The 144,179-nt window shown below is 41.2% G+C and overlaps 1 protein-coding gene across 1 annotated transcript; it reads left to right on the top strand.

The window, feature by feature from the left end:
* Nucleotides 1-31,082: 31,082 nt before the first annotated feature.
* Nucleotides 31,083-139,096, top strand: LOC126356219 (cholinesterase-like). The gene is made up of 11 exons (XM_050007031.1): nt 31,083-31,220; nt 38,467-38,601; nt 43,578-43,854; nt 49,874-50,059; nt 74,110-74,312; nt 100,786-100,936; nt 102,124-102,305; nt 108,893-109,022; nt 118,656-118,788; nt 137,183-137,364; nt 138,760-139,096. Exons 1-10 carry the CDS (start codon nt 31,167-31,169, stop codon nt 137,349-137,351), a joined length of 1,620 nt encoding a protein of 539 aa, XP_049862988.1. The 5' UTR covers nt 31,083-31,166; the 3' UTR covers nt 137,352-137,364; nt 138,760-139,096.
* Nucleotides 139,097-144,179: the final 5,083 nt, after the last annotated feature.

Raw genomic sequence — 144,179 nt, 5'->3', positions numbered from 1 at the left:
TCATTTAATGTTTATCAAAGCCCGCAGTGGTAAGTTTTGTCCCCGACTTCCAAGGCGACATGTCATTAACGAACGTAAGCGGCACCATAGAGACCTAATACGTACTACTGACACAGACGATGGAGCACACCTGACGACGTAAAATGACATAGTGATTTCCATCGTTGACCATTATACCCTTTTATACTCTAAAGATGAATACAGCAGGACAGCCCTACAAGATGTTACTAACGTGCTCTTGGGAACGCCCAGCCAAGAGATGACAAGATTAACAAGGATGAAGAGGTAGAAGCTCTAGGCTGGACGGAATACCCTTGGAGTTCTATCGGACCTTTCAGTGCTTCGTGGCCCCTCGTTGGATTCTTATAGATGGGAGCGAGTATGTTACAGCAGGAGGAATATGAGAAAATGTTTACATGTGAGCAGCAGGGTCAAGGGAAACAGTCATTTTTCGTTGACTGAAATAAGACGACTGCAGCAAAATCTTTGACATTAATGACCACGAAATGTAGATTAATAAATTTATATATCTCACACCTCAGGCCCAAGTGTAACCTCAAAGATATCGGCAACCACTTTACAGATTTTTATAAAGTATCCTTAGCTATAGAGCATTGCATTGCCAGCTTTACGACTGCAATAAACAACTACAGAATGGATCCCATGTTTCACCCTGTGTAAGACTGTTTGCGTGTTTTAAACTCTAACAGATCGTGTATTTACAAGTATTTACAATGTGCTTCTCTGTAGTCACTCCCAGCCACAATAATAGAGTGTCAGGTAACAAATACCTTACAGAACAGTTGCTGCATGGCATTTAACAACAGTGTTCTGTGTGTCTGTTGAGGTAATAGGAATAAGTCGTCTGAGTAATCGGTTGAAAGGAATCGCAATGAGGTAAAATATAACGGTAGACTGATGATGATTTCTAGAGACAGAAAGAGAGAGATGCTGCAGAGGGTCATTTATCACACATGTAACCATTTTTTCCATTGTTCTCTCGGGGCGTCTAGTTGTGTGGTATAACCTGCATATACAACTGCATATTCTGTGTGTGCTTTAGAGCGGTATCGACCTGTGATCGTTAACAGCAAATCTCTCCAGACCACCGTCAGGTCTTCCAACTCTGTGTGACGAATCATGTCCACCAAACCGATGGGAAATTAGTTTTGGCGCCGTCTACTAGATGAATGAAGACGTATACAAAGGACTCCATTCTCTTGCTGCATCATTTTCATAACTTCAGTGATTCTAATGCAGTGACAGAGTTTTGCAACCCCTGTATATGCATTTCCTTGCCAAATGTCGTGTGTGGAAGTGTCCGTGCTCTGTTCACAGAAATAGAGCAGCAATGTGTGTAATTTCACATGTCAATCACAGCTGCTATGCGTTTGTGTATTTCCTCACAGGATGTCGTTGTTTCATGTATTTTCCGTTTCTGACGATCATTTTGTAGGACTGATGCGACCGTATCACAATTTCTGAACCATAATAGGACGTAAACAGTAGGTGCTCTGTACCTCCAGGTAGCTATATAGTCCATGGACTGCAAAGGATATCTTTTTCCCTTTGGTGTAGAAAGTAGTAGTTTCAACATCTCAACATCTCAATGTTTCTCAACTTAGTTAGAGCGATAAATAATTCGTAAGGCGAATGTATGTTCTTGAAATCACGCTACTTTCAAGTTACAGCATGCTTCAATGCAGACCTGTGTAGCGTTAGGCGTGTCTGTGTATGTTATAGTCATTTCTTTCATCCCAGTACGTTCTTGATATGAAATCCTAACACTACAACAATTCTACAGAATTGATAGTACAAGTAATTTACGTAAAATGCTTTAAATTCCCTCTGTCTGGAGTACCATTAAGTATAAATGACTTATTTCATCTTCTCCTTAAGAGTGTGCTATATCATCACAATAACTTGAAGTCCACCGGAATCGTATGTACTATACACCAATAAGGACTATAATAGAACGGAGAACCGATAGAGCTCCTCAAGATACCCTCCGCCACACACCGTCAGGTGGCTTGCGGAGTATGGAAGTAGATGTAGAATTAGATCTGGAAAGATTGTGTGTAATTGGGAAGGCGACAGAAGATTGGTGTGGAACAGTCTTTGCAGAATGGCAATTACAGAACTGGGCTAAGAATACCGGTCTGTTTCATTAACGTTGGTCAGGACAGTTTTGGAAAACGTGCTAGACTCTTTGCAAAAGCAAAAGATCGAATTTAATGATTACATAGGGCTCAGATCATTCTGTTCCTTGAGAAGGCGCCAAATCTAGCGGTAATAGTACCCTCCTACTTCTGATCAGTTCCAAATTAAAAAGGAGACAACGTTGCAGCGAGGTTTGGTTGTAGACAGAGCAGGACTTACAAGATGCGTGGAGCGAGGCCATCTAGAGTTTTGCTCAGGGTCCTTAGTCGACAGGTTCAACGAAGTGGTAGCTCGTTTTGAAATAGATGGTAGAGTGCTAGATCTTTGAATCTCTGACTTTTATGATACAAATGTAGTAATTCTTTGTGAATCCCAGCCACATAGGGGGAGGTGGTAAAACTTAATAAAAACTTACCGAATTAAGAAAGTGTTTCAGCTAAGGAATGTAGATTTTACACCACCCCTCAGCTGATGGGAATTTCCTACACTAAGAAACAATATTTGTGTATTGAGGTGTATGCAGTGTAACAGGGTTCACGATGTTGGTTCAAATGGCTTGGAACACTGTCATCAGTCCCCTAGAACTTAAAACTACTAAAACCTAACTAGCCTAAGGACATCACACACACTCATGCCCGAGGCAGGATTCAAACCTGCGACCGTAGCGGTCACGCGGTTCCAGACTGAAGCGCATAGAACCGCACGGCCACAGCGGCCGGCATTGTTCACGATGTGTCCACATGTATATAGCACTCGCCTAGTAATGGAGGTGCTAGTTTAACAATGATAAAGAAATTAAGAAACATGTTGCAATGTCATAGGCTGAAAATATTATGAAATCTGTGCAATGAGACGTTTTGTTGACTTCAAAAGTCGTCATGATCGTGGTTTGGAAGTCGAGTAATTGGGTAAAATGCGTTTAAATTACAGGAAACATGATAAGTACGAAAAGTGATGGAAAATAAGTGAAATAGAGATAAATACGGCAAAAATGTGGATGAATGAGGGTACTTACTTGCCCACCTGGGTGTATGAAAATTATTCCATTCCTCCACAGGTGCAACAGACACCTGTTAGTCCAGACTATTCTTGCCGTATAGATTTAAGTCCTGCAGAATACCCCCTTGCTGCACATGCAGTTATGTACTGTAGGTTATAAAAATGGAAGACGCAGGCGATCATGATGACCATCACCTAGGACACCGAAACACTGGTCATGTAACTTGCATTGTCAAAATAAGGAATTAACGCTCTTGGTCTTTTCGAAAACGGAACACTAGACATCTGTTACCCGGCCACAGTGGAACATGAGTTTAAATGTAGAGGCTATCACCTTCAGAGAGGTGTTTGGAGATGCTCCACAATGCTGCAAACTCTTCAAGTTTACATACGTTGAGATGTCTTCTGCCTTTCTGTCAATAAGTAGCACTGCCTCTTCCTTTTACTTCAACCATCCTGTGTGTTGTGGGAGCTCTTTAACCCATACCATGCGATTTCTAGCATTCTGAGAGATGTGAGGGATCAAAACGTGTTAATGTTGGTTTAGCACCTGATACAGGCTGCAAGGTCATGGTGGAAATACCAAATGTGTGCCAGTATACAAAGTTCTAGTCATACACTGCTTGGATGTGTTACAGCAGGGAAACAGTGTGTCAAATTGCTTATGGAGGAACAACACAGGAACCCTATCTTGTGACTGATAAGATGTGAGAAGTGGTCCTCCTATGGTAAGGGTGACAAAACTTCTTGCAGGTCTGTACAAGTTACCTTGATAACAGGTCACCTGCCCCAATGGACCAATACTTGTCTATTTAATAGGACCATCACACATTATCGATCTCAACATGGAGACAGTATTTGGTTTCCATGTATCAGAAGAGAGGGATGTGGTAATATCAAATTCCCTTCCAAGTGTCATTAGTCAATTTTTGATAGTTCAAAGAGAGAGAAAGAGAGAGAGAGAGAGAGAGAACTGTGCAGTCAGATGAGTCTCAGACACCAGTACACTGTCGTATCTCTAATGTATTAATCATAGGAATACGATAAAGGAGATCAGGACATGTACAGGGTGATATTTATACACCGTCATTCAATATCATTCAGTTGTAGGTCTTATGCTTCTGAATATCTTTGTGCAACCGGTTTGAAATCTGCATCATTGTGAATATCCTTCTGTATGTTAGTGTTCTATTTTCTCGTTGCCATAGCGCTGTTAAGTAGTCAGTGATGGGTGGAATTCTGCACAGCCTTCTGTCTACTGGGACAGTGCTGTCAGAAAGTGATGAGATTTCGAGAGAATTAGCTGGTGTCTGTGATGGAAATCATGTGGATTCAAATGCTATGGGATATTTGTGAGAATACAGCAGGTAAGTGATGCTCTGACGAAAGGTGAGTGATGAGCTCTCTACTGGTTCATCTGTGTATTGTGGGCAGACATATTACAACCTCTCACATGCATTTCGCAAAGTCACGACAGTAGGAAAATTAGGACCCAGTACCAATATTTTGCGCGCAAGACAATCTGCAGCAGAAGTTCTGTCTACTGTTTTCTCGATAAATAAGAGGCAACCTTCTTTTGTGAGGTTTGTGTGCCTATAAATTGATGGACTGACATCTTAATAGGTACACTAAATTTACATATATATCTAATGCTCACTCCGTAACCCGTCGTATGGTGTACGGAGTAGGGTCCTCTGTACCACTACCAGTCATTCCTTTTCCTATTTCAGTTGGAAATAGAGCTAAGGAAAATGAGTTCATATAAAACCCTTTATGAGCGCTAATTTCTTGTATCTTCATAGTCCTTCTGTGAGATGTATGTTGGCAGTGGTTGAATACTTCTGTGGTGAGCTTCAAATGTTGGCTATGAACAGTGTTCCTAGAAAAGAACGTTTTCTTCCCTCCAGTGATTCCCATTTGAACTACTTGTCTAGTGTAATCCGACAGTTGGAAAAAATTACTCACCATGAAATATAACTCTCATGAACAGTTTAATTAATTAGCCTATCAGTATCGTATCAGTGACATGCCACTGGGTGGGTGGTACAAAAGGCTACATTAACATGGATACGATTTTGATTTAAATTTTGAATAGTAAGCAATCTTGTTTTCGTTGTGGGCATTTCTTTTAACGAAATTTCAAACTTTCCAACTATACAGGGAGAGATGAACATCATAATAAAATCAGCTGTACTACGAAATTTATAATCTGATGTGTTGCATTGACCTAATATTTACAACTTCTCTGTGATTCTGCTGTAAGAGACATAATGTGTGATAAAGCATTTGGTTACTTAAGTTTCATAGTGAGGAATCATCCTGTGACAGAGGTAGAGCATGATCTTAGCTCTTCGTCATGAGCCAAAATTGAGTTTAATATTGTAGTCCTGTGATGCAGGATGTAGTAGGTATTAAGCTGAAAGAGAAAAAATATTTTTTTAACTGGTGAGAAAGTACTTAGAGGAAGTATACATTATGACATAGTGTTGCACTGTTGCAAAGGATTTTCAGAATTTTCACACGTTAATGTATTTTAACGATGTGAAAACGCGTGTGTAATCCAATTTCTTCTGTCTTGGAAAATTGCTTGTGTAAAAGAGAGGAATCTACATTTTCAATGAGAAGTTCGTGGTGTATTGACATAAAACGTTCCTGTTTCGCAAGTGGAGCTTTTTAACTGAGGAGTCTATGTCAGGGGGGAACTGCATCTAGTCCAAGTCATGCCTGCCTGTCTCACATTGTGCCATGGCCAGCGGCAGGGGTGGTCACGAGAGGTCGGCCACCGGTTGTCATTGTTTAAGGCTCTCGTGAGTGGAGGGTACAAGGAAAAGGTTACAGCTAATGGCTAGTCAGCTCCTTACCACAGCCACAGAGACGAGTCCCAGTGGCAGCCTCCTGGCGCTCTCTGGATAGCGGAATAGTGAACTAGCCAGTATGCGGGTAGAGCAGCGACAGAAGCAGATGTGTGTGTTGCATTATGAGAAGATTCAATACAGTGACTGTTTGTGATGGAGAGTTCTGCCCCTCACATCAATTGGTTGGTTGATGGTGGGCATCTATGGTGTCTTCTCTCCAGCCCCTGAGCTTCTGGTATTTCAGGCATGCGAATACTGGGAGACTTGTGGTTAACTGTAAATGCAGTGAATGACTGTGGAACAATTTCTTCTTCATGGTGAAGTGAGGTCGTGACCCTGACAAGGACAGCGTCTGGTGCAGCCCATGAGACAGTGAATGGCAGATACACAAGCTTTGCGTTTTTGATCACAATATTTTTTTCACCAGGTATGTTTAGTGGGAATGTTGCATTAGAGGAGAGTGCTTGTGTTCTCAAATGTCAGTGCATGCAAGACTGCAGATACAGTGTGCGCTACAATCTATTGGTTGTGGATATTTACTTATTTGATTTGCATAAAGATTGCTGGGCGCTGACGACCACGCAATTGAGCGCCCAAAAAGACCAAACATCATTATCATGAAGTTTGTATCTGATACTCAAACAATCAAAACACATTTTATTCCAAAGAATGATCGTAGTAAGATGGTGGTGGGTATGTTAAACGATTCTGTTTGACCTTTGTAAATTGTTAAGCAATTAATTGTATGGCGTAGTGCAAATGGACTATAGCTCTCTATTTTGTGTATCGAAATTGCTTCAGTCCTCCATTTGTTCACAAATTAGCCAGTAAGAATACAGTATTCTGAGGGGAGATGAAAACCTCTGTCTGTGCGTTTTGAGATGTTAGTTCATACGCAAACGGGAAGTAGCCACTTCATACAGAGAGAGCCTGATCAAGAGAATGCTGCAACCTGATGCTTTGTTTAGGGCTGCTAGATCAAAGGAGGCTGACATTTGGTTCAGTGGTATTTAGTAATGTCATTTGTAATTAAGACAGTGTCTGGCTTTTGACCTCCGATGTGCCGCCCAGGCCACAGGCAGAAGCGTGGGGCTAACGGAATTGTGGCTGCTATACCGCACTTAATTTTATTTCTCAGTGCTTACACTTGTTACTTCAACGGAACCATGAGTGGGGATGCAGTCAGGAGTTCCACTCAATGTGGGAGACCCATCTCCAGAAAATTGATTAAATAAACAATATCCAGCAATGAATTGAATTTCATGTCGTGAGATCCTTCCTCTGGAGCACAGGTTGAGTCTTTTTCCTGCCAATTTTTTTCTGGGAGGGGTAGGGGGGGAGGGGAAAGGGGGTGGTATATCTTGTGATGGTTGCACTGTGCATTTGGTCAGGTGATACTTGCAGATCAAGGTGATCACACAGACAAAAAAGTTTTCCTACAAGACACCACCCCCAATTTGCGTCAGTGAAGTACATAATTAGGACATATAGTTACTGGATAAATTAATACGTGCATCTTCCATACCAACAGCTCTGAAATGACTGAGTCATTTTCCCACCAGTTTTTCGGGCTTGGAAGGAGTGAAGCAGGGGAGGAGAGAGAGCAGGTCTAAGGGATTTCACAAGAGGGGGAGAGGGTAATTCATTTATCTACTTAATTAATTATTCAAATAATTTGATATGAAAAGTGTGCCTGAATTGGAGAGGGGGAGAATTTTTTATTTTCCTTGTTTGACGATTTCCCAGACAGTTAGAGGGGGAGGAGGGGAAGGGAGAGGGGTAGCGGGTTACTCATAAAGACTGTCTATTCCCAGGATGTTATAAATCAACCCTCAGCGTGTCATAAATCAACCCTCAGGGCGTCATAAATCAATTAGCGTAACAACAAGTATGGACCTGTTTGTATGCTTGTCCCTCAGTGCACGAAACCCACACAAACAAAATGCACTGACACTCCTGCATATTGTTTAAATAAAGAATATTCTTGCAAATTGTTCAAATAAATATGGGTATTATAAGTGCACTAAGACATTCCAGCAATACTCAGTAGTGAATGCAAAATCCATTCCTCAAATTGTTTAAATGCATAATGTGAAATTGTTTCCAGTACTTTAAATAAATTAATAAACAGGATAAAGTTGCTTATAAGTAGTACATTACTCTTCCCCGTCTGGCAGCTCAACACATACTGAGTGAGTATTCTACCGTTCTTTATCTGGGGGGGGGGGGGGGTAGGGAGAGAAAGGGGAGGAGTAAGGTAAGGGTGAGGCGTTGGGATTTCCCATGTGGGTGGAGAATGTGGCCCAAATGCCAGCTGGAAAAAACCCATGACATCATCAAGGAGTGGGGGTAATTAATTGAACAATTTAATTAATTTGCATAATGAATTTGATATAAATTTGACATAAACCTTATAATCAAATTTTCCCTGAGACATTTGAGTCTCATCTTTATCTTCAATAATGACGGGAGCTGAAGAAATGAATTAAAATTAGCGCCACGTCTGGGACTAGAACTCGGGTGTCCTTGTTTACTGGGCATGAATGCTGACTTTTGCACGTCCACAGCGCTGTAGTTTTTTATTTTTTTTGGTTTTTTTATTTTATTTTTTTTTGCTTTTTTTAGACGCTACCCCTTTTTAATTTATTTTTCTTTTTTGCTTTTTTTTACTTTTTTATATTAGTTAACCCTTTTATAAAATGGAACTAAAAAAAGAACCAAGTGCCACCGCCACTTTTCATCCTAAAAAAAAAGAAAAAAAATCTGTTCCACTTCAGGCGTTGGCTCCTGACTAAACCTACCCCAGAGAGCTGCCTATCTACCAGGGTAAATATATGAAATCAAGGTTAGGGCTATCCTTACAAACAAAACAAAATCTTCTTTTGTCTGAATTTTATTTCTATTTTTATTGTTGTTATGTTATTATTTTTTTGTTTTTGTTTAGTTTTGTTGTGTCATTGATCAGAGACCTTCTGCGCCCCGCTGGTAGTATGTTGAGTCACGTCTTCTCGAAATTGATGTGTTCTGTTCAATTGTTCAGAAATGTTCATTGGTTCAAACAGGAAACGTTCTTCTCTCTTGGCTTAACACATTCCAGCTGCGAGGCGGGTCGTGGAAAGCACTCCCAAGGAAGTTCGAGAAAAATTGTCTGTATTTTGGGTGACGGACAACGACATAATGACGGTCATTGAGGTATGTCCAAAAATCGAGTACAGAGTCTACAGTTTTTCCAAATAGGTAGTGAATGGCATGTCCGCGAATCCAATTCACAGCATTGGTCTTTGTCCGAGGAATATATTCACGATCCGGAAATAATAATGAAAGGGGAGTAATCCGATCCGGAATGTCCCGCGTTAGAAAAGCGACAATAAGACGAATCAAGTGGCAAACCTCCTCCGCCGGTCAGCAAACAAACCGATGTTCATCATTGTCTGGGACTCCACACATGGAACAGAGAGGTGATTGGGCGAGGTGGATACGATGAAGGCGAGATTGATTGATTTTCTTACCATTGACAGTTAGGTACCATACAGATTGAACATTCGTGTCCAGGTAACGGCCGAAAACCGCGCGCCATACATGACGCCAGTCTACCTAGGGAACTTTTGTTCAATCGGGTTAGGTGGACGACCTAATTGGAGGACATTGTATACTGCCTTTGTCTTGAGTAAAAGCTGTCTTGGTAAGGTGAGGCGTAGATAACTGAGTTCAAGAAAGAAGTATCGTATATAATGTAACTGGACCGGAACGTCCGAGATCATCACTGGGGCTGACAGTGAGACCGGCGTATATGCCGTCAGGAGGAGACCAGTGAGGTTCGTTGGGCATCGTGTCCATACCGTCATTTGGGAGCTGACAAATAGGGCGCGAGCTCTATCCGGCACCTGAAACAGACCTATCCCACGGGGAAGAGTAAGGGTTGCATAGTTAACTTTGAACAACAGCCCAGAGCTGACGAAAGATGCCATCGCTGCCAACATGCGACGTGCCACAGTAAGCGGGAAAGGTAGAACTTGTGCTACATGGGGAACTCGAGATGCGATATACACTCCTGGAAATGGAAAAAAGAACACATTGACACCGGTGTGTCAGACCCACCATACTTTCTCCGGACACTGCGAGAGGGCTGTACAAGCAATGATCACACGCACGGCACAGCGGACACACCAGGAACCGCGGTGTTGGCCGTCGAATGGCGATAGCTGCGCAGCATTTGTGCACCGCCGCCGTCAGTGTCAGCCAGTTTGCCGTGGCATTCGGAGCTCCATCGCAGTCTTTAAGACTGGTAGCATGCCGCGACAGCGTGGACGTGAACCGTATGTGCAATTGACGGACTTTGAGCGAGGGCGTATAGTGGGCATGCAGGAGGCCGGGTGGACGTACCTCCGAATTGCTCAACACGTGGGGCGTGAGATCTCCACAGTACATCGATGTTGTCGCCAGTCGTCGGCGGAAGGTGCACGTGGCCGGAGATCTAGGACCGGACCGCAGCGACGCACGGATGCACGCCAAGACCGTAGGATCCTACGCAGTGCCGTAGGGGACCGCACCGCCACTTCCCAGCACATTAGGGACACTGTTGCTCCTGGGGTATCGGCGAGGACCATTCGCAACCGTCTCCATGAAGCTGGGCTACGGTCCCGCACACCGTTAGGCCGTCTTCCGCTCACGCCCCAACATCGTGCAGCCCGCCTCCAGTTGTGTCGCGACAGGCGTGAATGGAGGGACGAATGGAGACGTGTCGTCTTCAGCGATGAGAGTCGCTTCTGCCTTGGTGCCAATGATGGTCGTATGCGTGTTTGGCGCCGTGCAGGTGAGCGCCACAATCAGGACTGCATACGACCGAGGCACACAGGGCCAACACCCGGCATCATGGTGTGGGGACGATCTCCTACACTGGCCGAACACCTCTGGTGATCGTCGAGGGGACACTGAATAGTGCACGGTACATCCAAACCGTCATCAAACCCATCGTTCTACCATTTGTAGACCGGCAAGGGAACTTGCTGTTCCAACAGGACAATGCACGTCCGCATGTATCGCGTGCCACCCAACGTGCTCTAGAAGGTGTAAGTCAACTACCCTGGCCAGCAAGATCTCCGGATCTGTCCCCCATTGAGCATGTTTGGGACTGGATGAAGCGTCGTCTCACGCGGTCTGCACGTCCAGCACGAACGCTGGTCCAACTGAGGCGCCAGGTGGAAATGGCATGGCAAGCCGTTCCATAGGACTACATCCAGCATCTCTACGATCGTCTCCATGGGAGAATAGCAGCCTGCATTGCTGCGAAAGGTGGATATACACTGTACTAGTGCCGACATTGTGCATGCTCTGTTGCCTGTGTCTATGTGCCTGTGGTTCTGTCAGTGTGATCATGTGATGTATCTGACCCCAGGAATGTGTCAATAAAGTTTCCCCTTCCTGGGACAATGAATTCACGGTGTTCTTATTTCAATTTCCAGGAGTGTAGATATTGATATATCGAGCTCGTTGGAGAATATCTAGGGATCGAAGGCGATGGTCCATAAGACCTGCTCTGATCATTAAAAGGAGGCGTCTGCAGTTGATGGCGGCTGAACGCCGGAGATCAGATGAAAAGTCTCTTCCTAAACAGCGAATGGTATCAACGGTGGTGAGAGGTGTAATACACTCCACAGGGAGTCCCGTGCCAATGAACATAACTTGTGACTTACGTACGTTTAAAGAGCTACCCGACGCCTCACCATAAGTCGCTACCCACGTCAAAACAGCTCGAACCTCGTCGGCATTACGTAAACAGATGACTACATCGTCAGCATAGGCCGTGCAACAGAATCGGTAGCGATCTATGGACAACCCTACCAAACGTTGTCTGAGCCCACATAGCAAGGATTCCAAGGAAAAGGCGTACAAAATCGCTGATAGAGGGCAACCTTGACGTACGGATCGATCTATTTTTATCGGAGGAGTTAGTCTGCCATTGTACATAATCCTGGAAGAGGCACCCCGCAGAAGGCGCATTACTACCGTGATAACGGCCACTGGGAAACCCATATGGTGGAGAACGGCCGTAAGGAACGAATGGTCAACCATATCAAAAGCTTGACTAAAGTCCAAAGACGCAAGTGCCTCAGAGAGGCGTTGTGCCTGGGTAACGGCGATCATATCCCTGTAGCGGCATAAAGCCGTGCGGATATTATTATCCCCTCCCAAAGATGCTTGGTCTGGCGACACAACATATCGGGCAACGGTTTTAAGTCGTGCCGCCAAAAGGCGAGTGAAGATTTTCATATCACTGTTAAGGAGGGTGAGGGGCCGATAATCACTGATATTGTTGCCACCATGCGGTTTATGTACAGGAATAATAATTCCTTCCATGAAAGAGTCCGGCACAGGTACTTCCGAAGACATCAGTTCTCGACATATGGAGGTGAAGGTGGACTCTAACAAATCACGGAAGGTGCGATAAAATTCGAGGGGAAGACCGTCGGGTCCTGGGGAGCGATTGATGGTTCCTGCTCGGATCGCATCGCGGACTTCATCATCAGTCACCTCTGACACCAAGTCAATCGCCGCATCTCCTGGGAGACCATCGAAGTTGAGCTGTGAGACTTCCTCGATCAACTCTGGGGAATGTGGAATTGCGGCGTAGAGCTGCTGGTAGTGGGCGTGAAGCACATTCCCTATTGCAGATTGGGCTACGTAGCGACGCCCATCTTGGTCTGTTAGGATGGGAATAAATTTTCGGCGACGATGTTGGCGTTCTTGGATGATATGGTACATAGATGGATGTTCATGAGGCATGCGATCAGCAGTACGAGATCGTACTATCGCTCCTTCCAAATGCCTTCGCATGAGATTGGAGATTTGGGCCTTAGCATGGTTTATCCTTGTATGGCGCTCAGGGGAGGCTGGCATCGTGGAGCATTCTCGTAGGATGCTGTAGTAAAAGTCCATAGTGCTCTTCCTCCAGGCGACAACATCTTTGCCATATCGGATCAAAGTTTTTCGAAGAGCAGGTTTTGCACACTGCATCCACCAGGATATGGTAGACGGATACGTGGGACGGCGTCTATTACATGTGATCCAAGTGTCTTCTATTAGAAGTCGACAGTCAGGTGAATTAAGAAGTGCCGTGTTCAGTTTCCATAAACCACGTCCGTGCCATACTGCCTGTCTTGTGAGAACAACGTCACAGAAGGAAGCCTCATGATCTGAGAAAGCAACAGGCCAGATTTCAGCCTGTCCTGTGTGTTGAATTAGGGATCGCGAGATGTAGATGCGATCCAGTAGGCTAGAGGAGTGCGCAGTGTAGTACGTAAAGCCCAAACGATCACCGTGAACATGTCTCCACGTGTCGACAAATTGTAGCCGCGTCACGACTGTTTCCAGAGCTGTGCATGGTGAGTGACGCGGCAATTGATCCTGAGGTCGCTGGGTGCAGTTGAAGTCTCCACCCATGACCCAGTCATCGTGTCGTCCCATAAAAAGGGGTGTAACTTCATCTGCGAAGAAGGCATTGCGTTCACGACGGTAGCTGGAGCCCGACGGAGCATAAATGTTGACGATGCGTACACCAAAGAGAGTAAGGGCCATACCTCTGCCGTTGGGGAGGTATAGGACATCTTCGGCAGGAAGACCTTCTCGTAAGATGATGGCAACACCACTACCGGTGTCCGAAGCGGGAGAAAGATGCACCGTGAAGCCATGTGGTGGTGAAAAATCGGCGACATGCACTTCCTGAAAAAGCGCAATATCAATGTCCGCATCATAAATCAAATCGCGGAGCAGCGCTAGTTTGTGGAGCGCACGAATGGTCGCGAGGTTAATCGTTGCGACACGATAATGCTGGTGTTGGAGTCCCACAGGCACAGGTGGGTCTGCTTCTTCAGGGGCGAGAGGTCGTCGATCTTGCCGGTCCGCTGAAGAGGTTGCTATTGTGGAGAGTTTGCGGGCGCGGGCGCAACCGATGGGGGCGCCCCATCATCAGCACCGTCCACCCCAGTCCCTTCGATCTGCACGTCGTCGGCCCAGGAGACTGATACTGCGGTAGGGTACCGACTGTGTACATCATCCATGTGGAGAGGAGACGTATTTTTCGGCTCAGCATATAGACTTTCTTGAACGTCGACTTGTGGGGGCGACGGCGCCAGTAAGGAGGGGTGGTCGTTGCCAGTAGTCGCCTGTGGCGGGTCGTTCTCATCAGACGTTTGGACATCATAGAGCGGTTTATCGTCCATCTTGGGTTCTGCATCTCTGGCATCCATCCGTAGAATGGATTCATCAGGGGTGTACGGCTACGTTTCTTTCTCTTTCGTGTCGACCCTTGTTTTCGAACAGGTCGTTCCCAGTCTGATTGCGGGTGGCCTTCGTCTGACTCCGGACGAGTCTGAAGGAAAGCAGAAGTAGGTACCACTCCCGGATCAACGTCCATCTCAGCAGCATTTTCAGTCACAGTGCTGCGATGATGTGGAAGGTCAGGATCTGGCGTCTGTGGCACCTCAGAAGGAATCTCAGTAGCGGTTGCATCTGCCTGATCAGACGACGTCAACAGAGCAGGAAGAGCCTGTGTAGAGGTGTTACCTTCCTGGGCAGCCTTGGCATATGTGACAGGGATCTGAGTGATCACCGCTGGGGACGTTTCCTCGCCGACCGGCGTTTGGATCAGGCGGCGTCGCATGCAGGCGGATCTGACGTGGCCTTCTTGTCCACAACCCGCACAAGTTCGGGGTTGGCCGTCGTACATGACAATGGCTCGCACACCGCCAATTGTCAGGTATGATGGTATATGTTTTTTCAGTTCAATTTTTACCTGACGCACACCATTAAGGACATGGTAGGTCGTGAAGGTTTGCCATTTTTCCTCTACGTAACCGATGACGTTACCGTATGGTTGTAACGCAGAGTCAACTACGTCCTTCGGCATTTCAAATGGTAGTTCAAACACCCTGATCGTGCGTTGACCGTACTCTGCGAGTTCAAGTGTTACTGCTCCGACGTGACCATCAGAGTATTTGAACTTAAGTCCATTGGTATGGCGGCGAATAACATCTTCACACACCTCGGTGTTTGTTAATTTAATATGAACGACACTACTCGTGATCGAAAAATGGATTCCGATAACGTGGTTAGGATCTAAACGAACTTCTTCACGTAGGAACGTTTCAACTTCATGTGGACGAGGTCGCGCATGTTCAGCTGGGAAGGAAACTTTAAGGGTCGCACGGCGGTAAGCGCTCGACATGTTGCTCGCGGTGGACGGACACAAGCCTTAAAGCTACGACGCGGAAGTAAACAAACCTGCAGCGGAGCACGGGGCCGGCGCGCGGGGCCATCCGCACGCTGCCACGGCTGAGAGCCGACTGTGATCTGACCTTTGCACGTCCACAGCGCTGTAGTCAACAGGCGCGTGGACTCAATGGGACCTGAGGGGGCCAGAGCATCCTCAAAAATTCGTCTGTGGGGGGGGGGGGGGGAGGGTGGCGGGCGGAAAAAGTATTAGTTATATTATGCTTTGTAAAATAACAAAATATTGTTGGAATTTTTTATTTTCCTTGTTTGTCGATAGCAACCTTCTAAATTACATTCAGTAATGAGCTGAAACAAATAATCATTCGGGTAGTAAGCAGCTTAACTGAAAAGGAGTGGTGTGAGTCATGAAAGTGTTACGATGCTGCGGGCACACGTAAAATTTGGCCCAGTACACGAATCTTCGGGTAGTTTGGCGCCAGCGAGCCAGACATCAAAAGGATTGGAGCAGAATGTCCTGGCACCCTGTGCCTCGTGTAGCCTTGATGCCTCGAGACATTACGACGCCGCTGCTATATAAAGCCCACCCTGCTGTCACAGTCATTCAGTGAGGATGGTTTAGTTCAGTGCATGCTTCAGACGTGTTTGGTGTTCCGACTTTAGTGTCTAGTGGACTATTTTATACAGTTATAGTTTGTTCGTTTACTTTAGTCTCTTAGTGTATTGTGAATTAAGTTTGCAATGGATAACTTTGTTACCAAAAAGGGGCGCTTGAAAGTTGATGATACTTCAAGTCAGCCTCTAACAAGTATTGTGTCGTCAATTGCATCGTCGTCTGCAGGCAAGACGCCTTCACAGCCGAAACCTGGACAATCTGGAAAGGGAAGATCCTTTCAGAAGTCTTGATTGATCAGATATACATGGCTAGAATATGAAGCATCTACGGAAAAAGTTTTTCATGAAACATGCAGAGATTCAGATGCTAAAAGTCTATTACAATTTTCTACAAAAGAAGAAGATGCATTTCCCTCTGTAATGTTTTCTAACTGGAAAAAAAGGCTTGGAAAAATTCCGTCTTCGTTAAAATACGTTTACGCATAATTAAGGTGTTCTGAAACTAAATTCTGTCACTAACGGAAGTGTGGCCTCCCAATTGAATGATCGGTTGCATAATGATATGAAGAAAAGCCGTTTAGCTCTTGAGACAATTTTTACTGCAGTGCAATTTCTATGCAGACAAGGATCAGCAATTAGAAGACACGAAGATGTTAACTTTAATTTCTTTCAATTGTTGGAACTCCGAAAGAATGACATAGCGAAGTTTAAAGATTGATTAGGGAGTTGGGAGAATAAATGGACGTCCCACGATATCCCAAACGAGTTCATTGATCTACTAGGAAAGTCAGTGTTGAGAATGGTATTGGCTTCAATAAAGAAGACTCAACATTTTTCTGTTATAGTTAACGAAACAAGTGATTCTTCTTTTCACGAACAAGTGTCATTTAGTATTCGCACTGTCCATGATTCCTTAATCATCAACGAAGACTTTATTGGCTTATACGAGACCCCCAGCACTGATTCACAATCTCTGGTTAGTATTTTAAAAGCCGTTTTCGCTCGTCATGATTTGTCAGTGGATAACTTAAGATGACAGCGCTACGATGGTGCCTCGAATATGAGAGGTAAGTTCAAAGGGCTAAGAAAGTTAGTTTTGGATATACAACCAAAAGCACTGCTCAGAGTTTAGACTTGGCAGTTGTAGACAGTCTCCGCCATCTTACGTCTTTCAGGGATATTATGGCTTTAGCCAAGGGCTTAATAAACACCGTAAAGGAATCCGACAAAAGGACGGAACTTTTCAGAAGCAAACGCTGTGAGCGCACCCACTATCAAGCTGGTCTACGACCACTTTGCCCCCCGCGATGGACTATGTGAGCTTCCAGTATCTTGAGAATACTGAAAAACTTTGAGGAACTTTCAAACTTTTTGAAAACATGTTCTACAGAGGACAAAACAGAGGCAGGTTAGAAATGTGCACGCTACCGTGAGTCAATGTTACAATTCAAGACTTATTTATTTTTACGTCTATATTGCCATCCAGTGTCCCATTAGAGCATGTCAATGAAAAAATTCAGTGCGCTCATCTAAGTGTTGCTGATCTGGAAAAAATAAATGAGGGTTTCGTTTCTATATTGAATGGAAGGCGTAGGAGTTTTGAATACTTTTGGGAATTGTGTTTAAAAGACAAATCCTCACAAGTTGATGATTCTTCACTTCCTCTGAATTTAAGTATACAAGAGAAGTATGAAAACAACGAAGCCTGCTCACCTCATACTTTCAGAACCCCAAAGAAATACTACAAAGCTATTTGCATTGAAGTTTGTGAAACGGTGCAATCTTGCATTACTGACCGGTTTGCTTCAACTGGACTCACACGGATCATAGCAATTGAAGAAGAGCGCTTGCTTTTAGCAAACAGAGGTGAAACCAATTTGGAAAAATGAACTGAGTTTTTCAAAAATGACCTAGACATTGTGAGACAGCGCTTACATTTGAATATGAAGGGTTTATTTCAATAGTGGTTCAAGTCCATTTTTGTTCATTCTGTGATAAGGAGTCCTAAAGTTAAATGAGAGCTGAAAAACCTGCAGTTGACATACCAGAAATACTCATGTATATAAGTATACAGGCCGACATATTTATCTCAATCATTTCGTTTTGCAGTCAGACGGCATGTGTAAATTTCATTGAAACAGATTGCTTTCCCGTAGACGTATTGTTGGATGTACCAGCTAATCTGGATTTCGCATCGTGCAGGGTGAGCTGTACATATTTTGATTCAAAATAAAATCTTCATATAATTCTGTTGCTCTGCACCGAAGTTTACGCATTTCTATATCAAAATAAGTTTAATACATTCGCAGATACCAACCTGACACGAACAAAGGACAGAACTATAACAATAAACTTTTTCTAGTTGACTTTTTCTGACACGATACATATTGATATGGTAGTCTGCTGATTTTTGCAGTCAGATAAAGATGTGTTCTGCGACTGCAAATTAAAATTGCAATTATGGGCTCTGACGTAGCAGATACTTTCAAGATTTGTGAAGCAACGGTTGAAATAATTGTATATTATATGTCTTTACAGCATTACAGTTTGTCTTTTACATCTACATCTACATACATAATCCGCGGTCTACCATTGGGTGCGTGGCCGAGGGTACCACGTACCACAACTAGCATCTTCTCTCCCTGTTCCACTCCCAAACAGAACGAGGAAAAAGTGGCTGCCTATATGCCTCTGTACGAGCCCTTATCTCTCTTATCTTATCTTTGTGGACTTTCCGCGAAATGTAAGTTGGCGGCAGTAAAATTGTACTGCAGTCTGCCTCAAATGCTGGTTCTCTAAATTTCCTCAGTAGCGATTCACGAAAAGAACGCCTCCTTTCCTCTACAGACTCCCACCCGAGTTTCTGAAGCATTTCCGTAACACTCGCGTGATGATCAAACCTATCAGTAACAAATCTAGCAGCCCGCCTCTGAATTGCTTCTATGTACTCCCTCAATCCGAACTGATAGCTATCCCAAACGCTCCATCAGTACTCAAGAATAGGTAGTGTTAGTGTTATATAAGCGGTCTCCTTTACAGATGAACCATATCTTCCCAAAATTCTGCCAATGAACCGAAGACGACTATCTGCCTTCCCCACAACACCCATTACATGCTTGTCCCACTTCATATCGCTCTGCAATGTTACGCTCAAATATTTAATCGACGTGACTGTGTCAAGCGCTACACTACAAATGGAGTATTAAAACATTACAGGATTCTTTTTTTTATTCATCTGCATTAATTAACATTTATCTATATTTAAAGTTAGCTGCCATTCTTTACAGCAATCATGAATCCTGTCCAAGTCATCTTGTATCCTCCTACAGTCATTCAACGACGACACCTTCCCGTACATCACAGCATCAACAGCAAACAGCCGCACATTGCTATCCACCCTATCCAAAATATCATTTATGTAGAGAGAAAACAGCGGCGGACCTACCACACTTCCCTGGGGCACTCCAGGTGATACCGTCACCTGCGATGAACACTCACCATCGAGACCAACGTACTGGGTTCTATTACTTAAGAAGTCTTCGAGCCTCTCACATACTTGGGAACCAATCCCGTATGCTCGTACCATAGTTAGGAGTCTGCAGTGGGGCACCGAGTGAAGCGCTTTCCGGAAGTCAAGGAATATGGTATCCGTCTGATATCCTTCATCCATGGTTCGCAAGATATCATGTGGAAAAAGGGCGATTTGCGTTTCGCAGGAGCAATGCTTTCTTCAGTCGTGCTGATGCATGGACAGCAACTTCTTTGTCTCAAGGAAATTCATTGTATTGGAACTGAGATTATATTCGAGAATCCTGCAACAAACCGATGTTAAGGATATTAGTCTGCAATTTTGAGGATCCGTCCTTCTACCCTTCTTATATACAGGCGTTACCTGCGCTGTTTTCCAGTCGCACGGGATTTTACGTTGGGCAAGACTCGCGATAAATGCAAGCTAAGTAAGGAGCCAATGCAGTAGAGTACTCTCTGTAAAACCGAATTGAAATCCAATCAGGACCTGGCAATTTATTTATGTTCAACCGATTCAGCTGTTTCACTACCCCAGGGATGTCTATCACTATGTCTTCCATACGATTAACTGTAGGAGACTCAAACGCCGGTATGTTTGTAGGATCCTCCTGCAAGAAAGATTTCTCAAATGCTAAATTTAAAATTTCTGCTTTCGTTTTGCTGTCTTCCGTTGCCAGGCCAGACTGATCAGTGAGTGACTGGGTGGAAGCCTTCGACCCGTTCACCGATTTTACGTAAGACTAGAATTTCCTTGGGTTTTCAGCAAAATCTTTTGCTGAGGTATGACGGTGGTAGTGGTTGAATGCTTCGCGCATCGCTCTTTTTACAGCAGCATGAATCTCTACTAACTTTTGTTTGCCCTCATTCTCCCGATCTTTCTTGTACTGTGAGTGCAATTGCCTTTGCTTCCTGAGCATTCTCCGAATTGCGCTGTTAAACCACGGTGGGTCTTTTCCGTCCGTAACCCACTGTTTCGGCACATACTTGTCCAATGCGTGATTTACAATGTGTTTAAAATTTGCTCATAATTCTTCCACGTCCATCGTACCGGAAATAAATGAAGTCGATTCATTTACTAAGTGGGATGCTAACAACTGCTTATCTGCTCTTTCTAGTAAGAATACTCTCCTAGTCTTTCTGACCGACTTTTAACTTTCGTAACCATAGTCGTAATGACAACATCATGATCACTAATCCCGGTCTTAACACTGACACCGTCGATGAGGTCTGGTCTGTTCATGGCTACCAGATCTAAAATATTACTATTACGCGTTGGCTGTCGATCTAGCTGCTCAAGACAGTTTTCGGATAATGCGTTCAAAAGTAATTCAGACGACGGCTTGTCTGTGCCCCTGTAATGAATCCACAGACATTCCACTTTATAGGTAGTTTGCAGTCACCTCCGACTAGTATAGCATGATCCGGGGACTTCTGCGATACAGAATGTAGACTCCCTTTGAATGATTCTAGAACTGTCACGGTGGAACCTGGTGGCCGGTAGTAACACCCCACAAATAACTTTATTTCCCCTACCCCTGTTAAGCGTGTCCAGATAAATTAACTATTACACTCTACTTCGACCTCAGTAGACACAATATTTTTGTCAGCTGCAATGAAGACACCACCTCCTACCGCGTCTAATCTGTCTTTCCGATGTACGTTGCAACCCTCACTAAATATTTTAGAATTTCCTATCTCAGGGTTCATCCAGGTCTCAGTCCCGAGAGTAATTGCGCGCCACACGCTTCCTGGAGGGCAATAAATTCAGAAACTTTATTCCGAACACTCTGAAAATTTACTGCTAATACCTTGATAGCTGCTTATTTATTACCAGTGAATAAAATAGACCAATTTTCTGGAGATCAGCTATTGTTTACTTGCGCAAGAATAGAACTTTTGTATACTATTTGCAATTTTGAACACATATGTGTCACAAGTACTTCACAGACTAGTGCAAGTGAGATTCCTCCTCATGCGTTTGCAGTGTTACATTGTGCTTACAACAAGTGATTTTTTTCTATTGTTCTTTGGTACTGCTAACGATACACTTCCTGTCAAAAGTATTATTTTTTAATAAATGTTGAAGCGTTATGTGGTTCACCTGACAGTGAATTTTTATAGTTGGTACTGTTTTGTATCTTTTACTGAAGATTAGGTATTTCATTGCACAGCGACATTATCAGAAGCTTGGATTTGCACTTATACAGTGAATTTTATCAGCGGTAGCTTAAATATTTTTCTTATTACATCAATATTTATGAGAAGTGGTTTTAGTAGATGTCTATGTAGTGTTGAAGTTCCGTGTGTGAGAGATTTCTAGTTTTGTTTGCTCCTTTGCTATAATTGCATTAAAATGTCAAAATCTACCAGAGCTAGGTGAAATGCCAGAGCTGCAGCTGATGTAACTTTTGGTAATTCTGTAGACAGAGAAGAGAGAGCTGAACAGGGATACTCTCAAAACACAGATTTCACTGAAACACATAAGAAAGCGCCTGACAGGATTGCATATACCAGGGTAACTTTTCGTTATCAAACATGGAACAAGAAAGTACCGTAGGGGATTCTGCTTTGTAAACTGAGAGTCTAGGATGTAATTTGTCACAACAGTCATGTTCTGTAGTTTAAAGATTCGGGCTTTGCATCCACAGCTGTTGATAAAACTAAGCCACTGCTTCCAGTGGTAGCGCTAAAGATAAAAACAACGATCTTTTGCAGATATTATTATCAGAGTTCAAAAGAGTTAAGAAACACAATAAAAGTCTTAATGAAGATATTAAAGAATGTATTAGGAGCTGTTCAAGGATGAGATGAAACTGATTAGACAAGATGTAGCGGTATGTGAAGAGTTCAACTCTGTAATAAATAATCGAAAGTCAAGTGCTGAACACAGTGAAACGGCCGAATTTTCACAGTTCAAACAGCAAGATAGTCGTTTGAAACCCAGATACCAAGTGTTTAACAAAAGTGTGCATCGCTTAAGGCTAAATAGGCAGCGTTTGCTAATCAAGGGCAGTTAAATACATTTGGAAATCAAACATTACTTAACATCAGAAGTCTGATGTGAAGATACTTAACGATCGATTACCTCTCATTAAACAAAAAATCTGTCCCGAGAATGATGATGCCAGTAGTCATACTTTATGTTTTAATACTTCTGACGAAATTTCTGATTTGTGGCATGTAGCTGAACTGATACGCGAACGCAACAATCGGCGTGCATACCTCAGATACCGCGAAAAATAATTTGCCTTCTCATCAGAATGATTCATGTTGTTACAAATATTTCCTCACTGTTAGAAAGTTTAAAGTTTTCCGAAATTTTCCCAATGACATGCATGCCAGAGAGTGGCTCCAAAAATTTCAGTATTGCTTCCACTTCATGGACAACTGGTCATAAACTTGAATGTACGTCAGGTTACCTTCCGTCAGGAAAGTGGGTGCAGCGAGCGACTGTTACGTAATTTATAAATGATAAAGCGCAGCAATTAATCGTCCTTTCTTAATATTTATTTTTTCAGGTTTTATTATGCAAATCCAGATTTCGGCTAGTGCCTAGCCATTATCAGTGCATTATTTTTTAAAGTCGATGCATGTTAGTTCCCTGTTTTTCGGGCGTCAGTCACAGTTCTTTGAATACTACTTGAATGAGTGTGTGGATGTTCAGAATCTGAACCAGCCACATGAATGAGAGCTATCGGACGTGTATGCCAAACGGAAGACGAATTTTGTCACTCAGTCTTGTGGATACATTGGTCTAAAGCAGCACAATATATTATTATGCTAAAGAATTTTGCACAGTCACACTTTTACACTCTGCACACTATTTTCAGCAGATGATACGCAAGAGTGGCTTCTTATGGCTGCCATTCAGTCCCTATGTATTAATAAGAACTTCTTTGACTAAACCACTGACAAATTTGCGACATATTATTTCGAAAGATGATGTAAAGATAACAATGAGGTTTTTACTTCAAGAATTTGAAATTGACAGTGAAAAATTCTATTCATGAAGTAGCTACAGAGACAGTAACAGACACAATCTCCAATCTCAACGTAACAGATCAGATGTCGGATATTCAGCAAATCGCAACAACAGTTACCAACAGAATAAATAATTTTTTAATAGCCGTGATCACAAACGTTCAAACAACTAGCATTCGAGAGATCAGTCGAACGGGTCGTGGTAATTTGAGAGGCAGGAACAGAGGTCGTGTCTTTAGTAAGCAAATAAGTTTTTGGAATAGTAGTGAATCCAACTGACATTAGTATAACGAAAGAAATAACTGTAATTTCCGTCAAAGACGAAACTTTAATTGAAATCGAGAAATAGGAATACTGACTTCAGATCACGTGACTATCGTTACAGACAAACGCAAGATGGTTCGCGAGACCTTAACGGTTATTAAGAAAGAACTAATTATGAGAGACACGATCGTGAAAATTTTAGTCTTGAACTACCTGCTGATGTAGTTTGCTATGAAAGTTTGAACGTTTGGTAATTTGTGAATGATATTCCAGAAATCCGCTGTATCGACCCTATTGATGCCGTTTTGCGATGCCTGAAAATAGTTACATGTAGCTGACAATCCTCTTCTATTGACTATATGTTGTACAGAGACATTAATTGACAATTTCAGCTGAATATGTGTATTGTGAGAGACAGGACACAGTGCAAAGAATGACAGAGAAAGGGTATGACATTTGTGTAAAATAATGCAGAGCCCAAAAGGCACGAAATGAAGTGCTGATGACGTAACTGTATTTGTGTGATGAAATAAGACGTTGTTATCATGCAGTAATCTAAATGGTACTTCCGCTGAATAGTAATGAAGGAATAATATTTTCTGAATTATGATGTGTATTTAGGTGAAGAGATGTTCTTAAGAATAAGTATTTCGGAAAGCCAATCAGAAGCAGAAGATATTGTTAGTTCAGTAGCGTTGATGTATGTGAATGTTTTTGTGAATTACAATTTCAGGCAGCTAATGAGGAGTAAAGGAAGTGTTATGAGTCAGTAATGATTTGTATATGGTACAATATTAACCTTACAGATACACTGTATGGCAGTGGAATGAAGAACTAAAATACATTTAATATATTTGACATGAATATTTTCTTTGAGAAGTGTTGTCTGTAAACATGTCTTTATGAAAATTAACTAAAATGATAATACAGGTACTTTTGGGTTGAGAGATGATCCCTTAATTTTCAAGAATTTTCAGCTTGTTAATGAAAATATAATTAACATGTTGGTCTTTTGTCATCTGAAATGAAAAAACTTTAGTAGTCTGAATGATAAGAGTGTATTTTACAAATGCTGAGATGATGTTACACCTAAGACTTTTGCTGCAATAGTATAAGATGTAACTGATACATGACATGCATTAGTTATACTCTAACAAGATTACCTGTTCTAAGCGTGTGTATACAATAATTAGCAATTTTAGAGGTCACCATACTTCTTCCTGATGTTACAGTACATGTGATATGTGGTAGTTACCATTCTGGTTGAAACAAGGTCCCGGGAGTAGACAGCATCCCATTAGAACTAATGATAGCCTTGGGAGAGCCAGGCCTCACAAAACTCTACCATCTAGTGAGGAAGATACCCTCAGACTTCAAGAAAAATATAATAATTCCAATCCCAAAGAAAGCAGGTGTTGACCGATGTGAAAATTACCAAACTATCAGTTTCATAAGCCATGGCTGCAAAATACTAAGACGAATTCTTCACAGAATTCTTTACAGACGAATGGAAAAACTGGTAGAAGCCGACCTCGAGGAGAGACAGCAAAATACCTGGAAGAGCAGTTGAACGGAATGGACATTGTCTTGAAAGGAGGATATAAGATGAACATCAACAAAAGCAAAACGAGGATATTGCAATGTAGTCGGGTTAAATCGGCTGATGCTGCCGGGATTTGATTAGGAAATGAGACATTTAAAGTAGTAAAGGCGTTTTGCTATTTGGGGAGCATAATAACTTATGAAGGTCGAAGTAGAAAGGACATAAAATGTAGACTGGCAATGGCAAGGAAAGCGTTTCTGAAGAAGAGAAATTTGTTAACATCGAGTATAGATTTAAGTCGTTTCTGAAAGTATTTGTATGGAGTGTAGCTATGTATGGAGGTGAAACGTGGACGATAAATAGTTATAGACAAGAAGAGAATAGAAGCTTTCGAAATGTGGTGCTACAGAAGAATGCTGATGGGTAGATCACATAACTAATGAGGAGGTATTAAATAGAATTGGAGTGAAGAGAAATTTGTGGTACAACTTGACTAGAAGAAGGGATCGGTTGGTAGGGCATATTCTGAGGCATCAAGGGATCACCAATATGGTATTGGAGGGCAGCGTGGAGGGTAAAAATCGTAGAGGGAGACAAAGAGATGAATACACTAAGCAGCTTCAGAAGGATGTAGGCTGCAGTAGGTACTGGGAGATGAAGAACCTTGCACAGGATAGAGTAGCATGGAGAGCTTCATCCAACCAGTCTCAGGACTGAAGACCACAACAACAACAATTCTGGCCAGATAGATAAATCCATTAAATTAAGAAACTGGATCAAAGTTTTGAGGAACACTTCCATTTGTTTCCATTGTGAATGCCGTTTCTATAAAGAATCATTTCTGAGCTCGGGTTTCTCCATCCCCACGGGGGTGATATATGTGGGGAGTCGCCAAATACCCTAAACAATAATGAAATCTTTTATGAGAAACTTTATCTGTCTTAAACATTATACGTACAATTAGTGCAAATGTTAAGAAGAGAAATTAATGTGATGGTTGCATTTGTTTTTCATTTAAAAGCTTTGTCATAAGTGGATCTACGTTAGAAACATACAAAAGTAATTGTTTTCGAGTGATAAAGGACTATTCAGGTATTTAGTTCATGGGGCAACCGTATACGATAAGCGTTTTTCACTGAGATAGGACTTGGCGAGAGTGATTAATATTTTCAATGCTTCTGTGACGAAATTTCCATATTCTTTTGGACGAGCAAGCCAAAACGTATTTAAATGTCCACATTTAATAAGCAGTTGTAGCGTTTTATCAGCAGATACATCAAGCCTCGGAATGAAATAATGAACTTGGACTGTCAGTAATGCAATGTTTTTATCACATCATTGCAAATGCACATACAAGTCTTTGATCTGAGGCTTTCCCTGCTTATATGCGGCTTCCATGAACAAACTTGTTCACGGGGTACTTCGAGAACAGAGAATTGGAAACCACCGAATTAAAATCTGTTTGTTTCTTTCGGCATGTCAGGGACGTTTTTGTCATTTTGACACATAGACCCGAAAAACCACACAAATTCTTATAGCTTTTCAGTTCTATGGATAAAAACATCCATTTTACCACGGAAATAGGAAAAGATAACAAACTTTCTTTACTCGACATCCTAGTTCAGCGGAAGCTGCACACAGTGTATGTAAGCATGAGTATCTGCGTGGCTACAGTTGTCACCTTCCCTCGCAGTAGAACAGTGTGGCCATCACGTGGCCTACTCCATTTCTTACGAACAAAGTCTGACGGCAGAGCTGCAACAATTGGAATCCGTCTTCAACGAGAATAGGTGCAGCAAGCAACATATTCTAACGGCCCTGTAAGCAAGAACGACATGGACGCCGAAAAGATGAAAGAAGAAGATAAGAACGACTTTATACGTATATATACAAAAGGAAAGAAATACGAAATAAGAAAAGCTTTTCCTGTGTCACAACGAGGACAATAATTTTGTAACTCCTGCGTTTTTTTTTTAAACCAAATATCACGTTTACAAATTGTATGAGAAATTGCCACCGTCTGCTTGAACGCAAGCACAGCATGCCTCATCGTACGTTGTGTAGTAGTGGCCCTCCCGGTGAGGGTAGGAGCGGCAAGCCCAGCCACTGCAAGTGCGGAGAAGTTTATCATCTGATGACGTCACATGTTCAACATTCGTCAGCACTTTTGGGGTATTATCTACGTCTTTCCGAGGTTTTTCAAATGTTAATAAGAATGTTCCTGTGTTTACTGTTGGGGGGGGGGGGCAGTGGGGGGGGGGGGGGGGGGGGGAGGGGGGCGGTGGCGGAGCTAAGAAGGTTGAGAATCGCTGCTATTACGCTGAAACCAGTCAAATATCAGGACAACTGTACCACGCAGTAACAGGATGAAGCCTCACTCCCCACTCCTTGTCACAAGTATGGTCACTCTGCAGTGTTTCGAAGTGCTTCCCCGAAGTCATTCAGTTTGCAGCGGCCCTCCCTGCCGCCGAAATCAGAGAAACTAAACGAGGCATCCATTCTGGGTATCTAGACAGAAAGTCCTTCGTAGAAGACAGTTGTCAAGATGTTAACCACGAAAAAAAAACGGTTCACAAAGATATGCCACTATATATTACAAATGAGAACTATCTGTCAAAGCTGAATGTGTGAGACTTCGAGGAGCAGCGATTATCTTGAGAACCTAACATGAAGGGAGGAGAACAGTGCATCCACTAGTCTTGGAAGATGAATTTCGCGGACAAAGAAGAGAGCTGCAGCAAAAACTTATGGCCCAGGCAGAAGTATGAAGAACGCAAGGCCCAAAGAGTCGCTTGAGACAGTTCCTATTCAAATACATTGCTTTCCGTGCAGTATCAGTTTTCACGTGCTGTAATACAGCTACTGAATATCCAGGTACAAAAGTTTACGCGTCCTTAGAATGAAACTTCAGGGGATTTTTGTGACTGTGTGCGCAAGAGTTATTAACAGAGTAACATCACAGCAAGATTTACCGTTTCCACAGGTCATAAAAACCGCAATTACAAACACATATACCTACAGAGCTTTACAATGTCACAAATTAAATATGATGAGTATTAGTGACAAAACTTCCACGTCAGTAAAGCTTGTGTTTCTAAGACTTCAGTAAAAAAAAGTGCTACCAATCGCAATATCACATTAGAGTACGTTTATACTTGATACGAGAAGTGCTTGTCGTAAACACAAACACAAAAGCCTACTTACAAACTCCAAGAACAACTATTAAGTGAAAAATCTACATAGTACACTAGCAGAAACCGCAAAAGTAAGATTAGATTAGTTAGGGAGGATTAAACCAACTGTTTTTCACGCTATGCATACGCGGTAGGAACAGGGAGATATCTTAACATGTAGTTGTTACAAAGTACCGTCTGCCATGCGCTTCACAGTGGTTTACAGCATATTAATATAGATATAACTATTATTATTTTGTATGGCAGAATGGATAGTGCTAACGTACAGTTTGTGAACAGAAGTGAGTTGATTCAGATAGCAGTACTAAAAATTATACGGCAGGTTATGAAATTGGTTGACGTTATAAAGAGCGATAGGAAACGTCAGAGTTACACATATTGTTTATATTAATATGGGAAAGTTTTGTGTATGTTTCGTGGGTCTTAATTATCTCCGAAGAACTTGGCACTTATATTTTAGGCTAGTGATGAGCGTTGAAAGATGCGCATATTTATATCTGATGTCCCATCCTTTTACTTGGATATTTTATATTTACTTAATGATAAATTTGAATCATTGTTTATTTTTATAATTTGCTAAGTAGTCTAAAAATAGGCCTCAGTGCTCTGCTTCTACGCAGTGAACTATCGCTGGAAAAGGAAAATTATCATTATTAAAACTGGTGTCAGCTCCTGGAAGAGGGGCGCAACTTATTGGGACAAGGGCGACAATGCGATTGTCATGCTGAGTTAGCGAAGCATTTAATTTATTTTTGAATGCGTTTTCATTTCTACTTCTGCACAAGCATGGCGACACTGTGGAAATTACACTAACTTTATATGTAAAGTCTAACTTATTGAATGACTTCACACCTGGAAATCAAGTCTCTGAGCAAGTGCCGAAGTTAGCTTTCTAGTAAAACGAATCACGTCTTTAACAGACCTACGGGATTAATTGTACAGTTCTGTTTCCTGGTCATGTTCAACACAGTTTGTTAAACTGAAAACGTGATGTAATCCAACCAACCATCTAAATTCAAATTTTATAAGTGACACACGTTTATATCTCCATGGAAGACTGTTCTTTTTCTTGTCGTAACTTGAGCTTTGTGCTTACAGAAAATATATCGCTGCTTGAACTGTGGGTAAGCCATCTCTCTGCTACATCAGTCCCTCAGAACTGATACAGCCTTGCAGCCTAGGGTTTGGACCATTTTCTCTGTACAGAACAAGGGGCACTAAATTTAGTGTATGGAAATGCCTAAGCTCTTGAGTAGTCACTGAAAATAGACGACTCAAATTGTTCCTGTCTAAAAACAGCACAGCGTCCCTACGCAAAAGCGAAATCACTAGTAGACACTTTCTCGGTCTGTAGAGCAAAACGGAAATTTCCTCGAGGTATAGTTGACAGTGGTGTACACTTTCGGTGAATACCCAGATGTTTCCGAATATTTGTCAGTAGCACATTGTGGCTAAAGCTGTACATAAACATCGATATGCCAAAGACAATGTCTATTAATGTGACAGAGAACGCAGAAAACACGATCCTCCGGGTGAACATATGTGTGCGTTCTTCTACGGAAACCCTATTCCGCACACGTGTAAAACGGTGCAGGAAACATTCAACTCATTCGTTTTTTTTCAGTATTTGAAGGGTATGATCTGTGCCTTGACAAAAATTTACAGCAGGTAGCCTGCGTCACAACTAGAATGTTGATCTGTACTTTTGCAGTAAGTAAGAAGTGCCATTTCCATTTTTAAAACAGTAAATTTTGCATATTTCATGCAACAGCTGGAGTCTAATATACTTGTAGCTCTGCAAAATGACTAGCGTCAATAATGACGGCATATCTAAACACCCAAAGAGAGCCTCTCACAACTCAAAAGGTGTTACACCGTTGTTTACTTAACGCGAAAATGCAGATAGGCCTTACCTTAATTGAGTGTACAAAACAGTCTCGATTTTCTTTCCGCGTCAAAGCTCGAGCACTTGTTCCCGACGTAAACGACGGAGAGTTTCGCCGAAAGCTAGCGGTTATACTCTGATCTGAAACGGCAAGGAACCTGTGAAAGATGAAGTCGTGATAGACTTGACTGTCAAACCTATTTACATTTCCCTTCTTTGAACAGTTCTTCAAGCAACAGAATCACATGAACGTACAAAACAAAAGCATTGTGAAATGATTGTTCTGTAAATTTTCTTTTCGAAGATGTTTTCTATTCGACAGGTGATATAGTATCATTGAAACAGGAAAAACTCACATGACACATATTTACGAAACTAGAAAAAATGGAAATTTTCCGCTTCGTACGAAGAATGGGATAAAAATTTCTAAGAAATCTTATAAAAGTTAAGATTTGCGCCTGTATGAGGTATCTTTTGAATCTTCTGTCAGCATTTGGTGTTTATTAAAAGACATTACGTTTTCTATTTGTACTGTCCTTTCTCAGCTCAGTAGCGTTTCACGTATCAGATAAATAACACAGGCCGGCAGGATATCTAATCACGTATAGCCACTTCAACCCGATGTCCACATAAGAGGTATCTTTTGTATGAGGTATCTTCTGAGTCTTCTGTCAGCATCTGGTGTTTATTAAAAGACATTACGTTTTCTATTCGTACTGTCCTTTCTCAGCTCAGTAGCGTTTCACGTATCAGATAAATAACACAGGCCGGCAAGCTATCTAATCACGTTATAGCCACTTCAAGCCGATGTCCACATAAGAGGTGCTGTCACTGAGTGACTTCACTGATCGCCCCCTGACAACACCCAGTTTTCAAACGGCTGCTGTCCTCATCCGTAGGGAGCTCATACAGCCATGGAGCCGAGCCGTCTGTCGTTCATGTTCCTTACTTTAGCAGTACTCGTCAAGGTAAAACACCAGTATCTCCGTTTTTCAAGTCGCAACGACTATCAGTTCACAAAGTGAACTACGGCATGTTTTCATTTTATATGGCCTTCTAGTAGTGTTTGTTTAGATGTTCGTGCTGAAGCTGAATATTGAGAAGACGGGTTTTGTTTTAGGAATATATTGGTATATACTTCGTACTGTTACAAACATAGAGCATGTCAATGAAACTAAAAACAGAGTGATTCAACCAGGCACAAATATTTTTTGAGTGGTTTATTTTAGTGCCATAAGCGGTTTCAGGCTATCACATCCATCTTCATATGTCTGTTATTTTCTGTTACATACATGTTTCGATCAACAGCATCTCGTCTGCTCCCACACTACACAAGATTATTTGAGTATTCATTGCTACTTTATATCTTGGTTCATTAATGTAAATACTTAAAATGATTGCATTTATTTAGATATGATGTGAAACAGTTGTGTTCAGCTACATAAATTTCAGTAGATGACGATTTGTTTTGTTGTGGTCTGTGTCACTTATGTACGTGCGCATAACTATATTGCCTTATATTTAAATAAATGCAAGCACATCAGCGTATTCTTATTAATGAAACAACTTATAAAGTGGCTTTAAATGTTCCGACATTCTTTTGCAGTGTGGGAGCAGATAACATGTTGTTGTTGTTGTTGTTGTTGTCTTCAGTCCTGAGACTGGTTTGATGCAGCTCTCCATGCTACTCTATCCTGTGCAAGCTGCTTCATCTCCCAGTACCTACTGCAACCTACATCCTTCTGAATCTGCTTAGTGTACTCATCTCTCGGTCTCCCTCTACGATTTTTACCCTCCACGCTGCCCTCCAATGCTAAATTTGTGATCCCTTGATGCCTCAAAACATGTCCTACCAACCGATCCCTTCTTCTAGTCAAGTTGTGCCACAAACTTCTCTTCTCCCCAATCCTATTCAATACCTCCTCATTAGTTACGTGATCTATCCACCTTATCTTCAGTATTCTTCTGTAGCACCACATTTCGAAAGCTTCTATTCTCTTCATGTCCAAACTAGTTATCGTCCATGTTTCACTTCCATACATGGCTACACTCCAAACAAATACTTTCAGAAACGACTTCCTGATACATAAATCTATATTCGATGTTAACAAATTTCTCTTCTTCAGAAACGCTTTCCTTGCCATTGCCAGTCTACATTTTATATCCTCTCTACTTCGACCATCATCAGTTATTTTACTTCCTAAATAGCAAAACTCCTTTACTACTTTAAGTGTCTCATTTCCTAATCTAATTCCCTCAGCATCACCCGATTTAATTTGACTACATTCCATTATCCTCGTTTTGCTTTTGTTAATGTTCATCTTATATCCTCCTTTCAAGACACTGTCCATTCCGTTCAACTGCTCTTCCAAGTCCTTTGCCGTCTCTGACAGAATTACAATGTCATCGGCGAACCTCAAAGTTTTTACTTCGTCTCCATGAATTTTAATACCTACTCCAAATTTTTCTTTTGTTTCCTTTACTGCTTGCTCAATATACAGATTGAATAACATCGGGGAGAGGCTACAACCCTGTCTCACTCCTTTCCCAACCACTGCTTCCCTTTCATGCCCCTCGACTCTTATTACTGCCATCTGGTTTCTGTACAAATTATAAATAGCCTTTCGCTCCCTGTATTTTACCCCTGCCACCTTTAGAATTTGAAAAAGAGTATTCCAGTCAACATTGTCAAAAGCTTTCTCTAAGTCTACAAATGCTAGAAACGTAGGTTTGCCTTTTCTTAATCTTTCTTCTAAGATAAGTCGTAAGGTCAGTATTGCCTCACGTGTTCCAACATTTCTACGGAATCCAAACTGATCCTCCCCGAGGTCTGCATCTACCAGTTTTTCCATTCGTCTGTAAAGAATTCGTGTTAGTATTTTGCAGCCGTGGCTTATTAAACTGATAGTTCGGTAATTTTCACATCTGTCAGCACCTGCTTTCTTTGGGATTGGAATTATTATATTCTTCTTGAAGTCTGAGGGTATTTCGCCTGTCTCATACATCTTGCTCACCAGCTGGTAGAGTTTTGTCATGATTGGCTCTCCCAAGGCCGTCAGTAGTTCTAATGGAATGTTGTCTACTCCGGGGGCCTTGTTTCGACTCAGGTCTTTCAGTGCTCTGTCAAACTCTTCACGCAGTATCATATCTCCCATTTCGTCTTCATCTACATCCTCTTCTATTTCCATAATATTGTCCTCAAGTACATCGCCCTTGTATAAACCTTCTATATACTCCTTCCACCTTTCTGCCTTCCCTTCTTTGCTTAGAACTGGGCTGCCATCTGAGCTCTTGATATTCATACACGTGGTTCTCTTCTCTCCAAAGGTCTCTTTAATTTTCCTGTAGGCAGTATCTATCTTACCCCTAGTGAGATAAGCTTCTACATCCTTACATTTGTCCTCTAGCCACCCCTGTTTAGCCATTTTGCACTTCCTGTCGATCTCATTTTTGAGACGTTTGTATTCCTTTTTGCCTGCTTCATTTACTGCATTTTTATATTTTCTCCTTCCATCAATTAAATTCAATATTTCTTCTGTTACCCAAGGATTTCTAGCAGCCCTCGTCTTTGTACCTACTTTATCCTCTGCTGCCTTCACTACTACATCCCTCAGAGCTACCCATTCTTCTTCTACTGTATTTCTTTCCCCTATTCCTGTCAATTGTTCCCTTATGCTCTCTCTGAAACTCTGTACAACCTCTGGTTCTTTCAGTTTATCCAGGTCCCATCTCCTTAATTTCCCACATTTTTGCAGTTTCTTCAGTTTTAATCTACAGGTCATAACCAATAGATTGTGGTCAGAGTCCACATCTGCCCCTGGAAATGTCTTACAACTTAAAACCTGGTTCCTAAATCTCTGTTTTACCATTATATAATCTATCTGATACCTTTTAGTATCTCCAGGGTTCTTCCACGTATACAACCTTCTTTCATGATTCTTAAACCAAGTGTTACCTATGATTAAGTTGTGCTCTGTGCAAAATTCTACTAGGCGGCTTCCTCTTTCATTTCTTAGCCCCAATCCATATTCACCTACTATGTTTCCTTCTCTCCCTTTTCCTACACTCGAATTCCAGTCACCCATTACTATTAAATTTTCGTCTCCCTCCACTATCTGAATAATTTCTTTTATTTCATCATACATTTCTTCAATTTCTTCATCATCGGCAGAGCTAGTTGGCATATAAACTTGTACTACTGTAGTAGGTGTGGGCTTCGTATCTATCTTGGCCACAATAATGCGTTCACTATGCTGTTTGTAGTAGCTTACCCGCATTCCTATTTTCCTATTCATTATTAAACCTACTCCTGCATTACCCCTATTTGATTTTGTGTTTATAACCCTGTAGTCACCTGACCAGAAGTCTTGTTCCTCCTGCCACCGAACTTCACTAATTCCCACTATATCTAACTTTAACCTATCCATTTCCCTTTTTAAATTTTCTAACCTACCTGCCCGATTAAGGGATCTGACATTCCACGCTCCGATCCGAAGAACGCCAGTTTTCTTTCTCCTGATAACGACATCCTCCTGAGTAGTCCCCGCCCGGAGATCCGAATGGGGGACTATTTTACCTCCGGAATATTTTACCCAAGAGGATGCCATCATCATTTAATCATACAGTAAAGCTGCATGTCCTCGGGAAAAATTACGGCTGTAGTTTCCCCTTGCTTTCAGCCGTTCGCAGTACCAGCACAGCAAGGCCGTTTTGGTTAATGTTGCAAGGCCAGATCAGTCAATCATCCAGACTGTTGCCCCTGCAACTACTGAAAAGGCTGCTGCCCCTCTTCAGGAACCACACGTTTGTCTGGCCTCTCAACAGATACCCCTCCGTTGTGGTTGCACCTACGGTACGGCCATCTGTATCGCTGAGGCACGCAAGCCTCCCCACCAACGGCAAGGTCCATGGTTCATGGGGGGGCAGATAACATGCTACTGATCAAAACGTATACGTAACATGCTACTGATCAAAACGTATACGCAACAGAAAAATATCCATCTGAAGATGGGCATGGTAGTCCGAAACCGGTTATGGAACTAAAATAAAACATTTAAAAAGCGTTTGTGGCGGGTTGGGTCATTCACCAACCTTCATTAATAAGGTTATGTTGTTCACAAGATCCAACATCGATAGTATGACACTTTTGTTTCACTTTCATTTTCGAGAATGCTTAACGACGTTTTTCAAATTTTGCTACTTTCGCATATCGTCTCAACGATCTTAAACCGTCTGCACGGGTTACACGTAACAGTATAAACAAACATTGTGTGAAGTCAAGCCTTAACTGTCATTAGTTGAGATAAATTTAATTTTCTTCTATGGTTTAAAGGAAGCGTTTCTAGAAGGAACGACTAGGCAGGCGTACAGAGAGAGATGGACAAGGTCCTTGATATATCCAATAATAATGTAGACCAGACTGCATTCCAGCTGTAATTATCGAGTATGCCAGGTAAAAGCTACCCATTGCTTAACGCCGTCATCATGGTCGTGCGAAGGTAATGTACTGGATGTGTCGACCAACAGTTTTCTTTAATGAAGTTGAGCCTAGTGTGATTGATAATCAACATAAAGAAAAAATCATTTGATGAAGAATATCTTTAAATTGTTCAAACCTCGATGCAATGTTATCACTGCTACTTCACTGACCACCTCATTCATTCAACAATAGTACCAGTACAGCTTATCTGCTGCAGTAGTCTATGATTAATGACGTACTACCAACTACTTGTACCTACTGCAGTTTTGCATCCCACTGCCAGTCACACCATTGATCTGCGATGATACTATTAAACCAATAACAACAGCGTTCTTAAAGGAATCATAAACGTCCAGAACCGTGTCTTGTACTTCTGGTTTCAAAATAACCTACATATTCCACCCGACATTATTGACAACAGTATCTCATAATTGACTATCGATGAAAAGCCATTCGCGACAAGAAACAACAGTCTTATTGACCCTAACCATAAATTTACATCACTCGAATTCCATTTCTCTTTACATAAAACATGCATGTGACAACAGTTCATTATTACTCATCGCTTGGTGACTCCATTGATGCACTACTATCCTTCCGAAATTGTGTTATAGATTCCTCTAAGGTATCCGTTTTACTCGAATGCTGAAACCACTTTAATGCATTACCCCTCACTATACTACCATGAATTGAGTCTTCATAGCACATAAAGACATCGGGGGAGGAAATTCATTTCGCTAATTCCAAAACTATATCACATATCAACTACAGAAGTCGTTGTGTAATATTCGTATTCAATGAAATAATAGTTAGAAGACAGAAAAATATTCAGTAAATACTGTAGGCCAAAATATCATGATTTAAGTATGTAACTGTAATCCACACGCATAAAACGAATTAGTGTTACTGAGATATCAATCATAATTTTAAATTCTCTATAAGTTTTAAAATATTCTTTTAGATTTCAAGGAAGTCTTACTCTGTTTGATAAGAAGGCAGACAGGCTTCTGGGTGCAATAATGGATGCAACTCTGGTTACTACCACATTAAAACACATTCAAATTTCATATGCGGCACAGAAATCCTTGTACGTTAACTTTAATATATTAGAAATGAAACAGCTAACTTTCAAGCAGAGTATTTCCATTTTTGTAAATATTTTTATACTTCGTTTTGTGATATCACTGGAAGTTCATTTCAGTACATTTAGACGCGAAGTGTCACTTGAGACTGCGTTAATAACTGGGTATGTTCGCTTAGACCTATAACGCTTTGATTTCTGCGAAATGTAGAGTGATAGTGTTAGAACATATCAGAAGACACTCTTCTGCGAATTCGATTAGCTGTTTCGAAAATAAATGCTGAGGTACGAAGAACAGTTTTATTTCTGTAACTTCCTTGCACATGACTATAAGACCTAACAGCACACCTTAGCTTCACTATCCGGAACTTGGAATCAGTTGCAGCCATTAATGTCATCTCATTTCACTGAAGTGACGTACAAGTTCGATCTGTACAGTGGTGGTGCTATGCTGACGGGTATTCAAACTTATTAATCGACCATGAGATTACATAACTCTCAACCTGAACATTTGACCAATCCACCATTTCTGTGACAGTTGTTTTCAGTCAGCTGATCTTCACAACTTGGGAGCCTGCAGCATTCTGTTGGTTCAAAATAGGTGGGCAACTTCTTTCATAATTAATATAAATAGTTGTAGTTCCGTCGTGAGTTGTATTGAGAAGCATCATTATTTTTTCTTGATAGTGATTGGTTTCGGATATGGGTGTCAATTGCAAAACCATGCTTATCGTAATTAGGACAATACAAGCGAGAGCCTGTACACAAAAACTGTCCCTGGAGTGATGACCAAAGTGCGACTACAACCGACTCAACAACAGAACTCAGATGACATAGGACGGATATTAGAAAAGCAGTTCTCTAACGTCCGTTTTATGTGTGTGTTGTAGAGTCGGCCATAATGCCGCTTTGATCATCACTGATGGGAGAGTTTTGTGCGTGGCCTGTCGCCTGTATTGTTCTACTTACGATAACGAGACACGTGTCCGAAACTATTTAGCATTAAGAAATAAAAAAGATACTTCTCAGTGCAGCTTATGACGGAGCTGCCACAATTTAGAAACAAAAAAAGATAATTATTAGTGCAACCATTTATCCCATCACAGTTTGCTTTTGGTTTCAGAAGCTTCAGTGAATGTTCTTAGCACACATAATTTATTAGAGCTGCAGTAAGAGTGCAGCTGAACGATCTGCTGTGAACGAAGAAACGATTACATCATCGTCTCCATAATCAGATTAGATTTAAACATTTTACACTGGAACGCAAGGTATACGAGAGCGTCGTATCATTAAGACATATTTGAATTTTATTTAAGTCCATCATCAAACTCTGAAAGAAACAGTGTTTAACATAAACAACCTCAAAACAACAATAATTTCAAATGTCAGGCAGATTGCTTATAAAAATGCACATGCGATATGAAGGGTTCTACTGATGAGGATACTGAACTTATTTGTTCGCATTCAACGAAGTGAAGCAAAAATTGCGGAGATAAAATGCTTCGGAAAAATAATAGTTTGGGGAATGAGATTTCCTTATTTTATCGAACTCTTTGATGATGCAAAATTTTCAAGACGGCCAAGTTGTAAAGAGGAATCATCTTCCCCTTATTGTCTCTCGCATGGCTTCTATTAAATTCCACCTTTGTTTCAGGCACAGGAAGTGTTGGTAGCAGTCGAGCAGGGCAGTCTACGAGGTACCACAGCCACGAGCGCCTACAACACCTCCTACACTGCGTTTCTGGGCATCCCGTATGCCACTCCGCCGTTAGGGAAACTGCGGTTCCAGGTAAGTGTTCAGGTCGCTCGCAGCACAGGTGGATATTTATCGAAACTACGTCGGTCTCAATATATCACGGAATCTTAACGTATTTAGCGATAATCAAATAACGAAGGGAGACCAGTTGTGAAACTTCGCTACGTCGCAGCGAATTAGTGAAAATGAAATTTCAAAAACACAGTTTTATACAAGAAATTCGTGTTATACATTAGAAAATGTTTCAAACATATCTAATCAGGTTCGTCAGTTTGGCACAGTACAAGTAATATCAGTACGAAGAGCGACTATCCTGCACATTTCTCCACGTTCTGTGATGTATGATACTATTAAAAGGCGATGTGCAAAGTACTTTTTTCAAACAAGCTGTACGTTGTTCCAGTTCGATGGTGATAAAAATGAAGTTATTAATATAACAGAGATATCCGTTAAGTAGTTACATTATCGCTAATATTTCATTCTAGACAAAGACAAAATGATTAAAATCAATTCTTTTAAGCACTAAAAATAAAAGTAGCCCAAGATATAAAATACACGAATTTCTAAAATAAAATAAAATAAAACACAGCCATCATAGCCCCACTCACATTTCAGGTTACTCAGCACAGAAGAGTCCATCCTACTGAACACTGATCGCCCAGCATATTCACCTGCACTTAATAAAATTAAGCTACCTATGAAACAAAACACAAATAAAAATGCATGTAGATGAGATGGTTACGGTATTAACGTCAATGGTAATAAAGAAAGGTGTTACAGCTGCTACAGAAGTTGCAGAAACAGTAACATAGCTGCTTCTACATGGTCATTTGTTACAGGTAATGGTAAATCTGTTCACATCAACAACATAGGAATTTCCCTATTAAGTAAAGGCAAGTGCACAGAAAAACGACTCATTTGAGCAAATATACGTACACTGATGTTATCGTAATAACATGTTTCTACAGGAAGCCATTCTATGAAGCGTAGACAGTGACAACTTTCAGGACAATGTATAATAAACACATAAATTACCTCAGTCCCGGCGCCACACACACCCTATCATCGTTACCCATTTTAAACACTTCTGACCTTGAAATACTTTATAAACTGAATGACGAATGTAAAATAAATCTCTACGGAAGTACTTACTCCTGGAACATTAACAAGCAGTTTTCTACATAAACCTTGTCTCTTAGATAATTACTGACATTTGAGAGGGTGCATATACACGTGAATACAGTGTTGTAAATTTTCGCAGGTTTACATATTCCACAATTGTTAGTGTACTTAGTGCTTTCAAGGCTCTAAAGCCTTTTTTAATAACTAATTATGCCATGCACAATATATTTATGTTTTTCTTGTCAGTGGTGAAAAGTTGTGACGGCAGCAATTACTTATTTTCTGAGCAAATTCATGGTTAATTCGACTGTGCCCGATATATTCAGTCTACACATTGACCAAGCACTAAAGAACACAAAGCAAGTGGGAATACGAAGCGACATTGCATCGTATTTAATCAATGACCGTCACGTTGTGTGATATTTCCCCATAAAAATATTATATGTAGTCAGAACAATGGTAGTCTCCATTCTGCCTCAGAATAATGTCGCTGTCACGTGGGGAAAATCACAACGGCTGCAGTGGAAGTCTGTTCAGCTTTCATATAAGATATAATCTTAACAAGTTCCCGCTGCAACTGACTCTGGACAGTTTACTATTGTTCTTCCCGTTGTTAAGAAACTAAGGGTTGAGATCGCTGTACGAGAGTGACAAGTTGAGTGATGGTTGGTCGTGTTAAAATGTAGCACAATGGGACGAAGTATGTCGCAGTGCACACACAGCAAGATTAATCGGCTCCGAGTAACAAACAATTTAGACTGCAGGTTCTAAGAAAAAGGATGCAAATATGCGTATAGTACCACGCTGATGGCGCGTAATCGTCACAGCGGAATAAAACTGTGGAAAATATAACAACTTATACAGACAGTTAGTAATATTAAAGGTAAGTATTCAATACATGGTAAGTCATTTTAGTTCAAAAATAAGATTATCATTCATAAATAGTTCAAAGACACAGATATCGCGTTCTAATGTATGTCGAGACAAAAGAATGAATGGGAAGTAAGTAGTATTGTAAAGAAGTTCCTATGTTACGTATAAAAGAAGAAAGAAAGTAATGCATGGGCTTCAATACCGTGCTTGTCAACTACATGAATACATCTGCGTGTAGTACTTAAATAAACGGCAAAAATTGTTTTATCACCTTTGACTACACTCAGGGGCAGGGGCAAACAAATAGCTCCATGCCACAGCCATCTTCTAAGCCTTGCCCTCTTCCTAAACACCCCCCCTTCCGCATCCTACTCCCCATCACATCCACCAATCCATCCCACCGCCTCCCACTCCACTTCCTAAGCTACAACCTCTTCTTCGTAAACCATGCGTTCCCAATTTTTGGAAGTAAGCCAGTGAGAGAGCTATTACCCAACACACTAATTTAGCTAACCCAGCAGCAGCTCAGTTAATTTATAAAAGCCCTCGCTTCTCCAATCGGAGAGCATTTAAGCTAATTATCTTATTCATTTCGAACTGTGCTAACAGTTCAGTAATTTACTATTCATTCTCATTTCGTGGATGCATATTAAGACCTCATAACCTTTTCTTGGGGGCCTGGATGTGTGTGATGTCCTTAGGGCCCGCATCTCGTGGGCATGCGGTAGCGTTCTCGCTTCCCACGCCCGGGTTCTCGGGTTCGATTCCCGGCGGGGTCAGGGATTTTCTCTGCCTCGTGATGGCTGGGTGTTGTGTGATGTCCTTAGGTTAGTTAGGTTTAAGTAGTTCTACGTTCTAGGGGACTGATGACCTCAGAAGTTAAGTCCCATAATGCTTAGAGCAATTTGAACCTTTTCTTGGATAAAGAACAAGCAGAGGGTTTCCTACGGCAAGGATGAGGGGAATATAATATCATTCTCGTCCAGTGGAGTTAGCAATTTCATTATGTATTCATGCCACTTGACATGTCTACGCCATCGCCACTTGTTAGTTCGTTTCTCGTACCAGTTGGAGAGTGTCCTAAAACGATGAACATTATACTATGAAACGCTGTAAATGATATTAGTGTCCAAAGATTTCCGAATGGGTTCAGATTGGGACTCTAGCCACACCGTTACATTTAAGGAATGTTATTGTTCACAGACCATTGCCATGAAAAATCATGTCATACCGACACAGTCATCGTCTCTGAATTGTTTCTCAAATGCACGCAATAAACTGCTGTAAAATTTGTTCGTATATATCCCCATTTAGCGTTTCCTGAAGCACAATATGGGGTCCATATCCTAACAACGAAAACCACCCGTACACTGTAACACCACCTCTTCTGTACGTTACTGCTGCCAGTAAACGTGATGACAAGTAGTGTTCTCTAGAAATTCACCAAGACCAAAGTCTTCTATCAGATTCCCACAGGGTATATATAGCGTAAGTCAAGTCACTCGTCTCTAGTTATCATTCGTCCAGCGTTGTCGCTCCTTTCAGTACCTTAAGCACCCCTCAGAGCTGACTGTATAGATGTGTGGTTTATGAGGAGAGGTACGAGCATTGCACTCCCTTCCTTTCAACTTCCTATCCACAGCATTGTGCTAGTTGGACTGTTGGTGGCACATTGGAAAGCACAAGTGATTCTTTTTGCTGATGTCAAGAGGTTTTTTGCAACTACCTTCCGCAATGTTCGACAGTCCCTACCCGTCAGTAAATGAGGCCTACCTGGCCTTAATTTATCTGTGTTTCATCCTTCTCGTTTCCACTTTGGAAGGCCCTTGATGGATTCATTACTCACGTGCACACGGTGACTGGTCCACGTCTGAAGTTACTGATCCCTACCGACTAACCAATTCTGACGTTGAGGCTTCTCTTCTGACAACACAACACTCCTCGATTCCTTTTATATCTGTTGGTCCCCCTCTATTCACAACTACTGCACAATTTCGCATTACAAAGGGTGTCAGCATACTTTTAACCAGATAGAATATTTAAGTTATTTGACAAATGAAATAAATCTAACACAGCTTCCGCATTGTATTTTATTCTTGTAGGACTTAACAAAAATGCATCCTCTTCAGTGAAAATGACCTGAAAAGCTTAAACAATGAAAGGAAATAGAGATCTATCGTCTCTTCAATATTTTTATGCCAGTCGTTGCAGTTCCGCTTCCCTGAAACGTTTCATTACGTTAAGCTAAAGTTTGTAAGTAGGCTATTGAGGGTTGGATGTTGGAAACGCCATGTAGTGCTCTGTATGAAAATCGTGACTGCGCTGTGTGCAGTCTGTGGCTGGTTGTACTCGTTGTTGGAATACTCGTTTGTGTAGTGTTGGGCAGTTGGAAGTGAACAGCGCGTAGCATTGTGCAGTTGCAGGTGAGCCGCCAGCAGTGGTGGATGTAGAGAGAGAGAGAGACAACACAGTTTTGAGAGGTTAATATAAACGGACGATCTGGACATGTGTCCGCCAGAAAAAACGAAGTTTGTTAACATGGATGTTATGAATTGATAGATATATATATGATGACTTAAACATTATTAAGGTAAATACATTGTTTGTTCTCTATCAAAATCTTTCATTTGCTAACTATGACTATCAGTAGTTAGTGCCTTCAGTAGCTAGAATCTTTTATTTGGCTGGCAGTACTGGCGCTCGTTGTATTGCAGTAGTTCGAGTAACGAAGATTTTTGTGAGGTACGTGATTCATGAAAGGTATAGGTTATTGTTAGTTAGGGCCATTCTTTAGTAGGCATTATTGAAAGTCAGATTGCGTTGAGCTAAAAATCTTGTGTGTCAGTTTAATGACAATCAGAATAAGTAAAGAGAGAACTGTCTGAGTATGTTGTTTATTACTCTGCTGTTTCTGTATCAAATAAGGTAAGAGTTTTTCCAGCACTTTCACTTAGTAATTTTTGAAAGGGAAAGTTTCACGTTCCACTAACGAATTAAAAATAACTGCTCTGCAGGCGCCACAGCCGGCTGGAAACTGGGAAGGAGTGCGTAATGCCACCCAATATGGCAGTGACTGTATCCAAGCGGACGGCAGCGGCTCCGAGGACTGCCTCTACCTGAACGTGTACGTGCCTGGTGTTCCAGAGGAGGGCGCGCAGCTGCCGGTCATGTTCTGGGTGTACGGTGGTGGGTTCAGAGGTGGTAGTGGTTCTGACGAGGAATACGGCCCAGACTTCCTCGTCTCCTACGGTGTCATACTCGTCACTATTAATTATCGCCTGGGGCAACTTGGTAAGTATTGTTTCCTAATATTCTGCATGAGTTACTGCCAATGATCCCAGATTTGAGTGCAGCCAGTGCGTACATACCGTATAAAGTCATCAACAGTTTAGGCCGAGGGTAACTCCTTATAAGAGTTACCTTTGCTCTCTTAACAGCCTTACCAAAGAGGGAAAATCAACGGATGGAGTTGTTGGGCCCTAGCTGCTCTTTGGAGGCGGGGGAGGGGGGCTGAGTGGATGTGAAACTCCCCCTAATGATTTAAAATTCGTCAATAAGAGATTGGTGAAGCCTATTGAAACCACTATTAATTTGACGAAATAGTTAGAGGAAATAATTCACGTGTGGAAGGCCGGACGTCATTGGCCAAAGGTCACAATATTTCGGCATGTGAGCCCAATGCCATCTTCAGGTGCGCTGAGGATGTGAACGCCTTTTCAGCCGGTCACCCGTGGTCAATTTTGTCATGACTTACACCAGGACAATTCTAAGAATCACAACACGTAATTCGTATCTGCAGGATATATGGTCTATAATTTACAAATCGCCATGACAGTCTCTCCATTGTCAAAAATTTCCGGGTTGGTCCTCTATTTGGACCTCTCAGACGAGACTGCCGAGATTGAGATGATCTTGGCAGAAAGACTGATAAACCAACAAAAATTCGACTAGTCGGAGTGTGGAACACCATAAGTCTGAATGTGGCAGGGAATCTTTCAAATCTGAAACCGGTATCAAATAGATTAATCTAGTTGTGGAAGGTGTCTGTGAATTAAACTCTAAAGAAGGTAAGGGTTTTCGTTTAGACGAAAGTAGAATACGAGCGCAAGCTGAAAATGGTGAAATGGTAACAGCATTTGTTAAGAATAGGAAGATCAGAAAAGAGTGACTCACTGTGATGAGCTAAGTAATATTTTTTAAAAAGATATTCTCATCGCCTTTCTTAGCTTATTCATTTATAAAATACACAATTTTATTTACGACTGGTAGCCGTATCCATGTAGGAAAAAGCGAGAAATTAATGCTCTAATAAAGTTGCACCATGAAATTTTCGATGTATTCCACTTAAAATTGTCCTAACATGGAACTGAAGTTGCGGAATTTATAAATAAATCAGATTATGTAAACATGACCGTAATATCCTCTAATTGTTTTACGTAACAATGAACTACCTCGAAGAAAAATTAATTCCGTTCATTGATAAAGCTGTTCCCACAAGAATAACAACCAAACGGGAACGACAATTATATGCCACGCATACACATCGACGTCACAAGAAGACATGAAATGTTTTCGTTGTCACGAATATGGACAACCATAAGGTGTGTAATGGAAGGACGATAATGAAAATTTGTACCAAACCTGTACTCTAACCCCCCTCGCTTATCGCGAGCAGTCGCCCAACCATTAGAGTACCCAAAAGCGTTCTCACGACCAGACTTAAACTTCCACAAATCGTCAACCATGCGTCTGCAACCCATAAACCGAGCGAGGTGTCGCAGTGGTTAGCACACTGGACTCGTATTCGGGAAGACGACATTTCAACCACCCATCCGGCCATCTTGATGAAGATTTTTCGTGATTTCCCTAAATCACTTTAGACAAATGCTGGGATGAATCCTCTGAAAGCATACGGTTAATGGCTTCCCCGCCCTTCTCTAATGGGACCGATGACCTCGCTGTTTGCTCCCTCCCCCAACTCAACCAATTAACCAACCCGTACACGTACATCCATTACGAATATTCTTTGTACTTCTAATATATATGATCCTGTACGTGGAAGAAATTTAAATTGAAAGTCGCTTGCCTAGTGTCATGCAGTAGATGGAAAACGTAGAGCATGTTAGGGAAGTGAATGGGAAACTCATTGCGTAAAGGGAGATGAAACCTGATATATATATACAGTACAGTAAATAGATTTAAATGGTCGTAGCTTGCAATAAGTTAATCATTGATGAAAAGAGTTGCATAAGATTTCGATAGTGCCAGGTGTAGAGAGGCTAGCCTATCATTCAGTACATGAAGACATCACGTCTAGGTTCACTGTAATATCATTTGAGGTAAACTCTACCGTTATTGTGATCTGATAGTCAAGGGAAGGCAGGATTCGGTTACGATTGTGGACGGGACCGTAATTATTTACTGTTGGTTGCCTTCTACAGCTACACACATTTATTTTTAAAACAGTAATTCCAGATTCGACAACAAATAAAAAAAACACACGTTATTAATGAAGAAATAAACAACTGTGTAAATAATGGTGCTTTCTGTGCGATACAATTTAGCAAATCACTCTAAAATACAGATAGAGATCATGTTAAACAAAAAAAAAAAGCCACTGTGATCGCGGCTGAAGGCCTTACACGCCAAGAATGGCCATAAACTAAGAATGTATAAGAACTTGCTGCAATTACAACTTACAGGTATTAAAATATTGAAACGTAAGTGGCCACAAACACAACGGAAGGTACCAGACGCCAGGAAAGGCAGTAAATGAGGTTTTAAGGCTTACTGCTGAAATAAAAATATCGAATTATTTTTTTCAAGGCAAATAATCCGAATCACGGCTGAAGGACTTAACACTCCAGAAACGGCAATTAAATAAAAAAAATTGAAATCTGCTGAAGAACAGCAAATACAAACAAAGGTTAATTAAAAGAAACTAGCAACTGATCATCAAACGGTGAAATAAGATAATGGTAACTTTGTAAAACAACCCTTACACTGCTAGTTTTATTCCAGAAACGGAACTATTAACTAGACTTACATAACCTTAAATGAAGACATTACAACGTATGGTAATAAATAATACAATACTAAAGCACAAGGACCAGTCACAGACGGTGCTCCAGTAACCGAGCACTGAGAAGGTCCAGCAACAAACTCTTTTGCGAGCGATGAGATAGGCAGCTAAGAGTTGTATTCACTTCACTAGATGGTAACTCAGATTACGACGAGGTCCTGCACCCTGGTGACCACAGCCCTGCCATCCCGCAGTCCATACGCACCGCCATCGGTCCCGGCGTGTTCTGGCACTGCGCGGACCTGTCTCCTCTTCAGTCCCCAACTGAACTGCCACACTCATATGACACAAAAACCAACTTCGCCCCAAAGACAGGACAACAATTATTACATATCGATTACCGCCGCTGCTGCCACTAGCGGACAGGCTACGCTTGCGAAACGAGTGGCGCCAGTCAAGACGAACAACAGCAATCATGCCAACTAAGGGAAACGGTCTGGCCTCCAGCACAGGGGGAAACCTACAAACAGCGTCAACGCGAGCCGCAGCACGGTTCAGTTATCAAAGAAAGACTCGACATATGGATATGATGGTCGTAAAGGTACTAGGGTGGAAAAGCATTTCTTAACGTACGTTTGAGAGAACCAATAGAACTAATGAGAACAGTCTCACTTATGATCTTCAAGTATTTTAGGTGATCTGGCGATGAGAAGCGTAATACAGTTACTTCCGTCATCAGCAAGTGTAGGTTTCCTGACAAACAGCGCAGTCTCTGTACAGATTGTGGATGACGGGTCCGCACTGAGTAACGTATATTTGGTCTCAACCATCTCCTCAATTCGTAATTTTCGCATAATACTTATAGGTTTCATACGTACCTAACGCTCCTAAAAACTCTTAAGTGGTATTTTCTTCCCTTAGAACGCCACCGTACCACCACACTCAGTACTCGTTAATTATTTTCTTTTCTTTTGAAAGTAGCTGGAAACTTAGCAATGTAAATGAACTGGGAAGAACATACGTGTGAGTGACCAGAAAGACCGAAGCTCTGACCATCCTTGTACATTATACTGCTGTCATGGAAACTCTTCATTGTTTTTCTGCAACAGCCTTCACTGCGCAAATAAAGTGGCACTTCGCTTCAAGAAATGTCACAAGAATGAGGAATTAGAGGAGCGTTTAATAATTAATGCAACGAAATATTTTTCTAGTCCAATTACGATTGAGTAATACAGAACTGGTTGTGAGGTGTCGTGGAATATTCTCACTTCAACCCCTATAGTTTCATGAAATTCCGGTAGGTGTCGGCGCCGTACGTAGCCTACAAAATGGTGTCTGTAGCGGAGATGCGTTCCAAGCCGATAGCTGTGGAAAACTAGAACGTCGTAGATATTCGTATGCTCTACCAGAACGTCTACGGGAACCTTGCAGTGAACAGAAGGTTAGTGAGCCGTAGGGCGAGGCACCTGGTATCACCCCAACAAGGTCGCGGAATCCTGTCCGATGAAAAAAATGTTCAAATGGCTCTGAGCGCTATGGGACTTAACATCTGAGGTCATCAGTCCCCTAGAACACAAAACTACTTAAACCTAACTAACCTAAGGACATCACACACATCCATACCTGAGGCAGGATTCGAACCTGCGACCGTAGCGGTGGGGCGGTTCCAGACTGTAGCGCCTAGAACCGCTCGGCCACTCTGGCCGGCTACTTGTCCCATCACCCGCATGCCGCCTGGCCCCACACAGCTGTGACTCCTGCAATCTTGGAACGTGCGGACACTCTCATTCAAGGTGATCGACGGACCCTAGTCAAACACCTCGCTCCACAACTGGACTTATTTATCGACAGACACACTCGTCCACCAGTTGGGGTACCCAAAGGTGTTTGCCCACTTGGTTCTCCCACCTTCCGACTTCCATCTGTCTGGCCTAATTAAGGATACACTCCGTGGGAAGTAGCCCGTGGATGATTGGAAGATTACTCATGAGGCAAGACGTTGCCCCAATATCGACAGGTAGTGTGATACCATGTAGTATACAGGCCCATCCAGTGAGGTGATGTCGGGCTGTCGCACTGAACGAAGATTTTGTTTAAAAATAGTGTTTGGTATCCGAAAACATGTGGAGTGATATCATGTATTTGAATCCTAAATAAAACCGGCCTGCTTCCAGAAAAAAGTGTTGTATTATAACTGGGATAACACGTCATTTTTCGGCACTCCGTGTTACATAGGAATTTCTTGATCAAAAATTTTACATTAATATTCACACCTAGTTTCAAAAACATCATATTGATACCTGCGTTATAGAAATATACTTTTATATATAAAACACATCGGCATCATGGATATCTACATTTTATTTGTTAAGGTGATTGGGTAACGAACTTGTTAAGTTTTTTTTAGGGAGCTCACACCACTGCCAGCCGATCAGAACTTGTTCCATGTTTCCGTACATATTTCTCTATCCTTGTCATTCGACTAACGCGTTGGATACACCAGGCTTTTAATTATATATTATGAAATATTGTATTCTAACTATTTTTCGGAATACTGCATTCTGCGATGATATTTCTTGCTTGAGCTTGCATGAATAATTCAAGTGCTTTTGCACAGCATCACAGACCTAAGACTGTGACAATCCTGTCATCGATGGGAAAGTAGGTATCCCTGCCTAAATTCCATCAGTCTCTTTCATGATTATTCAGATTATTCATAGATGTTGGTATTTGTATAACTGAAACCACTGCAAGTGGTCATAGATACCAAACGCAATACGATAGTGCAGTATCTACAAGTGAAAACAATAGATTTTTATACAGTCCTGTTTCAACCTTTTGATGTTTGAAATATCGATAAAAATGCTCAAACTCGTGCAGACATTATGTAATAACAACTGCTGAAACCTGCATGTAGCGGTAAGAGCGATCTCTGGCACTCAGCAGACTTTTCCCTAGCTATGAGGCCGAACTTTTCGTACACCTGGCTTACGCGTCTCCCTCTCTCTCTTTCTGTCTGTGACACCTGATCACACGATCGCTCACATCCTGAACGCAGGTACCTGAGAAACCCCTTCCTCTCTTCTCGGAACTGCCATCCACTGTAAACGACTTTCAAGTAATTACTGGAGACGGATCTTAGAGTCTGTATTGTTATAAGATGTTAATAATCACCAAAAGAACTGCAACAAGGGCATTTCCATGCGTCAGTAACTGTCAGTCAGCAATGTTCGCTTGTTTCTGCTGTGAATTACTTTATTATGACATGAATCTCATGGCTGTTTCCAGGTTTCCTGAGCACGGGAGACGCGGTCGCCCCTGGGAACGCGGGCCTCAAGGACCAGCAGCTGGCCCTGTCCTGGGTGCAGAGAAACATCGCCAGCTTTGGCGGCGACCCACAGCAAATCACGATATTCGGACACAGCGCCGGTGGGATGTCTATCTCTCTGCACTTCGTCTCACCGATGTCCTCAGGTCAGGAGAACTTCTAGCAGAGTCTCTTTCGACCTTTACAGATTTTCGTCTGAAGATTTCACAACATCTCTTCCTTTGATGTGGTTCTAAATTCCGAAGACGAACTCTAGATAAAAGAGCATACTACTTATCGATCATAGCGTCTTGCCGACACTGGGTCAACAAAAAATGCCGGGATAGCATGAAGATATGCTGTATCAGCAGCTATACTGTTGAACTAGATACTGGGTTAGGTTGTTGCTACGGCAGTTTTAAGTGCACAAAACGCACAGTATACGTTTCGTACAATAGTATTATACAAGATTAGATGAGTGTTCAAATGTGTGTGAATTCCTAAGGTACTAAACTGCTTGGGGCATCGGACCCTAGACTTACACACTGCTTACACTAAATTATGCTAAGGACAACACACACACTCATGCCCGAGGGAGGACTCGAACCTCCGGCAGGAATGCAAGATTAGCGACAGTCAAAGAGTGATTGGATAGGAGTAGCATACAACCTGTAGCTTTGTCTCATGATTCTGAACAATAGTCCAAGAAATCAGAAACATTCAGCGGTCGAACATCTACGGCCGACTCCATGTGACAATGCAATGGAAAGCCATACCCCTTGCCTTAAATTCCCGAAGACGTCCAACCAGCACAACACGTCCTATGACCAGAGACCAAGCAGCCAACAGTGAATCACACGTTGCAACCTTACTACTGTCAAAGACTTGGAAGTGCTGTCACCTTGATTCTTACGTAATAGTTGGCATGGGGTGGTGCAGAATGTAGCACTGATACACATCACAAGTTCTCTCCCACTCTCGTCAAATATTGCAAATAAGTTTGTCCCTTATAGCAAAGCAGAGAGTGATCCTTGGTCCTTTTATGTGTCAGTAGTGTATCTATGGAGATAAATGACTCCCTTTGCCCTCAAATGCGGTAAAGAATCTTACAATGCCACAGACTTTAAGTGTAAGAGTTAATGCCAGTTTCCGACAGGTAGGACAATGACGTCACAGTCCAAGATTGTGTAGCAACGACCTCACCATCATCAAATAACACACCAAGATCTTACCTTCCAATCCCCCTCCCCCTGCCTCCCCTTCACATCTCATCTCCATCTACTCTCCCATAGTATTAAAACCAAACAACCAACCACCCTACGGCATTTCACTGTAAATCAAAATTAAATCAAAATGTAGCCCCAGAGTAGCCATCAAAAGCAGCTGCCAGTCTATTTTCTTCTCCAACAACAAAATTAATTTTCAAAGAACTTACATCTTACATAAACGTCGCATCTTTAAAATACATTAGCTACACACACATACACACATACATACACATACACAAATATGCACACCGTGTTTAATCCAGATATGTACATGTTACACAGCACTAGTCGATGTCAAAGTTTGATTTACTTCACAATGTTCTTTCCAAGTTTTAAACGTTTGAAACAATACGTCAGATACATAACAAAGGCATTACTTGCATTAAGTGTCACAATGTTATTTTCCACACACACACACACACACACACACACACACACACACACACACACACACAAACACACACCTGTCAAACGTAGCGTATAACATGATTGTAGCTCTGAATTATGGGCCCAATGCTGTTTTCATGCCCAAATAAAACAATTTAAGTAATTCAGCATTTTAGGCTCACACATGATGTAAGATACAGTGCACCCTCAAATTATATATTTCTACATCTGAGTGGTTCTATGATGCTTTTAAAGTCTGACAATGGTATCTGCACGTCCAAAACATGTAAAGGGTACCATTTAAATGTGAGTATGTAATTGGTGGTTCATAGAAGGAAATCATATGACGTAGCGTTTTTACAAGATTTTGAGTAATGCTACACCTTAGCGAACACCATCTTAGCGAGTACTACAGTAGAAAATGTAAGCGATGCTATTAACACACTAAGACTGTCTTTTATTTGCAATTAAACTAAATGTAACGGAGATTATGTACAAATGGAACATTTGAAGTATTCTGCAACATTTACCAATCAGCATAACAGTGCAGAACTCTCTGAGTCGTTTACAGACCGTATTTTCTATAAGCAACTACCAAATAACACCACAATATAGCCGGCCGGGGTGTCCCAGCGGTTCTAGGCGCTACAGTCTGGAACCGCGCGACCGCTACGGTCGCAGGTTCGAATCCTGCCTCGGGCATGGATGTGTGTGATGTCCTTGGGTTAGTTAGGTTTAAGTAGTTCTAAATTCTAGGGGACTGATGACCTCAGAGGTTAAGTCCCATAGTGCTCAGAGCTATTTTTGAACCATTTTTTAACCAAAATATAAACAAAATATTCAATGTAAGAAAAAGATAAAAATAGAAATAAAATCACATTCAGCGTAGCGAAAAGCGAAACGAAATGAGTAAACAATAATTTGTGAAGGAAGAAAGAGGTGTTTTGCTGTGCTTTTTACTATGATACAGCACTTAAATAGCACAGATTCGTAATACGCTAGGAGACCTCCATTAATAAGTACGTTCATCACAACTCGACAAAAGACAGTGATGGAACAAGACAGAGGTTAAACATAGCCGAAGATGATGGTGCAACAAGGCACAGATCAAATGCTGATATGCTTGCAACCAAAATATGTAAAATTTTGAGCTCAAACCACATGTGGCACTGATGTCATAAATTAATTATGCCATAAGGTTTTAGAGGAATACACATGGCTTTTGTATTGTTTTAGTGACAAAAAATTATAGATAAGCAGCACGTGTTGACGACTAAAGTTTGATTGTTGTACCAGATGTTGCAATCACAAAGACCTTCCAAATTGAATACTTACACATTTAAATTGTTTGTAGCACATGTGGCTTATTTATTGCCAGTACTGAAATATACTCAGGTGAAAGAAGCATGGAGTGCCTCCTAATATTGTGTCGGACGTCCTTTTGCCTGGCGTATTGCAGCAGCTCTATGAGGTATGGACTGAACAAATGGCAGGAAGTGCACTGCAGGAATATTGAGCGATGCTGTCTCTATAGCCGTCCATAACTGCGAAAGTGTTGTCGATGTTCTCTCGAGGAGACATCGACTTAAAGTAGCACTCTGCCTACGGGCAAGAGGGTTCGAATGTTTCAATGAAGCACAGAGCTATACTGGTAGTAGCGTAGCTTATGGTAGGGTCTCGTATGCCAGACAAGCCTCCTGCAGAGGATTCAGGCAGAGTGTCACACAACGTCTCATCTTTCCCTTTACCCAGCCCTATGTTTTCTCTTCTTCAAATGGTAACTTAGTATAGGGGGAACACAGCCATAGCGAACACAGCCTCTCAGATGGAGTAAACACTGAGGGAAAATTACTCCAGGTTGTGGGTTTGCCACGGGGGTTGATATCCTACCTCAGCATAAACCGCTTTTGCTATGTCTCCCAAAGAAAATAAAAAGCCTGACAGATCAAAAGGCATCAATTCTGGTTAAGAACAAGGGCTGATCTGTGGGACATGGAATAAACAGCGGTTAGTAGGAGAAATTGAGAAATTAATTAAATAAATGGAAGTACTGCAAATGTATATCCTGGTAAAGACAAAGAGAAAAAATAATTACACTCTGCTTTGGACTGATGTGGAAAAAAAAGAAAGAGAAAAAGCAGGCATAGCAGTTCTTATTACAAGAAAAGGGAAACAAAGAATACTTAATTGGAAATAAATGAATGAAACGACAATAAGTCTGAAAAATAAATTCATGGAATAAAACCGGAATTAATTTGGGATGTACGGCCCTAACGAGTATGTGCCTAATAAGGAGAGAGATTTCTTAGATGATTTATAAGAAATAACTGATGAATGTTAAGAGGGATAAGAACGTTTAGAAAAAGTGGACTGAAATGATGATGAGCTATTACCATGGGGAGAGGATGGAGAAAACGAATGTAGCAGAGTAAAGCCGTTCCTGGTGCTCTCTTGATATCAGATTGATATGCTAACTAATTAAACTGATATATACAACCACCCCTCCACCTCTCAGTCCCATTAACCTATTACACTACTAAACAGATTTATGATCCATTAGGGACGATCAGTCCTGAGGTACCCCCACCCCTCTGTCCCCTACTCCCCTCCCATTGTCACTTTGGGAAAAGACGCACTTGTTCAGTTCTGAGCCATCATTCTACCTCGTAGGACATTCCCCGGCTATCCTCTACCCTCCCTTATTTCGCCCTCCAAACTCCATCTGGAAATTGATGGGAAAAGACTCAGTCTGTGCTGGCGAGGAAAGATCTCACGACAGAAAATTCAAATCAATGACAATAACATATTACTGCATATTCAGTTCGTGGGAGATAAGGCCCCTCTCTGGTAGGAAATAATTCAGTTGCAGTACCTCCCCTAATATGGTGTTATCCCGCATCCGACTTGTGGATAAGACTGCAGTTATGTCATAATCATTACTGTATTGATGACAATGTTTCCCAAAACTATTGAGGTCCTTTTGATTGATCACTTTCATGTTTGGCAGGATCTATCGCATCAGAATGATTGATTGTGCGGAATAATACAATTTGCAGGACAAACACTCGTCATACGTCCGAGGTTTTATGTGGACTGGCTAGTGTTTACACAAGCACTCTCCTCTCCCACCACGACCCAGATGCCTTTCAATCACATCTTTGCACCACAGGGCAAACAAACCACATCCAAAAATGGCTCCGAGCACTATGGGACTTTGCTTATGAGGTCATCAATCCCCTAGAACTACTTAAACCTAACTAACCTAAGGACAGAACACACATCCATGCCCGAGGCATGATTCGAACCTGCGACCGTAGCGGTCGCGTGGTTACAGACTGTAGTGCCTAGAACCGCTGGGCCACCCCGGCCGGCGCAAACCACATCAGGTGACAGAAACCATTTGTGCAGTTGTGCCGACAGGTAAGAGGTTGTACGAAGCATTAGCTTTCCAGTGCCACAAATATCAGGCGAGATGTCCTGCGCTGATTACAGTGCAACCGTTTGATGTTGGGAATAACATATCAGATACAAGAATATCGCTAACAAAGGCCTAAACATTCCAAATTCTACTCAGTCTAGCATGAAGACCACAAATAGACTCCATAAAACATCCACCCACTAACAGCTCCAAGCAGATGCAAGGTGTTAGAAAAATCAGTCCCTTCCTGGACTTCACTGGAACCGTCGCGACACCATGCCTGCTTGTCACAGTTTCCATAAGCCTTGTGTCCAGGCCCACGGACACTAACAAGCGATCTCAGCACACCCAGTGACATCGGTGGGAACTATGGATTGGTGATCATACTACAATGACTGACATGGTCCACTCCTATGTGCGTACGAAGACAAAAGCAAATCAAGTAACTAAATTTGCGTCACAAGTAGATCATAGCAGGATATTTATCCGAGGTCTTCTGTGCACTGACATTTGGCAACACAAGCACCGTTCACGCCCCCCCCCTTCCCAAGGTTCTCACCTTACATGAAACATATCTGGTGAAAAATTCCTGCTGATTGCTCACACTCACGATCACGTTCGCTACTTCAGGCTTGCAGGGAACCGTGGAGGCCAAGACACTGAATGTTCATGTGCATGCTGGTCTGAAGAGGAAAGCACACACATTGGCCACTAGTGCACCTGTGTTCTCATCTCCAGCCCTACCAGACGCACAAAAGCCAAAGAGACTGTTACCATGACTGCCAGGCAGAACATGGAGGGGTGGGGGGAATAATCATCCAGTGCAACACACGTACGACTGCTTCTGTTACCGCTCAAGTAGTGTACTGGCTACTTCGCTATTTAGCCAGCATATCTGTTATGTCCTGCATCACAGGACTAGAATACTAAACTCATTTTTGCCCCACCACGAAGTGCTAAGGGCACGCTGTACCTCTGTCACAGAATTACTCCTCACTTTACAACTCACTTAAAGTAACCAGATGCTTCGTCACATATGAAGTCTCTTAGATAGCAGCATATAGGAGTTGCAAATATCACGTTTATAGTGTGTACGACTTAATAAATTCAGTAATATAGCTGACTTTATTACGATGGTCATCTCCCCCTGCACAGGCTCACGCCACAACAAAAAAATACCTGATCGCCGCTCAACTCGCGAATCATGTACATGTTCTCTAGCCCTCTCTTCCACCCGCCAGGCATGTCATTGATGTCAAATTTACTGACTAATTAACTAAATTTATCATTACAGCTACTTTGCATGCTGTGTAATATTTTTCCTGCAGTCAGATTAGACTGGCTAGGCAGCTGTAAACGTAACCACTGAAGGGAAGACGATGTTCTTTTCGATAAACAATATTGATAATGTTTAGACATCAGGTATTTGACGTTGATTGTAGAAGATTTCTACTCCCACCAACAATCATTTCATATAAGGACCACGACGTTAAGATAAGAGAAATTAGCGCTCATTCGGAGGCATTTAGAGAGGCTACTTCCCTGTCTCAGGAAAGAAAATGACTAGTACTGGTTCAAAGTACCCTCAGCCACGCACCGTGCGGTGGCTTGCGGAGGATCTTTGTAGACGTAGATGTAGCACCGTGAAATTTTGGTGGTGTATGGATCAAATAATTATGAGCAATGTCAGCCGAAGACATCCCCCACAAGAAATCACCGTTTTTCTGCTAACGGCCTTGTCAAAGAAGGCGAAGGACCATACAGACCTTCAGCCCACTTTATTGCCCTCGGTGAGCGAAATTGTCTCTAAAGAATCAGCAATAATCACTAGCTTTAGGTTGCAGAAGACAATGGAAATCACTGAATTGAAGATACATGAAGTCTATCCACAGGGCTTCCTGATGACCTCTTTTGCAAAAGATTCCGGAATTTTTGGAAGAGTTCTGCTAGTGTGAGGTGACCACCAGAAGAAGATAAAACTATCAAAGGCGGAATAACATCCTACGAGTTGGAGGATGCTATGTCAGAAGTTTCAACGCAAGAGAAAATATAGAAAACCTGCGAGGGAGAATGCAAAGGCTCAGTCTAGACACACAGGTGATCAGCCAAGTGAAATGGAATGAGGATAAGGATTTCCGGTCAGGCGAACAACGGATATTAGCAACAACAACAGATTATGGTATAACAGAAGAAGTATTCGTTATGAGAACAATTTAATGGTAGTGCTGTTCTCATGTGATTCCATAACGAAACCAACGATGACAACTATAGTTCATGTATACATGCCAACGTCGCAAGCAGAAACGAAGCGATGCCAAAAGTATATTAGGATATTAAATGGGCAATTCAGCACGTAACCGGAAATATAAATCTAATAATCGTGGGGGATTGGAACACGACTCTATGGAAGGAACAGTAGACAGAGATACGGGAGACTATGGGCTTGGCAGCAGCAATGATAGGGTAGAAACACTAATTGAGTTGTGCAATAAATTTCAGAATGTGTTAGAGATTACTGTGTCCAAGAATCACAAGGGGATAAGGTGTACTTGGAGAAGATGCGGAGGCCGGGAAATATTCAAGCTAGATTACATTGTAGTCACACAGTGATTCCGTAATCAGATATTTCATTCTACGGTGTACACGATTGCAGATATAGATTCAGGTCACGATTTAGTAATGATGAATAGTAGTCTAAAAGGGTTAAGAGAATTACCCGGAAGAATCAGTGAGGAAGCAAAAATGATAGTCAGGTGCTGACGACTGATGGGACACGTTTGCAGTTCGCTAAGGATGTGAATACTGCGATAAGAAATACCAGAGTCGACAGTTCTGCTGAAGAGTAGCGGACGTCTCTGAAAAGGGTAGTCACGGATGTTGGCCAGATATGCATGATAGGAAGGTAACTGCGAAGAAGAAATATTTCCACTGATACAGAAAAGAAAGAAGTACCAAAATGTTCATGGAAAGAAGAGAATACAGCAACATAAGTCATTTAGGAATGAAATAAATCGGAGACCCAGGACAGCAAAGACGAAATAGGTTTGGGATAGATGAGAAGGAATCTAAAAAGAAATCATCTTCGGGAAGACTGGGCCAGAATGCAGGAAAGACGAAACAGGCCTCAGTGAAATTAAAAGAACCGGCGATAGCGTTAAGGGTGCAACAGGAATTCCACTGTTAAACACAGAAGACTTATGTAGGAACAATACATTGAAGGCCTCTATGGAGAGGAGAAGTTGCCTGATGACGTGACAGAAGAAGAAGTTGTCAGTATCGCAGACATAGGTGATCCAATGTCAGAATTAAGAAGAACTTTGGAAAAACTGATGTAAAATAAATCAGAAGGGACAGATAACATTCCATCGGAATTTCTAAAAGCTTTGAGGGAAGTGTGAGCTACACAACTATTCAGGTTGGTGTGTAGAATCTATGAGACTGGCGATATACCATCCAACTTTTGGAAAAATGTCATTCGCACAATTCCGAAGAACTTAAGGGTAGGTAAGGCGAGATTTATCTGACAATCAGCATAACTGCTCATTCATCCAGGCTGCTGAGAAGAATAAAATAGAGAAGGATGAAAAAGAAAACTTAGGATCTGTTACATAACACTGAGTTTTGCTTTAGGAAAGTTAACGTCACCGTAGAGGTAGTATTGACATTGCGCTTGATAGTAGCAGTAAGGCTGAGGAAGAATCGAGAAACCTTCACAGAATATGTCTATCTGGAAAAAGCATTCGACAATGTAAAATGGAGCAAGATATTCGAAATACTGAGAAAAATAGGAATAAGCCATTAGGGAAAGACAGGCAATGAACAATGTGTACTAGAGCCAAGAGGGGACAGTAAGATTGGAAGACAAAAAAAGAAGAGCTCAGATTAACAGTGAGGTAGTCAAGGATGCAGTCTTTCGCTCTTACTACTTAACCTACTTGTCAAGGGACAGTGATGAAAATGAAACAAAGGGTCAGGAGTGGAATAAATATTCTCCATTAAATAATATCAATAATTTTCGCTGATGACATTATTATCTTCACCGAAAGTGAAGAAGAATTATAAGATAGGGTGGATAGCATTACCTGTCTGATGAGTACAGAATGTGGACTGGCAATAAAGCGGAAAGATACAAAGGTGTTGAGGTATGAGAGTAGCGAGTAACTTAACATCATAATTGATGATCACGAAATAGACGGAGGTATGGAATTCTGCTACGTAGGAAGCAAAATAACCCATGGCGGACGAAGCAAAGAAGGAATAAAAAGCAGACTATCACATGAGAAGAGGGTGTTTCTGGTCCAGAGGAGTCTACTGGAATGAAATACACGCTTTTATTTTAGGAATAAATTTCTGAGGCTGTGTGTTTGCAGTACAGTATTAAATGGCAGTAAATCATGGACAGTGAGATACGGAAACAGAGAATCGAAGGGTCCGAGACGTGGATTGAAAACATAATGGCTTTGAGTACTATGGGACTTAACATCTATTGTCATCAGTCCCCTCGAACTTAGAACTACTTAAACCTAACTAACCTAAGGACATCACACAACACCCAGTCATCACGAGGCACAGAAAATCCCTGACCCCGCCGGGAATCGAATCCGGGAACCCGGGCGTGGGAAGCGAGAACGCTACTGCACGACCACGAGCTGCGGACGAAAATATAATAAATGACGTTCTTCACAGAATCGTGGAAGAGAGGAACACATGGAATACGTTGACAACAAGAAGGGATAGAGAGTTTGTTTATCTTCGCTAGTGCGAAACACATTTCTGCCGAATAAGTGCTCGTAGCACTTAAAGTGTGCTATTCAGAGCCCATGTTTACTAACCAATTTTTTCTAGTTTTGGTGCATACTGTCTCCTCCCAAAATATGGAAGTAAAGACCTTTCGGCTGAAGAGGTCCACCATCAGAGGTATCCGAACGCATTTTGCTTATAACTTTATACTCGATCGTTTCCGAACGAGGGCCCCTTATCGCAAATGGATACAGTTACTCTTCTCATCATCCCTGAAAGATCATAACATAGTCACGGAATCACACTGCGTGCTAAATAAATTCTGGAGAGGTTTGGCCACTCGCTCCATTCTACGCATGCAAGTACAACAGAATCTAGAGTGCCATGGTACAGCCTGGATTGTCTGGCCATAATAATCAGCTGGATGTTACCCGTTTGAAAAACTAACGATCTATTTGTTTACCTTACACTCATTAATGTTTTTCTTAACATTTGGAAATAAATTGTAAATAACCTTTAAGTTTCATTTTATTTCGACTTTAACGTAACATCTCTCGTTAATGTTCTTTGAAAATAATACTTTGTTCCTGCTAAAAGCAATAGGTAAACGTTAGCTTCCTCTCTTTGAAATAATGTACTAAACAATGGTTTTAAGCTTGTAGCAAAATCGTTTTGTTTTTTAAATGCGTAATCCCAATGACCGTGTGTTGGGTTCTGAACAACGTATGACTACTGTCACGCTATTGTTTAAATTATGTGGTACTGCTGTAGCATCATCTTTGAAGTAATGTAGAGTTATATCTGATTCTCTTCGCTGTGATCTGTAGCTTCCTTCAGTACATAATTGGGTTTTGTACGTTGAAATCCTCTCACGCTTGCTATAGGTCTATAGTTAAAGGGTTTCTTGACTGATTTCTAGAAAGTAGAGGAGTAGACTCTACTGCAGAAATATACAACAGAAAAAACAATCATGTAGCTTGGATCCTATAACTACCAATTACATACTCACAAACGAGCTGTTACTACCATGAGGCTACGTCTCTAAATCTTATTCCTTATCACTATCACCATGATCCTGACATTTCCTCGGTTTCTTATGACCTCTTTATTTTCGTGTTGGAGGACTCTAGCAACAGTTACGCGGCTGCTTGGTTATTATGATGCTGCATTCTGTCTTCCCAAGAATGGTGACGGATATATTGTGTCGGTGGCGCGTCATTTCCCTCTGGTGACGGCGTGTTACTCTTTCTCTGCAAGCCGCTATCGTTAGGATCGCTTCGTCATTCCGAATTCACGCAAAAATTATGCTGAACTTCTAAGTTCTTGTTGTTGCCAGCAAGTCCATCTAATTGATCCAGTGTTCATGTTAACATTAGTTTGACACGTTTCAGTTAATTTTTTAAATGTTGTTACCCGTAATGTCATCATTATGATGTAGATCAAATAGGTTTTCTGAAGAAGGTCTTGCAAGTACAGGTTGTATTAGAAATACGTTAGGAAAAACTCTTCATAGCTGCTGCTGTTTTGTACGTTGCTGTACCTGTATTCATTTTGGTTTCATAAGTTGTACATTGTGACCCTATTCTCATCACCCTCGACAGAGCTTCTTCTTGTAATCTCATTCTAGAACCATCCCCCAGGCTGTGGCTAAGCCATGTCTCCGCAGCATCCTTTCTTTCAGGTGTGCTAGTTCTGTGTTAGTCGCTTACTCGTGGTCTAGGGGTAACATCTTTGATTCATAATCAAAACGTCTTCGGTCCCGGGTTAGATCATCGCCACTGCCTAAATTTTGATAAATAATCAGCATTGGCGGCCGAAGACTTCCGGCATAAGAAGTCAGCCTCATTCTGCCAACGGCCTTGTCCAAGAGAGCGGAGGAGCGGATAGAGGTTCAGGGCACTCTCTTGTCCTAGGGGTGGGAAATTGCCCCTAAAGGCGGAAGAATCAGCAATGATCAACGACATGAGGATGCAGAACGCAATGGAAACCACTGCATTAAAGACACGTAACGTGTATCCACAGGACATGTTGCCTGTAGTTGAAGAAGTGTCATGATGATCTCTCCATTGGCAAAAGATTCCGGAATAGTCCCCCATTCGGATCTCCGGGAGGGGACTGCCAAGGGGGAGGTTACCATGAGAAAAAGATTGAATAATCAACGAAAGGATAACGTTCTACGAGTCGGGGCATGGAATGTCAGAAGCTTGAACGTGGTAGGGAAACTAAAAAATCTGAAAAGGAAAATGCAGAGGCTCAATCTAGATATAGTAGGGGTCAGTGAAGAGAAGTGGAAGGAAGACAAGGATTTCTGGTCAGATGAGTATCGGGTAATATCAACAGCAGCAGAAAATAGTATAACAGGTGTAGGATTCGTTATGAATAGGAAGGTAGGGCAGAGGGTGTGTTACTGTGAACAGTTCAGTGACCGGGTTGTTCTAATCAGAATCGACAGCAGACCAACACCGACAACGATAGTTCAGGTATACATGCCGACGTCGCAAGCTGAAGATGAACAGATAAGGAAAGTGTATGAGGATATTGAAAGGGTAATGCAGTATGTAAAGGGGGACGAAAATCTAATAGTCATGGGCGACTGGAATGCAGTTGTAGGGGAAGGAGTAGAAGAAAAGGTTACAGGAGAATATGGGCTTGGGACAAGGAATGAAAGAGGAGAAAGACTAATTGAGTTCTGTAACACGTTTCAGCTAGTAATAGCGAATACCCTGTTCAAGAATCACAAGAGGAGGAGGTATACTTGGAAAAGGCAGGGAGATACGGGAAGATTTCAATTAGATTACATCATGGTCAGACAGAGATTCCGAAATGAGATACTGGATTGTAAGGCGTACCCAGGATATACATATAGACTCAGATGACAATATAGTAGTGATGAAGAGTAGGCTGAAGTTCAAGACATTAGTCAGGAAAAATCTATACGCAAAGAAGTGGGATAGGGAAGTTCTAAGGAATGACGAGATACGTTTGAATTTCTCTAACGCTATAGATGCAGCAATAAGGAATAGCGCAGTAGGCAGTACAGTTGAAGACGTATGGACATCTCTAAAAAGGGCCATCACAGAAGTTGGGAAGGAAAACATAGGTACAAAGAAGGTAGCTGCGAAGAAACCATGGGGAACGGAAGAAATACTTCAGTTGATTGATGAAAGGAGGAAGTACAAACATGTTCCGGGAAAATCAGGAATACAGAAATACAAGTCGCTGAGGAATGAAATAAATAGGAAGTGCAGGGAAGCTAAGACGAAATGGCTGCAGGAAAAATGTGAAGACATCGAAAAAGATATGATTGTCGGAAGGACAGACTCAGCATACAGGAAAGTCAGAACAACCTTTGGTGACATTAAAAGCAACAGTGGTATCATTAAGAGCGCAACGGGAATTCCACTGTTAAATGCAGAGGAGAGAGCAGATAGGTGGAAAGAACACAGTGAAAGCCTCTATGAGGGTGAAGATTTGTCTGATGTGATAGAAGAAGAAACAGGAGTCGATTTAGAAGAGATAGGGGATCCAGTATTAGAATCGGAATTTAAAAGAGCTTTGAAGGACTTACGGTCAAATAAGGCAGAAGGGATAGATAACAATCCATCAGAATTTCTAAAATCATTACGGGAAATGGCAACAAAACGACTATTCACGTTGGTGTGTAGAATATATGAGTCTGGCGACATGCCATCTGACTTTCGGAAAAGCATCATCCACACAATTCCGAAGACGGCAAGAGCTGACAAGTGCGAGAATTATCGCACAATCAGCTTAACAGCTCATGCATCGAAGCTGCTTACAAGAATAATATACAGAAGAATGGAAAAGAAAATTGAGAATGCACTAAGTGATGATCAGTTTGCCTTTATGAAAAGTAAAGGCACGAGAGAGGCAATTCTGACGTAACGGCTAATAATGGAAGCAAGGCTAAAGAAAAATCAAGACACGTTCATAGGATTTGTCGACCTGGAAAAAGCGTTCGACAATATAAAAAGGTGCAAGCTGTTCGAGATACTCAAAAAAGCAGGGATAAGCTATAGGGAGAGACGGGTCATATACAATATGTACAACAACCAAGAGGGAATAATAAGAGTGGACGATCAAGAACGAAGTGCTCGTATTAAGAAGAGTGTAAGACAAGGCTGTAGCCTTTCGCCCCTACTCTTCAATCTGTACATCGAGGAAGCAATGATGGAAATAAAAGAAAGGTTCAGGAGTGGAATTAAAATACAAGGTGAAAGGATATCAATGATACGATTCGCTGATGACATTGCTATCCTGAGTGAAAGTGAAGAAGAATTAAATGATCTGCTGAACGGAATGAACAGTCTAATGAGTACACAGTATGGTTTGAGAGTAAATCGGAAAAAGAAGAAGGTAATGAGAAGTAGTAGAAATGAAAACAGCGAGAAACTTAACATCAGGATTGATGGTCACGAAGTCAATGAAGTTAAAGAATTCTGCTACCTAGGTAGTAAAATAACCAATGACGGACGGAGGAAGGAGGACATCAAAAGCAGACTCGCTATGGCAAAAAAAAGCATTCCTGGCCAAGAGAAGTCTACTAATATCGAATACTGGCCTTAATTTGAGGAAGAAATTTCCGAGGATGTACGTCTGGAGTACAGCACTGTATGGTAGTGAAACATGGACTGTGGGAAAACCGGAACAGAAGAGAATCGAAGCATTTGAGATGTGGTGCTATAGACGAATGTTGAAAATTAGGTGGACTGATAAGGTAAGGAATGAGGAGGTTCTACGCAGAATCGGAGAGGAAAGGAATATGTGGAAAACACTGATAAGGAGAAGGGACAGGATGATAGGACATCTGCTAAGACATGAGGAAATGACTTCCATGGTACTAGAGGGAACTGTAGAGGGCAAAAACTGTAGAGGAAGACAGAGATTGGAATACGTCAAGCAAATAATTGAGGACGTAGGTTGCAAGTGCTACTCTCAGATGAAGAGGTTAGCACAGGAAAGGAATTCGTTGCGGGCCACATCAAACCAGTCAGAAGACTGATGACCAAAAAAAAAGAGTTAAGATGTTCAAGAAACTCTTTGAGCCTGTCCATCCCATGTGGCCAGATCACGAAGGTGTCATCCACATACCTAAAGAAGCATGTGGGTTTAAATGCGGCTGTCTCCAATGCCCTCTCCTCAAAGCTCTCCATAAACATGTTGGCAACCACAGGGGATAGTGGGCTGCCCATAGCTACACCTTCAGTTTGCTCGTAATATTGGTTTCTGTACAGGAAGTATGTGGATGTCAGTGTATGACTGAACAGGTCCAACAGAGCACCGTCAAATTTCTCTGCAATCAGTTCTAGTGAGTCCTTCAGTGGGACCCTGATGAACAGCGATACCACATCAAAACTAACCATGATGTCCGAATCTGTGATGTGCAGTTGCTCGAGGCGTTGCAGGAAATCTTCTGAGTTGCGGATGTGGTGAATACATTTCCCCACATACGGAGACAGGAGACCTTTCAAGTACTTGGCTGTTTTGTACGTAGGTGCCCCAATATTACTGACAATTGGACGTAGGGGCACGCCCTCCTTGTGTATTTTAGGCAGACCATACAGTCTAGGTGGCACTGGCGCTTTTTCCCGTAGTTGTCTGATGATCTTCTGCAAGGTTCGCAGGAGAGCTTCTGTAAAGTTTGGAAGGTCGGACACGAGATACTGGCAGAAGTAAAGCTGTGAGGACCCACCGTGAGTCGTGCTTCTGTAGCTCAGATGGTAGAGCACTTGCCCGCGAAAGGCGAAGGTCCCGAGTTCGAGTCTCGGTCGGGCACACAGTTTTAATCTGCCAGCGCACACTCCGCTGTAGGGTGAAAATATGATTCTCGTTGCATTTAGTTTCCCGTTGCACTACTTTAGAGGTTTATGTGACTTTTGAATATATTCTCTGTTTCAGAATCCAGTCTCTTGTGACTAGTATCATATTTTAATAATTAATTTAATAATTTGTTTATCTTTAACTGAACTCCATTGGATGTCATACACTTTATCTTCATTTCACGAACTTCAGCATTAGATGATTCTTTAAGCGCTGCACCATTTACCGATTTTTGCTCTGTTCACATTCATCAATTAACTTTTAGATTTCTATATGGATTTCCGGCTTGTATGTAACTAATTTTTGATTGGTTTTCTTAGTAAACTTACTGATATTTTGATTGATGTATTCTATTTTATTTGGGTCTGACTGATAGCTCATTTGTAACTCTTTGTTATCTTTTCATGTGCCATATTGGAGTCTTAGATGGATTTTTGTACACTTCCAACGTATTTTGACTCGTTTCACAGAAATTCCTCTGGAACATTGCCAAATGATCTTGACTTTTAGTAGCACTTACATTTGATATTTTACTGTCGCTGTCCATATAGACTGTATCTGCTGAAACAGAAGAATGAGTTAAAAAGGTTATATTTAGGGAAACGTCAATAACATCTTGTGAAATACCATGTGAAATGACATCAAACAGTTGTTCCTCTAGTTCACTGGCACCAACTTCGCAGCTCCGGAAGTATTTTTTTTTGTGGTGATACATCGCCATGTAAGTCGGCGCGTGGTCATCACCATCGCTTCCTAGCAAGTACTGTACAAATCGGTTCCTCAGAACCACTAGTGTCATCATTCAAGTTGATAATGGTTTGTAAAATTTAACAAAAATGCAAAGTAAAACAACAACATAACTGCCAACATGTTGTGACTCAAAAGCGCAATGCGCTATAAACAGACATTGCGCTATAATACGAGTGCTGAATATTGCTGTTGACATTAAATAAATGGTGTTTTTACTGTAGTTTCTCTCTGTTTATGGCCTCGGAAAGCTGTCTCAGCTTGTAGTGGAGGGAGCCTGAAGCCTGTTTAATGTGACAGACAGGAAACAACAGGCGGCGACTCTAATGGACGGTCTGCAGCTTGTGCATTGAGAAGCAGCGGAACTCTAGTTCCATAAACAAAATGCGCGACTCGTAAAAATATTACTGTGGAACGAGTTTCTCTTTTCTGGCAATCAGTTGAGTTCACATGAGTATTTCACGTAACTTTCCGTTTCGAAACGTTCGACACACATGACTTTCATTATCATATCAGTGTTAGTTAAGTTTATCAGCGTCTTACAACACATTCTCTTTCAAATTACTGGTATTAGGATTGCTGTTTCTGGCTAGTAAACTCACAGCTTTGTACTATGTTTTGGCTTTAGAATTTTATGAATCACACAAACAAATAAGGAAGGCGCACATCAAAAATTCATTATTATCGATCTTTGGACAGACTAAAAACATCAGCTAAATTAGTTACAAATAAAGGTTTAATGGAACCCTTTAGCTAGGTTTCAGTCATTTCTAAATTTTCTTATTCAGAAGGTGTAATGGACCCTAAAAATTAAATTAATCGTTACCAAAGCTTTTTACACTCAGCAAAGTAATAACTATAGCCAAATGATCATATAATGTGGGTGTTCACTTGTTACATCAGACGCTCATTATGTATACTGAATAAAGCCAAACGGCCCTTGCCATATTCCATTTCCATCTTAAGAACGCAAAGATGGATGTTTAATATAACAACAGCCGTTTAGCTTTATTCCATGTACATAATCAACATATGACGTAAAAAGTGACTACTCGTATCATACGATCTTTTGGCTACTGTTACCACTTGTCTCTGTTTAAAATAGTTTTGTTACAATTTATGTAATTTTTTGGGTCCATTGCAGCTTCTGAAGGAGAAAAATTTGAACTGTCGAAACGTAGGTCAAGGATTCCAATTAACTTTTAATTGCAGCTGGTTGGCTGATTTTTTCAACTTCTACAGGTTTACTGTCACACATTTGTTTAAATTATAGACATTTTTACAATTTTGTAGTATTATCAAGCCCTTTGGCAATCACAAGTCACTGGGAGACAGACTTCCAGCAGTTGTGCGTTACTCAGTCGTGCTACTGACTCAGCGTTTCTGTCGAAGACATAGGAGTACTTTCTGCTTGCGCCCTAACTGGCAGTTCACAAGGGCGGTGTGGGCTATTGCGTAAATAAACATCGCAAGCTCTTTCCCACTCATGTTGAATTTATAAAGGCGTTCGTCTCTTATAGCAGAAGTAGTGCATTGCCTCAGAGCCTGATATGTCCCCACTAGCTCCTCATGACAAAGGATTGCTGCAAAGATTTAGTCCGAAATTGCACTCTCTATGATAAAGGGCATAATTATTACATTATGCCACCGTATTTTTATTAACGGTTACCTGGTATCATACGATATTGTAACGTAACTGGTATTGTCTGACCGAATCCAATCTAGAAGATCATATTCGTTTATACTGTATTGTATTGGATTTTTGTTGTTTATTGTCCTCCATCAGTTACAACACATACTATGAAACATTTGACACCAGAATAAGAGCTAAATACTGGTAACCGAGAAAAAAATACAGGAAATGAGCATGTAATGATACGACGACGTGTACATTTCTGAAAAATCTGGAAATAAAACTTATAATTTCACTGTAGCGTAACCCACCATTTAGAGTATGGAATGTTACTTTTTTGCAATATTCGGAGCAAACGCTACAGCCATGTGCGGGCCGGATTGCCGTGAGTTACGCCTACCAACAGTTGCGAAGTAGAATAGAGGCCACAGGACCGTCAGATTGCTGAGAGAGTATACATAGCTACTTTTCATGTCGCAAGTCGCAAGCAGAAAGGGGCCCATTGGCTAACCTAGAGTGTTATGAGTATGTGATGTGAAGCGGGGCGCTTCGCTAAACAGAGGCGCACAGCTGCATATACATAGGTGCTGTTTTCTAACGACATTGACTCAAGTGTGGCAGCTCTCCGGGACATTGGGGCGTGTCACGCCACCAACTACATGCAGCAGCAGATGGGGTGCCAGTATTCAACTACATGGCAGGTCGCTGGTTTCACCCTCTGAGTCCAACACAGGGTCTGGGCCAGCCAGCGACAGGCCACTCCACAGATTGCTACCAGTGTGTGTTGGCTCCCAACGCACACTGGAGGCATCCCGAGGTGAGGGCCGCAGACTCGGATGCCAGACAATGGGCAATCGTTGTTGCTGCGATCTCAGCCACACCAGTCAGAAGGACGCAACTGGCCACCTGCGGCTCACACTGAGCAGCGCTGAGTCGGCAGGGACGCAGACCGCTGATTCAACTGCCGGCATCCTGAGGGCGCCTCAACTCTGCTTGCATACAAGGCTGACTCGACACAGCTTTGTATTAAACGGGCCATTGGGGTGCTTCCTCAGCATTGCGGGCCCTGTGACACAGACAAAGAGGAACGAGGGCAGTGTTGGAAACAATAAATCACTTGGAAAGTTCTCACTAATTTTTAATACGGCGCCTTCTATCTCTTACCACTGCATCTCTAAGGTGATTAAAGTTATGAACTAGCAATATTCACATATGCAGATGGCTGGTTGCACAGCGTGCACAAGGCATAAAAGGGCAGTGCATTGGTGGAGCTCTCATTTATGCTTAGGTGATTCATGTGAAAAGGTTTCAGATGTTGTTATGGTCACACGACGGGAATTAACAGACAATGAACAAGAAACGGCAGTTGGAGCTAGACGAATGGAAGATTCTGTTTTGGAAAATGGTTAAGGAACTCAATATTCCTAGATCCACAGTGTCAAGACTATGCCTAAAATATCAAATTTCCGGCATTATCTCTCCCCACGGACAATGCAGTGGTCGATGGCCTTCATTTAACGAGAGACGGCATTTGCATAGTTGTCGCTGAGATCTCAGCCACACCAGTCAGAAGGACGCAACTGGCCACCTGCGGCTCACACTGAGATTAAATAACCACAGAAATCAATATGGGCCTTAATATGAACTTATCTTAGGACAACGCTGTTGTAGCGGTAGTTCTTGCTGTACTTTCCTCAGTCCATCCAAATGTTGCTCAGGTGACAATAGGATCAGAGCAAATTATCCATGAATTCTGTCATGATTAGCTTCTTGGAAGTTCTTTAACACCACTCTTACTTCTCAAATACTACGGTATTCCCTACTGACTGCAGAAGTATTGTTAAATTTATTCTCCAATCCACCACTTTCATTAGTGTTTGGACGACCTCTAAATGCTGGTTTGGAATTCTAGCTGATCCTATGCCATAGTCCATTACCACTCTAATTAGTTGTCGACGCATACATGTGTTATTCAGCATGCCGCTCTCCAAACTCACAATCTGCTCTCGCGCATTCCATTGTCGTATTTAGCTCACTCACGACATCTGCATCCGCTGCTCTCGCATCTATGCATCCCATTCTCTCCCTCAGCAAATTCATGTGGCGCTACCCCTTTACTGCTGCATGCATTTTATTGTACAATCACGAACATGCCACGAGCAACTTCTTGTAACGACTTGACACATCCTTAAGTGCTCCATTATTGCTCGTTAACTGTTTCAAACCCGACATTTGGCGTTAATGCGCCGTGGCAGCAGACGACCGACACGATTGCCTTTGCTATAAGCATGACATGGGCTGCAGCGCCTTTCCTGGTATCATGACCATATTGGATGGACCCTAGGCGACTGGAAAGTCATGGCCTCAGTTGAGTCCCGATTTGAGTGGGTAAGAGCTGATGGTAGGGTTCGAGAGTGACTCAGACTCACGAAACCATGGGCGCAGGCTGTCAACAAGTCACTGTGCAAGCTGGTGGTATGGGCTGTGTTTGAATGGAATGACTGCGCCGGCTGGTCCCACTAAACCGATCAGTGGCTGGAAATCGCTATGTCGGACTACTTGGAGACCATCCCCATTGTTAGAACTGTTTAGCCGGACACCAGGAAGGAATCGATTTGTGCCCAGCACAATAGACCATTTTTCTCGTTACATGGAGATGGTGGCGAGTTTGGACCGGAAAGCAGTCACAGTCATGCAAGCATTGGTGAATAGATCGTTATTGATGTTTTGGATGCGAGAGACAATAATAATGAATCAAAAGAGGTTTGAGATGCAAGAGACAATAACAATGGATCAAGAAATGAACTTCATGTCAGGCCTGACGAAGGACTTGTGAACTTGATGCTCAGTCAAACGGAAGGATGCAGCACATTAATCGATCAGGAGGAGGCTTAGTTATTATGTCAACTCCCCCCATGTGGACTAGAATATGTGTTTATCTTTTGTGCTGAGTGCTTATAATTCGAAAGTGTAGCTGAGCACAGTTTTGTACCGGCACAGGGTCGACGCCATTCGAGGCAGTGTATAGTAAAACGATGCCATCGTGATTCGATCTGATTAAGCACAAATGGTGCAGGATTGGAGAGTGGGTCTGAGAGTTTGCGAGAACTGTGAGAGGAATTTGGAAGAGAGTCCGAAATTTAAACACCAAGGCAATGGAGATACAGGAAAAGGCAGCAAAGCGCAAATGAACTTTCAATAATACAATGTGGGACAATGGTGAGTGTTGTTGTGAGTCCATATACTCGAAAAGAGAAAAGAAAAGAGCTTTTGCCTCAATACCAGGTCTTGATCCAAGTGACTAAAACCACGTCAGCTGTGGATGTGAAGCTACCGTTATCAATAACGTCAACAATCGTACATGTCAAAGGTGCACCAGAATAGATCTGAGGGGGTAATGTCGGTAACACCAAAGAAGAGAGCAAAATACAAAGAGCAAAGTGAGCAACAGAAAAAGGAAATCCTTACACTTAGTACAACCTGTTTTGTCAGGTCGGCCGCTCAGGCCGAGCAGTTCTATGCGCTTCAGACTGGAAGCACGCGACCGCTACGATCACATATTCGAATCCTGCCTCGGGATGGATGAGTGTGATGTCCTTAGTTTAGTTAGGTTTAAGTAGTTCTAAGTTCTAGGGGACTGATGACGTCAGACGTTAAGTCCCATAGTACTCAGAGCCATTTGAACCATTTCTTATTCTGTAAGGCCTAGAAGACAGTCAATGGTTGTATATTTATTATTCTTGCGAACGTATTGTGTAAATCGTTTCGGGTAGGATCATATGGGCATGTTACGGTAAGGATTACCTTCAATTATTGTCTGAGAGATGCTGATCAGAGACAACATATTTCTAGGAGGAGGGGTGGTGGTAATGGTTCCGGTCCTCAGAGCGCCGTTCAGCGAGGGTGAGGAAGGAAGGATGCCAGTTTGGCAGTGCTGTACCTCTTCGCCTGGGGGCCATCACCTGGATGGACGAGTTTCGTTATCAGGCAGCATGTTGTGGTATCATCTAGCCACAAGTGGACGTTACGTTTGCTATTTAGCCTGTGGGAACTACAAAACGAAATAAGGGGATTGGAAGAGGTACTCTCGGGTTTGAAACAGTTAACGAGCAGTAATGGAACACTTACGGATATATCAAATCGTTACAAGAAGTTGCTCGTGGCATCTTCGTGATTGAACAATCAAATCCATGGAGCAGTAAGGGGTAGCACCACATGAATTGATGAGGGAGATAAAGGGATGCATAGATGCGAGAGCAGAGGATGCAGATTTCGTGAATGAGCTAAATAGCACAGTGGAAGGCGCAAGAGAGATGGTAGAAGGGAACAGGAGAGATGTAGAGTGGTATTCCACACAGATTGTGAGTTTGGAGAGCGGCTTGCTCAATAATCCATGTATGCGTCAACAACTAATTTGACTGGTAATTGACTATGGCAGAACATCAGCAGAATTCTCAACCAGTATTTGGAGATCGTCCAAACACTAATGAAAGTTGTGGATTGGAGAATAAAGTTAACAATACTTTTGCTGTCAGTAGGGAATTACGTAGTATTTGAGATGTAAGAGTGGCGTTGAAGCTAATCATGACACAATTCATGGATAACTGGGTTTGATCCTATTGTTACCTAAGCAACATCTGGATGTACTGAGGAAGGTACACCAAGAACTACCGCCACAACTGCAGTTCATGGCCGAGCCTAACAGTCAAAACGTGACTTTCTACTGTCTTTGAGCAACTGTGGAACGTAGCACGAATGCAGCCCAGTTGTGCACGTTATGAAAGTTTCCAGTGGTGGAAAAACATGCATGCTATAATAATGCATGACATCACCAACAACTTTAATCTTTGCACAATTCAGTGCACCTTTAAACCATACGGACACAGACCCTGATTCATTTACTATACGACGATTCCTCGTCCTAAGAACCAACGGCATGGTAGACATATAGTAAGATATAGCACTGTCTCTTTTAGGCTAAAATTTAGTGGGAAAGTTTGTGCAAATAAAGGAGGTTTGTTGCTGATAGCAGAAAATAGGAATCAGTATGCACCAGTGACCGAGGGCGAGATACAGTAATGTCGAAGTCGGGTGGTCACCATATATTCTGCACTTGAGATCCAAACGGGAGAAAATGCATTTGCCATGTGAATGTTCAGGGGCAAAACAGAGGGGCCACCATGTCAAAAGGAGGTGACGAAACCGAACCTATACTTTCAGCGATCAGTTCTACGTTGGGTGTACACATTGTATGACAATATAACTGTAGCGGAGAACTGGTATGAACGAGGGAAGCCCACACGAGGAATATACTTAGGGCTAAGAGGTTGTGTGTTATTAATTAACGGAATCATGTGTGATATTATAGGGCCAACATTTCATATATCAGCTACAGTGACGGGAGTTGTTCTTTTAAATATAACACAACTGCATCTGTATTGACCAGACAAACCCTTGGTTTTCTAAACAAAACCTCACCTTCCGAAATGATACCTGGGAACCAAGTCTACATAATGGCTCTGAGCACTATGGTACTTAACATTTCAGGTTATCAGTCACCTAGAACTTACAACTACTTAAACCTAACTAACCTAAGGACATCACACACATCCATGCCCGAGGCAGGATTCGAACCTCCGACCGTAGGAGTCACGCGGTTCCAGAATAAAGCGCCTAGAACCGCTCGGCGACCAGCGGTCGGCATCAAGTCTACATTATTCACTGAATCAGAGGCAGTAGCATGTAGCATGTAGAACAGGAATGGAATGATAGATGATAGCTATAGCGTTCTGTGTCACTATTCCTACAACCATTGTGAGTCTGATTTTGCTTTGCATAGCTTTTATTTATTTGACACAGCGACCTGTTCTACAGCCCGATACGTTAGTGCTACAAGTTCGATTGAACTGGATTCCCCTTGCATGACATAGAATTTTTGTAAATCATGAACTCGTTACACTTGATGAGTAGAAGCATAAAAAGCCGTCTAGGGACAAAGATGTGGCACTGTCGTGACATACAACAGTTGGATTGATTAACTATCTACTTTCCTAATGTATTAAGGGTTGCGTCACTTAGTGCCTAAATTCTGTAAGCCATAAGGAAGGTGAATAAGTCACAGTCTTACGGACCTTTTTCTCAGCGTAGACCCTAAATTACAGAGTGCAATTCTTCATTTTACAGGTCTGTTCTCACGAGCCATCATTCAGAGTGGGAACTTCATCACCGTACGTCCGCGCACAATTGAAGAAGCTCGCACTCATACTATTAGACTAGGGGCCGCACTCGGCTACGCAGCGAATGATTCGCAACAGCTGCTCGACTTCCTACAGTCTGTGAACTCTACGGATCTTCTGGTAGACGATTCACTCATCCAGACAGATGAGGTATGTAGAATCGCCGCTTCCTCTGTTTAATGGTATTGATTTTGGAATAAAATTACCGGTTTTGACTGTGCAATAGCCACCTTCAGAATCTGGAACGGAAGTAAAATAAAATACATTACTAGTTATTACAGTAAGAGATTATAGTTAAAACACGATATCGCTTTCATTCTGCTGCACAGTAACAAGTCATAACATGTAAAAATAGCAGGATTCAAATCTGCCATGCGTGCTTTAGCCAATTATATATGGGAAGCAAAGCTATCTAAGAGTTTCTTGATTCATTTGAACAAATAACCGTACGAAGTAATTAAAATGAATTACATTTAAGGCACAGTTATTAATAATATTCTAATTGTGTGAAAAGAAATATTTTAAAAAAATGGTTAACCAAATGAAAACTGTATTCGTCTTCTGACAGACTGAAGCTGATCACAATTTAATGAAGTGTTCAAAGAACATAAATTGAGCACAGAAATCATTCTAAAATTGAATAAATTGTGGTGGCTATAAAATTAGTCTTATAAAGACGGAAGACGAATATACTTCGGTATTACGTATAGCGTCTTGTTTCTCATATTTTATTTTATGTTTTGGTTAGAACAGCAAGTAATTAAAATGAAAACTAAATTGGAACGGACATACATTAAATAAATGAAGTCTTTTATAAGAGTGTTTCAGTAAAATAAGTAACAAATAGCATAATATTTTAGTGAAAAGTGAGTGAAGGGCAGCATTCGTTGCTAGATGGTGTAGGGCGCTTAACGGTAACACTTCCCACTAGAAACTCAAATGTGACGAAATGCTTTCTTCAAAGACTTCTAATTAAAAGTTTTGCTTGAAGGTGCTGAGCTCGTGAAGAACACAACCATGATTCTCTCACTTAATAGAGAATTTCAAATTCCTCCAAAGTGTTAAGTTATCTTCTTATGGGAACGTTGTGTAAAGACTTCTTTTATTTTGTGTTTTTGATTTTTAAATAGTCAAAATCAGCTGTATTATTGAATGTATGTGTATGTTCTTTAAATCTTGTCTGAAAGACCCTTCTCGCCTGTCCAGTATAAAAGGAATTACAATCGTCACATGCAATTTTGTAGACACCTCCCCTTGAAAATTTACAGTGATGCGGGTCAGTTTTATAGTGAAGACGCATTTGCAGAGTATTATTAGTTTGTAGGTAGAATTGGACGATCGATTTGCGAAAATTATTATCTGTTGTTTGAGATGCTTTGCCCACATATTTTACCATGACGTATTTTGTTTTCGTGCTTTCGGTGTTCAGAGGTTTGTGTCAATATGTTGTTCGCTTTTTGGTCTTGTCATAAATTTTCATTGCGTCTGTATTTTAATACTTAATGTTGTGGTTGTGGTCTTCAGTCCTGAGACTGGTTTGATGCAGCTCTCCATGCTACTCTATCCTGTGCAAGCTTCTTCATCTCCCAGTACCTACTGCAACCTACATCCTTCTGAATCTGTTTCATGTATTCATCTCTTGGTCTCGCTCTACGATTTTTACCCTCCACGCTGCCCTCCAATACTAAACTGGTGATCCCTTGATGCCTCAGAACATGTCCTACCAATCGATCCTCCAATACTAAACTGGTGATCCCTTGATGCCTCAGAACATGTCCCACCAATCGATCCCTTCTTCTGGTCAAGTTGTGACACAAACTTCTCTTCTCCCCAATCCTATTCAATACTTCCTCATTAGTTATGTGATCTACCCATCTAATCTTCAGCATTATTCTGTAGCACCACATTTCGAAAGCTTCTATTCTCTTCTTGTCAAAACTATTTATCGTCCATGTTTCACTTCGATACATGGCTACACCCCATACAAATACTTTCAGAAATGACTTCCAGTCTACATTTTATATCCTCTCTACTTCGACCATCATCAGTTATTTTGCTTCCCAAACAGCAAAACTCCTTTACTACTTTAAGTGTCTCATTTTCTAATCTAATTCCCTCAGTATCACAAGACTTAATCCGACTACATGCCATTATCCTCGTTTTGCTTTTGTTGATTTTCATCTTATATCCTCCTTTCAAGACACTGTCCATTCCGTTCAACTGCTCTTCTAAGTCCTTTGCTGTCTCTGACAGAATTGCAATGTCATCGGCAAATCTTAAAGTTTTTATTACTTTTCCATGGATTTTAATACCTACTCCGAATTTTTCTTTTGTTTCCTTTACTGTTTGCTCAATATGCAGATTGAATAACATCAGGGAGAGGCTACAACCCTGTCTCACTCCCTTCCCAACCACGGCTCCCCTTTCATGACCATCGGCTCTTATAACTGCCATCTGGTTTCTGTACAAATTTTAAATAGCCTTTCGCTCCCGGTATTTTACCCCTGCCACCATTAGAATTTGAAAGACAGTATTCCAGTCAATATTGTCAAAAGGTTTCTATAAGTCTACAAATGCTATAAACGTAGGTTTGCCTTTCCTTATTCTTCCTTCTAAGATAAGTCGTAAGGTCAGTATTTCCTCACGCGTTCCAGTATTTCTACGGAATCCAAACTGATCTTCCCTGAGGTAGGCTTCTACTAGTTTTTCCATTCGTCTGTAAAGAATTCGTGTTAGTATTTCGCAGCTGTGGCTTATTAAACTGATTGTTTGGTAATTTTCACATCTATCAACGAATGCTTTCTTTGGGATTGGAATTATTACATTCTTCTTGAAGTCTGAGGGTATTTTGCCTGTTTCATACATCTTGCTCACCAGATGGTAGAGTTTTGTCAGGAATGGCTCTCCCATGGCCGTCAGTACTTCCAATGTAATGATGTCTACTCCGGGGGCCTTGTTTCGATTCAGGTCTTTCATCGCTCTGTCAAACTCTTCACGCAGTATCGTATCTCTCATCTCATCTTCATCTACACCCTCTTCCATTTCCAGAACATTGTCCTCAAGAACATCGCCCTTGTATAGACTCTCTATATACTCCTTCCACCTTTCTGGTCTCCCTTCTTTGCTTAGAACTGGGTTTGCATCTGAGCTCTTGATGTTCATACAAGTGGTTCTCTTTTCTCCAAAGGTCCCTTTAATTTTCCTGTAGGCAGTATCTATCTTACCCCTACTGAGATAAGCCTCTACATCCTTACATTTGTCCTCTAGCCATCCCTGCTTAGCCACTTTGCACTTCCTGTCGATCTCATTTTTGAAATGTTTGTATTCCCTTTTCCCTGCTTCATTTACTGCATTTTTATATTTTCCCCTTTCATCAATTAAATTCAATATTTCTTCTGTTACCCAAGGATTTCTAGCAGCCCTCGTCGTTTTACCTACTTGATCCTCTGCTGCCTTTACTACTTCATCCCTCAAAGCTACCCATTCTCCTTCTACTGTATTTCTTTCCCTCATTTCTGTCAATTGTTCCCTTATGCTCTCGCTCAAACTCTGTACAACCTCTGGTCCTTTCAGTTTATCCAGGTCCCATCTCCTTAAATTCCCACCTTTTCGCAGTTTCTTCAGTTTTAATCTACAGGTCATAACCAATAGATTGTGGTCAGAGTCTACATCAGCCCCTGGAAATGTCTTACAACTTAAAACCTGGTTCCTAAATCTCTGTCTTACAATTATATAATCTATCTAATACCGTTTAGTATCTCCTGGGTTCTTCCATGTATACAACCTTCTTTCACGATTCTTAAACCAAGTGTTAGCTATGATTAAGTTGTGCTCTGTGAAAAATTCTACCAGGCGCCTTCCTCTTTCATTTCTTAGCCGCAATCCATATTCACCTACTACGTTTCCTTCTCTCCCTTTTCGTACTACCGAATTCCAGTCACCCATGACTATTAAATTTTCGTCACCCTTCACTATCTGAATAATTTCTTTTATTTCATCACACATTTCTTCAATTTCTTCGTCATCTGCAGAGCTAGTCGGCATATAAACTTGTACTATTGTAGTAGGTGTGGGGTTCATATCTATCGTGGCCACAATAATGCGTTCACTATGCTGTTTGTAGTAGCTTACCCGCATTCCTATTTCCCCTATTCATGATTAAACATACTCCTGCATTACCCCTATTTGATTTTGTGTTTATAACCCTGTAGTCACCTGACCAGAAGTCTAGTTCCTCCTGCCACCGAACTTCACTAATTCCCTCTACATCTAACTTTAACGCATCCATTTCCCTTTTTAAATTTTCTAACTTACCTGCCCGATTAAGGGATCTGACATTCCACGTTCCGGTCCGTAGAACGCCAGTTTTCTTTCTCCTGATAACGACATCCTCTTGAGAAGTCCCCGCCCGGAGATCCGAATGGGGGACTATTTTACCTCCGGAATATTTTACCCAAGAGGACGCCATCATCATTTAATCATACAGTAAAGCTGCATGTCTTCGGGAAAAATTACGGCTGTAGTTTCCCCTTGCTTTCAGCCGTTCGCAGTACCAGCACAGCAAGGCCGTTTTGGTTATTGTTACAAGGCCAGATCAGCAATCATTCGGACTGTTGCCCTTGCAACTACTGAAAAGGCTGCTGCCCCTCTTCAGGAACCAGACGTTTGTCTGGCCTCTCAACAGATACCCCTCCGTTGTGGTTGCACCTACGGTACGGCTATCTGTATCGCTGAGGCACGCAAGCCTCCCCACCAACGGCACGGTCCATGGTTCATGGGGGAGGTAATACTAATTAGCATACATTATTTGCTTACGGATGTTGAATTCTTCACTTGTTTCTTCTCGTGACAAAGGGAGCCGTCTCATTGATGGCTCATCGAATAAAAGAATGCCTTTTGTTTCGTTGGGAATGGCCATGAATGTGGCTGTGGGATCCACTTCTTTTCTTTACTTTACGTCCATTCCTGTCTCATTTTCATTTTTATTACTTATTGCTCTAATGGAATTATAAACCGGAATATTAGAAATAGGACAATATTCATGTTCTGGAATTTTATAAAATCTTCTTCCTTAGAAAGAATAATTTTAGAGCCATTGCAATGTAGCCCATTTCAGAATGATTCCTGTAATCAATTTTTATTGATCGAATGCTTTGTTAAATTCTGACCAGCTCTAAATTGCCAGTAGACGAAAATATTTTTAATGTAATTACCATTTTTTAAACTCTTGTTTTTTATACAGTGTGAATGTTTTAAGGATTTTTTTTAAATGAACTTTCTTTGAATTACTCTGTATAAATATCTGGATGTTATGCGTGCATCAAAGAGATCTAGAACAACTTTGCATGCAATATGTAACTGGTTAAAGCAGATGTGCCAGTTTTCACTCTTCTCATTATCTGCTGCAGTGCAGCAGAATGAGAGGTATGTAGTACTTTTATTATAACTGCTGCGGTTCGTTTTAAATCTCTTAATGTGGTTACTAATAATAATAATGAGCGTATGGCATTGGGAGCTAGGAGACCCCTCGCTCCATAAGTTCTTAAACACCACTACGGCGACTTGCGAGTGAATGAGGATGAAATGATGATGAAGACAAACAACACCCAGTCATCTGGAGGCCGAGAAAATCCTTGACCCCGCCGGGAATCGAAACCGGGACTGCGTGCGCAGGAAGCGAGAACGCTACCGCAAGACCACGAGCCGCTGACGTTGCTAATAATACGTTTCCTTTTACACTGATGAGCCATAACATTATGATCATTTGTCAAATAGCGTGTTGTTCCACTTTTAAAACACAGTACAACAGAGATTCTGTTTGGCATGGGTTCTACAAGTCCTTGACAAGTTCTCGAAAATTAAAGGATGGTGCTTTACGGGCATGCAACTGGAGCCAGATATGTTTTCCAGTGGGTAAAGATCAAGCGTATTTGCTGGCCAAGACATCTGTGTGATTTCAGTGAAGTTCCCTCTGACTTTGCAATCCAGACAGTGATCCTGCTGGAAGATGTTACTGAAGGGGGAGACTTCAAGCTTGAGGCGATGCAACTGGTCCACAATAATGTTCAAGTAGTTCACTGCTATCATCATGCTCTAGATTACCGCCACAGGTCCCAAGGAAGCCCAACTCAGTGTACCCCTTACCATAATTCTGCCCTCACCGGAATGCACGTTTGGGATGGTGCATGTAAAGTGCAGCCATTCGCGTAGATGACGGTGTCTAAGGACCCAACCATCGAGCTCCTGTAACAATAAATGCGATTCATTCGACAGGCGAAACGTTTCCATGTATCTATGACGGAAACCCAGTGGTGCTGTTCTCACTGCAAGCATACATAACTCACGACGTCGTTGGGTCAAACACAGGATCACATGGAGGCCATGTGGTGTGGAACTGCATGTGGTCCGAAACACTAATGCATGCATTAGTATTATTCCCCATGGTCATATCTGCCACAGGTCACTGCCGATCCTGGATTACACAGTGGGGGGATCATCCGATCTCAACATTTTATGATGAATCGTGGTCGTCCAATGCTATATGGCCTACTCGTTATTTTACCATCCTTCCACCACTTTCTGTACGTGCTCACGACAGAAGTATGCCAATAGGCGACTAGAAACACAGTTTCAGAGATTCTCGTTTCCAGCTGCTGCGTCTCAAGAATGTTCCCCTTGTCAGAACGCTTATATCCGTAAATATCCTCATAAGGGCTGCTCATCTGTCTCTCTTCCGCTTAAATTCTTTGCTTACTGCGTCACGTGTCAGCAATACCATCAGGAGGCATTCAACCTCGAGGTGGGCAGTCGTGACAATGTTTTGGCTCATCAGATTCTGAAGATGGCTTCTGCAAGCAGAAGCAGGTAATTCCATCAAAAAAATTCTCGATCAAGACAGTTAAATACAAATTATTCGTTATAATTTGTCCATCTTTTCAGAATGAGCCGAGAATGTTAATTGGCGGGGTGAGAATGGTTGGATGGGCCTATAATGTGGAGGAAAGTGGAAGTGTCTAGTTAGTTCTAGTAGTAGTGGTGGTTTTATTCATGTATAGATAAATCTTTAAATAATACTAGACAAGTCATACTATTACAAGCAGAGAAGAATGAAAATAACGTAATTCATATCTACTGTCATTTATATATTTACTGGTCTAGTTTGATAAGGAAGGGACAGATAGTCTGCCGTCGCCTTATAGAAGGAACTATGCCAGCATTTGACTCACATAATATTGGGAAACCACGAGAAAAGTTTAAGAAGAATAAAAATAATGGAAAGTTTCTTCCGGAGAAATGCCACCCAAATTGGAAGTGCTGCGTCAGTGGTGCAACGATACTGGTGACAGGCGTCACGTAAACATTATCACACCCAAAGACGAGGTTCTAGACGTCCACACAGGACAGACGCCTGTCAGAATCGACCTATTGTAAGATCGCCAGCGGCAGATCATTCAGCTACCACAGTACAGATAAGAGAACGTGTGATCCCAGGCATGTCAACAGGAATTGCTGGTTATTAGCAGTGGGACTACAGCCACGCACATCTGTTGTCCGTCTTCCACTCATGACACAGCATCGACGTGCACGGCTTGATTGGTGCCCTCAGAGGATCACTTGGAAGATGAAACGGTGCGTCGAAGTCCTCAGCGATTAAAGAATATTCAACCTGCACGCATGAGATGTTCGTTTGCGCATATAGCGTAGACCAGGCGATCGGTGTTTTGTAGTCACAGTGGACCCATCACATGCCTTATGGTCTGGGGAGCGATAAGCTGCATCTCTCGTTCACCTTTGGTGTTTCTGGGAGGGACGCTAATTAGCTGTCGATACGTGCAGAAGGTTGTTATATACGTGACTTTGCCGTTCTTGCAGCAGGATAGCGATGTATTGTTCAAAAAGAATAATTGTCGCCCACACACTACCCGTGAAACTCAGCGTGAACTGCACAGACATTGTCGCGTCCCAAGCGTGGGTTTTGCGAGGGATTGAGCGACACGGTTCGTAAACGGGAATTAGCCGGTTGACCTAATTGAGAGGGAGACTTTTGATCTGGCTAAGATGTTAAATTCCCTGGTGTGAAGGTACAAGGCTAGGATGTTGGTAGAAGTAAACTCGTATGGACGTTATAAAAGTTCTAATTTATTCATAAAGAATACAGATCACCCTAACTGCGTAGTGATTGTACCTACAGAATAGCCAAGCCCATTACAGAGACGGTGACTGACTTCCACCGTTCTGGCTGCCTAATAGAACTTTCCAGCACTTTGCTGCCCACACTAGCACCCTACGTCAGAGTCCCGCGGTCGCTGCCTAAACGCTCATCGGCGACTACCTCCAACTGTCTGCCTGCAGCCCGCCCTCAGCCCAAGTCGGCTGCTACTCACGCTGACTACCGTCGCTGCCTAACCCCGAGAGAGAGAGAGCTCTCCGGAGCGGCGTGCCTCCGAGTTTTGTTAGCTCTTCCCCTTCGACCCCGCCAGCGCTTGGCATGACGTAGCGTCGAGTGCAACTTTTCCTTATTAGGGATTGTTTTAGTATTAACTTCAGTACTTTTCTTCAGAAGCTGGGTGGAGGGGTAGAGGGGCCTCTCCCTATATGGTCACGCACTGCGTCCTGAGCCCTTCATTGGCTCCTCATGACGTAGTGCGGTCCCCACCTAGGGCCCTCTTTCTTTCTCTCTCCGCTCCCAGACTTCTCCCTCTAGCCAAGAGTGTTGATACTGCAAGTTATTGCTTATTAAAGGACCTGCCCAGAGCGCCCTGTTTAATAGCTGAGTCTGCTTCCTTGCTTATCACGCGCAGCTGCCTGGCCGCTTGGACCGCCGCCTCGGCTATCTGGCTGCGTCGTTATCTTTTGTGACCCCTCTGACACGCCTGGCGTCCCCTGTTAACTCTATCTCCCCGTATGATTTCTGGTGTATCGTCTGAGAACAACTGCATTTAGACTTGGCTTTTCTGCGGTTACAACACCTCCCCCGCCAGGGAAATTGGCGTTACTCCTCAGAGTAGCGTCAATTGTGACTCTTTTATTTTTTTTCCATTACATGCTTTACAGATTTGTTTATTACATTAGCATCTGATATGTTATATTTTTCATTTTCATTTAGTAAAGTCAAATTCATTAAACACACAATAATATAATTACATTATACATGCCTAACATTCAGTTATGTCAAAAGCATTTGCATTAAAATCAAAAGACACTTTCATTGATACATACATTCACATTTCAATTAGAATTACATTTCAAATACAGTTACATTTCCATAACATATTTCAAATACAGTTACATTTCAATTACACATTTCAAATACAGTTATTTAACGTCTGTTTCTGAAAGCGACCGTATCACCTTGGTCTTTTCCACATCTTTCATAAATTACTATCTCTTCAGTTTCTTTATTACTGTGTCTTCTAGCTGAACTAGTCTCTGGGTATTGGTTCACTATGGTATTTCTTATACATACTTTTCCACAACAATCACTGTCTTCAAAATATTTCCATATACTTTTAAAACAGTCTTTACAACATTTACAGTTTTTACAACAGCATGTTATTATGATTAGAATAACTATTGATATGGCTACATACGTAGTTATGGAGTAATGTGTGAAGTACCTGGAGTACTTCATTTCCTCCTCTTGTCTCTCTACCATCTTCTGGACATCATCCAGTCTTTTTCCTGCGACTTTCAAGTCGTCTAACTGTGTTATCACCTGGTCCAATGGCAAATCTAATGCTAACGTTGAGACATTCCTTTTTTCCTTGTTTACCACGCAACAATCGATTCTAGATTGATCTGCGGAACTATGTCTTTCTTCGTCACATTACTCTGAATCACTCTATCTGTTTGTATGAACACTCTATTGCCATACCCCTCACATTTACTGTAAAAACTAATTTTTCCTACCCCTTTTATTACTAGGTCCTTTGGTGGTTCCCTTCCACACAATACTGTTAAGCCTTCTTCCTTCGGTGCTACATATAGCCATTCGTTACTGTTTAGATGAGTCCAAAGGCTCTGATTCAGTGCGACTATTTTTCGCACACAATCTTCCGGAATTTCTCTTACCGGTTGCAACAATTTGGCTTCGCACTCTTCGTGGTCGAATGTTGACAGCAAGGCGAATGCTTGTTTGCACAGTCTCCTATTTTTACTTAGCTCCTTGCATTTTAGTTCCTCCGCAGAAAGTTTCGCGTACTGCCTTTTGGATTCATCTATTAGTAAGAATTCTTTCTCTGGCTGTATGTACACATATTTACCTTTCATGTTTGGAATTTCTTTTGGTAGTGGGAGTACTCTATACAAATTGAAATTGTTATTATTTATTAATGGAATATTAATTACATATCCTAGTATGCTACCCGAGATGAAAACATCTAAATCAATTATTCTTAACAATAGATAACCTGAGGACTCCGTAAGAGGAACAGGAAACTTTACATCTTTTAGTTCTTCCCGTATTAAACTTAGGTATTTTACAATTTGGACTGGATTAATTATATGATGCTGTAGTATTCCCTTCTGAGCATTTACAATGGCATTTATCATTTGTTCGTATTCCTCTTCGATCTGACCAGACACTGCCGATAGTTGTAATACTTGCTCTGTTACTGTGGCGAAGGACGCTACACGTTTAAACCCTATATCGGTTTCCTTCACGTATTCCTTCATGAATCGTTCTAGTCTTTGCATACCTGTCTTCAGAACGTGCTCATTTGACTCTAGTGTATATACCGTCCTGTTTACTCCCGCCAATGTGGCTCTTACCACTGCCACCTGTTCCTTTGTTAGCCTCAACAACCCTTCTGAGTTTTTCTCCATAGCGTCTATTCTTTCCTTATAGTATGCTGCATCTGCTTCGTCCAACGTCCCGAACAGTATTTTACTTACCTGCCCGACGAAGTTGAATACTCCTCTCTTCCTTCTGGTCTCGTGTTTCGTTAGCTGCTGTACTAAAAGTTGCAATCCTGTGATTTTTTCCACATGATGGGTTACTTGTTGGTCTAGTACCCTGCATTCTATTAATCCTATATTTAATTGTGTTAGTGTTTCTCGGCACCTTTGTACCGCTGCCCTACCATACCTCTCTGCATTCTGAAACCTTTCTGTTATTATATCTAGATTTACGTATGTGACTATTCTCCATGTGGTACTGTGTATTTCTACCTGTCCTCTATTATCGTAATATAGTCCTGATGAACTCGGAAATGGCGTCACTTGGTACTCATTTGTTGCATGCTCTGATGCAGTGATGTAGTATGCTGTTATCACTATGACGAATTTCACGACCTGCCACTTGAGTGCCATACCTGAAATTGAAAAGAATTGTTTCAGCCTGTTGGCATGTACTTTTGTTTCCTTATTTCTTTTAACTTTTATTACTACGTTAGGACCTTCCACTTTTACTACTTCAAATGGACCTCTCCATTGTGAATCTAATTTCCGAGATCTACCCCGTCTCACCGATTCATCGTGCAGTAATACTTTATCTCCTACCTTGAAGTTTTTTGGATTTTGTTTCATGTCATACTGTTCCTTACTGATTTTCTTACTTCTTATAATCGAGTCTCTGGCCACTCTGTGGGCTTCCTGCATTCTCGCTTTTAGTTTATTTACATACATTTCATAATTGTAACTTACCTGCTGTGTTTCTTGCTGCAGTACTCCTGGTATGTTAACCTTTCTTCCGTATAGTAATTCAAATGGTGTGTATCCTGTGCTGCTGTGTGGTGTAGTGTTGAACACAAAAATTGCATACGGTACCCATTTGTCCCAAGAACTTTGATCTCCTGTTACAAAGTGTCTGAGATACTCTACAATAGTTCTATGACTTCTTTCTAGTGCACCATTTGATTCAGGGTGGTACGCTGTAGTATTTATACGCTTTACCTTCAACAATTTACATACACTTTTAAATACATCACTCAGAAAGTTAGACCCTTGATCTGTTAATAATACTGATGGAATTCCATACCTTAATACTACGTTTTCCACAAATGCCTCAGCTACTGTTTCGGCATCTTGTTTGTCAATTGGGATTGCTAAGGTAAATTTACTCAGATCGTCTTGGAATGTTAACATGTACCTTTTTCCTGTATTAGATACATCTAGTGGACCCACTATATCCATCGCACACTTTCCGAATACTGTTTCTGCTGTGTCTGTAATTTCTAAGGGCATCCTAGTTTTCATTTGCGTGATTTTATTCTTTTGACACGATGGGCATTTCCTAATGTAATTTTCAATGTCACGCTTCATTCCGCGCCACTGCTTGTATGCTTTAATTCTTTCGAGTGTCCTGTGCATTCCTTGGTGACCTCCCAAGGGATTGTCATGCATTTCCTTTAGTATATTTTCTTTTTCTTCGGGACTAATTTCCTCACCACTATCCGTTTCCTGTTCTATTTCACTCGACACTTGTGCTTGCCGCACGTTTACGGAACTTTCTTCCCCATTTGCTTTTGCTGCCGAGATCTCTGTCTCCACCTTCTGCTTCGCATCTATCTCTTCCTTCCCTTCATGCCTTATTCTACTCAGCGCATCCGCATTACTATTTAACTTTCCTGGCTTGTATATTACTTCATAATCATACTCCTCGAGTTTCAGTCTCCACTTCAGGAGTCTGGAACTCGGATCTTTGACACTAAATATCCACGTTAGTGGCTTATGGTCTGTCATTACAGTGAACTTTCTGCCATATACATATGGTCTGAACTGTTTTACTGCGTAAACTATAGCCAACAACTCTTTTTCCGTTGTGCTATAATTTAGTTCGGCTTTGTTCAATGCTCTGGATGCATATGCGATGGGCAAGTCTTCGCCAATCTTCTTACCTTGCGATAACACTGCACCCAAGGCTGCGTTACTCGCATCCGTTGTAATGATGAACGGTTTCGTAAAGTCAGGGTACTGAAGTAACGGAGGGTTTATTAATTTCTCATTTAGTTCTTCGAACGCATTGTTCTGACGTTCGCTCCACCGGTACTCCACTCCCTTTTTTAAGAGCTCATGGAGAGGTTTCGCAATCTTGCTGAAGTTAGCAATGAAACGGCGGTAGTAACCTATCAATCCGAGAAACCCTTTTAGTTCCTTAGTTGTCTTTGGCTGTGGGAAGAACTTCACCTTCTCCACCTTCGCCATATCTGGTGATATTCCTTTGTCAGTGATGCAATGACCTAGGAAGATTACTTCCTTCCTCAGGAATTCACACTTGTCTGGTTGCAGCTTCAAATTGTGCTCTCGCAACCTGTCAAATATTTCCCGGAGCTTTTCGTTATGCTCCTGCAGGTTTTTCCCATAGCATACTATGTCGTCTAGATATACAAAGCATTTCACTCCTTGTAAACCTGCCAAGACTGTATTCATCAGTCTCTGAAAACATCCTGGGGCTCCCTTCAGTCCCATCGGCATTCGTTTGTATTCGTAATGCTGATAGTTTGAGCTAAATGCCGTTTTCTCTCTGTCCTTCTCGTCCGTCAATATTTCATGGTACCCGCTTGCGAGGTCAAGCGTCGAGAAGTATTTAGCTTGCCCTAACTGATCCAGTATCTCGGAGATATTCGGTAGTGGAAATGCATCGCCTACAGTGATATCATTTAATCGTCTGTAGTCCACTACGATTCTCCATTTCTGTTTGCCACTAGCGTCTAGCTTCTTTGGAACTAACAGTAACGGTGCGTTCCAAGCGCTCTTACTCTCGACAATTATGTCATCTCTTAGCATCTGCTCTATTTGCTCCCTTAGCACTTCCTTTTGCGCTTCCGAGATCCTGTACGGTCTAGCGTTTACTATCTTTCCCGCGTGTTCCGGTGCAATCGGTATTCTGTTCTTCACTGCGGAAGTATAGGACAGGTTGTCCCCTGGTAGATGAAATACATCTCCGTATTCCGCGCAAACCTCTGCTAGAGCGCTTTTCTCTTCAGCGTTCAAATGATCCATTCTTAATTGCCTTCGCAACACACTAGTACGACTTTCTGTCTTTCCTATGACATTAGTACAACATTTTACTTCGCGTATTTTCCCTACTTTTTCTAATTCTTCCGTCATTAACCTGACGTTTCCTAACTGCACTCTGTCTTCTGACAAGTTTAATGCACTTACTATGCATTTCCCATTTCTCACTTTTACTAACGCTTCAGGTACATGTACCCCTTGTGCAATCTCCTGCCTAGGAATAATCATTTCCTTTTCGATTCCCCTTTTTACATTTCCTTCCACCTTTAATAACATTATTTTTTCCTCTCGGGGCCCTATTTCCCCGCCTACTTCTGAATCTTGTTCGTTCTCATGTCCCTTTGGCTCTTCCTCTACTACTAAGGGTATATCTCGCCCTTTTAGTCTCACTATTTTACCTGCATAGTCTAACTTAACTCTATGCTCTGTCAAGAAATTTCTGCCTATCAGTCCGTCGTACGGAATATCTAATCCTCTCCCGTACACGTGAAATTTTTGCCCTACTTGCTCAGAACCGTCCACACTTAAGTGTACCTGTACCGTACCTATTGTGCTGACGGCCTCACTGGTTACACCTTTTAGCCGAAGCCTCTCCGCTTCATTAATTGCAAGTGTACTATTTATCGGAATACTCGTTCTCTTGAGCAGACACAACTGTGCTCCAGTGTCTATTAGCAACTTCAAATATCTTTTTAATTCTATGCAGTATAATACCAAAACGTCATTTTCTGTTGCACAGTCGATTAACCTAACTGAGGGTTTACCTATCGCAACAAGGCCCGACTGTGCGGCCTTGCCGCCTCTTAGTTTCCCTGCACCACTTTACCGGTTTTGCTCGATACTGGCACCCTGCCTTTTCTCCATGCTTGCCAGGGCCCTGCGTGACAATCTTTCGCGTAATGTCCCGGCCGCTTACACTTGAAACAAGCAACGTCTTTTACCCTCGTACACGGAACTCCACAGTTCCCTGGTAGATTACATTGTGGGCACCTCCACTCTCGTAACCCTCCATCAGCTTCCCTATGATTTCCTCTAAAGTCTCTTGTATCTATCGGCTGAATTTTTCTTAATCTTACCCGGCATTCCGCGTCTGTATGTCCTGGCTTGTCGCACCCGTAACAAAAATTCGTAAACTCTTTGCCCGTCATTATCCGTACTCTTCCCTCTGGCCTATTCTTTCTACACTTGCTTGCCATGTGCCCTCTCAATCCACAATTGAAACATTTCAAATCTCTAATATCTCTGGTATTCTTCACCGTTTCCTTTCCCCGGTTGAAAGTTACTCTTGGGGCTAGTCCCCGCTCTTTCATTGACAGTATTGCACTTTCTTCTTGCAATGCTAGTTCCACGGCCGCTGCTAGCGTGATTTCATCGCCTCTACTTCTTACTATCGTCTGTATTCTATCATTGCTTAACCCTTGTATAAAGCATGCTCTTCCTAGTGAATCAACCAGTTCTATTGCGCCCTTTAAGTTCTCCCTAGCCGTAACTCTGCTTACTGCTTCCCTGAAATCCCTTTGCATTTCATCTATTCGGCTTGCCCATGTCGCAATTGGCTCTCCTTGTCCCTGTCTCGATTGAAATATCTTGCACGCGTAGTAGTCAATGGTACGCTTACTCGCATAATTTTCCTCTAGAACATGTTTTACTTCCTGCCATGTCCCCGTGCGTTCCCTTACTTGCAGCCTCGATCTGGCCTCTCCGGTTATTTTGGCTTTAACAAACTTCAGTAACGTTTCGTGTTCCTCCGGTTTCACAAGTTCAAATGCAGCGTCTACATTTTCAATAAACTCCCTAAGATCTCTCTTATTTCCTTCGAACACTTTTGGAACTATACACAAGGCTTCTTTCACTGATATCTTACCGCTACTGGAGGATGACGGAACTTCGTTAGTTTGGGCCATCTTACCAACTTAACTATGTTAGCACTTTACAATACAAGATACAAAATTCTTAATATAATATTATATGTACCGCTTCTCTTGTGGTGCGCCGTCTGTTCCGCCGATCCGCGTTGTCCCGCGTTGTGCCGCGCTGCTCCGCGCTGTCTCTGTGCTCTCATGCCCGCGCGGTTCCGCGCTGCCGCGATGCGTCGGCCGCCGCTCTGCTGGGCTGTGCCGACCCCGTCGCTCGCCTCGGCTGCCGCTGCTACGGCTGCTGCCGCTGCTCGGCCCGGACCCCCGGTCTCGAACGCTGGCTGCTTAGGCACCTCTCTGCCTCGTCGCTCCGCGTCGTGCTGCCGCTATCCTGCGTTGCCCTGCACCCGCGAGGACTACTTCTCTGGACTCTGTCGTAGTGGGGCTACTAATGCTGAAAGTTGCGAGTCGCCACAACTTCCTGCTAACTGCCACAGTCGCTGTAGCAAAATCTACTGGCTCCTATCTCCTTTTTGCCTATATGCCTTTGTGGTACCCCACACCTGGCACCAAAACTTTTATTTATGTCGCGTCCCAAGCGTGGGTTTTGCGAGGGATTGAGCGACACGGTTCGTAAACGGCAATTAGCCGGTTGACCTAATTGAGAGGGAGACTTTTGATCTGGCTAAGATGTTAAATTCCCTGGTGTGAAGGTACAAGGCTAGGATGTTGGTAGAAGTAAACTCGTATGGACGTTATAAAAGTTCTAATTTATTCATAAAGAATACAGATCACCCTAACTGCGTAGTGATTGTACCTACAGAATAGCCAAGCCCATTACAGAGACGGTGACTGACTTCCACCGTTCTGGCTGCCTAATAGAACTTTCCAGCACTTTGCTGCCCACACTAGCACCCTACGTCAGAGTCCCGCGGTCGCTGCCTAAACGCTCATCGGCGACTACCTCCAACTGTCTGCCTGCAGCCCGCCCTCAGCCCAAGTCGGCTGCTACTCACGCTGACTACCGTCGCTGCCTAACCCCGAGAGAGAGAGAGTTCTCCGGAGCGGCGTGCCTCCGAGTTTTGTTAGCTCTTCCCCTTCGACCCCGCCAGCGCTTGGCATGACGTAGCGTCGAGTGCAACTTTTCCTTATTAGGGATTGTTTTAGTATTAACTTCAGTACTTTTCTTCAGAAGCTGGGTGGAGGGGTAGAGGGGCCTCTCCCTATATGGTCACGCACTGCGTCCTGAGCCCTTCATTGGCTCCTCATGACGTAGTGCGGTGCCCACCTAGGGCCCTCTTTCTTTCTCTCTCCGCTCCCAGACTTCTCCCTCTAGCCAAGAGTGTTGATACTGCAAGTTATTGCTTATTAAGGGACCTGCCCAGAGCGCCCTGTTTATCTTAATAGCTGAGTCTGCTTCCTTGCTTATCACGCGCAGCTGCCTGGCCGCTTGGACCGCCGCCTCGGCTATCTGGCTGCGTCGTTATCTTTTGTGACCCATCTGACACGCCTGGCGTCCCCTGTTAACTCTATCTCCCCGTATGATTTCTGGTGTATCGTCTGAGAACAACTGCATTTAGACTTGGCTTTTCTGCGGTTACAACAACATGCAGCAACTTTCTTGATCAGCACCATCTGAGGACTAGTCTGCAATGGAGCACGTGTGGGATACGATGAGATGAGAAATGTCTCCTGTGACTCGTCGACCGATATCTGTCACAGAACTACGTGAACAGGTTCAGAAAGTGTGACGTAACATATCCCAAGACAGCATTCACCATAAATACGATCAACTGGATGGCGGAGTCAGCGCCAGCATTGGTGGCTGTGGAGCCTACAGCTCGTACTAATATCGTTCCATATATGGTACCTCAAAAACGCTCCTGTTATTGATCTGTAAATGTAATCATTTCGTGTACTCCATATGCGCTGTTCAAGAATTTTAAACATACTTGAGATATGAGTTAACTCTGCTCTTTAATTTCCATCTACTACGTTTGTTCGGAACCAGTTTTTAGCTATAACGGTTGTTACTAATGTTTCCAGACTATTTAGTATCATTTTATAGTCAACATTGTCAGAGCCTCATTCAGCTCTAAAAATATGCATATTTCACACTCATATTTGACAACAGCATCAAGTAACACTTTTTTGAAATTTGCTATGACTGATTATGCACTTCAACCAATGTTGACATCTCTTATTTGTCTCTCTTTCATAATTTGTTCTATTACTTTTGAGAATAGAGCCAACAGGGATATGCGCCGATAGTTTTCCATATCTACAACAGTACCTTTGTTTTGCTGAGGTACAACTCCTAACGGTTTTATATATTCTGAAAATTTCCCCCATCTGAATGATTTACGTAATATATATGTTAATATTTCGGAAGGCATACTTAATATTATCACATGAGCAGGTGCGCATTGTAAAATTTAAAGCATGGAGAGTTTTAAGTAATGTGAAGTCTTGATCACTAGCTCACGGTTAAGACATCGATAAGGCATAAAAATCGCTGCTGTTGCACTACTTGCAACACTGCTCCCTCTGGAGAGTTAACTTTTCGGCACGTACAACTAATATTGTTGCATGAGCAGGTGCACCTTGTAAAATTTAAAATATGGATATTTTTAAGTAAAATCAGGTCTTCGCTGAATAAACTATTAAATATGTTCTACAAAAAATTATTTATAAAATGAATAAGCATAGTTATCTTGTTATTACACTTATCTCTGACCCTGAGAACAAAGCTGGAAACTGTCGCACACTCAGGCGCTCGTTGTACGATTTACAACATTCAACACCTCGTTGCTTACAAATCAAATGGTTCAAATGGCTCTGAGCACTGTGGGACTTAACATTTGAGGTCATCAGTCCCCTAAAACTCAGAACTACTTAAACCTAACTAACCTAAGGACATCACACACATCCATGCCCGAGGCAGGATGCGCAGTTGCACGATTCTGGACTGAAGCGCCTAGAACCTCTCGTCCACCGCAGCCGGCGCTTACAATTCAGAAAACTGGCTGAGAAAGCTACAGATAGAAAGTGGAGCATGTTTTAACAAACATTGTCGAGTAAGCGTCAACCATGAAGTACAGGGTGATTCAAAAAGAATACCACAACTTTAAAAATGTGTATTTAATGAAAGAAACATAATATAACCAGCTGTTATACATCATTACAAAGAGTATTTAAAAAGTTTTTTTTTTCACTCAAAAACAAGTTCAGAGATGTTCAATATGGCCCCCTCCAGACACTCGAGCAATATCAACCCGATACTCGAACTCGTTGCACACTCTCTGTAGCATATCAGGTGTAACAGTTTGGATAGCTGCTGTTATTTCTCGTTTCAAATCATCAATGGTGGCTGGGAGAGGTGGCCGAAACACCATATCCTTAACATACCCCCATAAGAAAAAATCGCAGGGGGTAAGATCAGGGCTTCTTGGAGGCCAGTGATGAAGTGCTCTGTCACGGGCAGCCTGGCGGCCGATCCATCGCCTCGGGTACTTGACGTTCAGGTAGTTACGGACAGATAAGTGCCAATGTGGTGGCTCTCCATACAGTTGATTGTGGAATTTGCAGCTCTCTGCTAGCTCTGCGAGTCGATTTTCCTGGGCTGCGGACAAATGCTTGCTGGATGCGTGCTACATTTTCATCACTCGTTCTCGGCCGTCCAGAACTTTTCCCTTTGCAGAAACACCCATTCTCTTTAAACTGTTTATACCAACGTTTAATACACCACCTATCAGGAGGTTTAACACCATACTTCGTTCGAAATGCACGCTGAACAACTGTCGTCGATTCACTTCTGCCGTACTCAATAACACAAAAAGCTTTCTGTTGAGCGGTCGCCATCTTAGCATCAACTGACGCTGACGCGTAGTCAACAGTGCCTCAAGCGAACAAATGTACAACTAAATGAAACTTTATAGCTCCCTTAATTCGCCGACAGATAGTGCTTAGCTCTGCCTTTCGTCGTTGCAGAGTTTTAAATTCCTAAAGTTGTGGTATTCTTTTTGAATCACCCTGTAAATTTCTACGGTGGCGCAATAGCTGAAAGTTAAGGCTCTGATAAGGCATAAAACCGCTGGTGTTATACGTTACAACGGCGCGTCCGCCGAAGGGTTAAGAAAGCTTATGTGGTCTGTAGGCACTGTTTCAGGACACATTTGGTACGTCATCTAGTGTTATTGACTTTATATTTTTTGGGTTTTCTGAAGTTTTACAGATTACGTGCAATGTGTTTGGTAGAAACGTTGAAATGTAGCGTTGAAATGGGTCTGTATCAGTCACCTTTCATGAATGTTTCACCAACTTGCGACATAATCGCGTGTACAAACAGTGATCCAATACTGTAAAATGCTTTTTTATTCCAGTTCATAATCACAAATGAATTCTTTAGGCGGTGACCGGTTTCAGTCTGTAACGACCATCCTCAGATCTAATATATATATATATATATATATATATATATATATATATATATATATATATATATATATATATAACATCAACATGTATCACAATATACTGTCATACACCAGGGAAATATACAGATAAAATATGGTATGACGTACCTTTTTTATACCATGTCCTAAAGTGATACAGCCATAATGGCATCGTCAAAATATATAAATATAATCAGCTTAGCATCGTCACATAGATTTCAAATATGATGTAGAATTGGCCACATCGTCCACATAGTTATGTTTTTGCGTAAATAGTGACTACATATGAGCAAGCCCACAGTAGCGATATCTAGGGAAGGTGTAGGCAAACAGGTTTCTGGATGCTACTGCACCTCAGTAGCTAGTTGGCAATAATCACTATGTGGACGATGTGGCCTATTCTACACCATATTTTAAATCTATGTGACGATGCTATGCTGATTATATCTATATGTTTTGACGATGCCATTATGGCTGTATCACTTTAGGACATGGTGTAAAAAAAGGTACGTCATACCATATTTTATTTGTACATTTCCCTGGTGTATGACAGTATATTGTGATAGATTTGCTGTTTTATGTTCAAAGACACACAGCTCACTACATGTATATATTTATATATTTTAGATCTAAGGATGGTCATTACAGACTGAACCCGGTCATCGTCTAAAGAATTCATTTGTGATCATAGACTGGAATAAAAAAGCATTTTCATGAACGTATTATTTGTAGTGATTACCTTGGTCTAACCTTGTCGAGCAGATTGTTTTCTGCCGTTTGCTTCTGTTTTGACCAAGCTTGGGTTGAAGAATAGATCGGGAGCCAACTTTACACACTATTTTCTTTTACCTACTATATGTATCCCATGTTACCCATTGCCTAATAACAGTTACATCCGTGATACATAAATGTGTAGTTAATTCAGGGTTCATGTGCGGTCATATAATCTCTATAGCTTTCTTCGTTCTCTTTGCAGTTGTGTGGGAATATCGTTTGATTTTTTCTTTCAAAAATGGCTTGTGGCATCACCGGACAGGAGACAAGATTTGTCCCACTCCTTTTATAAGTTCGTCTTGCAATTAGTCAATCAGACCAGTAATCTAACTGCAGAATTTTCCAACGAACTCGTGCCGGAATCTTTGTTCGGTAAACTGGTGGGAGGCTGAGTAATACGCTCTGTCATTTTTGGGATCCACTCAACGGCAGTGTGGGGTCATTTTCCATTGTTACTGTCTGTAGGCCACTCGCACCAAGAGAAGTTGCTCCAGATCACAGCACCTGGGAAGTTTTGTAAAGTTTTTGTTATGACTAAGTTGCTGTCGGACGATGTGATGAGTAACATGTTCTGGTCCTGGGCACATTTAGGATAAGACATATGTGCAGGGAATTTTCTTTTGCAATGTACGTAATCCATGCAGTAATTAAGTTCAATTAATAAAGTTACCGCGTTTCTAAATTTTTCGATTTTCAGATTAGGTTTGACAGCACCCTCCAACAGTTCATTGGAATTATTAGTAAATTTATCTTCTGGTATCTTCCTTCCAGAACTGTTGGCAGTGCTTGGATTTTGAATGCGTTCACAAGAGTTACAATGTTTCATCCTATCGACGGCACAATCGTTTGCTGACTTTGAATTTGTTAAGAGATCAACCTTCCTCGTTAATGAACTACAATGTTAAGCTGATTTTTAGTTGTTAAATGACTGATAAACTTTAAGAGAAAATACTTCATATTAACAAATATCCTGTTTCATGGAGTACGGTACGCTACTGTTCTCGCCTACGTCCTCTCTGGCCGGGCACTGGGCGTTTGTGTTGTCCTCTTCATTTCATTTCATTCATGTCTTTTCAATTTAGCGGTGAAACTGATTCACTCATCAGTCATAATAAAGTCATTTAGTCGGATACCGTTGCAGGTTTAGGGAAGGCATAGCGCCAAAGCTACAAATGTCTATATATTCTCTAACCAACTTCAGGTGACATTGAATTCATTAGAATTCAACAGCAGAGAGGCTACATCAGTTCTTCACAGGAGGTCAAATAGATCAATGAAATCCATTAGGCATTTAGTATTTGAAATACAGCTGAAGTTCAGAATCAGGATGATATCTAGAATGAAAGTTTGACTCTGCAGCGGAGTGTGCACTGATATGAATCTTCCATGAAGACTAAAACTGTGTGACAGACCCAGACTCGAACTCGTAGCCTTTGATTTTCATAGGCATTTACTTTACAAACGAAGCTACCCAAGCGCGACTTTATGAAACTGCCAGGAAGTTTCATATCACCGTACATTCCGCCTTAGAGTCAAAATTTAATTCTGGAAACATCCCCCAGACTGTGGCTAAACCATGTCTTCGCAATATCATTTTGTCCAGGAGCGCGAGTATTGGAAGCTTCACAGGAGCATTTCTGTGAAGTTCAGAAGATACGAACTAAATACTAGCGGAAGTAAAGCTGTGACGACGGAAGGTGAGTCATTTTCGGATAGCTCAGTTGGTAGAGCACTTGTCTGCGAAAGGCAAAGGTCTCGAGTTCGAGACTTGTATGGGCACACGGTTTAAATCTGCCGCCAGGATATCACTGCACACTTCGCTGCATAGTGAAGGTTTCACCCTGGACACACCTAGTGGTGTGTGGCTAAGCCATGCCTCAGCAATATCTTTTCTTCCATGAGTGCTATACTTGCAGGACAACTGTGAAGTTTGGAAGGTAGGCGATCAGGTACTGGCGGAATTAAAGCTGTGAGGACGGAAAGTCAGTCGTCCTACGGTAGCTCAGTCGATAGAGCCATTGCAAACGAAAGTCTGAGATCCCGAGTTCGAATCTCAATCCGGCACACAATTTTAACCTGATAGGAATTCTGAAGGTTAAATCTTAGTAACAGAACGATGGGCATCTCATTACTTCACTTTATTTAGCGCTCAGTAACAGAACCATGGGCATCTCATAAATTCACTTTACTTAGAGCAGAACTGTTTACTAGTAAAGTATTATTCCTGGCAGAATTTTTGTTATACTTTCTCTGCAATACTTGAAAAACGCTCGTTCATATAGTTAATAGGAGGTGTGGATCATATATTGTTGTATGCCTCTCCATTATCAGTAAGTTATTAAGTCTCTCTTTGTTTCTCTTTGTTTCTTTTTCACTGGATTCCCATATTGGTTTGCTTTTTTATTTTGTAATGAAATGATTTTTCTGCAGCTATCAGCACCTTCTTATAAAACGTTTTGTATGTATGATACATATTTAAGTACTCTGGCCCAGATGACCCTTTTTCGTATTACTGATATAATCGAGGGTTTGGGATGATTTATTAATACCTGCTATTATTCATTTATACTCGTGAGACATCGATACCGATGTGGGTATTTATGGAAATGTCTGTTCCGATATGTTTAAATAATGCTGAGAATTTAGATAATTTCCTGTTTACAATGGTTTCTCTGTATACTTTATTCAAACACGTTTTTGTTAGTTCCCCAGAAAAATCTTGTATTTTGTTCAGTGACTTTCTTCATACCGAATTTTAATGTCATTATTTGGTAGAAAAGATCTGATATGTAAGAACTTTCAGCATTGCAGCGCGTCAGCAATCGTAATTATGTAAATAAATTATGAATAATCCGCCTCGATTGCGAAAATTCCCGGTGTTTACCCAGGTTTCAACGTGGATAACCACCCCTTCTTCAGAACAAAATAAAAAACAGCTTGCCTAAATGGGCATAGTGAATTTCATTTTAGAAATTGGCTATGCCCATTTAGGCAAGCTGTTTCTTATTTTGTTCTGAAGAAGGGGTGGTTATCCACGTTGAAACCTGGGTAAACACCGGGAATTTTCGCAATCGAGGCGGATTATTCATAATTTATTTAGATCTGATATGTCAATATCTTATGCAGGTACACTACACTTTTTCCTATCATTATATATGGTGATGGTGATGATGTTTGGTTTGTGGGGTACTCAACTGCGCCGCTATCAGCGCCCGTACAAAGTCCCAATCTTTAAGCAGTCCAATCTCGCCACATTCACGAATGATGATGAAATGACGAGGACATCACAAACAGCCAGTCCCCGTGCAGAGAAACTCCCCAATCCACCAGGAATTCGAACAAGGTACCTGGTGATCCACAGGTAGCAACACTAGCCACTAGACCACGTGCTGCGGACTTCATATTTGTGATCGCATAGTCGGTCACTGATGCAGTCATAGTAGTCACTGTATTGAGAAACAACTTCGTGCCACTCTCATTTGTGATATTAGTGTATATGTCTCTAGACAAAATTATAATGACTTCTTCAGTTGAGAGTTTATCTAGAACATGTGTTTATTTATTGCAAAAGGTGTCCACGTTACCACTGGGTATCGATGAACACAACAAATGATTAATATCTTGGTGGTATCAAGTTATATTCCATAACCGGTATTTCTACTTCACTTACTTTACTTAGGTCATGTATTGATGGATGATCCTCCACCATATCAAGTTATTCTACAGCAACAGTCTGTCACTTCATACAACGACGGTGCTACATGTTGTATGTCTGTTTCTCTAGACCAGCGCTCACTGACAGAATCTACTGTGCAGTCCAAACACTAAAGCTTAATTTCATATTGGTGTTTTTAACATTCGATGGATTGCATGTTTTTATGAAGGATAGTTAAGTCAGAGAATTATCTCATGTTATTTTTTCTAATAGTTTCTTTTTGTTTCGACATCTGGCAGTGTGGCATTTGATTTTTTAGAATCTATCCAAAGTGGGTGTTTCTGGATTACCTCGATTGCTGTAGATATTCTTTAGGAGAGGGGGGGGGGAGGGACCTGTTGTTTGGATTGTATTGACAAACAAATTCGTGCCCCTCTCATTTGTGATATTAGTGTTTATGTCTCTGGACAAAATCATAATGAATTCTTCATTTGAGACTTTATCTAGAACATTTGTTTATTTATTGCAAAAGGTGTCCACATTACCACTGGGTATCGATACACACAACAAAGACCTAAAGAAGACCTGCTTCTCCTACCCATGAGAACGGGTATTTTACAATGTGTAGCCCGAGCTTCACCCCTCTCTACAGTACTGTCTAGAATCAGTTCTAGAAATCTTCCCTTCCCAGTCCCGTTTAGGTATAGTCCATGCTTAGTGAAAATCCTTCTACAGATAGTACCAACTGATAGTACAAAAAGATGCACAAAGTCTTATCGGAAAACGAACTTTAGAAATTTCGTGTAGTGACTAATGTCCTGGGTGCACTAAATGCGAGTCAGTATGTATTCTATGTTCTAGCTGTCTTATTTGGTACTGATTTGATATGTTATTTGTGTCTAGGCAGAATTTGCGTTAAGCTCACGTTTTTTTCTCTATTTGTTATGAAGAACAGCGTTTTAGGATACGGTGCAGCTCCTTGGTTGACCCGAAAATTGCTTATAACGACAAATGTTTGTAAGTTAGACCTTCGCTGTTTATAACATGATGTCTGGACCAGAAATTCATTTGAGGTAAGATTTCCAGATTCTAAATTCATATTGAACGGCACAGTCCAAATTTGCACTTCATGGTTCAGTTTTAGGTTTTTGTGCCTTTCACACCCGTAGACTTCTTCCAAAAACTACTGCAACACAAGAATGTTCAATAAAACCAACAGCTCCTCAGATATGCAGGTATCTAATGTATAATTTAAACAGCACATAAAATAAGCCACCGAAAAAGGAACACATTTGTATTTCTGATGGTTTGTATTGTATATTGTAGGGCATAGTTATAATACACGTTGAAGCTGTTAGTAACTTTCAAACAACAATAACCCAGTGTGGAGTAATTTCTTGAGTCACAACACCTATTAACCATAGAGCTGACCTACGACAAGTCTGTTTCCTCAACTTCTTAAACATAATCGTATGACTAAAGCTTGACAGCTCATAGTGTGTGCTGACATCTGCTACTGCGTAGTACTTATTTTTCTTCATCTACCTATACTTTGTGCGATATGACATGAAGCTGTTCCCAGCAGCAGGGAAAACCAGATGCAACTGTAAATTCAAATGTTAACCAGTGACCTGATGGATAAAACCATTACCCAGCGTCCAGATTCCTTGAATTTACGATATAATTACATGCAATAAACTCTACCATCAAACAAGCGCATTCTCGCTACTGATTATCTCTACGTGACAAAACTGCCTAAGTAACACGTGAGTAACGATAAGTAACATTTGATGCTCAGCAGAGCATTGACACTTATATCTCTAAAGTTTAGTCAATACCAATAGGTAACTGGCACTGGTCATGGTATCCAACAAAAGTTCATTCTCTAAGGTTTTATGTGAGAAATACAATTTGGTTTTCTGTTTCAGGAGAAGAAGCACATTATAAGCGTTCTCTGGGCGCCAAACATCGAGCCAGACATGGGAGGTGCTTTCCTCTCTGACTCCCCTATCCAGATGCTCATCGACGGCCGTTTCAGCAAGGTGCCCGTCATGACAGGCACTACGTCTGCCGAGTCTGGTTAGTATTCTGTGCATGATTTATCTGAACAGCTTTAGCTGACATACGATCTGCTGCCCTACTGGTGCTTTATTGATCAGTGTTGGACGAGTATTAAACTCACGTAGGAAACGTAGCCGCGAAGTGCAGTACATTACTTTTATACAATCATGAAAAATCTACCGAGTCTTAAATGTCTTTTGAGGTGACTCAGCATCATTCCAGGTCTTATGCGACGGCAAAGTTATCAGCCTAGTACATTAATGCCTACAAACTTACTACTTCCAACTAAACCACAGAGTATAATACAGTAGTCACCAACAGAATCTTCCCCTTAATAACCCAGGATGTTCGATGTAAGCTATTTGATAATCTCCGCGTAGTAATTAGCGCTACCTAAATGTTCCCTTCTGAAACTGGGTCGTTATTCCTAAAATCCTACTTCAATAGACAATGCACCTGACAGTAAAGTACTTAAAATATACACAATAATCAGATGTTTATTGGACTGCACGTGAAACAGAAATAAAGAGATGGAATGCACCTCACCGCAGGTATAACTAAACTACAACTTGTCTTCATGTGTTTCTATAGAAGAAACTGAAGCAGTGTTACCAGTGTGATTCTTAGAGACGTGACGAAGCCTCATTTCATTACGCACAAAATAGACCAGTTGTCTTTAAGTTTTCCCAAATACGGCACTTCCCTCGATCATTGTCAACTACTTTTCTACGTAATGAATCACAACGGTCGCGCAGACAGATAAACTTAAGCTATGGAAGTCACATATCGCGAGGGAGTGGACAAGGCGTTTCCTCTTATGCTATAAACAACACCGACAGACCTGCAGTCCACTACCGCCACAAAATTACCATCTCTTTCTTTTGCACATTGGCTGCTCTTCCGGGGATATTCGTATCTGCTGTGGGCAAAGTATTAAAAAGTTTTAAAAGGTAATTAAAATAACATAATTTCTTGCGTATTTTAGTACCATATCCCATTGTCAAACGTAATAAATAGCAAACATTGCAGTTTATTACTTTGATTCTCATAAATAAATGCTTCATAAAAATATATCATCCAGTTTCTGTGATAACGAATGCGATTCATTTGCTTTAACATTGGAATATATCTGATGCGCTGTGCTATCCTACACACCACCGATTCCAGTTTTTCGCTCTAGCTCATTATTCATTCTTCTGTTATAGGATCTGGCGTACTTGAAAACTCGGAGCTCATCGCTAATCTGAACGCAGACTTTGCAGGTGTGGTGGGTCCCAGTCTGCACCTGCCTACTTTGGAACAGCAGACGGAAGCCGCCTACGAGTTGAAGAACTTCTACTTCGGAAACAACAACATTTCAGCTGATAATCCTGACCCTCTGGTCTATGTGAGTTAGTTATTGCTAACACAGTTTTCTAGCTATTGCAGTAATCTATTAAGTGTTAATACCGCACATTGTGATGTAAGGCTAGACTTCTGAGGATACAGCTGCTGCATCATGAACAGCTGTGTTTCCAGTCAGACTGTCAAAGGGAAGGCTACATAATCAAAGAGAGTTTCAGCTTATATTTACAGGAAGCCAAAACGTTGTCGACAAACAAAAGCTCAATGAAACCAAAGTGAACTGAGGCACTCGAATACGAAAATCATCCAGTGAAATCCAACACCATATTCCTACTACCGATGTGTCGAACAACCATACGATGTTTCCATCTCACGTAAAGGCAGCAAACGTATAAGAATCATCTATAAATTCACTCACTGAGATGGAGAATGACGCAGCTAAGGTCATGAAAGACGTCCAAGAATCTACATAGATTAGGAAAAAGAAGTTGTTTCCTCTCTAGCAGAAGGTGGGGAACATCGCTCGATCATAGATCGTACCAAGCTAATACAATGAGGTGCGTTCTCTAAGAACGGTTATTAACCTGGTATGTACGTCTGTGTAAACCAGAATCGCCAACGACAGTCTGCTGTAGAATTACGGAACTAATTTTATGATACGCGCTACGATCTTCTAGCAGATCGATAATTTTTCTGTACGGATATACCTGGATTCCAAAAACAATCATCTTGTGAAACTGTGCTTGCTGTTTTTGTCGGTGACATCGAAAAGACAATGAAAAACGACAGTCAGGTAAACACCTTTACGTTTCGGAGATACTCCATACCATTACGCCCGGCCTTAGTGAATAAAATACTATCTTACGGAACAACTGACCAGCTTAGTAACCAGTTAAATTTACTACATGTAGTTTTCGATTATTCACTGAGATGCCAAAAGTGTCAGAGCCAAATGTGACAGATTTTTTTCCCCATGTAATGCAGCATCTCGACATAGCATGCCCTCAAGAAGTATTTGTAAGTCACCTGCAGATACTTTGAGCCATGCTGCTTCTTCAGCCGTCCCTAATTGCGGATGTGTTCTCGGTGCAAGACTTTGTACATCAACTGACCGCTCGATTCTGTCCCATAAAATTTCGATGAGATTCATGTTGGCCCATCTGGGTAGCCAAATCATTTGCTCGAATTTTCCATAATATTCCTCAAACCAATCTCGTACAACTGCAGCCCAGTGACAATTCCTTCGTTGTTTGGGAAGATGAAGTCCATCAACAGCTGTGGGTGGTCTCCAAGTAGAGCCGAACGTAACCATTTCCAGTCAATGAACGGTTCAACTGGATCAGAAGAGCCAGTCCATTCCATGTAAACAAAGCCCACTCCAATATGGAGCCACCACCAGTTTGAACAGTGCGTTGTTGACGTCTTGGGTCCATTACTTCTTGGGGTCTGCGCCAGATTCTAAACTGACCATCAGCTCTTACCAGCTGAAATCGGGACTCATCTGACCACGGTCTTCCAGTCGTCTGGGGCCCAACCGACAAGCGAAACAGAGGCCGTCTTGCTGTTAGCAAAGGCACTAGCGTCAGTTGTCTGCTGCCCTACCCCATTAATGCCATATTTTGCCTCACGTTCCTAACGTATACGTTCGTCGTAAACACCACACTGATTTCTGCGGTTATAGCACCCACTGTTGCTTGTATATTAGCACCGACAAGTAGATGCGAACGCCACTTTTTTCGGTCTTCAAATTTAGAACGTCGGCCACTGCGTTGTCCATGGTCAGACGTAATGCCTGAAATTTGGTATTCCCAGCACACTCTTGACACTGTGGATCTCGAAATAGCGGACTGCCTAACGATTTCCGAAATGGAATGTCGCACGCGTCTATGGACTACCACAGCGCGACCAGCGTTTGTTAATTACTGTCGTGCGGCCACAATAATGTCTGAAACACTTTTACCTGATTTACGTGAGTACAAATGAGAGGTTCGCCCGGGCACTGCCCTTCTATTCCTTGTGCCCTTCTGTTCCTTGTGTACGCGATGCTACCACTATATTCTGTTAATCATTTTTGCGACATCAGGCTACGATTTGGATAGTTTTGTCATGTTTTCAAATAAGGAATTATTTTATCCCTGAATGTGTGTGTACACGCTGCCTATTTGCAATTAATCTTATCCGATAATTCAGCGTTATCAATATAACCAACCTCCTATACAGATATTATATATTCATACACCATCCATTTAAAAGACGGAATTTTCAAACAGGGGTTATCTGAGTTGAGTTTTTCAAAATTCATTATATGGGGGATCAAGGGAATGCTTACTACCAGAATTCGCTATCGGACGGTACCAGAGAGGCCTCGAGCGTAGCGACGGGTTTATAATTAAAATTCCAAAAGCGCGGTTTGCAAGAAAAGTAAGGTGACGTATTATTTCCTTCCGAAACGGAAAAAAGTGAGAAAGTCTGTCTAATGCTGACGCTTACTTCACTCGATTTACAAACGGAAGGATAGTGACACTTCAAATACCCTCTCCCTCACATCTTAAGAGAAGATGCAGAGAAGAGTGGATGCAGCCGTAAGACTTCGTGATCTTGCAACTTCGTAAAGTAAAGAAATTATCTGACTCAAAATCTGATGTTGTCAAGAGCAGTGTAAACCACGATAGCAATACTATGAAGTTAACTGACATCCATGACCGAACTCTGAAACATGTTACGTGCTATCAGCTATTAGATCACCATCGAATTTTATATTTCAGGTTTATTTAATTGCGTCACCAGCATCAGTACGCTATTTGTGACAAGGAAGTCGACGTGAGGGTCCTCGCACAACGGGAAAGAAAACTTTCCATTCAACTTCGCATCATGACGAAATTCTTCATGGCCATGAATTACTCATAGTACTTTCGAACCTTGACACTATTCGAACACGTAGCACGGGGTATCATTGTCAACTTACCAGTAATCATTGTGTACAAAAGGTTGAACTTTTCTCCAAGTAAGCCTGCAGATAAATTATAAGTTCCTACTTGAGCCACAAGTTTGAATTAAAGCATTGTTCTGATTCCCTATAAGAAATGGGAATTCCCTGTACATGATGGTGATCACTGAACTTCACTTCGTATTTTGTAACAGAAAAATGAGAAAATAGATCTAACACTTTACTACTAAACACCTCTTTATATTCTCATGTACTAAATATTTACAGTGAATGTGCTCACTGCTTCACAACAGTTAATGTACTCTCGTGTTGTTTTTCCATATGCTTGCGATTTAATGTTTAATGTGCAGTTAGTACACCAATATAAATTTGATAGTAGCGCCGCCTAACAGCTTGTATATGGCACTGCGGCCAGTTGTTACCATGCTCAATCGGGCATTTAACACTTTAATATTCAGTACATTTAATGACGGGATAAATTGCATCTTTTCTTGCGTTTTGTTACTAGTGCCCACGTGGTATGTGCTAAATCGTTCGATCATAACCCCACAATAAAAATACTAAAAATTCTAGACAGTATAGTTGAAGCAGCAAGCAAAAATCTATTCACTGAGACTAGACCCAGTAGAAGCACTTTGATATACTCGTGTTGATAATAATTGGTGAAATGAGAAAATATAAAAACACAACCAATGACACTGACGGGAAGCGCAAAATGGCAAAGCAGTAATGGCTAGAGGTGAAAGCCAAAGCTATTTATACGTGAATAGCATGTATGACTAAGAAAGAGATAGATGCCACTAATGAGCTATAAAATAGATCCTTTGAGAAAAGAGCAGCATATGATTATCAAGAGGTAGAAACCAAGTACCGGGCAAAGAAGGGAAGACCCAACATGTGGTAGGATGTATAGAATAGCTACACAAAAGAAAGGAGGGCAATTTTTAGGAAATGACAAAAGTATACGTTGAGGGTGTAGGAAATATAGTACTGCGAAAAGAGTTTGAAATACCATTCAACAACTTAAGTCTAAACTCTGTAGCTGGTGTTATAGACATTCCCCTTGAATTACTGGTATTTTGCGAGAACATCCCAAGACAAAAGTTTTCCACCTATATTCAACATATATGAACTTGAAGAAATACTTTCACAATTCAAGAAGAGTGCAATAAATTCGATCCCAAAGAAGGTAGGAGCTAAAAGAGATAAATATTACCGCACTTTTAATTTAACAACGCATGGCAGCATAGTACAAGAATTACTTACAAAATAACTTCCAAGAAGGTCAGTATGGTTTCCAGAACAATACAGGAAAGCGTGAGGTGATGTAGACCCTACGCCTTATCTTTGAAGACAGACTTGGACGCTAAATATTAATCTTCCGTTCTTCCTTTCTTAGAAGATAGATTAAAGGAAGGTGAATCTGCATTTACAGCATTTTCCTGCTTCGAGCATGTTTCTGAGAGTGTTAACTGGAGTACACCCTTTGAAATTCTGAAAGTAGCAGCCGTAAGTTACTGAGAGAGACGTTTATCTATAACTTTTACAGAAATCAGTCTACAGTCTTAAAAAGTTGAAGGTCACGAGAACCAAGCTGTAAATGAACAGGCAGTGGCACATGGTTGTAACCTGTCCCTGATGTTATTAAGTTTACACTTTGATCAGGCAGTAAAGGGAACCAAGAAGATATTTGGGAATGTAATTAACGTTCTTAAAGAAAAATTAAAACATTTACGATTTCCAACGTTTTAATTCTATACCATTTTTGTGAATGTATTTTTATCTTCAAGGTCGTCTTATCTACCAGAGCCGGAAAACGATGAGCCTATGTGGTTTCGGCGGAGTAATACTGCGGGCTCTTAAAAACAAATCAGCATTTAAGAGCGTAGCGGGTAACTGGAGCCGAATTCAGCTATAAATAGTGCCGCGACACTAACCATACTTCACAGTTTGGTATGAATTCAGAAAACGAGTAGGTGTGTCACCATAGTACGCACTATCTGAAGAATATTACTAGGTCTGCCGCCGGAATATAGTGCATAAAAATGCATCAGTATCTCTGCTGAGCATCAACACCATTAATCTAACAGGTATAGAAAAAAACTGTAGCTCTCACAGAGAGGACAAAGGATAGCAGTTGAACGGTAATAATGGTGCCTTGAAAGGAGGAACATATATAAAATAAGTAGTAATGTGATGTAGTCGAATTAATTCAGAAAAATGCAGAGCGAATTAGATTAGGATCTGGGGCACTTAGATAGCATATGAGTACTGCTGGTTGGACAGCAAAATAACAGACAGTGACTGAAGTAGAGAGGATACAAAATTCATACCAGCAGTAGCTGGAAAATAGTCGTGTAAAACAGAACTTCGTCAAAATTCAGTATAAAGTTATGTGAGTTTTTTGAAGAGTTTGTCTTGAGTGCAGTTTTGTACAGAAGTGAAACGTAGACGATTACGAGTAAAGTTTAGCTAAAAAGAGGATTAGTTATACAGAAATTTTGTGCTACAGGAGACTTCTAAAGACTAGATGAGTATCTAGAACAATTTCTGATGAGGTAGTGAATCGAATTGCTATGGAAAAGAGACATGTAGCACAATGTGAATAAAAGAAGGGACCGCTCGATAGGGCACATCCTAATGCATAAAGCAATAGTCTATTTGGTACTGGAAGGAATTATGTTTAGTGACACCAATAGAGGGTGACCAAGGCTTGAGTACAATAGGCCTTTTTGAAAGGTTTGTAGATTCCAGAATTTATTCTGAGATGAAGAGAACTGCACAGGATAGACGAGCGTGGAGAACTGCATAAAACCGGTCTTCAAAGAAAAAGTAGAGTTTCCTTTTGGCACTTGTATAGAACCCTATAAAAACCAGTCTTGGCAATTAAGTTCGACAGCCGTGATCGTTATCAGTGTTTTAGTATTAGGTTCGTTTCTAGATGACGTATCATTTTTTATATCCATTTATATCACAATGAAAACATTGAAATGTTTAACTTTTGCTGCTGGTGAGTTTTCTGATTTGCATCGTCATGATCCAAGAAATATTTATGTTGCTAAAGTTTCCTCCAGAGCTACGTTGGACATTTTATGAGGTGCTCCTGCTTCCAATAATTCTTGCCGACTAACTCTTCGGACGTCGGAGAGCAACAAGAATAGTGTAAAAAAGGGGCATGGTGGATGTTTGCACGTTCTAGCAAATTCTTGTCAGAAGTAAAATTAACCTTTCGAACTGTCGCCTGGAAATTATGAATCTTACCTGTCGATTCTGTTGAGCTACTCTCTACGTATCAGTAAGTTTCCACGAGCAGGTCTGAGGATATCCAAAGCAACTCTGGACGAAACATCAGCAACAAATACGTTTTGTGGACCATAACAATACAACTAGAAATATTTACCACTAGCTAACAAAACCCCTTGTGAAAGACTTCAGTGTATGATTTTTGACTTTACATGACAAGTATATAAGACAAACAGAATCAGGTCAATATTTTAGACTAGTATTGGGAAGAACTGAGTTGATTAATAAAAGCAACGTGACACTAGATTCCATAAATATTTTTTCTCAAACTTATTTATCATCCTTTCTGTCCTTCTGCCACGAAAAATATTCGCAGCTCATTCATCGTGATTATTTGTGTTTTTCGATGTGAATATAAAAAGGATATTTCATTGTCACAGTTCAACGAAGACCTCTCCTTTTGCGACCCCAACGATGCCTTCATTAGAAAAGTCGTCGAGGTCTCCAACCTGACAGTCTATTATTATGTAGTTGACTACAGAGGAGACATCATGCTCACTAACCCATACGGTAAGTAAATGTAAATGATTTGCTATGTCACCTGTAACAGCCTATTGTATTGATAATGTCGGTTTTTACTGCTAATACTATTTAACACCGGAGATACTTTTGCCAATCCTCTGTACACGTTTCACTCACAGAGGACTACTACTCGTTCAAGTTGCCGTCTATGTATCGATTAGCACAACCAACTCAAGGATGGTTTAAGAGATCACCTATATATAAATGGACTAGTAGTGTCGGCTGTTGACGGCCTCGCTCAGAACTTCTGCTTCTCCTGCCCCTCTCACTTCCTTCAGAAATCACATGGTTACTAATATCTCTGTTTATCTGCACACCAAAATGTAAACAATGTTTCGCTGTCCTGCACATATACGGTTCTCCGTTAGTTACGTTATTAGGTCTTAGTTACACTATTAGGTTCCACAAGCTGGCAAGAAACAAACTTCCATCCTCTCACGGCTCTTTTATCGCACTGAAATCTTAATTGGCTATCCTGGCTTGGATTTATAACACTGGTGAACGCAAATTTTGGGACAGTCCTATTGAAGTGGACGCAACTGACACAATTTCTCAACTGTCTCCACTCAAATGAAGTCTTGTGTGGCTAATGATGGGACATTAAACGCAATCTGCCAACTCTATATTGTTGCTGGTGTTATCTACATAAATAATAATATTGACCGGAATGCTTTGGCGACTAAGGATACAATTCAGAGCCTTGAATACGATCACTAACAATGTATATATATTTCACAATGCAACCACTCCTCCCGCTAGACCCTTTCATCCATCCGCTTTCCTCATCTCCCCACCCCCCTCCGCCCTCCAAATATGGCCCAATATTTGACCAAGCATTAAAACGAAAAAAACCAATCAAAGCCTACTATTAAAAGGGCCATCAGTATGTTGCCATCATCTTGACCAAGTTCAGAAGTATGCGAATGATCTGAATTTTTTGCCAAGTTCTAAATTATTATATTCTTTATCAAAAATACGTAAGAAACTGACAACGATGATGTAACTTAGAGTACTTTAACATCTCTCTCCGTTTTGTACTTCCCTAAAAATACTTATGTCCAACAAAGTTTATGAAATTAAGCCTGGTCAATACATTTTATCTCATTTGTGTGCACACAGCATCAGAATATATAGTGAGTGTAACTCACAGTATTCCCACAGCAAAAATGCAAATAAGCATCTAAAATTCTGCCTTGTCAGTAAATATCATCTCACATGTGTGCACACTCCACAAAAAATACATAATTGGAGTAACTTATATTATTTCCAGATTTGCAATCAAGTGGGACGCTGGCTGAAGAGAAAGCCTTCTGCTTAAAGGCCTTGATCATTTCAGAATTCGCTAATATGTATCTGTGTGAGGGTCTTTATGACTTAGTGAAAGAACAGCTCAGTATTGTTCTCATACCCAAAAAAAGTATCTCATCCTCTGCTGGTAATACTAATGTGTGATACTTCACAGCAATGACCATGACATTTCACTGAAGTGCAGTAATAAACATTCATATTGGTAAACACGAGGGTTTCTTTGCATTCAGAGTCAGTCAGTGACTGCAGTCACTCAATGCTACATTACTAACTCTATCTTGCGTTACAAAAATGATTGTCGTCATCTACTGATAACGCTGACCTGTGCTATCACACACCGGAGACTACGTGATGTTCTGACACGCATCACCATGTTACACAAGGACTGTTGCAAATTGCTTGCGATACGACAAAATTGTAACAAAGTGTTCTATGATCAGCAAAATTTTATCAAATTTGTTGTATATTACAGCAAAACGGTAACAATCTGCCCCACTTTACAGCAAAATTGTAAGCAACTGTCTCATCTTGGAGGAACACTTAATCAAATTGTCCCAGATTACAGCAAAATGAAAAGAAATTAACTAACTGCACAAAAAATTCGTATCCACATGTACAGCAAAATTCTATCGTATTGCCCCATTTTACAACCAAATTTTAGCAAATTGCCACATTATCAACATCTTACTGCAAACTGTTACAAACTGCCCTATGTTACAGCAGAATTGTCACAAATTAGGCTATACACTAACATTGTTACACAAGATTGGACTACATCGCTTCCATACATTGCTGTTATTTATTTCATTACATAAAAATACTGTCAGATGGGTTGAGGATGACCAATATTGGAGTTTAATCATTTCTGAAATCAATGAAATTAATGTACTGATTTTTCTTTCAGAGCATGGGTACTGAGCTGTGGTAATATAATTTTCAGTCTTTGTTACCCATCACTCTAACATGTTGCGTCAGTCCGCTTCACATCGCTTGGGGGTTGAATTTTACCGATTGTACTATATATGATAATTATGGGTTGGTTGCGACTACAGGGAGACTTTAATTGTTCTGAAACCTTATCAATAACTAAAAAACAAATATAGAATAATAAATAAATTTGAAAACTCGGTGGTTATAATTAAATTTCAGCTCCTCACGGAGGTGTAGTGTGGGCTGTAATTATCGTATGACAGCGAAACTTTGTAGACAGGCTAATGTATTAATGTTTAACTGATTTACACTGGGAAACAAATTAGTTTCAATTTTGGCCACCAGGTGTAAATCTGGCGTTGTGTACTGTTTCTATAACAATGTGACATCCATTATATCATTTGACAAGCCATAACGTGAGTGAAGAGTATGGCCATCGGGAAGATATACTTTGCACCGTTACTGACTCTGTTTTACTTAAATGGCAGCAATTAGAGTGCGGTATTGAGAGAGTATCGCCAATTGAAAGTTTTGAACAAAGCCCCAATGTCATTAAATGATTTAAAAAAGATGATAATAAAGTCGGAAACATGGTTGAGATTCGTGTGGCACTTGGATGAGGAACGCATCCGGTCCTGCTCTAAGTTACTGAAGAGATGCTGCTGTGACCAGCCATGCAACACAAGCAGTTTCACGACACTTGTCCTCTCCGTGGTCAACAGTACCGAAAGTTTTGCGATCTATTTTACACTATTACACATACAAGGTCTAGAAGGTGCACCACGGAAACGTCATAGTTTGCAACAATGTTCTGAATTTTCTCTTCAGTTTCTGCCTTGAATCGAAGTTCATGACATATGGCTGAGCAATATTCTATGCAGTACCAAGACACGTTTTATACTATTCTGGGTAGTGAACACACAGAACTTCCAATTCTGGGTACTATTGCGTATGAAGCGCAGTTGTCGTATGATACTGTGTGGTATGGATTCACAACCATCTTCATTCTCACTCAGTTCTCCTTTGACGAGAATACATCAGACGGTCAGTCAGAAGAACTATGAGGTGTGCATGTTATCGAGACTTCCTCGTGCAAGCATGTGATTCCTGATTTAGAAGAGAGAAACTGTGTGGAAGCCACTGCTATTACATGAGATGTGGAATACCTCATGTAACTCGCCACTCTGCTTAATGTAACCTTCTATGAACATTTTATACTCAAATTTTTTATTGATACATGGCGCGATCTCAATCCATGCGATTTTTGGCTGTGCGCATATGTAGAAGAATGCGTCAGCATGTTGCTCAGATTTTACAGGAAGTGCTGGAGAAACTGTTAATAATGTCGTTTTACAGAAGTAGTTTCTTGTCAACATCTCTGGTGCTCATATTTAACAAATTGTGTACATGTCAATTAATAATAACGTTAACATTATGCCTTTTCACTGGCTTGACTTCTCTGCCCATGTCCCATTCTTAGTCCATTACAATATGCAAATATTGCTCTACGTTTTTCTTGCATTCACTGCAACATATCTGCACACGGTGGCCGCAACTGGAACTATTTTTTCAGAGCAAATCGATTTGTATCAACACATTAGAACATCTACCGAACTTCGGTGCCAAATTACATTTACAGCCTAAAGAGGACATCTGGGACTAGCAGCACTCTAATTATAATCACCTGGTACTAATTTCAGAGTATCACACAAAGAACGTTTAAGCACTTATTTGCTGTATGAAATTCCAAAGAAACACACACAAAAAATGTGGTCCCTGCACTTTGAACTCCGACGTGTCACCTTAGAAATAAAGAAATCCCTCTTCTTCCTGTTATTGAGTTTGAGAGTATTTTTGCTATATCTCGAATTTTTTTCTAACTTTTCAATCAGCTTCACGCCAGTGGTCAACGTCAGTTCGACAGATACTTGTAATTATAAACATCCAGGCTGTATTTCTTCAACTAACCTGAAACATATTTGCACGCATTTACAGCATTTGCAGGCTGACAACTCTTATGTTCTGAATTGTTTAATGCAACAAACTGCACTACACATGACAAATTCGTAGTTAAGATACAAACACCTCTACGATGACTCCCTCATTCTGTCACTAGGCAGTTATAAACAACTGCTGCTGCATACACTGCGGAGGCCACTGCACGGCTCACGTAAGACTTAGTTACAATAGTTGTTTTACGTCAGTCAGGCGAATAAAAGTTTAAAAAATCAGTCCTTCCGAAAAGACTAGTATTTAGATTGAAGTTTGTAACAGTATACATTTCTCCAGTACCACAAATAAGAACTTTCAATCGCTATACATAATAACTAAAACAAAAAGCCAACTAAAAATTTCTGTCACGTAAAACGTTTTTTGAACTTCTGAATCAACTTCTGCCCAGTGGTCAACTTCATCCTGTTCGACCATATGTAACAAAATTGTAACAAATTGCCACATACATCACCACTGTTATACAAAATTGTAACAAATTGCTACCATAGATTGCTATCTCATATTCAGTGACACATCAGTATCAACAAAATCGTAACAAATTGCCCCCCACACAGAAAATTTCCTGTTCCAGACATTAGGTAGGGTGAGGGTTTGAACATCCTGTAACAATATTTTCAAATGATAGCAGGCAAACGAATAGAGAAAAAAATACCTCAGAATACAAGGGGCGCAACTGACGCAGGCGAACAGGGCACTAGTTACTAGTAGGAGCAATCACAGCTGGTTTGCTATTCACGGAATTCCAAAGAATGGGACAGGAGTGGAAGAGAAGTGCATGATGTCGGGTTGGCAGTTGAGGGCGGAAACAAAGTCAAATCAATAACCCTAAAGGCACATTGACGTCCCTCCCACATTCCTATTGGCTACTGGAGGCGACAATGGTAAATGGTTTCTAATTAGCACTATCTGCCCAGTATGAAATACTCTGTTTCTGCGAATCCAGTTCGAAAGTCATGCGGCAGGTCATGCAAGTACAGGCCAACTCTGATGCTGAGAGAAGGGAAATCTGGTAATTCAAATACGAATGAAGCGCTATCTAACTCCTCTAAACAGTAGAATATGTCCACAAACCTCCCTTTCAAGTGGAATGGTTACTAAGGAAGTATTGAAAAGATAGATAAATGCGCCCTTACAAAGATGGATTGCACGGGTAGGGGACTTAGCGGCTGAAGGAAACAGGGGCGTAAATTTGCAATGTACACAAGTAGACAATTTAGGGGGAGTAGCCAGCGACAGGGGCTTCTGTCACCTCAATGCATACAGATGTGAGGAAATTATTCTTTTCAGATATGCTTTTCTTGTTATTACCAGTCTGCATTTTATTACTTCCGTACTTCGCTCATAATCAGTAACGTTGCTGTCCAAATAATGAAACATATACTGCATTTAATGACTTATTTCCTAACACCCTCGGTATCGTCTGAATTACTTTGACTACAGTCCATTACCCTTCTTATATTTTTGTTGATGTCTTTGTTATAAACTCTTTTCGAATCACTATCCATTCCGTTTAACTGTTCTCCCAAGTTCTTCGCTAACAGAATTACGATGTCACTGGCAAACAGAAAAGCATTTGTTTCTCCTCTCTGAACTTCCATTGCTTCCGTAAAGATTTCTTTGGTTCATCTTGCTGCTTGCTCAATGTACAGTCTGGATAACATCGAGGATAGGGTAAACCCCTGTTTCACTCATTTCTCAACTACTGCTTCCCTTTCCTCTCTTTCGATTCTTACACTTGCAGTATGGTTTCTGTGCAGCACGGTTAGGGACGTCATCTCAGGGATTTTGCGGCCACTCACGCCGGAGGTTGGAGTCCTCCTTCGGTCATGGGTGTATGTGTTGTTCTTAGCGTAAGTTAGTTTACGTAGTGTGTAAGTCTAGGGATCGATGCTCTCAGCAGTTGGTCCCCTAGGAATTCACACAAACGGTTTCTGTGTAAGGTACAAATAGCCTTTCGGTCCCATTATTTTATCCCTGCTGCCTTTAAAATTTCAAAGACTGTAGTAGTGACCACATAGTCAAAATAATTCCCTAAATCCATAAATGCTATAAACTTAGGTTTGACTTTCTTTAACCTATCTTTTATGACAAATCGTAGTGTCAGTGGGTATCGGCCTTTTTCTACATTTCTCCGGAACCCAAACTGATCTTCTCCAAGGTCAGCCTCTACCAGTTTTTCCGTTTTGCTGTAAATAACTGATATCAACGTTCTGCAACCATGAATTACAGATAGGTAGTATACACACCTGTCAGCGCCTGTTTTCTTTTAACTCGGAATTATATTATCCATCCAAAGGTCCGAGGACATTCCCCTGTCTCATATACTTTGTACAAAAGTACAAATAATTTCCTTAAAAAAGTTAAAATAATTTTGTCGTGGATGGCTCTCCCAATAATGTTCTTAATTCGAAGGAAATTTTATGTGTTTCAGTTGCCATGTTTCCACTTTGCTATTTCAGTGTTGTAGTCATACCACAAGTGACAGGAGATCTGTTCAGACGTCAGGTAATGAGTTTCATTGTACTAGAGAGAGCTGTAGAGAGCAAAAACTGCAGGGGAAGACAGAGACTGGAATGCATGCAGCAAAACATTCAGCACGTAGGTTGTAAGATCTACTCTGAGACGAAGAGATTGGTATCGGAGAGGAATTCGTGGTAGGTCACATCAAACCATTCGGAAGACTGATGACTCGAAGAAGAAAATCACATCCCTCACTTGAACTTTACCTACTTCTCTTCCGTTTTTATAATACTGGTTTCAAGTTATTTCCCTTATGGGGCCCATCCATACAAGGTGAGTCACATGAGACGTAAACACCCATTATATTTCGTGAATGGTTATACAAACCGAAATGCAGCTTTTGGCTAATGATAGAGCGTCGAGGGACACTTATGTTTTTGTTTGGTTAATGTTTATGCCGCTGTTATTAACTTAGATATTAAAGTAACTACTTTTCTTAAGTGTAACTCTATACTTTTTATAACTGCATTCGATAGCTCTTCAGAAGAAAATTACAACGGTAGAGCGTTTGTTAATGTTGACGTTGAAACCCGTCGTAAAAAAGTTCGATTAATGTCATAGAATGTGAAAGTACGGTGGCCGCAAACTGCATTTTACGTTGCAAACGCTGCCAAGCGGACGTCCCGGGCCAGACTGCGTGGTTGTTTACTGCAAGGTAGCCTTGCGCTGTGAGAATAAAGCTTTATTTCCTCTTCGACACACTTAAGATCCAGATGAAGGTTCACCTTCGAATGTTGTATATGGAAATATGGCATAAGCTAGAATGTAGAGTACCACAAAGGACATAGGAAAACTATTTGACAGATGCGTATACTAACAGATTTATTTAAGGTGAAACAGAGAAATTATGAGATTTTACACGCTGCTGATAGCAACTGCTGTATTAAATATGTTAACGTTGGAACGAAAATTTGACCCATATTTTCCTCAACGTAACTGCTTCTTATAGGTAACATATACGCAGTCAGAACCATGGACCATGACGTTGGCGGAGAGGTTTGCGCGCTTCAGCGATACAGGTAAGGCTACCGGAGGTGAAACCACAACGGAGGGGTATCTGTTGAGGCGCGAGACAAAGTGTCGTACCTGAAGAGAGGCACAAGCCTTTTCAGTTGTTGTAGGGGCAACAGCCTGGATAGTTGACTGATCTGGCCTTCTAACATTAACCAAAACGGCCTTGCTGCGCTGGTACTTCGAAAGGCTGAAAGCAAGGGGAAACTACAGCCGTAATTTTTCCCGAGGGCTTGCAGCTTCACTGCATGGTTGAATGATTATGGCGTCCTCTTGGGTAAAATATTCCGGAGGTAAAATAGTCCTCCATTCGGATCTCCGTGCGGGGACTACTCAAGAGGATGTCGTTATTAGGAGAAAGAAAACTGGCGTTCTACGGATCGGAACGTGAAATGTCAGATCCCTTAATCGGGCAGATAGGTTAGAGAATTTAAAAAGGGAAATGGATAGGTTAAGGTTAGATACATTGGGAATTAGTGAAGTTCGGTGGCAGGAGGAACAAGACTTCTGGTCAGGTGACTACAGGGTTATAAACACAAAATCAAATAGGGGTAATGCAGGAGTAGGGTTAATAATGAACGAGAAACAGGAACACGGATAAGCTACTACGAACAGTATAGTGAACGCATTATTGTAGCCAAGATACACACGAAGCCCACGCCTACCGCAGTAGTACAAGTTTATATCCCAACTAGCTCCGCAAATGATGAAGAGATTGAACAAATGTATGATGCGATTAAAGAAATTATTCAGATCGTTAAGGGAGATAAAAGTTTAATAGTCGTGGGGGACTGGAATTCGATAGTAGGGAAAGGAAGAGAAGGAAATGTAGTAGATGAATATGGACTGGGGATAAGGAATGAAAGAGGAAGCCGCCCGGTAGAATCTTGCGTAGAGCATAACTTAATCATACCTAACACTTGGTTTAAGAATCATGAAAGAAGGTTGTATACATGGAAAAGGCATGGAGACACTGGAAGATTTCTGATAGATTATATAATAGTAAGACAGAGATTTAGGAACCAGGTTTTAAATTGTAAGACATTTCCAGGGGCAGATGTGGACTCTGGCCACAATTTATTGATTATGTACTGTAGATTAAAACTGAAGAAACTGCAAAAATGTAGAAATTTTGTGAGATGGGAGCTCGATAAACTGAAAGAACCAGAGGTTGTGGAGAGTTTCAGAGAGAGCATTAGGGAATGATTGACAAATACAACGGAACGAAATACAGTAGAAGAAGAATGGGTAGCTTTAAGAGATGAAATAGTGAAGGCCGCAGAGGATCACGTAGGTAAAAAGACGAGGGCTAGTAGGAATCCTGGGGTAACAGAAGAGATATTGAATTTAATTGATGTAAGAAGAATATACAAAAATGCAGTAAATGAGGCAGGCGAAAAGGAATACAAACGTCTGAAATCTCACAATAAGAACTCTTCTGTATGAAAAATATTTTAAAAAAGACAAAAGATGAGGGATACGTTTTTTAGTACCCAAGGGTTAGACGGTCTGCTTGCGATTCATCCCAGGGTAGAGACGGGTTCTTTATAAGCAAATTCCAGCGATGTAGGCATGACGCAGAATAGTCTTTGGGGATATTTGGAGGTGGTTTACAGTTCTGAATTTTCTTGGAGCAAGGGTAGGCCCCTGAAGGCCTTTATCAGATCGTGGGGGACGAGAATGTTTTTAATTTATTTCTGCGGCAAGAGAGAAAAATTTGAAAGTCTATCGTGTGTTTCTGTCATTCTTTGTCAGAATACTGCCATATCCAGTATACCAGTTTCAACGTGAACATAACCATTCCTGTTCTGTCTTTCATCTTTCTTGTCTTCTTTTCAGGAGTTTCACACGGAGGAGAGTTAGCTCTTCTTTTCATGAGAAAAGATAAAGACTATAACTTAGATCCTGAATCAGAAGAAGACAAAGTGCGCAGGAATACACTGCGTGTTTGGACGAATTTTGCAAAATATGGGTAAGTGTTTTTTTATTAAAACTGGGAATCTGAAAACTAAAATCGCGCAATTAGAGTTCACATTTCCAGCAATGAAGTCTCTAGCAATAGCATACTAGCAGAATTCGAGGATGTAGCTGAAGTTGAGATTAATAACATCATCAGTCTGAAACCAGCAAGACTATGATTCCGAGTTGTGAACTTGTCCCCCATATCGACCCATTTCACCGCTGGAATACGATGCATGTATTTTAGACATGAAATTAACATCATCCCAGCTTTAATTCAGTTGATACCTGAAACTTAGTACCCGAAACTCACGTGGCAGTATTTAAAAAAAATGGAGGACAGGAAAGTCTGAAACACTTCTTGGAAAGCTAAAGCTTCAAAAGCAGCATAACGTAAAAAAAATTCCTTTACCGTAGCAGTATTCCGTCAGCTTCTTGCTTGGATAGTTCTTACTATACCAAATAGTTTGGAACAAAGGGTATTTACAAACGCCATTCACGTGTTGTACCTTCCCCTCAATACATGCCTGACAATTCAGAAACGCAACACGTATTAAAAATTCAAGGAAAACATTCATGCTCACGATTTTGTATTTTACTCCATGAAAAATAACGATTCTAATTTTACGAAGACATTATTATATCACATACCCAAAAGATTCTCGGTCATCAAAGAAACACTTTTGGTTGAAAAAAAAAAACAGATTACACAAGCATTTTTAAATAGGTAACCAGTGGCAAAGAAAGAATGAAAACCACGGTTAGTGGTAATGGCACACAACAGTAAAGAGGATGACTGACTGGAAAATTTAGAAATTACAGGACAAGAACCGCCATGTGATGTAGTTACACTCTGTAAAAAAATGTAAAGGACTCGTTATAAGAAAGAGTTTCATGTAAATGCTCAAACTGAGCAAAGTAATGTGTACTGCTGAATTATTAAAAACGAGGAACCATGCAAAAATGGCTTTAGTAAGTTGGAATTACGTAATATTTATAAAATTAATTGAAGAAGTAAATTAGAAATGAAAGCTATTAATGGTGTGTCGGTTGGTGTGAGACGACCAGAGATTTCCAATATTGAGAAGTGGGATTAGATGGTACTATAAATGAGAGGTTACTCAGCAGCACGTAATCAGTAATTAAATCATTCCGTTCTACTATATTAACTGCTCTGCCGTTGGCATACTGTCGTCAGTTACTGTTTGTAAAAGCATCAGCACCAAGTAATTAATGTAACTGTAACATCAACTTCGTTGCACAGCCTGGGTAAGGAGTTATAGTGTGATGGTGCCACCCACTACCTTGCAGATTATGGCAAGCTTATCTCTGGCTTTCAAGATCTGTCCCCACAAGCAGATAGCGTTCTGGTCACCATTCTGTAGTAACAGTCGGACAGAAACTTTTTTACATCCTCCTACTGACCAACTAGGATCACGTAACAACTTCATTTCGTTGTCTTCCCTGTTTTCTATTTTCCCAGTACTCCTTCGTGTTCTCCCAACGTTCTCTTATTGCTGACTTCTAATGGCTTGAACGTCTTTTAAAACCAATGCTTCATTTTTAAACATTTCTTTGTGATATTTCCGAGCCTTCACTGCTTTCATTTAGTGCTTTCATTATCTGTGCTGATGTCGATGTATATGGTGTCCAATGACGATTGGTCAATATTCATGGATGTGACAGGAACGATCATGTGAAGCAAAAAATTATTGTAAACTTTGGATCTAAAACACGTCTTGAAAGCTATGAGCACTTCTTCACGTTCGATACTGACAAATAAATGTCTTCTACTGGAAGTTCTTTGCCTTACATGTTTTGAGAGGTTGTAGTACGGACCAAAACAAGAAAAAATATCCAGTAAACATCGTCTCTAATGTGCGTACCGTCAGAGCAATGAGAACTTCTTCCTCTTTGCTGCTGTGAAACTGAACAGGAGCTCATAGCTCTTAAGATAAGCATTCTAGAGGCCATGTCTATTACACTCTTTTGCTTCGAATGAAGGTTGTGTCACAAAGTTGGATATTGACCATTACTCCGGCGATACCCTGCTTACAAACATTCTGGTCATACCGAAGTTGTACAGTGTTTTACTTTTCTTTTTCTGAGTAAGCCTTTCTTGTTGAAGATATCTTTTTTATAACTTTATGATCTTTACATTTTATTAACTGTCATTCCTATTGCAAATTTATTCAGTGAGTTTTACTCTATACTTCCTCCCAGATATTTAAATAAACTAGATCGCTTTATTTTGCTTCTTTCTGTATGTGTTTTTTCCTAGATTTTTTATGCCTCTCACGAATCGTTCCCATTGATATTCTGAGACCAGTTCTGTTAGCTGTTTCTTCAAGAAGATTAACTGATTCTATCAGATTTTCTGAAAGTATACCAAAACTGTCTGCAAAAACGAGCTAGTATACCTTAATTAATTTTTTTTCCTTCCTTCCTAAGCCATGAAATACAAGACCTTATACAAGGAAAATATAGAGTGAAATTTATCAAAGCTCAAGCAATCCGTTGGTTAGAACACATGGAGAAGATGACGGTAGTTAGGATGTCCAAGCGAATACTGAATGCCAGACAGACTGTATTCCACCAGAAGGAAGGGCAGAGCAAGCGCTAGATGGGTGGACAATGTGCTGGCTGACCTTGCCAAAATGGTGATCCGTGGATGGCAGAAAAAAGCTGAGAACTGGGAGATATGCAGGAAGATCGTTGAGGAGGCCAAGACCCATCAATGGCTGTAGTGTCGAATAATAATAATAATAATAATATTCGAAGCAAAAGAGTGTAATAGACATGGCCTGTAGAATGCTTATATGCTAACTGTCAATTCAGGTAAATTTTCTTCTGACAGGTGGATATCATCTTCCAAATTGCTTGGAGAAATGCACTGTTTTTTGCATCTGATTCTTCTCACGACCTCAAGCTACCCATACTACTCTTGTCTGACGGTATGACGTCAGCCTTAACCTCGTAGATGTAATGTACGTGACATTCAACTAGTCTTACCCGGTAGTCGTCAGCAAACTCGTCTTTCCCTTATTCAGAAATTTGACCTCGGTTTTTTTTTTCCGGACTACCGTCGCTGGGGTTGGCTACCTCAATTACTACAACATTTGGACAAACCTGTCTCTTCAGTACGGTACTTTCCGTTTCTTCATAAACGGTAATTTTATGTGGATTGAGAAGCGTCAAATATTGTCCGCTCTACACATTAGCACAACTCCTATACAATCCTCTATAATTCTTCAGTTCGTCGTATATCCGACCGAACTTACCTAGCCACACGTCCTCGCGTTCCGCGTTATCGTGCACGAAAAGGGAAGTCTTATCCGGTACCTTCTTCTTTAATTCCGTCGGCGAATCACCCTGTATTGAAGCCTGTGGTACAGTAGTTGTTTTAAAATGGCCATCTTTTCCTTAGTGATCGGTACTCTATTTTCATTGTTATTACGGATAGTGATCGCTTTGTCGACTGCTGTTTTTACTATAATTGTTACCGCGGCTGAGTTACTCGCTCTGTTTCGGATATCCCATCGTGACGTTGCCTAGGCCTTCTGGGCCGCCGTGGTGTTCCTACGCTCGGTGAGACCCCTACCGGTGCGGCAATTGGTTTCCCTGATTAAGTATGATAGGCCCGATTCTGTCAGGAGGTCGCAATTTTAGATTTTGCTCCTGAATACTACGATTCTTCCAAGAACCACTTACCATATACACTTGATACTGGCCTCTGTCATTTCTACTATTATTGTTTCCACTATGACATTATTATAGTGGTGTGATTTATTATTACCATGGTGGTGGCTACCGTTATTGTCAAGGTTATTGTTATTGTGGTTGTTGCTATTACCCCGAATTTTAAAATTTTCACGGTTTCTCTGGCAATTATATTCATCTTCGACTTCTAAGAATTCAGTAATTTTTCTATTGCTGCTGCGTATGTACCTCTTGGAAACATTTGTAAAACTCTTCCACAACTCACAGAATCTATGATTCAGTCTGTCGATCACGCAAATATTCTAATTTGCAAATCCTACTTTCACAAAATACTTTCATTGAGCCACGCGAGTTTGCCTTGTAGGATTCTGGCACTACGAACTCGTATCATAGACTATCCTGCTTCTGCACTCACTAATATTCTTTCAAGAATTCTTGAAATGCCACGTTCGCAGCAAGTCATTAGCGTGCAATACATTGTGTTTTTGAGGGGATCGAAACGCTTTTCCTTCGCTAAGATTTCAATATTATGTGCGTGGCGTGATACACAGTGCTGCTTTTCGTCCAATCTCATTTCTATTTCAGTCACTTTTGTAACCATTTGGCAAGTGGTCGTCACTAACGATTCCACTTCCACTTCACTACATCACACCTAGGCAGGTGTTTCTTCACACTAGTATCTATGTCTGATAATAATATTTGCAAATTCGTAACCCTTTTCAATAATGAGATCAACAATCTGTTCCAGTTTCTGTTCGGTCCCGTCTGCTTTCATCTCAAAACGACCATTTATGATTCCTGCTTTTCAGTATGGTTCTTTCATGTCCTGGTTAAGGTTAACGATTTCCTTAATCATTTGAATAATTTTAAAAATCTCGATTTATTTGTTCTGATCATCATTTTTTTATTGTGCATGAATTTTATTGTTAACTGACTCTGACTGATTTTTTTCCTGCCTAGCACAAATTTTATCATAAGTCGATTCTGTTGAGCTTTTATTGATTCGAACAAATCATTAATTTTATTGATCAACATGCGCAAAAAATCGTTTATGTTTCCATATAGTTAGGATTTTGACTCTTTCTTAATCGTTTCCGAGTATCCATTGTAAATGGATTCGGTTTTGATTTTTATTCCGAATTCCGTAGCATCTGCAAATGCGAGGAATTCCATTTTTGCGGGTTCTTTGCTTCAGCCGTAGCGTCTCGGGTACTACACGCCAGCTCCTCAACATTGTGTTCCGCTGCCAGCGTTCACCTCTCCTCCATCGACTGTTCTCCATTAAGTATAATGAGAATAACAGTTTCATTTATGTTGCTTGTTTGACAGATGAATCCCGGTTAGTAGGAGGAAAGTGTATAACAGACCATCCTGAAAGAAGAATCTATTCTTAACTTCATGTAAATACTGATAAACATTTTGAAATGGGTGGAAATTGGTGCAAGCCATCACGAGCCACGTAGGGGAAAAGGTACCACGTAATATTTAATACAAAAAATACTGAGAAGGAGAAAAGTGACAAGCAGTCGCCGGCTCACTAGCGCTAATACTAGGGAAGCTAATGGCCAAAAAAAAAAAAAAAAAAAAAAAAAAAAAAAAAAAAAAAAAAAAAAAAAAAAAAAAATCAAGCAAATAATCACTGGCGTGGAAGCAGAAGCTTGTCACGCTTCTAAAAAAAAATGAATCAGGAAGCACTGAGGTTTTAGTAATTTATTCTGAAATATTTAAAGCATAGTTAAAAGAATTCAGAAATGGTGGTCCATTACGTGTTATCACCAGACGTTGTACGGTGAAAAATTTTAGATGTCGCAGAAAGTATTCTATTTTCATTTTCGACGTTATAGTATGCTCGGTACTTCGTGAAGTAGGTGCCAGAGTGTCAGGAAAACGTTCGGGGATTCGACTGTCTAGTTTCAATTAAGCTCGGAAACACAGCTTTTGAAACTACTCAATAGCAAATTCTACTGTTCGGTAACACTCCGTTGGCAAAAATGTGTCTCAGGTTCATGTAGACGTGAATTGGAATGAATTCTCACTATCGTCAGAGTTTAGTCCCTATACAATAGCGACATAGTGCTTTCTTGAAGTGTTTGGTAGACCACGTATAGTCTACCTTCTTGGCAGATCAAACCTGTGTGCCGGCCCGAGACCTGAATTCGGAACCCTTGCTATTACTGAGCAAGTGCTCTACCAAGTGAGCTACACAAGCACGACCCGTCCGACCTTTTAGGTTTAGGATTTCCCTAAAGTTACTTAATTAGGAGCAGCAAAGTTATATGGACAAGTGATCAAATTCTGTGTTATCCATTTACTGGGCAGGTAGCCACGGATATGGGAACATAAACTGACAAGAGGACAAATAGCAAAAATCGAAAAGAAAAAACGTCAATAAGCAGAAGAAATATACGAATGGTATGGGTCAATGTTTAGTACTTTACAGAACAAACAGAGATGGTGAAAGACTGAACAGTACGAGATATAAACTGTCCCAATTGAAACTGATGACCACATATTTTCAAAAAGCGCTAAGAAAAGCAAAAACTTAGATGCCTCAAAAAACAAACCTAGACGTGCAAAAAAGAATTACAAAGCCATATCAAAATGGAACATCGAGGAAATGATGAATGTTGCAATGATCATGAATTGAGAATTTGATTTGGATCATCAAATACGATTTCTCCCATTTGAAACAAAAAAGAAAACCCAGAAAGCAATCAGGTACAATCAGATAGGATCAATATTGCAACAGAATTTATGCAAACATTTAAAGAAGAAATTGAGACCAGTAAGTGAGAGACATGAAATCCAGGTACTGGAGCAACAGAGAAAAGACTAGTGTTGACCAACTATGAAAGAACACACATGAAGATGCACTAAAGCAAAGGTCCCAAAAATGGAGGAAACGCAAATGTTAAAGACACACTAGAACAACTCAGTCAACAAAGAAAATAAACATAAAATAATATGCGGAAAATCAAAAGGCTTATGAAAAACTACACCAAAAATTATACAATAAATTTGTATCAATGTTTTATGCATGTACATAAGGGCAATTAAGTACGAAGGATTTGTTTCAAAGACGGAAAAGGCAAGGTAAGATTGAATAACAAGGAAATCCGTGAAATGTTAGCTAATGTTTAACAAGCTCCTGTAAACTCTCCAGCTCCAACAATTGAACTCCTTGCAGCACAATTATTGAAGTAGTCTGAGAGAAGATTATAAATGAACTACACTTGTTTTTGAGAATATTTGGAAAGCCAGAAAAAATGCTAGAAACTTGGAAATGGCTCTGAGCACCACGGGACTTAACATCTGAGGTCATCAGTCCCCTAGAACTTCAAACTACTTAAACCTAACCTAAGATCATCACACACATCCATTCGCGAGGTAAGATTCGAACTTGCGACCGTAGCAGTCACGCGGCTCCAGACTGAATCGCCTAGAACCGCTCGGCCACACAGGCCGCCTGAACTTGGAAAATAGCAGTGCTCCAGCAATTACCTAAAAAAAGAGACAGCAAAATTTCACCAAATACAGAACTATGTCAGCTCTGCCAGTGGTATACAAAATATTATCAAAGAGATGAGATGAGCATATGGTATTGCTGGCTGGGAGGAACCGTCCATGGAAGTTCGGTTCCAAGTGCAAGTCTTATCGCAGTCGACGCCACATTGGGCGACTTGCGCGCCGGTGATGAAGATGAAATGATGATGAGGACAAAACAACACCCATTTCACCAGCGGAGAAAATCTCCAACCCGGCCGGGGATCGAACCCTGCCCGATGCACAGGAGGGGAGCACGTTACCAACCAGCTTGCACGTGGACAGTATTATCAAAAATTACTCTGAACAGGAAATTAAGTCAAACAAGTGGGAGAAGGTCAGGGTAATTTTAGAAGCAAACATGCAGCTCACGACAGAGTTTTTACTTAAAAGCTAACCTAAAACAGTATCATCTTTATAGAATTCTAGAAAGTATTGCTTCAGTAGACAGAGAATCAATAAATAAAACCACTAGAAAATTTGGTGTTAAAGCAAAGTTAACGAACTAATTCGTGAAACTCTACGAAGTACAGAATGTTCAAATGTGTGTTCAGTCTTATGGGTCCTAACTGCTAAGGTCATCAGTCCCTATGCTCTGACACTACTTAACCTAAATTATCCTAAGGAAAAACACACACATACCCATGTCCGAGGGAGGACTTGAACCTCCGCCGGGATCAGCCGCACAGTCCATTACTGCAGCGCTAGACCGCTCGGCTAATCCCGCGCGGCCTAAGAAGTACGACACCTGAAGTTAAATCTGTGGTATAAGTATCTCAATCATTGGAACAAAAATTGCTTCGACACCGTTTTAGAAAAACAAGGAATATGAAAAACATTGTACATAATAATCTGGAATTTGGGGCTAAAAGTCACTAAAACTGAGCCAATAAGGCCGTGGTTTCGTTGCCGACTGCAAGCGACGCTTAGAGGGCACCACCGTACATCACGTGTGGCCGACTGTGAGTCTATATCTTACTAGCGTCATTATTCTCGATTGAAGGTAATCAACTGTCACGTCATTGGTGCAAGGTCGACCGCCATATCTATTCCGTTAAAATTACTGTGGTGTTTATGAACGTCTATAGTTTCCCTATACACACTTGCATAATAATACGATGTCCTGGTTAGCAAGCTCGTCTCATTAAATCTTATTTGATGATCAGCGTCTTTAAAAACATATTCCGCTACAACTGATTTGTCGGTATGTCCTAGTCGACAGTTCCTTTTATGTTCGGGTAAGTGGGTATTGACACTTACAATACAAACCTTCCCACAGCTACACCGAATTTTATACACCCCAGGAATTAGTAAGGAATGTAGTGCTCCTTTCGCCTATCTTAAAGACTTACTAACCTTTTCTTGGTGGGCCTAAAGATTGTTTCAACTTGAAACTTGACTAGAAATTTCCCAGTACGGTCAGCAATATTGCGAATAAATGGAAGTAAAATTTTTCCGTTACCGCTATAGGGATTGGAATCATCATCCTAGGCAGAAGAGTGGTGTCATTAAAACATTGGTGTGGAGAGCTAATAAGATCTGTGAGCCATTTTATTTGCAAGATGAGCTAAATCATTTGGGAACGACTTTTAATAAAACTGGATACGCTGAAAACGAGACAGATCGGGCACTTTATCCCAGAAGAAAAGTGTCTGACACACTCAGCAACAGCTGTCAACCGGAAAAGTTTTCGCAGAAGTTGATAAAAAGTATAGAATGTGGCGCCAAATCGGCTTTAACACCCACAGGAGAGGCAGATAGAAATTAAAAATGTCCAAGAACAGAACATTAAAAAACCACCAGATAAATAGCTATTGGTATCGGAGCCAGACGGATTTTTCAGGAATACCTTGATGTGGATGAAGACTTGTTATGGGAAAACCAAGAACTAGACAAAGATAAGTGTAGACAAATAGTACTTCCAGCCGACATTCACGGCCTATAAATGCATGTAAAATGGGGAAGAGGTAAGTGCTATGTCCGGAAAAATTTTCGGTTTCTTAAAAGAAACACCAGGAGTAGCAGTAATTTCCGTAATGGGAGTTAAAATAATCGGAAAGAGTAGCAAATCTATAATACACCAAATATTTGCCTATTTCGAAATTCGAGGAGAACAACTGGAACACGAATTGATCATCGTGGCTGATTTGAGCTCTGAGATATTAATTAGCTTATATTTTTTATTGAAATACCATGTAGTAATTGACTGCAGCAATAAAATAATGATATACGTTTCAAAAGATGAAACCGAAATTAGTTATGATGTGTGTAATCAGTATCGGTACCAACGTATTGACATTGTTACTTGGCCTGATAAGATTGGTTTACGCAGAAATATGGAATATTACAGTATGCGTAATCTAAATGTTGTCAATAGTTTTGAAGAGAGTTAGAGAGCATTGACGGTGTACCAAATGCTGCACCTGAACAGAAATGAGACTAGTATAACTCAACTGTAATTTCGAATAAACCTGTGAAGTGCAAATTTAATGTAATTCCCTTCTACTGTTCTTTGTATGAACGTACACGGTACCGCTGACCAAAAAGTATGTCGTACAACTATAAATCGAATGCTGGAGTGGAATGTTATAGAGAGGATGTTATAGGGATAACAACCCCTTGATCATAGTAGGAAAAAGAGAGGGTAGTGTCGGAAACGTAATAGTTGTACATATGCTGAACATAGCTGCTCAACGTGAAATGGATGGACCAGGAGTATGGAGGAGATACTGCAAAGATTTAATAATGTACAATTTATGACTAGCCACGACCTCGTTGCTGGCTACTGGCTGATCACTCTGGGAAAGAATTTAGGGAATATGCTGCTTTTTGTACGCAGGTAGGTGTTACCAGCATAAAGTAGTGCCATTCGCACAGAATATGTTGGGGCCTGTCTATATCACGTGGCTCGGTAAAGTACTTGGCGTGGCCTTAAGTTCCAGACAGACAGTGTACGTGGACGACTTTCCTGCTGGCGAATGCGATCTGGCAAGAGCATTGCCACCTTTTACTTGAGGTTTTCAGTGCGTTACACAAAGGTGGAATGACGTTGAAACTGGAAAAGTGTGAGATTGTGAAGCAAGAACTGAATTTTCTTGGTCATGTAATTTCTACAGCACAAATCACCAAAGATCCACAGAAGTTAGAGGAAGTAAAGAAGTGTCCAATTGAATAGTTTTCCAGGATTAACCGGATTGTATCGGAAGTTCATGCAGAGGTAAACATTCAATGATCCAAACTTAAACAACTTGTTATGCCGGAATACACCGTTTGTGTGGACTAACGACTGTCAAGCCGCATTTCAGAGAATGAAAGGAGAGTTCTCACAGAGCAACATATTGTAGCATCCTGACCTTTCCTTACCATTTCACATGGGAACGGATTCGTCAAATTATAGTTTAGGTGTGGAGTTATTTCAGGAACGGGAGAAGGAGAGAACAAGGAACACAGGGCAGCTCCGTTCGCAAGTGGGACGCTGACGAAAAGGGAGCAAAATTATGCGACTTCTGAGAAGGAACGGCCCGCAGTCGTATGGGTTTATATAAAATTTTTATTGGTTACTTATGGGACCGAAAAACCACTAATTTATTTCAAAGACTGTAGTGTACTGCACGAAAGACTGACAAGATGGTGCCATTATTTACAGCAGTTTTATTATCATTTATGTTACGTAAAAGGCACGGACAACCTGGTAGCGGATGCGGTGTCTCGTTTAACCGAAACCGATCAACGAATAGTGGAAGACGAATCCGAAAGTTTACTGAAATTGTACAGCTTTCAAGAAACAGAAGGACGAAAGAAGGTAAAGAGTATTTGTAAAAATATGCTTTCTCATCAAAACGAGGACGAATGTTTGAAAATAGTGAAGAACATGTATGAAGAAAGAATAAAAACGAAGAAAAGTTGAGGAAACGTTACAGGATGTACCAAATTATCCTTTGTATACGCGAATGTGAGAATATCGACGCGTGGCAGGTGCGCTGGTCCACCAAGTATATGACCGAAATACTTCATATTACCACTTAGCCTGCGGTCAGAGCGGACCAAGGAAATGTTCAGAGAAAATAGCTGATTTTGTGCATTTTAACATGTTAGAGAGAACACCAGATACGATAAAGACTTGCAATGAGTGGAAGTGACCAAATGCATAAATCATCGTTTTATGCAGAGCATAAGACCTGACAATGTACTAGAGTTAGTGTGAACGGATCTCTTTGGCCCCATGCCAAAGACCTCAGAGAGTTTCGCCTGCCTATTAGTAAAGCTGGAAGCCTTTTCGAAGTTCGTTAAGTTTTATCCAATACAAAAAGCGACAGATAAAGCGATTTACAACAAACTTGTAACGATTACTTTTTGCATATCGGCAAATTAAATGCGATTTAGTCACATAATGGGGCACAGTTTACTTCCAATATGTGACTGAAGGTACCGAAAGCAATGAGGTTAAATGGATACACATCTCGGCCTATGGCCTAGCTGGAAATGCAGCGAAACGGTGTATTCGTGAGAGGGGGCTACTTTGCCGAACGTATTGTCACCACAGTTACAGGGCAAATATATAAACGAATTCAAGAAGATTGTTAATGCTTTGACCCACGAATATACAGGATTCACTCCGGAGAAAATCCTATTTGGCTATAAATCTAAGTGTTTGGTGGAAGAGATCATTGATTTCCCTCCGCGAATTAGAATTGCCACTGAGGTGAAGGAAGAAGATTTACGAGAGGTAATGAAAAAGTAAGCAGAGGCGCGAATGCGGCGTCAGGACGCGAAAGCGCAATTTGCTGTATTTGCAGTTGGTGACCTTGTTCTCGTTAAAGCGAACGAGAAATCGAACGAGACTGATAATGAGATTTCAAAATTTAAATTAGTTTATAATGAACCGTTGGCGATTGTCAGTATACCCCTCACTAATGCTTACTATTAGCTTTTCGTAATGCTGACAAGCTGTTAGATAAAAGTAACATCGTTGCCATTGAGCTGTATCAGTCAAGAATTGATTAATCTGAGAAAAAATTTCCAGTTCAACTTAATTATTATTGTTATTTTCAAAATATATTTCAAATTTATTTCTTTGACCAGACGGTCATCAAAGAATTTACAAAAAGTATAACGAGAAATATAGTTTACAGTAAAAGTTCTGAAAGCAACTGAAACGAAAGAAACACTCAATCCATGGCCAACATGTATAAAAGTCACTCCAGTATATGTATAATTTGTAATTCAGTAAATAACATATTGTAAAAAATTCGTTCATATCATTAATTGTGTAAGTGAATACTGATCCACTCAGACAATGTGAAGTTTCAAGTCTGAATATGGACCATGTTGAATTCTCCACTGCGACAGAAATATAAAGACTCCTTGATATTACCCCAACTGGGCGTTCTGAAATGCCACTGCACAAACAGAGGAATCAAGCGTGTGGCTGTAACGCATGCAGTAATGTCTGTACTGATCCTCTGAAACCTCTTAGAATGCTACAGCACCCTTTGTAAATATACGTGTGAAAACGCAGTGTGAAGCACCTCCAGGGCCAAGCTTTGATGTCAACAGTTAAATTTTAACTCAAATCTTGCTTGAAATACGTGAACTCGCATAATGAGAAACGCAATCTGTTGTTGATTATTGTATTTATGAAAAACTATTTAAAGTAAACCTTGTAACTAGTGATTTCTTGTCTTCTCTCTTAAACTTTTACTTATTTTTTGTGTGTCTTTAAATATGCTGCTTACGTTTATGCTACTTACGTTTTCTTGTGCAGTACTCACTAAATCTTCGTAACACCTGAATCATTTCAAACGTAATGATTTTTTGAAAGATTTAATTTTGTTATTTATATGTTGCCGTGCACTATGAGTTTTTCAATTATAATGACACAGTATTGTCACACTAATTGCCCACACAGAATAATAACAGTTGATGAGAAAGCTTAGCGAATGGTAACAAAATTCATGTGGACAGAACTGAAGGGCTTTCCGGATCTGCATTTCCATATCTGTATTTCGTTAAATTACCTAAATCTGTTACCCTTCAGGATAAATCTCATGGAATGTGGGGCACATGTACCACCGAAAATGCAGACAAAATAGTTTCTGCATGATCTATAATTTTTCAAAGTTCAACTGTAATGTAATACACAGCCCTCTCTGAATCTGCAAACTTATTATGGGATCTGCATATAATACATAATGGTTGTAATAATGTATTTATTTGTGAACGTAAGTAATTAATTGTAATTAGAATGTAAATATTGTAAATTCCTTAGTAGTCGCCAAGGGAACTTTGTTGAATTGTGGCGACAGCGACGATGGAAGTAGTTGTGCCGTTCTTTATATTTGCACAAGGAGAGTCTCCGGCACACTACGAGCAGAGAGAAGGCACAGCAGCTTAAGTCTTGAAAGAGTGCGAAAGTGTTTGTTAGGCGCTCCCGAAGAGGCGGTGTGCAGTTCTGATAGCACCATTGTATGCACAGCTACTTTATTAACCAGCGAGTATGGAGAGCACGGTCGGACAGGTGGAGGAAGCTGCCGTTGTAAGTACTGCCTGTCCCATAATTATCCGTGGCGCTTGAGACGACTCGTGGCTCTAAACCAGCACCAGCAGCAGCAGGAGCTCAGCATTGTCATCGGCTATATTCTTCGTTGTCTGCACAGCTACAACACCGTAAGACTGTCGACTGACAGAGTATAGCTAATATTGTACAGGCATTACCAGTGCCATATCTTTAACTAAGTTTAATGACTAACTTTCTTGAATAATAACCTGCAATAGATTAAAAGTCGTAGGGCACCTGTGTTGTCGTTCTACTCAGACATTATTACCAAGCAGGGTCCCTTTAATTTCTGTGCGATCATCAAATGTCGTAAAAATATGTTAATTGATGAACTGTTCACTGCCAGTTTTGTTTCCTTGAAGATGAATAGTTTCAGTCTACATTTTGCATACACAGTAACTGTTCATTCTGGTATTGCACAAGAGAGGCTTAACTAATTTGCAGTTTTTAGTATTAACTTCACTCACTGAAGTAACGTAGAACTTTACTGGCAAACTAATAACTAAAGATATCGCACAAAGTTAAGAGTGTGCAATTTCACTTTTTTGCAATTAGCTTAGTCAATCACTGCAGCTGGCTTCGTTCGTATTGCATTGTTCTTGCGTTAAAATAGATCAGCTGCTCATTTGCTTAGAGTAAATGTAATTCTGTCTTTCAATAACTGAAAGTAAATTGCTTTCTTGCTTTTTTTTCAAATTTTGCATTACGTTTGGCCGAGGTTATTAAAGTCATTTTGTATGTAGTAACGTTTCAGTTGCCTTCAGCCAATTTTTAAACCAGCACTTTCATTTCACTTTGCTTTTAAAACTCAATATTTCAGAAATAGTAACCGCAAACTCAGTAATTTCTCACTATTTGCTCGTGAACTGTTGTGTTGTGGAAATGCATGACAACCTTTTGTTACCACGAGAATGATTTTTTGCTTGATTTTCTTTATGATTAACATTCTTAGGAGTTTGCATATTTGTTACCCCAGAGAGCTGGCTACCTTTTGACTATCTCTTTTTCGATAATGAGAATGTTTTGTTTAAAATATTACATGGTACCCTTTTACCTCCTGTGTGGTTCGTGATCTACTGCATTAAATACGACTAGATGCAAAATTGTTATTAGTATTTAGATTAGGTTTAGAACAGAGTGTTCCTTCAGAACATTCTGTTATAAACTTTCCTCCTACTAGCCGGTATTATTTTACTCCCGTGACGATAGCCCTACCCATTGTAAAATTAGATTACCCATGCGAGAGCATAGTCATTTACATCGCAAACCAATAGGCCCATTATAAAGAGGAGATTTTACTATGTTCTCATTGAATTTCATATAGATACAAACTCTCACACCCAAGTATTTATATATGTTGGCTGATTCCAGGTGTGACTCAGTGTCATGGGATGCTACTCGTTCGTTTCTCGGCATTGTGAAGTGAGCAATTTTAACTTTTGTAGATTTGAAGAAAGTCGCCCATCTCTGAATCGCTTTGAAACTTTGCCAGAACCTTACTTTATATCTGTGCATCTAATTGGAGAGAGTATTTAATTATAGGAAATTCATCATCTGCAGAAAGCTGAGGTTTTTATTCGTATTTTCTGTCAAGTCATTAATACAACACCTAAACGGCAAGGGTTCAAACATACACTCCTGGAAATTGAAAAAAGAACACATTGACACCGGTGTGTCAGACCCACCATACTTGCTCCGGACACTGCGAGAGGGCTGTACAAGCAATGATCACACGCACGGCACAGCGGACACACCAGGTACCGCGGTGTTGGCCGTCGAATGGCGCTAGCTGCGCAGCATTTGTGCACCGCCGCCGTCAGTGTCAGCCAGTTTGCCGTGGCATACGGAGCTCCATCGCAGTCTTTAACACTGGTAGCATGCCGCGACAGCGTGGACGTGAACCGTATGTGCAGTTGACGGACTTTGAGAGAGGGCGTATAGTGGGCATGCGGGAGGCTGCGTGGATGTACCGCCGAATTGCTGAACACGTGGGGCGTGAGGTCTCCACAGTACATCGATGTTGTCGCCAGTGGTCGGCGGAAGGTGCACGTGCCCGTCGACCTGGGACTGGACCGCAGCGACGCACGGATGCACGCCAAGACCGTAGGATTCTACGCAGTGCCGTAGGGGACCGCACCGCCACTTCCCACCAAATTAGGGACACTGTTGCTCCTGGGGTATCGGCGAGGACCATTCGCAACCGTCTCCATGAAGCTCGGCTACGGTCCCGCACACCGTTAGGCCGTCTTCCGCTCACGCCCCAACATCGTGCAGCCCGCCTCTAGTGGTGTCGCGACAGGCGTGAATGGAGGGACGAATGGAGACGTGTCGTCTTCAGCGATGAGAGTCGCTTCTGCCTTGGTGCCAATGATGGTCGTATGCGTGTTTGGCGCCGTGCAGGTAGGCGCCACAATCAGGACTGCAAACGACCGAGGCACACAGGACCAACACCTGGCATCATGGTGTGGGGAGCGATCTCCTACACTGGCCGTACACCTCTGGTGATCGTCGAGGGGACACTGAATAGTGCACGGTACATCCAAACCGTCATCGAACCCATCGTTCTACCATTCCTAGACCGGCAAGGGAACTTGCTGTTCCAACAGGACAATGCACGTCCGCATGTATCCCGTGCCACCCAACGTGCTCTAGAAGGTGTAAGTCAACTACCCTGGCCAGCAAGATCTCCGGATCTGTCCCCCATTGAGCATGTTTGGGACTGGATGAAGCGTCGTCTCACGCGGTCTGCACGTCCAGCACGAACGCTGGTCCAACTGAGGCGCCAGGTGGAAATGGCATTGCAAGCCGTTCTACAGGACTACATCCAGCATCTCTACGATCGTCTCCATGGGAGAATAGCAGCCTGCATAAAGGTGGATGTACACTGTACTAGTGCCGACATTGTGCATGCTCTGTTGCCTGTGTCTATGTGCCTGTGGTTCTGTCAGTGTGATCATGTGATGTATCGGACCCCAGGAATGTGTCAATAAAGTTTCCCCTTCCTGGGACAATGAATTCACGGTGTTCTTGTTTCAATTTCCAGGAGTGTACTTTACTGCCGGCCGGAGTGGCCGTGCGGTTCTAGGCGCTTCAGTCTGGAACCATGCGACCGCTGCGGTCGCAGGTTCAAATTCTGGATCGGGCATGGATGTGTGTGATGTCCTTAGTTTAGTTAGGTTTAAGTAGTTCTAAGTTCTAGGTCACTGATGAACTCAGCTGTTAAGTCCCACAGTGCTCAGAGCCACACTTTACTGCCACGCACTTTACATTTCTACACCTGTCAGTGATACTCCATCCAAGATAACATGCTGCATTTACCCAACGAAAATATCGTTAACCTAGTGATAGATTTCGGCTAATACACAGTGTGAACAAGCGCTGGTGCGACACAGAATCAATGTCTTTCGGAACACCATAAATATTACATCCAATCACTGCATTGCTCGTTGGCATTCACGAACTAGAAACATCGTGAGTTGGATGTCATATGATCGATAATTTGGAAATCCATTCTGGTTGGCGTGAAGGTCACTGAGTTTGATATACCGCATTATGTCTGAGCTCTGAATGTGTTCCAGGATTACCCGTAGGATCTGTCAAATTTTACCCCCCATCTTTGCTGGGCCAGGTTCATTGGTGGGACGGGAATGCCCTTTCGGCTAGCGCAGTGAGGTACAGTTTTGTCGCCTACAAAAAGGGCAAGAAGACAATTTGCGGAGTCAGTTCATGGAATGAGGAAGTACGAGTAGAGGCTCAGAAACGAATTATTTACTACTTGATTAATGTTGTACAGTACGGAACAGTATTTTTTATTTATGACGTACATACGAAATCTCAAGCGTCTATGGCTAACCCATCTTAAATTGTGAATACTTGTGTGCTCATGTATTCTGTATGGACTAGATGCACATTGAGACCTTTTATCAACACAAGGCAGAAAACTTAGTGTTAATCATGAACTGTTTAATATTAATTTTACGATCCATTCCCATCATAATATGTTTACAGAGCCACGCTAAAGAGACATAATAGCAGACTGAGAGGACACTTACCACATAGGTGTACAGGTATGGAAGTTACTGTAGTGATTATATATATATATATATAGGGATTACGTTTTCCACTAACGATGTCTACAAATAGTCTGATGCTAGAGCAATTCTACAGCTAACAATGGGTCATAAGTCTCAATGAGCCAACAAACAGTTTATACAATCGTCAAACGAATGTGCAGCTCGGAATGGTTACGACCTGAGATTTCTTCCTGTAACTGGACGCTGCTCTACGGTGTACTATAGAGCTTAGATCTCTATCCTTACGTTAACATACGAGTTGGAACACCCACATCTCTTGAAGCGAACTCAGTTTGTGTTTCCTGTTTAACAACGTGAATATACAAAGTCATATCTCATAATTTGATTATGCATGGACTAATCTATAAATATACTGCTCAATATCAGTGGATTAAGCATATTAGAGACATACTTTGATGTAATCTTTCTTGAATATATTATGAGTAAACGATTTTTTGTCTTATTTGCGTTTACTTCTGAGAATGTGCTATCGTGCATGCATTGTGTATGGACAGGAACCCCACCCCTGAGGCGGACCCCGTGGTGTGGGAGCCGTACGACCTGAGCAGCCGCAGCTACCTGCTGATGCAGGCCAACTTCTCGCTCGGGCACAACAGGCTTGGTGAGCGCATGGACTTTTGGCGTGAGAACGTGCCACTGCTGCCGTTTCCTGAAACCTTGTGATACACCACAAGAGGTAAAAACCGACATGGAACTTTCAACGATGGGTGAAACCATTTGGTCATATGTCGGAACATTGAAAGTCGAAGATCCAATGTGGAACATTTTGGAGGAAGTCTTGACAACACCACTAGATCAAAGGATCAATGGAAGTACTTGTACAATTGGCGGTGTATTATTACGTATGCTTGGGCTGCACTCATAGTCAAAATTTTCGTTACGTGTTAGAATTTGACTTATGCGAACTTACAGGAAGTGCAGTAAATCATTCCGTCTAATTTTGGGTCTAGCTGTGTTTCTTCGTCCTGTGGGTTTATATTTTTGTAGTATTTTTTGTACATTCTCGTCCTCCATACATGTGACGTGTTTCAGCCATTTCGTTCTTTGTTATTATACTTTTTCTCATTCAGAGTCATTTATCATGATTCTGGTCTTATTTCCCGATTCCCCTACCGATGTTGACTTGTGTATCTGGCAACGTCTCAGAAATCTGATTACCACACTCCACAATCTATCTGATTACCATACTCCACAATCTTAATGCTTCCTGCTCCAGTACTTTCCGATTCTTAGACCTAATTTTGCTTTACCGATAAAATTCCATCGCCTTTGTTGGCAGACAGCAACAGTTTGTATGAAGCACAGATTCTTTGATAATGATACAGTGTTTGCAGCAAATCATTTTCTGTTAAAAATAATTACGTCATCTGCGTATACCACTGCGAGTATATAGTCTGGATTTTCTGGAATAAAGGCGTAAATGGTAGTTTATTCATCCATTTCCTAAGGATTTCTGTTCTTTGTACATAACAGTTAGTTATGAAAAACAGCGCCGTTGCCTTAAATCTGGGTAGATTGATGCTTTCTCCATTTTCATTACTTTCGCGACGGTAGATGTATGTGACTTTTCGTACTTCCTTTTCATGACGTCTGTTAAATTTTTAGGAAAAATTCATGCTTTCAAGTGTTTGGCAGAAACTGCGTCCTTTATAACGATCAGAATCTTCAATGAAATCGACGAAGATTATATGTGTTTCCTTATGGTGCCAAATACCTTTTTCCATAATTTGCATCACGCTACTTGTCATAAACATCTCTTCCCTCTCATGAATCCGGATTGCTCCTTGAAAGTGAATTAACAAATTTTGGAAATTCTTGTTTTAAAAATTTTGCAGTTTTCTTTGTTTGTTTTATCCAGTATGTTCAAATGAAGATAGCTGTCACAAGTCGTTTCCACCCTCCTTCTGTCTTCACTACAAATAGTCTCCTTCTATGCTTCCACTACAGTGGAATGTGCTCTCCAACACACATTTATAAGTGTTGTGAATCCGCCTATTATTTGATAGTCCGACGTTGCCAAGAAGCCAATTTTCACCAAATATTTATATACTATTTTTGTTTCTTTTTCCAGACATTCGCTGACACCGAAGAAGAGGAAAAAAGAGCGCACTATAGGTGAATAACAACTGTTAAAATAGTTTTCTCTAAGCGTTTGATTCAAAATCAATAATCCCTATCTACTGAGTCGGGAATATCATACTTTTAAGTATGTCAGCAATGTGGATGTAGACATTTCTACGTATAATTCTCACTTCATCTGAGAAAGGCGAAGAAATTTCGGAGGTCACCAACATGTGAAGTTGAATACCTAAACCTGCCAAAAACCTATTGCCCTCAGATTTATTTTTATTTCCTCAGTGTCTGAACTTGAAGAAATTATTAATAAAAACACTACGCATTAATTTACAGTCTCAGTTCTTTTTTATTGCTACACGATACAGCTGAAACGAATTGTCTGTGAACAACAATTGCAAACGACAGCCCAAGATGATTGATAATTAATTTACAGCGCTGCCAACATAGGAGCAATAAATGGGTCTACACGGCCAATGATTATGCAGATCGTTTCCTCTTTTGTTGGAGACACAACAAACCTTAGCACTCGTCGCTGGCGGTCTTAAGCAGTTTGAATACTGCTCGTCACAGTAACTTTTTAAATTAAAGTTAGCAATGTATTGAAAACGTAGTCTTATTTCTTGTTTTAATTAAATAGTTACTGACAGTTACCAGTGGAGGATAGGATTATAGAATGAAAGTCACAAAAGGTTGATTAAAAGGACCACCAAGTATTACCGAATGGTGAAGAACAATTGAATTATTAAAGTTAATGTATGAATTTAAAAAAGAAATGTGGTGCCGAAATAACTGAGAAAAGAGGAGTGTAAAAACATTTTGACATACTTTCAAGCATATACAGAAATAATAAACAAAAGTAAATGAAAATTTGCTACTATGTTTCAAAGTGAACTCATTATTTCTGTATGTTCAACGTACGCTCAGTGTCCTTATCAAATTAGGCTAGAGATTTGTCTAAACCATTCAGTACGAATGAAGTTACAGTTGAGGGGGCCCAGGTTTATTGAAGGATGCTCTCCATTTTGAAACCTACTACTATAGTCGGTTCAGTCAATACAAACAACTCTAGTCATTTGGAACATTCGCGAGTAGCTCATGAATATGTCAAATACCGTAAAACTTATAAAGACTTGGGCATGCTGTTCTCTGACACTGGGTGTCATTCCATACAGAAATGTGGATGGGGGCAAGGAGAAACTTTCACTGATTCGTTCTTTACAAAAATCTTCATTTAGGTTGCATGTCTCTGTAAAATATCAGGAGATACTTTTTTAATATCGCTGTTCTCAGCGACAGAAAACATGTCGATTCTCTGTGTATTAACAAAATGGATTCCTCAGGACCATATGGAACTCTTCTATGAAATAAAGAAGGAAATCATAGTTTCCCTTGAAAGTGACGCCTAACACAAGTTGAAGTTATTATCATAGTCTTAATCACACAATGTCTCTGTCCACAAACAGGTAAGCTACTGTGGATTTTCCTTCTCATTGGCTTCATCCGGACGATCTGAATTCACTCTATTCTCTGTTGTGATACCGTGTACGCAGGAATGGGTAAAGCAAAACATTCTTCTTAGAACCTCAGCTACTCATTATACGCTTGAATTTCTTATCTTCCTATTCATTCTAGTTCACTTTCTTAATAGTAACAGTGGACCATTATAGAGCAATTTACATTCATGTGAATCGTAATGTTAACTACTTTAGAGCATTGTTTTCTACATAGAGTGCTGATCTCACCTTCAGCTACTTATGACACTACTTTTTCCTTAAGTCTGTTTAATTCTACTATTGCCACTCTAATATTTATGTGACCTCCTACCTGTTGTTCTACATGAAGTTATCCCATTGCATCGTTCCTCACTCTCAGTAGGGTTCTCCTCCTATGTTTCAGAAAGGAATCATGTTTCTCATATTTTTAAGCATTTACACGATTATCTTTGTCACTTGCTATTGTTATTGCTATTAAAATAACTAAAACTGCCTTTACTGCCGCCATTACTGTTACAAAATGTAAAATATCGTTCTTAACAGAAAAATTATTACGATCTATTACGATTACGACATTATAATCTTACTATAGCAACTACTGCATAAATATATTATAGTAGTTCTAATACTAAACCTCTAAAATGACCGCTTGTCTTTATACATACTCGAGCAAAGACAAGTAGCAAATTCTTTTCTATCACATTCTCTCCTCACTATAGACTGAGACTGAAATTTAGTCATTGCTGTGGTGTCTGTTGACTATAGCTACTGCTGCTTTCTCTGAGACGTCTTCGACAAGTCGATTTATAATAACTGCAGTTTTATGAAAATTTGGAACAAAGAATACTGTGCCATTATCAAATCTCAAAAACATTTAACAAATTTTTGAAAACGCTTCTCTTACAAACGATTAGTGGCTGTTGGCGGATACGAAATTTCTCTACCAATATTGCAGTAGCGCAGCATATCTCAATCTTCCCCTATTTGTTACTCAATTTTCAGTCATAACCTTAATCCCTCCCATTTTCCAAATACAATATAATTCGACGCTAAAGCTAGAAAGTTACAAACTTTAAAAATTACCAAAATAAGCAAACTTGTTGCCATTTCACAACATCTATCCGCTACAATGTCAAAAACAGAATCGATAGCACTGTATTGGTCCCTCTCGTAGAGGCAGGGCGAACATACTCCCGAAGGTCTCTCAACGGCTGAAGACTAAATTATGGGGAGGGTCGATTGATGAGTTTTGGGCACTGAAACATGAGCATTTCGCATGCTATCACGATGCATTGGCTGCTTTTAAGAAAAAATATAAATCTCAGCTAAATGTCAAAGGCAACTTAGAGTGTTTACTTCTTATATTGAACCATTTCTTCGAAAAGCTTTGCCTGGAAACACAGACCCAAGGGAGTCGCTAATAATTGTAAAAGTTGTTTTTGAATAGTGGTGAAAAGCTATTTATTAGATACGTTAAGCAGTACTGACACCATACATTCACATTTATAAGCGCATTATATGCGTGTAAATGTGAATTTTAACGTTTTATTTTGTCAGAACGTATTTTCCTTTACTTATCTTTCAGTAAATTGATCAACTTTTTAATTAATTTTTGTTTTATATCGGCGTCTCTATTTTTATTTGGGACACTCCTTCCTCACAGGACAATATTTTTAGTGATGAAACACACAATTTGCTTCCTTTTTGCTTCTCTCCGGCAACGATTTCGATCCAACGCTTTCCTCACTTCTCGCTTAAGCCTCCCTCGAAAGCGCCTTCTAAAAATGTTTCAAATGGCTCTGAGCACTATGGGACTTAACATCTGAGGTCATCAGTCCCCCTTATAACTATGAAACTTATAACTACTTAAAAACCTAACTAACCTAAGGGCATCACACACATCCATTCCTGAGGCAGGATTCGAACCTGCGACCGTAGCACAGCGCCTTTCTGGACTGAAGCGCCTACAGCCGCTCGGCCACAGCGGCCGGCAATGCGCTTTCTCTGTCTGTTGAATTTTGCTGTGCGGAGCTCATTATGTGAGTCCGTCTTCGTGTCTTGAAGCACTTTTCGCTCCGCGTGTGAGGTTTTCCTGAAAGAACCTTCTCTTTCCCCTACTGTTGAAATCGTACTATAGAGGCCCCGCCTTCTAATGCGTAACTGCCATCCTTGATCCGTCTTCATTCGAACACGCTTGCCAAGAACCCCCAGGCTTCCGGAGGCATAACTAATTACAACTATATTTTCCTTGAAAAAGTCTCGAGCTACCAATGCGTCAAACGGAAGATCATCTTACCACTTAAGAGGAAGCACTGCTTCACTTACATTCCGCTCCCCATTCATAATCAGAGGGTTACGGTGTCCTCCGTCCTCGCAATCATATTAGCGATTCCCCGAATCCTAGTACATTCCACTGGATTAAGCTTTTCACCGCTTCACATACAAGTTCTCCGAAGTAGGCTTATTTGCACTCTCCTATCCACGAGAGATTTTAGCGCATGGTTGGAGCCTTCCTGACAATCTGGTTTTATGGTCTTTTTTGTTTCCACAATGGACTGTTATTATCTTTCCAGGTAAGGCTGCTTCCTTCTGCCCTTACTTACTTTTCCTGTCTTTTACTTTCATATGCACATTCAATGCATGGAATGCGCTCTCTGGGAAGTCTCTTGCTTTATAAATGCTTCGTTTGCATTTAAAGCGCGTTATCGATTTATGCTGCACACATGGGCCTCCGTGACCTGGTAAATTTCGTTGTGAGCATGTCACTAATCATTGTCGATCAATTTCATTGTACTTTATTGCTGCAAAAAGAACTACTTTCTTAATTCCTTTATCTGTGCGACAGTCTCACATCACATGACCTGGCGTTCCTCACGCTAAGCACTTCCGGCCCTGCAGCACTCCACACAACTGCCCCTACCATCTTTTCTCTGGCTGAGGCTATCGTGCTCTCCTCTGTCAGAGCGATCTCTATAGCCTCTGCTAGCGTTAACTGCTCACTGTGCACTCACACTATGATCTTTACTCTGCTGTACTAAATGCCGTGGATAAATTTCAAATGAGCGCTAGGCTGCCTTCCAAGTCGCTCACATGGTGCCTTTGATAGTTTCTCTGGCGTGGTGTTGCACTGCATTCAACCTTGAGCCATACTGTTATGTACATTCCCCTCATTACTGCTGACTTCCAAACATCTGAGAAGCATAGAAATCAAATGGCCTTTTGGCGGCATAGATTTCTACTAATATGGCACGCACGTCTCACCAAACAACACCTAGATCACTGACCAACAACATGCTGCTTGCTAAGCCCACTGTCTTAGTTTTAACAAATTTCAGAAGGGTATCATGCTGCCCTGAGTGAAAAAGTTCAAATCAAGATCGCAAATATCGAGGAACTCAGTTGAAGTGTTCTTCAGGCCATGGAATGATTTTGGTATTAAACTTCCACTTCTGACAAAGTAACAAATTGCTTAGTGGGTTGCTCATATCCGTCAGTGTTGGTCTTCAAACATTATCGCCATCACATTGTGAGGAATTTATTGCTAGCGCAATTGAGCAGATGTAGTTACGATGGATTGCTCACGCGCTGACTGCGATATGTAAGCTATAGGAGAACCTCAGACCAGAGAGCAGTGTTGTATGCAGTAGGAACTGTGTGGCAGTAGGAGTAAGTAGTAGCGAGCAGTTCTGGTGTATCAAGTTGGCTGGGCCGGTCGTGGGGAGGGATGTGGTATAAGATAAAGGCAGCCTCGCGCACGTGTACTATTATTATATCAAGTCCCATGTAAATATTTTTTTAAAAATCTCTTAATAATAATCTTTCTTATAAAAAGTAACTTTTGAGAATCATTCATCTGAATTTAAAGAAATTACTAATTTCTCTAATCCATTGTCATCCCGATTATTGTAAAGAAAAATCAGTT

Source organism: Schistocerca gregaria, chromosome 3 (assembly GCF_023897955.1).
Source record: "Schistocerca gregaria isolate iqSchGreg1 chromosome 3, iqSchGreg1.2, whole genome shotgun sequence".
Taxonomy (NCBI): domain Eukaryota; kingdom Metazoa; phylum Arthropoda; class Insecta; order Orthoptera; family Acrididae; genus Schistocerca; species Schistocerca gregaria.
The sequence above is the reverse complement of the archived record's forward strand: the minus strand, read 5'-3'. Positions and strand labels throughout refer to the sequence as shown.

Excerpts from the sequence above, each read along its gene's own strand:
- LOC126356219 (XM_050007031.1), top strand. The coding sequence starts at position 31,167 with ATGGAGCCGAGCCGTCTGTCGTTCATGTTCCTTACTTTAGCAGTACTC. Across the intron at positions 38,602-43,577 it reads TAGGGAAACTGCGGTTCCAG|GCGCCACAGCCGGCTGGAAA; the intron begins GTAAGTGTTCAG and ends ACTGCTCTGCAG. Across the intron at positions 109,023-118,655 it reads CATGCTCACTAACCCATACG|GAGTTTCACACGGAGGAGAG; the intron begins GTAAGTAAATGT and ends TCTTCTTTTCAG.